General features: G+C 44.2%; 1 protein-coding gene and 1 pseudogene across 2 annotated transcripts; both read left to right on the top strand.

The window, feature by feature from the left end:
- The first annotated feature begins 7,807 nt into the window (after nt 1-7,807).
- Nucleotides 7,808-74,419, top strand: LOC309797925 (zinc finger protein 541-like; annotated as a pseudogene). Its single transcript has 8 exons — nt 7,808-8,260; nt 18,716-19,120; nt 23,010-23,253; nt 24,907-26,768; nt 28,517-28,575; nt 71,033-71,192; nt 71,350-71,517; nt 72,399-74,419. The product of its transcript is annotated as a zinc finger protein 541-like (transcript).
- An 11,816-nt stretch (nt 74,420-86,235) lies between these two features.
- Nucleotides 86,236-87,772, top strand: LOC309797926 (zinc finger protein 541-like; the record flags this gene model as incomplete). Its single annotated transcript, XM_082646299.1, has 2 exons — nt 86,236-86,566; nt 87,448-87,772. Coding segments are annotated over exons 1-2 (484 nt in total), but the record flags the coding sequence as incomplete, so codon positions are not given.
- Between the last annotated feature and the right edge of the window lie 27,228 nt (nt 87,773-115,000).

Raw genomic sequence — 115,000 nt, forward strand, 5'->3', positions numbered from 1 at the left:
TGAGGATTTGACTTCTGAGACAGGCAGGTTTTCCTGCAGCCACAGCAGTGATTCCCAAACCAGGATGCATGCTGGGACCACCTGGGGAAGCTTTCAAACCAAACAATGCCCTTGTCATGGGCTTGTCAATTCATTCACAATCTCCAGGCATGAGATGTGCATTTCCCATCACACCATTCCGTTTAGGGCTGGTTGTGTAAAATCTGGTCACTCCAAGGGGAGAAACCATTGGAAGATGCTGTTTGCCACCCCTAACAATTTTTTTTTTTTGCAATTATGTATGATCAACCTTAGGACAGCTCTAATTGTCACGTGGAATATTATTCATCTTAATATTATTAAGGTGAGATATTTGCACGATGATTGGGAAATCTGAACATGGATTAACATTAGATAAAAGTCACTGAATGAGGGGCTTCCCTGGTGGCGCAGTAGTTGAGAGTCCACCTGCCGATGCAGGGGACACGGGTTCGTGCCCCGGTCCGGGAAGATCCCACATGCCGCGGAGCAGCTGGGCCCGTGAGCCATGGCTGTTGAGCCTGCGCATCCGGAGCCTGTGCTCCGCAACGGGAGAGGCCACAACAGTGAGAGGCCCGCGTACCGAAAAAAAAATAAAAATAAAAAATCACTGAATGAATCTTAATGTTGTGTGGATTTCTCCTCTGGCCAAGCCTAACCCAGACCATATATGGAAGGGAATTCTGAGAAATGTGGTTCCAGCTTAGCTAAGTTGTCACAGTATGAAGTCCCTCAGGCCCAGAGGGACATTTTTGTAAATGCCCATCAGATTGTGTCTCTCTTCGCATATAGCTCTTCAGTGGATTCTGTTGATTTCACATGCTATCCAAACTCCTTTCTAGGGCCCACCAGGCTCTGGTTGGCCCTCAGCCACTTCTTTAACCACATCAGTATCCTCAACTTGCTTGCCATAGCCACACGGGTCCTCTTTGAGCTCCTCAGACCTCTACTTGGTATAATGACCTTTGTACTTGAAGTTCCCTTTGCCTGGAATTCTTGCTCCAGACCTCTGCTTGACAGCCTGATTCTTAACCTTCAGGTCTCCATTCAAATGCCACCTCCTCTGAAAAGTCTTCGTGGATCATGCGTCTAAGGCAGTTCTTTTCAAAATTCAAGGTACACATGAATCCCATGGGAATGTTGCTAAAATGCAACAATTCCTGCCTTAGGAGGTCTGGGATAGGGCCTGAGCTTCTGCATTTCTAACGAGCTGTTGATGCTGCTGGTCTGGGTACCGTGCTTTGAACAGCCAGGTTCTAAAGCACCCAGACCCTCTCTATCACACTGTCGTGTTCATTTCTTTCATAGCTCTCACCTCATTTTGGAGTTAACTTGTTATCTCTTTCCTTGTTTATTGCTTGTCTTCTGCACAAGAACATAAATTCCATGAGACCAGGGAGATTTTCTGATTGTTTACTGCGGTATTCTGGCACAGAGCAGGTGTTCAATATTTGTTAAATGTTTGACTGCAGGAGACTCAAAGATAAAAAGAGATGGTGTCCATCTAGAAGATACTGAAGGACAAATGCACTTATAAGATGATGGAGGTGTGGCAGAGTACAGCAAAGACTTGCCTAGTGTTATTTTTAATCATGGCCAATCCTAACCTTGATCATTGTTCTTTATTATTTTATGTGGCTCTTTTTACTTCTCCAACCTTATCTGACAACAATTGTGAAGCTGGAAAGGGTGTGTCTTAGTCCATTCAGGCTGCTATAGCAAATATACTACAAACTGGTGGCTTATAAACAATAAACATGTATTTCTCATAGTTCTAGAGGCTGGAAAGTCCAAGATCATGGTGCCGGCAGATTCAATGTCTGGTGATATTGCTTCCTCATGGACAGCTGGTTTTTTTTTTTTTTTTTTTTTTTTTTTTTTTTTTTTTTTTTGCTATAACATCACATGGCGGAAGGGGTGAGGGAGCTCTCTAGGGTCTCTTTTAAAACGGTACTAATCCCATTCATGAGGGCTCCACCCCCATGATCTAATCGCGTCCAAACATGGATGAGCCTAGAGATTATCATACTAAGTGAAGTAAGCCAGACAGAGAAAGACAAATATACGATACTGCTTATATGTGGAGTCAATAAAAAGATACAAATGAACTTACATACAAAACAGAAAGAGACCCAGAGACATAGAAAACAAACTTATGGTTACCAAAAGGGAAAGGAGAGGGATAAATCAGGAGTTTGGGATTAACATGTACACACTACTATATATAAAATAGATAATGAACAAGGACCTACTGTATAGCACAGGGAGCTATACTCAATATTTTGTAATAACCTACAAGGGAAAAGAATCTGAAGAAGAACATTTTATATATATATATATATATATATATATATATATATATATATATCTGAATCATTTTGTTGTACACCTGAAACTAACACAACATTGTAAATCAACTATACTTCAATAAAAAAAATTTAATAAAAAATAAATTAAAAGGGCACTAATCCCATTCATGAGGGCTCTACCCCCATGATCTAATCATATCTCAAAGGCCCACCTCCTAATACCATCACATTGGGAGTTAGGTTTCAGCATATGAATTTAGGGGGGGGACAAAAACATTAAGACCTAACAAGGTGGGACAATTTCTTGGGTCTTTGTCTATAATCTCCTTTGGTGCTTAGCTTACTGGAGATATAGTAGAGACTTAGGAAATACTTGGTTGAATCATTTATTCAGTAAAATGGCTGAATGTCAAACTTAAAAATAATTTAATAGCATGGCGGTTGTTGTTTACTGTCAAGGCAAGCACCACCCAATTCTCCTTTAGTGCAATATGGCTGGCAGCTCCCCTCCCCTGCTCCCATCTGTTCAATTCATGTGAATACCCAGATACTCCCATACACAAACCTGGGGGAGAGGAAAAAGCACAGGTCCAGGAGTCAAGATAGCTGCATCTGGCCCTGTTTCTGCCACTGACTTGCTGTGTAACTTTAGGCAAGTCCCTTGCCCTCTCTGGGCCTCAGTCTCCTGATCTGCGTATATTGAAAGGGTTGGACCAGATGACATCTCTGGTCCTTTCCAGTTCTACAACCTATTTCGCTTTCCTAAATTGAGGTGAGTTTTCTCTGGGGGTTTGGGGGGAATTCTGAGACTCCACCGGAGATAATGGGACATGTCTTCAGGGTGGGAGGCCCTGACCCAAGGAGCTGACCCCCCTCAGAGTCACACTGCCCCCACCCATGGGAACCAGCATTACCAGAAGAGTGCCCTGCCCTGTGGCCACCAAGTGGCACACTCACTAAGCACCAGAAGGAAGAAGGCTGCTCCAGGAGGCATCCAGGATTCAGGCACAAACACACCTCACTCCCCATCTCCTGTAGCAACTTCCACACAGCCATACTGGCCCGGCCTTCAAGGTGAGGCCTCAGTACCTTTGCTCCTGCCTTCTTCCCTGCCAGGACTGCCAGCCTCCCTCCTGGCTCTTTAACCATTCACATATGTTCAGCATATGTTAGGATTCAGTGAGGGCTTTCTTCCAAGTATTCCCATTTTCTCTTTGTGACCTCCAACACAGTGGGTCGCTGTCCTCAATCTGTGGGGCAGAAACTGAGGTTCGACTGAGGCCATATAGCTTGTGGGTTAGGCTGGGTTCAAATCCAGGTCTTTGGATCCTGACTCCTCCATTGATTCGATGAGTGTCTCTGTGCCTCAGTTTACTCATCTGGAAAACGGGGATAAGAATACTATCTGCCTCATAGGGTGCTTATAAGGATTCAAGTGAGTTAATATATGTAAAGGGCTTCAAACAGTGCCTGGCACATGGCAGAGATGCTGCTGCTTCTGATAAATATTTGATTCAGAGCTCATGCTCCTTCCACCATGGCGTGTGGTCTCTGGCAAGAGGTTAGCATCCCCAGCTTCTAAGCCTGAGCTCACGTCCTACCTCGAAACTCACCCATCAGAGCATCTCCCATGCACCAGGCCCTGCATTTGGTACCTTCACACACATGTTGCATGAATTCCTTTCATTGTAGAATTAAAATTGTAAAACATCATCTGCAGAAAATGTAATTTTATAATTTAAAATTTAATTTTAATTCACTGTTTACTTTTATTTACTACATTTTAATCAAAATTTAGTAAAAAAGGATAATCTAATCACTAACATTTAAGTTTAATGTGACTACCGAATTTTAGTTTAACTTTCATCAATAATTTAATTTTTTTTTTCTTTTTTGCCTGCGTTGAGTCTTCGTCGCTGCACGCGGACTTTTCTCTCGCTGTAGCGAGCGGGGCTGCTCTTGGTTGCGGCGCGCAGGCTTCTCATTGCGGTGGCTTCTCTTGTTGCAGAGCACAGTCTCTAGGTGCGTGGGCTTCAGTAGTTGTGGCACGTGGGCTCAGTAGTTGTGGCTCGCGGACTCTAGAGCGCAGGCTCAGTAGTTGTGGCACACGGGCTTAGTTGCTCCGTGGCATGTGGGATCCTCCCAGACCAGGGCTCAAACCCGTGTCCCCTGCATTGAATTTCAGTCTTTAAGATATCACTAGTTTTTCCACTAATGTCCTTTTTCTGTTCCAGAATCATCCAATCCAAGTTGGTTTTTTTGTTTGTTTTTATTACAAACCTTGCTGCTTATGACTATTCTTGTGCACATCTCCTAGTGCATATGAGCAAGTTTCTCTACTGTCAATCCCTGGATTGCTGGGGCATGGGACACATCACATCTTTTATTTTATTCAATATCTTCAATTTGTACTCCACTGTGATTGTACCAAGTTTACCCATGACCAGTACTGTGAGTTCCCCTTGCTCTGCGTGATAGAAAAAATGTACAAATTTGCCAAACTGGTGGGTGTGACCTAATATCTGTGGTTTTAATTTGCATTAAAATCTTGCTACAATTAGGCCCCTTTTCCTATGTTTCCTCTTGTAGGAAGTGCCTCTTCATATCTTTTATTTGTTCATTGGGCTGTCGCATTAACTTGTAGTCTTCTAAAATAATTTCTGAATGCTACTTTGTGTTAGGTGTTGCAAGGATCTTGTCTCTGTCCATAAAGTGATCAATGTTTGTCAAAGGACAGGAAAATGTCAGTGTCCTTCAGGAGCTTAAGTCCTGTTCTTTAAACTCTCATCTACCCATTGGCCAGGGTTCTCATTTCTTCCACCAAGAGATCACACTGCTGAAACTCAGTATTTTTTAGTGTTTGCTATATAAATGAAGAATCCCTCCTAAAACGAAGGCAGGTTTTTAATCCCTGTCTTTGCATAACCTACAAGGCCCTACATAATATGCCCCTAGTTTACGCTTTCCTTTACTCACATCGTTCTAACCACACTGGTCACTGCTGTTCAAATGGATCCCACCTCTTCCTGCCTCAGGGCCTTTGCACTTGCTCCTCCCCCAGATATTTTTATAGCTCCCTTCCTCATGGCTTTCCAGTCTCTGCTCAGTGTAACTTTGCCAGAGAGGCTTTTATTGACCTATATAAAATAGAATCCTCGGACAGTCTCTACCTTCTTTCCTTACATTTTCCAAAAAGGATAACCACATTGCATTCTAAATGTATTTGCCTGTCCCCCACTAAAGGTATGCTTGCTCTTCAGTACCAAAGCCATTAGCTGCATTGGGCTATGGAGCCTTTGAAATGTGGCTGGTCTGAACTGACATGTCCTGTAAATGTAAAATATACACCAGATTGTAAAGTCTCCCCCAAAGTAAATTATCTCATTAAAAATTTTTGTATTGATTACCTGTTGAAATAACATTTAGGGTTAAATTGTATTATTAAAGTTAATTTCACTTTTTTTTAACCTTTAAAAAATATGCCTACCAGGAAATGTAAAACTTTGTGACTGGCACTTGGGGCTTGTATTCTATTTCTACCAGACAGCGTTGCTCTAGAACATAAACCAGAGCAGGGATGTTTGACTCGTATACTGCGGTATTTCAGAACAAAACGGAAACTCCATAAACAATATTTGTTGAATGAAGGAATCCAAAAATGGAATGCCAGTCCTTTTCCTCTCCTCTCTGCTCTACCTACTCCAGGGATCAATTTTTTAAAACATCAAAACTTTATTGGGATAGAAGTTACATGAAAGTCACCCATTTGAAGTGTAAAATACAAGGATTTTTAGTAAAGTCACCACGTTGTGCGGCCATTGCTACAACCCACTTTCAGAATATTTCCATCACCCCAATCAGATCCCCTCGAGTTTGTTTACTAGTCGATACCCATTCCCGCCCCCAGGCAACCACAAATCTGCTGTCTCCATAGGTTTTCAGTGCGCAATTTCTAAGGAATGAATTCCCTTTCTAAGTCATTCCACGGTTCAGACTTCTTGGCCGATCAGCACGCCCCCAACTTCCACCCCGGGCCATTGCTCTTCCCGGTTTCCCTCTGTCCGGCGGCACAGCTCAGGACATAGCCGGACCCACAGGTGGTTCAGGGTTTGCTTAAAGAAAGGCGGAGCAGATCGCGTCCCGCTTTGTGCTTCTGCAGCCCCACATCTTCCCAACCCACTGCCAGGAAGGCCTCGGTGGCCCCTCGGGAGCACGGGGGACTGCCTCGCTCGGCCCCACGACAATGCGAGGGCGGCCCCTACTCTCAACACCCTCCTCTGCATCGCGGGAGGTTGCAGCTCAGAGCGGCCCGCGGGGAGCCGCAGCTCCCCATGCTGCGTCTCAAGGAACAATGGCCGGAGCTGCCCGGCTCTCGGCCTCGGTGTGTGGGTCGTGGGGGGCCGGCCCCGCCCCACGCAGCTCCTTTCCCGCTGCCCCTTCACACTCTCCCGCCTTCAACCGCCCTCCTTCCAAAATGGCGACCAACCGCCTCCTTTCCCGCCCGCCACTGGTCACCTGACCACGCCAAGACCCGCCCCCGCGGGGCCCCGCCCCTCGGCGCCGGCCTAATAGCCTCAGAGCATGCGCGGCCGGGCGGCACGCGCCGGAAGCTCGGGCGCTGCGAGGCGGCCAGCGGCCACGCACGCGCGCCTGCGCTGCGGGTGAGCGGGCAGCCCCAGGAGCGGGCCCGGCTGCGGCCGGCCGGCGGGCGGCGAAGGGGAGGCGGCGGCTGCCGGCAGGCCCGCAAGGCACGAGGCCCGGCGCGCGAGACCCCAGGGTCGGGTAAAACCCGGTTGCTGCTGCCCCTGCCCCCCTCCCCTTCCTCCCTACCCCGTCCTTTCCCGCCCCTTCCTCATTCTTCAACCCCTCCCCCCTTTTAAAATCGAATGCGTTTATATTTCTTCTTCAGGGGGGCCCAATCTCCCTTTCGAGGGGCGCAGCAGGCGCGGCGGGTGCCCCTCGCACCGCGTCACGCACCTTCTGCATCCCCGCAGCCCCTTCCCCCTTGGAGAAGACTCTCCTTAGAGGCCCGGGCCGACTTTTCTTTCCTATCCCGCCCCGCCCCCGAGGCCCCAACTGCCCCCTCACAGCTCCCCAGCTCGCGCCGCGGGCCCTACCCGACCTCCGCACTTTCTGCATGTCGGCCTTGCATTCGCCCTCTGCTTTCTAGGCCCCTGGTGCTAAAATCTCCTTTCCTTCTGAAGAGACCCCCTCGCTTTAGGGGACCCAGATTTGTTTCCTTGTAGGATCTTCCAGCAAAACCAAAGAGCCCTCCCAGACTCCTTGATTACGCCCCTCCCGCTCCTTTTAGGAGCTTCCTCTAGCAAAGAAATTATTTTTTCTTTCCCAGATTCCTCCTGCATTGAGGATCACTTTCCAGCAAAAATTCTTTCTTCCCACCAAGAGTCCCCCTGTTTGGAAGATGTTTCCACTGATAACCAACCAGCTCAGTCCTTCCATTTTCTCTCTCGTCTAATATTTATTTTTCCAACCGCCTTCCCCAACTCTCCATCGAAAACCCCTTTTCCTCACCAGTTCCACCCCTATTAGGCTTCTCCCAGCAAAGCTCTCCAGGTTCCTTCCCAAGGGAGGAAAAATACGGAAAGAAAGAAGATAAGTCCTCTAACAACAAAATCCCTTTTCCTACCTAGATCTCCCCAGTTCAGTATTGCTTTCTTCTTTCTTCCCCAAATTGCCAATCTCCCCCAGTTTTACACCTGTGCCCTTGCTTTGGCGACCCAAGTTCTGATTGCCCCTGCCTTTCCACCACCTGCTTTCAGGGCAAAAGAAGTTGGATGAGTGTCCCGAATTGATTATCCAGCATTCCAGGAGGAAATATCTAATGGTCTGTCACCTGAACCCCCTTCACTGTGCGACCTAAACTGGGCCCTCCTGTTCCCTCGAGGTTCTTTCATTCACTCGCACTTCTCCTGGTGAGTTTCCTCCCTTTGCATTTGTCTGAGGACATCCACTTTGTCAGATGGATTCCTTTCTTTCGCAGAAGGGTTTCTCATCAATGCAAGGGTCTCTGTACCAATGGTGAAACCATTAGAAGTTGCTGCTTTGGGAGGTCAGATGAGGGAAAGGGTTATTTCTCGTACATGTTGACTGCTCTGTAGGAATGCAGACATTTATTCGATTGGTGTATGTTTTATCATTTATTGCAAAGAAACCCTTTTTTTCCCTCTAGCTCAGCAACTTAGATACCTGCAGGGGATGGGCAGGTAAAGGCCCAGACTGGCAGACCTAAGATTGTGTTCCCCATCTAAGCGATGCCAGCCAGTGGAAATGGCCAAGTGGAAATGTCGGGGCAGTGTTGCCAGAACTTTTACTTTCTTTTTTTTTTTTTTCCAGAAGAAACCAGAACACTGTCTTTATGTGAAGCTTTTTGATCTTTAAATGTTGACAACCAATTTAATAAGTATTTAAAGACCTTTATTTAAATATTTAATATATTTATTAAAATTATTAAATTTTAAATTATTAAAGTATTTAAATATAAGTATTTAAAGACCTTATTAAAGACCACACCAAGGTGTGGGAGCTTGCAAAACACGTTACTGGCCACCAGTTTGGAATTTTGGTTTTAGGTTAGACACATATACACACCTATTTGGACCCATGCGGCCATGCTGGACTTTTTCTCTTCAGAGCAGCAGTTCTCAGACTTTTTTATCTTAGGACCCGTTTACACTTAAAAATTATTGAAGACCTCAGGGTATTTTTGTGCATGTGAACTGTATCTGCTGATATTTGCTGTATTAAAAGTTTAAACATAAATTTTTAAAAATTAATTCATTTAAAAATAGCAATAGTAAACCCATTATATATTAACATAATTGACATTTTAATTAAAAAACTATATTTCAGAAGATAAAAAATTTAGCAAGAATAGTGGCATCGTTTTGGGGGGTGCTGCGTTCGGTCTTTGTTGCTGTGCGCAGGCTTTTCTCTAGTTATGGTGAGCGGGGGCTGCTCTTCATTGCAGTGAACAGGCTTCTCATTGCAGTGGCTTCTCTTGTTGCAGAGCACGGGCTCTAGGCACATGGGCTTCAGTAGTTGTGGTTCACGGGTTTAGTTGCTCTGTGGCATGTGAGATCTTCCCGTACCAGGGCTCGAACCTGTGTCCCCTGCATTGTTAGGCGGATTCTTAACCACTGTGCCACCAGGGAAGTCCCGTTTTACATTTTTAGAGTGATCTGGAGTCTTATATCTGCTTCTGCATTCAGCCTTTTGAGATAAGTCCTGTAGCCCCTGGAAAGTTTCACTGAATGGGAAGGGCAGATAACATCTAAATATTGTTATGAAAATAATTTTGACCTCAGAGACTCCGTGAAAGACTTTCGAGGACCCCGGGGGTCCTCTCATTGTCCTCACTACGAAAATGTCTATTCTAGATTTTAACGATTGTCTGCATTTTCTGGTAGGAAGAGCTTGTGGAGTGAGAAACTTTGATGTCTCTCTTCCTCGTTTAGTTAATTCTATGTAAGAAGTCTCTCTGGCAAGTGCAATCATAGCCTTCTGATTCCTCTATGTCGTTCTGTTTTCCAGCATAAGCTTTATATCTGCTTTTTAAATGAGCGATCAGAGGAAATGAGTGAAACTTACGGTTAAAATTATATATTGGTTCCATGGCTAGAGGAGGAGTTTTCCTTGGTTGTTCAACTGAAGAATGTAAGTGCAGAGTATAGGGCAGGAATCCCAGCGTCAAGCGTGGAATCACAGCACAGTGAGTGGTTAAGGGTGAGGGCTTTGAAGTCAGACTTCCCAGGGTTGAATGCTAAGCTTGATTTGGGACAAGTTACTTGTGTGGACTTTATTCACCTCATCCATAAAATCGGGTCAATAATACAGTTTATGCCTCAAAGGGATGTTGTGGGAATTAAATGAAGTGATATATAAGTGATTGCAGTGATGCTTGAAACATGATAACGCTTTGGTAAATGTTTGCTGCTATTCTTAGTCTTATGATGGTGGTTATTATGGGGGCCAGGCTGGAAGGTAAGTGGGGACTGTGGGACCTGGAGGCCATTGCCCCATCCAGAGATGGCCGTTGTCCCTCACTCTATCCTATTATTACCTATCCGGGAATATCAAATCTAATCATTTTCAAGAGAAGCCAGAAAGCCATATCTCTAGGTGTAATCTCCCCATTAAAAAAAATGTTGGTGGCTGATCCAATTTTTATTTATTTTTTATTTTTGGGGTATTCAGGCAATCTGATCCAATTTTTTTTTCTTTTCTTTTTTTTTTGATCCAATTTTTTAAAACCCTGTGTAGGTTAAACAAAAGAAGCCTGTAGTTTACAACAATGTTTGGAGTGGGAAAATAAGGAAAGAATTGGTATCGGCGGGGTAAAAGCTGCAAGTCTCTCCTACCTCCCAGCTCCCAACAACCTGATGTTACTGAGACATGATCACTGTCTCCCTGGTAACACTGATGCACAGAGAGGAAGAGAAGGTGGCTCTTGGTGGGGAGGGGGAGGTGGCAAAGCTGACACACCAACAGGTTAGGGCTGCTCAAAGAGGAAGAGAGGTGGCCCAATGGAATCCTGTCACTCATAAGGAAAGGGATGCTGAGAGCCTTCTTTGATCAGAGTGCTGTGACCAGCAAGATGCTATAAGAAGTATAGACACATAAGGTAGAGTCAAAGTCATCCTAGAGCTTATAGTCCGTGGGAAAATAGAAGAACCTGAAAGATAATTAAAATTTGAAGCCATTCAGGATGAGTGTTACATGGATTTTCAGACAAGTGCTTATCAGAGTTCAGAGGAGGGGGAAATAATCTCAGACTTAGTTATGTTGGGAGTATTCTCTGCAGTAGAGGGGGCGTTTCGGTCTTATTTGGAAGCGTTTCATTTGGTAAAGCCGAGTGAAGAGAAGGTGGTCCAGGGCAACGGCACAAATGAGTGTCATAAATTCAGATGTCTCGAGGGGCTGGGCAGGGCATATAGATGAGCGGTATGGCCAGGTGTGAGAGGTTAGGGAGTGGTGAGGACTGTGGCAAACTGGAGAGTGCATGCTGTGTCTAAAGGCAGCTGTGGCTTCTCAGCTCCAGCCAGTTGTTGCTTTGTGGACTCAGTGTTGACAGAGCATCAGATATTTTTCCCCAGGTTTTTAAATAGAATTTGGATAACCTTATTTTCAATGCAGTGTCCCAGGTGGTAGCCACAAGCCATTTGTAGCTAACTTAATTAAAATTCAATAAAATAAAGAACTTAGTCAGTTCTTGTCAGTTGCACTAGCTGCATTTCTAGCTGCTCATTAACTGCACGTGCTGAGTGGCTGTCATTGGACAATGCAGATTTAGAACATTTCCAGCAGCTCAGAAAGTTCTTTTGGACAGTGATACTCTGTCCAAAGAAACTCTGACAGATTTTTCAACTTGGTAACAATTGAAAAATATTGAAATTTACTGCAGGCTGAGTAAAACATTTTTATAGAACAGGTAGATATTGAAATTGTTCTCTCCCTTCCCTCCAAACAAGGCCTCAGTAAATATTATTTACCTAATTGTGGATTTATGGCTGCGGTCTAGAATCTATGGTGGGTTACTTTCCCACGAGGTTGTAGCATTTCACAGGAGAATCTCTTTCTCCTCCTACCCCACCAGTCGTGGAATGATAGGCCTTTTTATTATTTTTATTTTTATTTATTTTATTTTATTATTTTGTAGTACGCAGGCCTCTCACCGCTGTGGCCTCTTCCGTTGCGGAGCACAGGCTCGGGACGCACAGGCCCAGCGGCCATGGCTCGTGTGCCCAGCCGCTCCGTGGCATGTGGGATCCTCCCGGACTGGGGCACGAACCCGTGTCCCCTGCCTCGGCAGGCAGACTGTCAACCACTGTGCCACCAGGGAAGCCCCGATAGGCCTTTTTCAAAAGAAAAAAAATATTTCTTTGGATCCTCAGTGTTGACTTAAACTGTTTTTTAAACAATTAAACAAGGCCTAAATGATGCTAAAATGAGGCACAAGTTCCTAAAGCTTACAGCTCTCATGCCACCATAAAGCCAGTCAATTTGCCAATCAAATAGAAACAAAGCAACCAAACTAATGTAACTCAAATTACAAACATTAATTTAATGAGAGGGCTGCTATTTTGCTGGAATTTAACGGCTTCCTTGAAACAAATACTTTGCAGACTGCCACACCGGGCCCTTTTGGGTTTAACAGGCCCTGTGGTATCTCAGATCTCCCATCCCTTTTTCAGTTTGAACTGCAGCAAAACCTCCACTTGTACCATGATGTCCACTGGCTTTAGTTGAGCCCAAAAGCATTATCATGAGCTCAGTCCACCTCTGTCCCCTTCTCATTAGCCTGCGGCAATTAAAGTAGTCCTAGTCAGCGTCAGTGGCATTAGTGCAATCATAAACAAAGCCCGGGCATTGAAACCAAATGGTCGTATTACTGGGTTACAAAGTGGTAATCCAGTAATCCAGATCTACAGATTTTCTTGTTTAGATTGTTCTCAAAACGAAAGCACAAAATTACAAAATTCTTGTAAAGAGTAGTTGGACGCTTGGGAATGTCTCCCGGGGACCAGAAACCCTGCCCTACAGGGAGTAGCGGGGAGCTCTGTGCATAGAAGGTGCTAAAACTTGTTGAATTGAATGTATCTGTTGACAGAACAAGAGCAAGTTCAGTACTGGTTGAGCGGGGGGGTGAGGGGGTGTTGTTTTACTATCTGGAAAAGGATGTAAATGTCAAAGCCCAGCCTTTGGACTTCTGGCGTGCCTGCCTGAGGTTGTAACCGGACCAGTTTGTTCTATGGACTGTAGGAGTATGTTGGAAGGAAGGCGATTTCGGCATTGGGGAAATCCCGAGACATAATCCTGTGTTCCACCCCGCCCCCACTGGCACCTTTTGTGTTTTCTAGTATAATTGGTGCAGTGCGGTCTACAGATTAATTTATAGGGAATCAGTATTGTGCAGCGGGTAAGAACACAAGCTCTAAAGTCAAGATACCTGGGTTTGGGCTTCCCTGGTGGCGCAGTGGTTGAGCGTCCGCCTGCCGATGCAGGGGACACGGGTTCGTGCCCCGGTCCGGGAAGATCCCACATGCCGTGGAGTGTCTGGGCCCGTGAGCCATGGCCGCTGAGCCTGTGCGTCCAGAGCCTGTGCTCCGCAACGGGAGAGGCCACAACAGTGAGAGGCCCGCGTACCGCAAAAAAAAATATACAAAAAAAAAAAATAATCTGGGTTTAAGATCTGGTTCAACTACCTGTTAGTTGTGTGGCTGTGGACAAATGATTTACCCTCTCAGAGTCCCTTTTCTTCTCTGCAAAGTGGGAGTAATGATAGAACCGACCTCGGGGTCGTTGCGAGGGGTGAGTGAATTAAGGCCCGAAGAGCACTTGGTGTGCTGCCTGACCAGGAGAAAACGCTTACAGCTTTACTTTAGAAGACGTTGCTTTATGTTCCTTTTAAGTAATGCTTTATGTTTTATATTATTTGCTTGTTTTTATAGTCGGGAGGTGAAGGAGATGGGCTCTTTTCCCCTTGGAGTGCTGGGAACACTTTAGAGCAGCACTGTAGAAGAAACTTTGGAATTGGCAGAGAAATTCACTTTGCCTTAAAATATAAACTTCTGTCATCCACATTCCCTTGTCTGCAATTTAGAATTCCCAGAAGCTCTGAAAATGCTGAGGTGGCTCAGACCTCTTTGTGGCCACACCTGAACTCACATATTGCTCGTTCCTGTCTTTATTTATTCTGTTTACTCTGAGCTGTCAGGGTTTCAATGCAGAAAGAATGACTTGGTCACCAGGTGCTGCCCTGGACCCACTGGCGGTTACTTACAGTGTGGCGTATGCATTGATTTACCTTTCTGAATCCCTCAGATTGTGAATTCTGAAACTCACTTGGGTCCCGGAGTTCTGGTACAGGATTTCAGACCTGCACTGAACTTTAATTTGAGCCCCCTCAGTAGGCTACTTAACACAGACACACAGGTGGACACATAATGTGACACTCAGACGTTACACTTGCAGCTAGTCTATTCCATTGCAACATGAAAGGTTTAAAAACAGTCGAAACCTATGGCCTAGGAAACTAGCCCAAACTCCAGTTATTCTAGGATCCACTCGATTTATCAGTGAGTCGTCAAGCGTTTATTAAATGTCTCGCTGTGGACAGAATTACGCGTGATAGCCCAGAATGGAAACAACCCGAATACTCATCAGCAGATGAATGGATGAAGAAAATGTGTTCTATCCACACAGTGGAATAGTGTTCATCCATAAAAGGGAATAAAGTGATGATATGTGCCCCAAGGGGGGGATCAAACTCGAAAATGCTATGCTTAGTGAAAGCAGCCGGACAGAAAAGGCTGCATATTGTTTGATGCCATTTATGTGAAATGGATGGCCCTCTCCATACTTTGCATATGTCATAACTTTTTGTTGAAAAACTGGACATTTTGAATATTATAATATGGTACCTCTGGGAATCAGATCTCCCCCGCACCTCCACCCCAGGCTTTGCTGTTGTCCAGTGTGGGTTCTAATTGTTTGTTCGTTTAGTGACTTCTCTAGGCTATTTTTAGAAAGACTGTATTTTTTGTCATGTGTGGTCAGTGAAGTCTCTCTTCTGAGATTTGACAGAGATTTCCTTAAGTGTCCAAAGAGACATTTGACAGAGATTTCCTTAAATATTCAAAGCAAAACAAACAAACCCCACATCAAACAACTCACAGTCTCTGCAGTTGACATCTGGGTGAGTGTTGGGACAGGCCTTCAACATTCAGCAGGCAGCTTACAGCTTACATCGGGTCTTCATTGCTGTGCGCAGGCTTTCTCTAGTTGCGGCGAGCGGGGGCTACTCTTCATTGCGGTGCACGGGCTTCTCATTGCGGTGGCTTCTCTTGTTGCGGAGTGTGGGCTCCAGGCATGCGGGCTTCAGTAGTTGTGGCACGTGGGCTCAGTAGTTGTGGCGCACGGGCTTAGTTGCTCCGTGACGTGTGAGATCTTCCCGGATCAGGGATCGAACCCGTGTCCCCTGCAGCGGCAGGCGGACTCCTAACCACTGCACCACCAGGGAAGTCCAATAGCTCTTTGTTTTTTATTACTGGATAATATCCCATTATATGATGTACCGCAGTTCGTTTATCCATTCTTCTGTTGAGAGACATCTTGGTTGCTTCCAGTTTTTGGCAGTTACGAATAAAGCTGCTATAAACATTTGTATGGACATAAGTTTTCAGCTTATTGGGGTGGATACCTAGAAGTGCGATGGCTGGATGGTATGGTAAGGCCCTGTTTATGTTTAGCTTTGTAAGAAACTGCCAGTGTGGAGCCCTTTCAGAGCCCTTGTTCCCCAAAGCATCTCACTCTCCAGCTTTTCTCCCTGGCTTTCAGTGCTGTCTGTTGTCGGCCTCAGTTAATATCCTTTGCCCCAGGCTGCAGTGACTGGTTGACTGCCTTGAATGTTTTTGACAAATGCCTTCCCCATGGCCACTCTCTGCTCTGAGCAAATTCTGAGTTAGACACAACTCAGAAGGCAACTCCCAAAGGCAACACCTTTTCATTAGACCTTCAGCAGCTATTTGACAGGTCAGGACAGACAGCCTCAGTTCTTTGAGAACAAGGTCCCGTCTGCTGCCTCCCACACCAGGAACCCACAAGAGAAGGGGGGTGCTGTCTTCAGAATCACTGCTGAGCTGGAGAGTGGGGAAGCGGGGGTGGTTCATTCACCTTTCTCTTGATAAGTGTTTGCTTGGTTGCTGTAAACCTTACTATTTTCCACAGTTCAGACAAGGTAGATTGTTTTCACTGTTTCTATGCTGGCATGGGTGGGAAGTTTTTCAATTAGTAATTCAAGCTTTTTACCCTTATAGGTCTTTTCAGATAGTCTGTTTCCTCGAGTCAGTTTTGGTAATTTCTATCTTTCTAGAAATCTGTCCGTTTTTCTCTGAGTTGCCTAATTTGTTGGCATGCAGTTGTTTATAGTATTCCTTTACAATCCTTTTAATTTTGTAAGATCATGAGTGATGTCCCTTCTTTAATTTCTGATTTTAATATTTTGACTCTTTTCTCTCTTTTTCTTTTTAGGATCAGTTCTACTAGTTTACATGTTACATAGTTTATTCCTTTTGTCTGGCGGTTACGGTTAGATTCTTTGAGTGTGAATACTTAAAGTATGAAGTTAATCTTCATCTTTCTTTTTGTTTTTACTAAATGATTCAAAACCTGTGGTAGTGTTTGAGCCAAAGTCTACAAGGTACAGTCTTATGCCTTGTCTGGAAAAGTCTGTGTAGACTCTTGAATACTGGTTTTCCTGTGCATTGAGTTCTGCGCTGACTCCTGCCTTTCCTCACTCTGCAGGTGGTGGTAGTCCTTGTCTTCTAGCCTCGTTTCTGTTGAGAAGTTGTAAAGGATCTGCCTGGTCTTCCTGGTAGTCTTTAGGGTTTTCTCTTGGTCTTTAGGGTTCTGCAGTTCTGCTTGTGTGTCGAGGAGTGAATTCATTTTTTTTTGTCCTGCTCTGGCCTTGCAGTGCTTGTTCATGATTAACCATATACCTTCAAGAATCATATCTTTAAGTCTGGAGCCCTGTGTTTCCGCAGTTCTGGAAATCCCTCCGCCATCCTGAGGTACCATGTCTTCTCCATCCTCTCCTCTTCCCTTTCAGGACCCCGTTTAGGCATATGTTGGGCTTTTGCATTTGCTTCTTCATTTGTATTTTCCATTTGTTTCTCTCTCTGCACTGAATTCTGGGGGAGAATTATCTTCAGATTGCTCTGCCCGTTCATTATTTGTCTCTTCAGCACTGTTTATCTGCTGTTTAACCCTCCCAGTGAGTTTTAAATTTAAAAGTCTTTCATTTCTAGAAGTTTCATTTGTTTCTTTTAAAAAAGTCTTTGCCCCTTGTGTCTTCTTCTTTTCTCTGCTAGGTTTTGTTGTCTCTCGTCCTGTTTTGAACTAGTTCTTGTGATGCTTTTCAAGGCTTGTGTGCGGTGTTTTTCTTTCATTTATTTAGTTTTCCTGTGGATGGCTTGGCTCTTCCAGGGTCCCAGGTCTCCCTTGCCTGTGAACTCAAGTCCCTGTTTCCTTTTCCATGTGTTTGTTACAACCTCAGGTCCCAGCCTCCAGGGTAGTGCCCTTTAAGAGAAATATAATATGAGCCATGTATATAATTTAAAATTTGCAAATAGCCACATTAAAAAATAAAGAGGTAGATGAAATTAATTTTAATAACATATTACGTTTAAGCCAGTAGATCCGAAATATTCTCATTTCAACATGTAATCAATATGAGAATGAATTATTTGGGGTACTAAGTCTTCCAAATCCAGTGTATTTGACACTCACAGCAGGTCTCAATTTGGGGCCACATTTCAAGTGTGTCATCACCACATGTGACTGGTGGCCACCATATTGGATGACAGTTCCAGGCCCTGTATTGGAGTCTGACTTTCCCCTTGGGCCAACTTGTGCTCGCACCTGTGGCTTTGAGTTTCCTCATTGTTGCTGGCACTTGGGGTCTTACCTGTCTCTTGAGCTTGACTCTGTATTAAAAATGGTCTTTTCTCATATCTCTATGTGTTTATAGTTGGAGAAAGAGGTCAGTTTAGTCCACCATGTTGCCAAAATCCTTTCATTTATTCCTTACAACAATCTTTTTTTTCTTCTTCTTCTTTTTTTTTTAATTTTTATAGGAGTATAGTTGATTTACAATGTTGTGTTAGTTTCAGATGTACAGCAAAGTGAATCAGTTATACATATACATATATCAACTCTTTTTTGAGATTCGTTTCCCATATAGGCCATTACAGAGTATTGAGTAGAGTTACCTGTACTATACAGTAGGTTCTTATTAGTTATCTGTTTTATATATAGTAGTGTGTATATCAATCCCAATCTCACAATTTATCCCTTCCCCCCACCATCCCCTGGTAAACATAAATTTGTTTTCTACATCCATGACTCTACTTCCGTTTTATAAATAAGTTCATTTGTATCCCCCTTTTTTTAGATTCCACATATAAGTGATATCATATGATATTTGTCTTTCTGTGTCTGACTTACTTCACTCAGTATGACAATCTCTAGGTCCATCCATGTTGCTGCAGATGGCATTAGTTTGTTCTCTTTTATTGCTGAGTAATATTGCATTGTATATATGTACCACATCTTCTTTATCCATTCGTCTGTTGATGGACATTTCGGTTGCTATTTCCTTACAACACTCTTATGATGGAGGTACTCTTACGCTCAGTTTACAGATGAGGAAACGAGGGCTCATGGACCTTAAGTGACTTGCCCAAGGTCATGTGGCTGTTAAGTGGCCTAGAACAAACCCCCATACAGGTCTGTTTGAATTCCAAGTCCACGCTCTATCCACCATGTGTGTTGCCATCTCATAATTGTGATTCCTCCTCGTTCATTCTCAGGAAATAAACACCACCAAGAGCTCTCTCCTCCCTGACTCCTTACACAGCCTTGCTTGTCTAGAGAGTAGCTGTTGGCTGAGACCTGGTAGTGGAGAGCCATGGACCAGTGCAGCCTGGGGGACAAGGGCACCCTTCCATCCGAGATGCACCTCCCTTCGTTTCCCGAGAGCCAGGCACTCAAATGCAGTGACACCCTCAACCGGGATCTGGGGCCTGGCTCACGAGACCTGCTGTACGACGGCCTGAGCCACTTGGACCTGGAGCCCAGCCTCCTGATGCCTGACGCGCCCAGCGAGATGCTGGAGGACAACTTGGATGCCCTGTCCGTGTATTCAGGGAAGGACAGTGACTCCATGAAGCCGCTGGTGGAGTATGCAGATCCGGAATCTCAGACTGCCTTACAATAATACCCACTCTGCTTTCCCCCCAGAGTGCCAGCGGTAAGAAGCAAAAGAAGAAATGAAAGTAAAAGTGCTTTGCAGGCTGGGAAGCACTGGACAGATGGTAGTGATTTTTACCACTACTGTTAGAATACCTTCCCACAGTCCATTGATGCAGTTCTAAGTCTTTCTCTTCCGCAGCGGAGGAGCAAAGGGAGAACTAGTGGAACAGTCAGAGACGTTGGTTACATCACCTTTTGGTTTACCTTTGTTTTTAACCCACTTCATGGGTTCTTGGGTAAGTTGCTTAGAGCTCCTTCGTATTTATAATCACACCACACGCATGGAAGGCCACATCCGGAACAGCCCTGCAGAACAAATGTCAATGTTAATTGGGATCAGCAGCTCAAGAACTGTCCTGCATACTCGCTAGAATGAAAGACTGCCGAGGCCCGCACTCCACACAATGTAGACAGGCCGTTAGCCTTGTCCCCGTGTTGGAACCATGGCTAAATGTGAAATCCTAGAAACCAAGGCCATCCTTGGTATTGCAGGTGCTGGGCCAGGCCTGGTTACAGTAATTAAGGTTCTCAACCTGAACCACAGAAATTACCTAAAAATGCTGCTAGGGTGAGTACGTGTGCGTTTTGCTGGGCAGAGAAACTGTGATATTTCACCAGATTTTCATATGGGTCTGTGCCCCCCAGTGAATGTTACAAAGCATTAATCTAGTTCAATTTTTCCTAATTTGTTTTAAACTTGAGGATTTTTTTTTTGGTTACCTTATTTAAAAAAATCCACTGAACGTTAAATTTTAACTCTTTACACTTTTCTAACTTAAATTCAGATTCATACAAATGGACATGCTTATATATTTTAATTAGAAAGTGATATATATTTGTATAGAAAAGTTAGAAAATAAAGAAAAGTAATAACAATTAAAATCCCCACCATGGCTCCCACACGTGGATTTTTAAAAAACGTAGGTGAGGCCACTAGGGTACACATGGTTTTGCAGAGATGTATTAAGTGTCTAATTCATTTGAAGTTTCTAAAACTTAGTGAGTCTGCTTTCTTATATGAAGGTAGACTATTCGGTTGTCATTGTAATGGTTATTCCATTGTATTGCCGGACCATATTCTTGCCTGATAGACTGTTAGAGTGGATCTGTGAATAACTTGTCCATTGACTTTTCTCTTGGATGAGTTCTTCGCACATATTCCTCCCTGTAGGCTTGCTGGTCGGAGAACACACACAGTTTTAGAGCTTGTGCACATGCTTTCTGGGAAGAGCAAGTGGCTTCCCGGGCCAGTGACTCAATGTGCCTGTTTTTCAGTGTCCCTGCCAATTTTTTGGAAACCACATTTTGTTCTCTAGTTTAACAGTTGCTTTAATAAGCATTTAATTAATTTATTTATTTTTAGAGAAAACCTTCTGTTTGTTTATTTAGGCTGCGTTGGGTCTTCGTTGCTGCACGCGGGCTTTCTCTATTTGTGGCGAGCGGGGGCTACTCTTCTTTGCGGTGTACGGGCTCTTCACCGCGGTGGCTTCTCGTTGCAGAGCACGGGCTCTAGGTGCACGGGCTTCAGTAATTGTGGCACGTGGGCTCAGTAGTTGTGGCTTGCGGGCTGTAGAGTGCAGGCTCAGTAGTTGTGGCGCACGGGCTTAGTTGCTCCGCAGCATGTGGGATCTTCCCAGACCAGGGCTCGAACCCGTGTCCCCTGCATTGGCAGGCGGATTCTTAACCACTGTGCCACCAGGGAGGTCCTAATGAGCATTTGATTTGATTTGATTTGATTTTTATTTATTTATTTTAAATACTCATCTTTTTAAAAAATAATACTTATTATTTATTTATTTGGTTGCACCAGGTGTTAGTTGTGGCAGGCGGGCTCCCTAGTTGTGGTATGCGAACTCTTAGTTGCCACATGCATATGGGATCTAGTTCCCTGGCCAGGGATCGAACCCGGACCCCCTGCATTGGGAGCGCGGAGTCTTATCCACTGTGCCACCAGGGAAGTCCTCTAATGAACATTTTAAAAGTAAGTTATCAAGGCAAGGACTTTCCTACATGGGAGTCCTATTTTCCCTCATTTAAACTGTTAGAATCATTCGACCACTCAACACAGCAGCTTTTCGTATGAAGAAGATGTAGACCAGACAGGTTAAGTGACAAATGGCCAGAGACAGAGTTGGGATGAGAGTCAAGGTTCCTTTCTGCTGTGTCTCTCAAGCTACATCTCAGCCACAGAGAATTAGCATTTGGGGTCCTTTAGTGCAGTATGCACGCCCTGACCTGTTGGATTCTTGGGTCCAGCCTCTGCTGCATCCTAGATGAAGGGCAGTTTTTAAACTTGCTATCACGTGAGGCAGTCTAATCCATCTTAAGGGGTAGAAAACTCTTCCATGATTCATCCATCCAACAGTTACTGTGTGCCTACGAGTACAGGAATGGGAATCCCAGGAGCTAGGAACACAGCAGCAAGCCTGCAGAGTTCTTAGGTCTTGTATCCACTGTCCTTACGTCTCTAGTGATTTAAAATCAGCTTCCCTATACTTTTTTTTACACATCTTTTTAATATAAATTTATTTATTTATTTTTGGCTGCATTGGGTCTTCGTTGCTGCATGTGGGCTTTCCCTAGTTGCAGCAAGCGGGGGCTACTTTTCGTTGCGGTTCACGGGCTTGTCATTGAGGTGTCTTCTCTTGTTGCGGAGCACGGACTCTGGGCGCGTGGGCTTCAGTAGTTGTGGCTCGTGGGCTCTAGAGCGCAGGCTCAGTAGTTGTGGCGCACGGGCTTTGCTGCTCCGCAGCATGTGGGATCTTCCTGGACCAGGGCCCGACCCCATGTCCCTTGCATTGGCAGGCGGATTCTTAATCACTGCGCCACCAGGGAAGTCCCTCTCTTTACCTTTTATTCATCAAATCTAGCTCTGCCCCTTGTAGCAAGACAGAAGCAGTGTGCTCCCTCCTCCACATCCTGGCCCTTCAGCTACTTGAAGACATCTCCCTCTCCCACATGGACATTCCCAGCCTCTTCACCTGTTCCTCTGATGAGGTGATTCGTGGAAATACCTTTTATCATTTACCCAAGAAGTACATAAACATGGAAAATTCAGATATACAGGAAAAGGAAAATTAAGTTGATCCATGATGCTACCAATGAATCCCATTCTGTTTGTTTGTATTCAAATTTATTTGTCCCTTCTAAAGACTAGATCATTCCGTTTTTCAGCAATCCTCTTGTTAGTGGCACAGCACTTAGTGGTACAGCATGAACATCCTTTCACGTCATCAGATATTTTCCTACAGTTGTATCTTAAATGCCTGAGCCATAGACCATTGAGACCAGAATACAGTCACCCACCTGCCCTCGTGTCAGTTATTAGGTGGTTTCTCACATTTCACCAGGAAAAACAATGCTGCAGTTAACTCGCTTGCAGTTCACTGCAAGATCTCCGTTAATTTGTACAGATCTGCCTTAATTTCCTTAATTAAAAACCCAGAGTGGAATTGGCTGGGAGAAAGGACTTAAACTTTTCTAAGATTTTGCATTGTGCATTTCTGGATTGCACTTGCAAGTGTGCTGTTGATGTTACTGTCATGAAGTCCTGCCTGTCCAGTCACTCTGTCCTGGAAGCACTCAGACTGTTGCTGTCCCCTCCCTTACGCCCCAAGTGTGGCTTGAAGCTTGGGTGCTGCCCTGGAGGAGTGGCCTGACCAGGGTCCCTTCTCCCCCTCACCTGGTGCTAAGCCTGGTCTTCTCTGCGAGTGAAGCTGCTGAAGTTGGGGTTCTTGGCCAACTCCCTGAGTTGGACTCGGCTGCTGAAGTTGGTGCGAGGGTGGTAGAGTGCTTCCGCCTGGGCTCCGATGTCCCCGGATGTCATAACCTGTGCTTTCTCCCTCTGTCTAGACCTGGGGCTAGGCGTGGCCAAGGTGCCCAAAGAGGCTAACGAAGGAGTCAGGGCCACGTCTGGGAGCACAAGGAAAGGAAAGCGGCAGCACAGGTCCCCTCAGAACCCACTCCTGGACTGCAGCCTCTGCGGGAAGGTGTTCAGCAGCGCCAGTCCTCTCAGCAAGCACTACCTGACCCACAGCCAGGAGAGGAGACACGTGTGCAAAATGTTCAGCAAGGCCTTTAAGCGTCAGGACCACCTGTATGTAGGAGTCTGGTCGGGACGTCTATTCAGGGGGTTGCTGGGGGCTGGGCGTGTTCCTGGTTCTTTTGCATCCCCTCCCATCCACCTGCACCGCCCCCCACCGTCAGGTGTCCCAGGTGTGTGCAACCTGTTCTCCTCCCACGGCCAGTGTTTGTGGGGGGCAGGGCCTACACTGCCCTGGACAGCCCGCCCTCCCCAGCCTCCAGATTCACTCCAGTGAGGAGAATGCTGCTGCGATTTGCAGACAGGACCCTTGTGCTTTAAAAACACACTCCAGAGGCTATTTTGTCATGGAGGGAGTTTGGCTAACTCTGTAGAGAACTTTTCAGAGTCCCTGGTAGGTGTCTGAGCAGAACAGATATGCACTCCATGAGGAATATATGTTGGGATAACACCAGGGCATAAGGGGTTCTGAGATGCCTGTTTCTAGAACATGGCAATGGAGTGTTCACTCTTTTTTTTCCCGTTTTTAATTCCCCCTTTTATTAACTCAGTTTTTGTTTAAACTTGACTTTACAAAGCAGGATCAGTGCAAGAGGAGCAGAATTCCATTTGTTCTTCATGTCTTAGAAATGATAAGCTTTTCTTGCTGCCGAGGGAGGAGAGACAGACTTTCAAACTGAGAGACTGGTACGTGGGAGAGGTCGATCCCTTGCATGTTTACAGCTCGCCCAGCCTTTACTGACGCTTCGATGGATCCCGCTTTCATTGTATCCTCTCCCCTCTCGCCATTAAGGATGGGAAATGATTTACTCCTGTCACAAGCTGGTAACAGGGCTAGAAAGTGGGTCTCCAGATGCCCTCTCTGCTGCTTCCTTCAGATGGAGGCCAAGGGTCCACATTTGGGAAAGGGTTTCATTATTTACTGGGTCCCATTGATTAGAACCATCCGGAGTAGGATTGTTGGGAACCCAGAGGGTGATTTACCCATTTGTTTATATTTATAATATATTAATGCAGATATAAGTATGATGTAAATATAATACATACTTGCATTCGTTTATGTTTGCAGAAATTATAGGCAAATTTGGCTTTTTCTTTTTCTTTTTTTTTTTTTTTGCTGTGGGGCTCCCAGGTCACTGTCTAGAGGACTCCTGTGGGAAGGCAAAGACTCTTTGTTCAAGGAAGGATCATCCCCAAGTTAGCATTTCCTCAAGTGCGTTCTCAGAACTCTGGTTCTCTGGTTCTCGGGGATGCTAAACGGGTCTATTTAAAAAAATGGTTTTGTGGGCAAATAAGTTTGAGAGACATGGAAAGTTCAACAGATCTCTCCTTATCTGCTCTGTGGCTTTTCAGTTTGCTCCTAGGAACCTCCAAGAAGTAAAGAGTGTTTTTCCCAAACTTATTTGCCAGCTGAGCCCAAGTCCTCAGGGAGCAACTCTGGAGACTGGTGTTCCTTAGGAACCCACTTTGGGGAACTCTGACTTGGCTCCCACTGATTTTTTTAATCTCAGATTAGGGGTTTGCTTAGGGGTGAGGGCAAGAGCTCCCCCTTCCAGACGGCTTTGGCCGTAGCAGGGGTCTTTCCTCATAGGGTCTGAGCACAGTTTCTGAGTTGCGATGCTACTGCCCCCTGGGGACACACCTGGGTTCCTGCAGTTAGTGACCCTCGCCAAGACACCCACTAACTTTCTCCTCATGTGATTCCAGGACTGGGCACACGCTCACTCACCAGAAGACCAAGCCCTTTGTGTGCATTGAGCAGGGCTGCAGCAAGAGCTACTGCGACTACCGCTCCCTGCACTGGCACTACGAGGTCCAGCACGGCCTGTGCATCCTCAAGGAGCCCCCCCCCCGGAGGAGGAGACCTGCGGGAACTCACCCCATACGCACGAGGTGGCAAGCCAGCCCGCACCCGCGAGCCTGTGGTCCCTGGTGCCCCCGGAAACCCCATTCCCCAGCTCCCTCTTGCCCAACCGAGACCTCCTGTCCTGTATCATGAGCAGCATCGTCTGCCAGAAGATCCCTTCTCCCGGGCCAGCCCCGGGAGGGCCTTCAGACAGCGGCGAAGGGAGGAACACGGCCTGTTCCTCCCTGCCCTCGTCAGGGTCCTCCTTCTGGGGCCCAGCCAGCACCCCGGCGGCCCCAGGAGCCCTGGGCACTGAGGTTCCCTAGGAGCCCCGTCCCCCACGGAAGGAGCCGGGCACGGACGTGTTCACAGCCATCCACTCGTGGGCAGCGGAGAACAGTGGCCCAACCCAGCTGAGCCGGAGCTGCCCCTGCTCCAGCCCCCATCATCCCTGGAGAGCTGGCCCGAGGGCGCTCCCCTGCCCGCCTGCCTGCCTCTGTTCCATAGCCAGACTGTCCCCGCCAGTTCCCAGCCATCAAGCCACAGTTTCCAGTGGCTCTGAAACCTGTCGGGCTGCCCTAAGAGCAAAGGAAACAGTATGTTTGTCGTCCACAAGCCCTCGGCAGTGTCGTCCCGGGAGGGCTCCGAGCCTGGCCCCGGGCTCAGCAGCGACTCCCCTGCGGGGGAGCCCTCACCCAGCCGGGGCACCTGTCTGGAGGCCATGCCGCCCTTCCCTCTCACGCTCCTGAAGGCACCAGGGGAGGCCGCCCTTCCCTCTCACGCTCCTGAAGGCACCAGGGGAGGCCTGGGCTTCCAAGAGGCGCAAGTTCGACTGCGACTCCTCGCGGCAGAACCCTGGTGAGCCTGTCCCCCAGGGCAGCCCAAAGTCCAGCGGCCTCCCGTCCGATGCCACTCCGCTCTTCCGGCAGCTGTTCCTGAGGTCTCAGGAGTCTCTGGTGAGCCACGAGCAGATGCAGGTGTTCCAGATGATCACCAAATCCCAGCGGATCTCCTCCCACACCCAGGTGCCGCCGCCTCCTCCCAGCTTCCCACACCCGACGGCAAGCAAATTGCCCTGAAGTCACTGCAGGGGCCGTGGCCACATTAGCCCCCGCCTATGGCGCCCACTGTTGACTTTCTCCATGCTGGCCCCGTGAACCCTGAGCCAGAGGGATCCCTAACCCGCAGTAGAAAATCCAAACCTGCTTTCCCCACAGAAGCCTCCCCCAGCAGCGTGAGCCAGGACACAAAGGGAAGACCAAAAGTGGCTGCTGCTCCACCTGCCCTCACAGTGTCGTCCCTGGACCCTCCTGGGAAGCCAGACATCTCTCTGGCCAAGCAGTTGAGATCCTCGAAAGGGACCTTGGGCCCGTGGGACATCTTCTCCCCCGGGGCCCTGCGTCAGACCCAGTTAGGAGGAGAGGAGCCATCCAGAGCCCACCTCGCAGGGAAGCAGGCCCAGGCTGAGAATTGCATGGCTTCCAGGGCCACAAAAGGTGAAGAGGGCCCGGCCTGCTCCAAGGGCCGAGGATACAGGCTCATCTCTGGCAACTCCAGGGCCCAGCACTTTTCAGGCTTCCGGAAGGAGAAGGTGAAAATGGATATGTGCTGTGCGGCTTCTCCAAGCCAGGTAGCCATGGCCTCATTCTCATCGTCGGCCGGGCCTCCAGCGGATCCTCCCTGGGACTCCAAGTCCAAGCTGACGATATTCAACAGGATCCAGGTACCAGGGCCCTCTCACGGGAGCTGACCATGCGGGAGGCAGAGTCTCGTCCTTACCTGTGTCCGTGTTTCTGACTTGTCCAGGCACTGTATTTAACCTCAGCAAATCCTCAGATGCAGTTTGTTTACAGAGGGGGGAATGAAGGTCCAGAGAAGTGATGGTTCCTCCCATCACCCTCCACCCTGCAACACACACACACAAAACAGAACAGGGCTTTAGAGTTGTCAGAGACACTTTGCATCATGTTTCTTCACTAACCTTTTTCTATTTGCTTTCTTTCTGCCTTTCGCTTCCTTTTGGATTTGCCTCCTTCACTTCTTCAGAGAATGTAAAGGCAGAGCTCCTTTGCCCTTGATATTTGTACGTGAAATGCTGTGTCTATTCTGGTTGTGAATCACAGGTCCATAAGTCCGACTTGGCCCTTGCTGCAGGCCTGGCGCCGGTCCGCCCTTGTGGAGCAGCTTGGGTCCTCCCACATCGTGCCCATGAGGTCCTGGTCGCAGAGAGCTCGGCCACGTCTCTTCGTGATGTTCCGAGGTCCAGCATCCTTCCTGTCGCACCACAGCTACCTCCTCCTCTTTTTTTTTTCACAGCTTTAATATTCACGTGCCATCTAATTCGCCATCTTGAAGTGCACCATCCAGTTTGTTTACGAGGTTGTGCACCCATTGCCACTCTTTGCCAAAACACTTTCATCACCGCAGAAAGAAACCCGACACCCTTGGTTGTCACCCACAATCTCTCCATCCCTCCCAGCCCCTGGTAACCATGCATCTACCTTCTGTCTCCATGGATTTGCCTATTCTGGACACTTCATGTGATTGGAATCATAATGCTGCGTGGCCTTTTGTGTCTTTTGCTTCTTTCACTTCACATGATGTTCTCAGAGTTCCTCTGTGCTGTAGCATGGGTCAGAACTTCAGTCCTTTTTATCGCTGGTAAGTTGTTCATTGTATGGATACACCGTATTTTATTTATCCATTCATCAGCTGATAGATATGTGGGTTGTTTTCACTTCTTGGCCATTGTGATAACGCTGCTATGAACATTTGTGTACAGATTATTGTTTACACATATGTTTTCATTTCTCTTTGGAAATACCTAGGAGCGGAATTGCTGGGCTCTAGGGTAATTCTATTGGAGGAAGTGCCAGACTTTTCCAAAAAGCTGTGCTGTTTTATATCCCTACCCAGAGTGTATGAGGCCTGCAGTTTCTCTGCATCCTCACCAACACTTGTTATTGTCCAGTTGGTTCTTTTGATTACAGCCACCTTAGTGGGTGGGAAATGATAATCTTATTATGGTTTAATTTGCATTTCCCCGATGGCAAATAATCCTGAGCATCTTTTAATGTGTTTATTGGCCATTTGTATATCCTCTTTGGATAAGTGTCTCTTCAGAGTCTTTGCCCATTTTTAAATTGGGTTGTGATTTTATTTTTGAGCTGTGAGAGTTCATTATGTATCACAGATACAGAAATATACAGTCCCTTATCAGATACATGATTTGCAACTTCTTTCTCTTATTCTGTTCTTTCACTTCTTGATGATGTCCTTTGAAGCACAGAAGTTGTAAGTTTTGATGAACTCCAATACGTTTGTCTTTTGTTTGGTTTTGGAGTCATCCGAGAAACCACTGCTTACTCCAGGGTCACCAAGAATTATACCTGTGTTTTCTTCCAAGTCTTATAGTTTTCACTCTTGCATCTCATTTCTTTTATGTTGGCTCAGATGTATTTTCGTCTTCAGGGCGGAAATATCTACCGGCTCCCGCACCGGATGAAGGAGGAGAACGTGGAGGGTGGCTGGTAAGTTCCGAAGCCCCTCGGGAATCCTCTGGTGGCTTTGTTGTGCTAGCCCTGGGTGAGCGAGCTCTGGATGCTTCACTGCTGAAGGGGCGAGCACCAGGTCACAGAGAATCGGGGGCATCATCTCCATTTCTTTAGGGTTCGTCCAAATCTGTCAGAGGATCAGTGTTTGGGGACAGAGTCCCATTCTCCCTTTCTTCCCCACAGTAACCAGCACAATGGTGGTCCCACAGACTGGGCAGAGCCAAGGAGCACTTACGTCTGCAAGAATTGCAGCCAGATGTTATATACAGAGAGAGGGCTGAGCAGCCACATGTGTTTTCACAGCGACCAGTGGCCGTCACCTCGAGGGAAGCAGGAGCCGCAGGTGAAGGGGCTCGAAGCTGCCATTCATCTCAGGATGGAGCCGTCCTCCTGCGGGGAGCCTGGCTGGGGGCCGGGAGTCAGGGCTGTGCTGCTCTGGAGAGGCCCCTTTCTCCCTACGTACTGTGTCTCTTAAAGGGCTGGCTCTTCTCTGTGTGTAGGTGTGTGGCATGGAGTTTTGCAAGCCACGAAGACAGGTGCTGAGGCCGGAGGGGGACAGGCAGAGTTCCCCGAGAGCCAGGAAGTCCTTGGACAACATGACCGCCGCCCCTTTGGTGGTCCCTGTGTCGGTGCCTGTGGCTCCAGCGAACCATCCCCCGGGGAGCAAGGTGGGTGCACTTCCTTCCAGCTGCTTTCCAGCTGCCAGTGGGAGCTGTGAGAAAAGCCCCCAAATCCTGACTCCATAAGAGCTTGATTTGCGTGTTCATTCATCCATTCAACCTCCAGTGAACTTCTTTTGTGCCTGGCCCTGTGCTGGGCAGGGCTGGGGACACTGCAGCGACCACAACAGGCCTGCCCCCGTCTCCTGGGGCTCCCAGCCCAGCGGGGTAGATAGACCCATCCCCGGACACTGACGACCCAGAACGGGCCGGGCTGGGAGAGGGAGCTGTAGGAGCCCCGAGGGCACCAGAGACCCTGCCTGAGGAAGGGGGTGTTGCAGCTGAGAGCTGGAGGGTGAGGAGGGGTAAGATGGGCAGAGAGGAGGGGAGATTGCGTGGAGGTAAGAGCGAGTGTAGCAAGCTCAAGCCGTCGTCTCTTCAGCCTGTGCTGGAAGACCCCACCTGGAGAAGTCCATGCTGGACTCGGGTACGGGGTGCATGGAGCCCACTGTTTGTCTCCCAGGAGCTGCTGTCATTTTGAGGGCAACAGGTTTTCCTTTTGTCATGCTGTTGCATCCGTCTGGCCCCCACACTTTAAGTGCCAGTCACTTTAACAACGGACATGAGTTTCCAAAATGGTCTGAGTGAGGGCCTCTCCTTGCGGGGTGTGGGTGCCTGAGAAGGCCCCAGCCTCAAACATCGCCCGGCTTAGGGTCTGGAGTCTGGCTCAGGCGTGGTGGCCCTGCCCGGCTTCCTGTGCTGAGGACTCTTTGCACGGCCATGCTGGGTGTGCGTCTGGCTGGTCAGTACCCTTTCCCACTCTCAGGCCATCTTGAGGACTGAGCTGTGGGGCCGGTGGCCTCAGGTGACCCCTGTGGTTCTGAAGTCTCTTCTTCTCCAGGGACAGGAGAAGGACGGGGAAGAGAGAGACAGGAGAGCAGCCAACACAGGAAGCGGAAGAAGCTCCCACGGCCCAAGGCACTGCTCATCCCTCCTCCGCCCTCCATGTCTGGGGAGCTGGGCCCGGGAGGATGCCGCCAGAGCTGCCTGTGCTCGCCCGTGTTCCTGGTGGACCGTCTCCTGAAGGGAGTGTCCCAGTGCCCTGCCTACACGCCGCCCCCGATGCTCAGCCCCATCCGGGAGGGCTCTGGGCTGTATTTCAACACTCTGTGTTCCACATCTGCCCGGGCCCGTCCCGACAGGCTCATCAGCGCCATGCTTGGTGAGTGAGCTTGATCACCCCATGATAGGCCTGTGGGGGGCCAGACCCCCGCCCCCTGTAGAATTCGGTCCAGCCATTCCCTCTGGCCTACGCTTGGGTCTGGTCTGGGTGTCCTGTTGCTGTTCAGAACTATCCCAGGACCATCTGGGACCAGCAGCCTTCTAGGTGCTTATAATTTTGTAGCCAGAAAGAAAATAGACGCAATTTAGCCTAACCACCATTCTGCCTGCCCTTTCGAGTAATTGTTTAAACAGCTTTATTGAGGTATAATTCACATGCCATATGAATCACCCATTTAAAGTGTACAGTGATTTTTTAGTGTATTCTTAGGATTGTACACCCATCCCACAATCTAGTTCTAGAGCATTTTCATCACCCCAGAAGATTATATCCACGAGCGGTGACACACAGGCCCTGTAGCCCCCAGCTCCTCTGCCCTGGGCAACCACCAGTCTACCAACCTACTTTTTCTATGGGTTTCCCTATTCTGGACATTTCATATACTTGGGATCATACAATATGTGCCATTCTGTGTCTAGTTTGTTCACTTAGAATAATGTTGTCAAGGTTCATCCATGTTGTACCATGCATCAGTGCTTCATTTCTTTTTATGGATGAATGATATTCCATTCTCTGGAGAGACAACATTTTATTTATCCATTCATCAGTTGAGGGGCATTTGGGTTGTTTTCGTCCTTTGGCTATTGCAAATAGTGCTGTTAAGAACATTTATGTATAAGTTGTTTTTGGACATAAGTCCTCATTTCTCTTGGGTATACAGCTCAGAGTGGAATTGCTGGGTCAAAGGGTAACTATGTCTAACCGTTTAAGGAACTGCCGGACTGTTTTCCAAAATGGCCGGGTCATTTTAAATTTCCACCAGCATTGTATGAAAGTTCCAGTTTCTCCACATCCTTGCTAAACACTTCTTATCTGTCTTTTTCATTATAACCATCCTAGTGGGTGTAAAGTGGTAGCTCGTTGTGGGGTGTTTGTTTATTTGTTTGTTTGTTTGTTTTGCGGTACGTGGGCCTCTCAGTGTTTGTGGCCTCGCCCGTTGTGGAGCACAGGCTCCGGATGCGCAGGCTCAGCGACCATGGCTCTCGGGCCCAGCCGCACCGCAGCAAGCGGGATCCTCCCGGACCGGGGCACGAACCTGCGTCCCCTGCATCGGCAGGCGGACTCTCAACCACTGCGCCACCAGGGAAGCCCCCTCATTGTGGTTTTGATTTACATTTCCCTGATGGCTAACGATGTTGAGCATCTTTCCATGTGCTTATTATCCATTTGTATATCTTCTCGGGAGAAATGTCTGCTCAGATCCTTTGCCCATTTTTTAAATTGAATTCTTATCTTTTTATCATTGAGTTGTCTCAGTTCCTTATATAGTCTGGATGCAAGCCCCTTATCAGATATATGATTTGCAAATTCTCTCCAATTTTGTGGGTTGTCCTTTCATTTTATTTATGATATGGTTTGCAGTACACAAGTTTTTAATTTTGATGAAGTCCAACTTATTCTTAGGCCTGCGATCAATCTTTAGTGAACTTTTATATACTGTATGAGGTAGGAGTCCAAATTTATTCTTTTGCATGTATGTATCAGTTCTTCCAGCACTTGAAAATACTGTTCTTTTCTCATTGAATAGTCTTGGTACTTTGTTTTGTTTTGTTTTCTTTTGCGGTACACGGGCCTCTCACTGTTGTGGCACTCCCGTTGCGGGGCACAGGCTCCGGACGCGCAGGCTCAGTGGCCACGGCTCACGGACCCAGCTGCTCCGCGGCACGTGGGATCTTCCCAGACCGGGGCACAAACCCATGTCCCCTGCATCGCCAGGCAGACTCTCAACCACTGCGCCACCAGGGAAGCCCTGTCTTGGTACCTTTGTGGAAAATCAGTTGACCATAAATGATTTGAGATTTTTCTTCTTTTTTAATACAGGCATTTTACAGCTATAGATTTCCTTCTGAACATTGCTTTAGCTACATTTTGTAAGTTTTAGTATGTTGTGTTTTTATATTCATTCAGCTAAAGTATTTTCTAATTTATCATTCCACTTCTTGTTTAACACACTGACTATTAAAGAGTGTGTTGCTTAATTTTCACATATTTGTGAATTTTCCAAATTGCTGCCTTTTATTGATTTGTAATCTAATTCTCTTGTGGTCAGAGAACATACTTTGTTTCTTTTTCAATTGAATTTATTTAATTTTTTTTTATTTGTTTGGCTGTGCTGTGTGGTTTGCAGGATCTTAGTTCCCCCACCAGGGATCGAACCCATGCCCCCTGCAGCGGAAGCGTGGAGTCCTAATGACTGGACCGCCAGGGAATTCCCTTAAATTTATTTTAAAATTTAAAATTTATTGAGGCATGTTATATGGGCTAGAATCCGGTCTGTCTTGAAGAATGTTCCCTGTGAATTTGAGAAGAATGTATTCTACTGATGTTTGGTGGAATGCTGTATTTTGTCTGTTTTGTCTAGTTAGTTTCAATTTCCTTGTTGATCTTCTGCCTAGCTGCCCTATCCACTGTTGAAAGTATTGAAATCTCCAACTATTATTTTGTAATGGTTTATTTCATCCTTCAGTTCTGTCGTTTGTTGCTTGGTGTATTTTTGGGTTCTGTTTTTAGGTGTGTATATGTTTGTAATTGTCACATCTTCCTCACGGCTTGACCTTTTACCATTATGATGTGATTGTGACTTCATTTGTCATTACTACAATAATTTTATCATTATCTCTGGTAATATTTTTTTGTTTTAAAGTCTAATGTGCCTGACATCAGTATAGTCATTCCATTCTCTTTTTTGGTTGTTGTTTTCTTGGTATATATTTTTCTCTTCTTTTACTTTCAGCCTATTTGTGTCTTTGAAAATAAAGCATGTTACCTCTAGACACCATTAGTTGGATCATGTGTTTTTTTATCGAGTCTTAGAAACTCTGCCTTTTGGCTTGGTTTGTTTAATCCATTCTTGTTTACTGTTATATTGATATGGTTGCATTTACATCTGCCATTTTGCTTTCTATTTTCTATATGTTACATGTCTTTTTCTCCCTCTGTTCCTCCTTTCCTGCTTTCTTTTGTATTGTGTAACATTTTAATTCTGTTAATTTTTCACTTTTTCTTAGTCATTTCTTAGTGGTTGCTCTAGGACTTAAAATATATGTCTTATCAGAATCTGTTAGGATGTGTAATAACTCACTAACAATGAAATATAGAAACACTGCTCCTATCTAGCTCTCTTCCTTCTAACTCTTTTGCTATTATATGTGAGAGACCCAGTAATACCTTACTGGTCATGTTTCTTGCTTTATATACTTTTATTTCGTGTAAAAACACTGAGAGAATAAAGGAAAACAAGCATGATTTATAGAGGTTGTTATATTAACCTTCTTATTGACCATTTCTGATCTCTTCATTTATTCTTGTGGATTTGAGTTACTGTCTGAGGTGATATTCCTTTACTCCAATGCAGCTGTGCTCCTTGTGCAGTTACTGTCACATATATTATATTTCTATATGTTAGAGGCCCACAATACATATTGTTTTATGCAGTTATTTTTTAAGGCACTTAAGAAAAGAAAAGAAATATGTAATCATACTGATTTTTATAGTTACCCATATTTACTAGCGCTTCGCTTTTTTTTTTTTTTTTTTTGGTTTGGATTCAAGTTACCATCTGATGTCATTTGCTTTCAATCTGAAGGACTTTCTTTACTATTTATTTTTATTAGGCATGTATAATTCACATACCATACAATTCATCCCTTTAAAGTATAGAATTCAATGGTTTTTAGTATATTCACAGAGCTGTGCAACCATCACTACCATCAGTTTTCAGAAATTTTCATCATCCCCAAAAGAAGCCCTGTACTTATTAGCAGTCCCTCCTTTCCATCCTCCCCATCCCCAGCCATGGGTAACGACTAATCTACTTTGTCTCTATCGATGTGGCTATCCTGCATATTTCATATGAGTGGAATCATACAGTATGTGGTCCTTTATGAATGCCTTCTTTTAGTTAGCATGATGTTTTTACGTTTCATCCACGTTGCACTATGTATCAGTACTTTGTTCCATTTTGCGGGCTGAATAATATTTCACCTTTAATATTTCTTGTAAGAGAGGTCTGCCAGCAACAGGTATTCTCAGTTTTTATTTATCTGGGAATGTCTTTATTTTACCTTCATTTTTGCAAGATAATTTGCTGAATATAAGATACTTGGTTGACACTCTTTTACTTTCAGTAATTTGAATATATTATGCCATTGCCTTGTAACCTACATCGTTTCTGTTAAGAAGTTAGCTGTTAATTTTACTGTAGTGCCCTTGTATGTAACAAATTGTTTTTCCCTTTTTGCTTTCAAGATCTTATCTTTATTTTTGCTTTCCAGATTTTGCCTATATTGTGTCTGGATGTAGATCTCTTTGTGTTCATCTTTCTTGGAGTTTATAGAGTTTGCTGGATATACATATTGTTTTTCATCAACTTTGGGAAATTTTCAGCCATTAATACTTTAAATATTCTGTCCCTTTCTCCCCTCTTTCTGGTACTCCCACTACATATATATTGTTGCATGTAATGACATCTCACATTTCTCTGAGGCTCTCTTCACTTTCCTACATTGTTTTTCTCTCTGTTCTTCAGATTTCATAGTCTCCATTGTTCTATCTTCAGGTTTGCTGATCGTTTCTTCTGCCAGCTCAGATGTACTGTTGAGCCTTATTTTGGTTATTGTACTTTTTAAACCCCTGAATTATTTCCATTTAGTTCTTCTTTTTTTTTCTTTTTTGACTACATCACACAGCATGCAGGATCTTAGTTCCTCGACTAGGGATCAAACCCATGCCCCCTGCAGTGGAGGCGTGGAGTCTTAACCACTGGACCCCCAGGCAAGTCCACATTTGTTTCTTTTTAAAAAAATAATTTCCATCTCTTGATGGCATTTTCTCTTTGATGAGAAATTTTTATTTTATCTTACTTTAATTCTTTAAGCATGGGAGCCAGGGGAAGAAGAAGCCCCCATCTCCTTGGCTGCACCTACCTGGGTAGAGCTTCCATTACAAAGAGCTGGGGGCTAGGTGGGTAAGGGAGTGGGCCATGGCTCCAGTGCCACAGACTCTCACTGTTCTTCCCAAGATTTAGTGGATTTTCTTGAATGAGTATTTCTTAAAATGCTGTATGCCTTTAGGACAACTTGCAGAGACTTTGGCTTACTGTTCTTTTATTTTTTTTTAATGATTTTTATCAGTAAATGTGTTGTTTTGCCGAGTTCCTTACTCTACTTTTTCAGAAGTCTTATCCCCCTTCCATGCAATCTCTTTTTTATGCAGATATTTTAACAGCTTTATTGAGATATAACTAGCATACAAGAAACTGCACATCTATAAAGTATAGTATTTTTTTTCTTTATAACAGATTTAATCAGCTATACATATACATATGTTCCCATATCCCCTCCCTTTTGCGTCTCCCTCCCACCCTCCCTATCCCACCCCTCCAGGCGGTCACAAAGCACCGAGCTGATCTCCCTGTGCTATGCGGCTGCTTCCCACTAGCTATCTACCTTACGTTTGGTAGTGTATATATGTCCATGCCGCTCTTTCACTTTGTCACAGCTTACCCTTCCCCCTCCCCATATCCTCAAGTCCATTCTCTGGTAGGTCTGTGTCTTTATTCCTGTCTTACCCCTATGTTCTTCATGACATTTTTTTTTCTTAAACTCCATATATATGTGTCAGCATACAGTATTTCTCTTTCTCTTTCTGACTTACTTCACTCTGTATGACAGACTCTAGGTCCATCCACCTCATTACAAATAGCTCAATTTCATTTCTTTTTATGGCTGAGTAATATTCCATTGTATATATGTGCCACATCTTCTTTACCCATTCATCCGATGATGGACACTTAGGTTGTTTCCATCTCCGGGCTATTGTAAATAGGGCTGCTATGAACATTTTGGTACCTGTCTCTTTTTGAATTATGGTTTTCTCAGGGTATATGCCCAGTAGTGGGATTGCTGGGTCGTATGGTAGTTCTATTTGTAGTTTTTTAAGGAACCTCCATACCGTTCTCCATAGTGGCTGTACCAATTCACATTCCCACCAGCAGTGCAAGAGTGTTCCCTTTTTTCCACACCCTCTCCAACATTTATTGTTTCTAGATGTTTTGATGATGGCCATTCTGACTGGTGTGAGATGATATCTCATTGTAGTTTTGATTTGCATTTCTCTAATGAGTAGAGATGTTGAGCATCCTTTCATGTGTTTGTTGGCAGTCTGTATATCTTCTGTGGAGAAATGTCTATTTAGGTCTTCTGCCCATTTTTGGATTGGGTTGTTTGTTTTTTTGTTATTGAGCTGCATGAGCTGCTTATAAATTGTGGAGATTAATCCTTTGTCAGTTGCTTCATTTGCAAATATTTTCTCCCATTCTGAGGGTTGTCTGTTGGTCTTGTTTATGGTTTCCTTTGCTGTGCCAAAGCTTTGAAGTGTCATTAGGTCCCATGTGTTTATTTTTGTCTTTATTTCCATTTCTCTAGGAGGTGGGTCAAAAAGGATCTTGCTGTGATTTATGTCATAGAGTGTTCTGCCTATGTTTTCCTCTAAGAGTTTGATAGTGTCTGGCCTTACATTTAGGTCTTTAATCCATTTTGAGCTTATTTTTGTGTATGGTGTTAGGGAGTGATCTAATCTCATACTTTTACATGTCCCTGTCCAGTTTTCCCAGCACCACTTATTGAAGAGACTGTCCTTTCTCCACTGTACATTCCTGGCTCCTTTATCAAAGATAAGGTGACCATATGTCCGTGGGTTTATCTCTGGGCTTTCTATCCTGTTCCATTGATCTATCCTTCTGTTTTTGTGCCAGTACCATACTGTCTTGATTACTGTAGCTTTGTAGTATAGTCTGAAGTCAGGGAGCCTGAGTCCTCCAGCTCCATTTTTCGTTCTCAAGATTGCTTTGGCTATTCGGGGTCTTTTGTGTTTCCATACAAATTGTGAAATTTTTTGTTCTAGTTCTGTGAAAAATGCCAGTGGTAGTTTGATAGGGATTGCATTGAATCTGTAGATTGCTTTGGGTAGTAGAGTCATTTTCACAATGTCGATTCTTCCAATCCAAGAACATGGTACATCTCTCCATCTATTTGTATCATCTTTAATTTCTTTCATCAGTGTCTTATAATTTTCTGCATACAGGTCTTTTGTCTCCTTAGGTAGGTTTATTCCTAGATATTTTATTCTTTTTGTTGCGATGGTAAATGGGAGTGTTTCCTTGATTTCACTTTCAGATTTTTCATCATTAGTATATAGGAATGCCAGAGATTTCTGTGCATTAATTTTGTATCCTGCAACTTTACCAACTTCATTGATGAGCTCTAGTAGTTTTCTGGTAGCATCTTTAGGATTCTCTATGTATAGTATCATGTCATCTGCAAACAGTGACAGCTTTACTTCTTCTTTTCCGATTTGGATTCCTTTTATTTCCTTTTCTTCTCTGATTGCTGTGGCTAAACCTTCCAAAACTATGTTGACTAAGAGTGGTGAGAGTGGGCAAGCTTGTCTTGTTCCTGATCTTAGTGGAAATGGTTTCAGTTTTTCACCATTGAGGACGATGCTGGCTGTGGGTTTGTCATATATGGCCTTTATTATGTTGAGGAAAGTTCCCTCTATGCCTACTTTCTGCAGGGTTTTTATCCTAAATGGGTGTTGAATTTTGTCGAAAGCTTTCTCTGCACCTATTGAGATGATCGTATGGTTTTTCTCCTTCAATTTGTTAATATGGTGTATCACGTTGATTGATTTGCGTATATTGAAGAATCCTTGCATTCCTGGAATAAACCCCACTTGATCATGGTGTATGATCCTTTTAATGTGCTGTTGGATTCTGTTTGCTAGTATTTTGTTGAGGATTTTTGCATCTATGTTCATCAGTGATATTGGCCTGTAGTTTTCTTTCTTTGTGACATCCTTGTCTGGTTTTGGTATCAAGGTGATGGTGGCCTCGTAGAATGAGTTTGGGAGTGTTCCTCCCTCTGCTCTATTTTGGAAGAGTTTGAGAAGGATAGGTGTTAGCTCTTCTCTAAATGCTTGATAGAATTCGCCTGTGAAGCCATCTGGTCCTGGGCTTTTTTGTTTGTTGGAAGATTTTTTATCACAGTTTCAATTTCAGTGCTTGTGATTGGTCTGTTCATATTTTCTATTTCTTCCTGATTCAGTCTTGGCAGGTTGTGCATTTCTAAGAGTTTGTCCATTTCTTCCAGGTTGTCCATTTTATTGGCATAGAGTTGCTTATAGTCATCTCTCATGATCTTTTTTGTATTTCTGCAGTGTCAGTTGTTACTTCTCCTTTTTCATTTCTAATTCTATTGATTTGAGTCTTCTCCCTTTTTTTCTTGATGAGTCTGGCTAATGGTTTATCAATTTTGTTTACCTTCTCAAAGAACCAGCTTTTAGTTTTATTGATCTTTGCTATCGTTTCCTTCATTTCTTTTTCAGTTATTTCTGATCTGATTTCTATGATTTCTCTCCTTCTGCTAACTTTGGGATGTTTTTGTTCTTCTTTCTCTAATTGCTTTAGGTGCAAGGTTAGGTTGTTTATTCGAGATGTTTCCTGTTTCTTAAGGTGGGATTGTATTGCTATAAACTTCCCTCTTAGAACTGCTTTTGCTGCATCCCATAGGTTTTGGGTCGTCGTGTCTCCATTGTCATTTGTTTCTAGGTATTTTTAAATTTCCTCTTTGATTTCTTCAGTGATCACTTCGTTATTAAGTAGTGTATTGTTTAGCCTCCATGTGTTTGTATTTTTTACAGCTCTTTTCCTGTGATTGACATCTAGTCTCATAGCATTGTGGTCGGAAAAGATACTTGATACAATTTCAATTTTCTTAAATGTACCAAGGCTTGATTTGTGACCCAAGATATGATCTATCCTGGAGAATGTTCCATGAGCACTTGAGGAAAATGTGTATTCTGTTGTTTTTGGATGGAATGTGCTATAAATATCAATTAAGTCCATCTTGTTTAATGTATCATTTAAAGCTTGTGTTTCCTTATTTATTTTCATTTTGGATGATCTGTCCATTGGTGAAAGTGGGGTGTTAAAGTCCCCTACTATGAGTGTGTTACTGTCGATGTCTCCTTTTATGGCTGTTAGTATTTGCCTTATGTATTGAGGTGCTCCTATGTTGGGTGCATAAATATTTACAATTGTTATATCTTCTTCTTGGATCGATCCCTTGATCATTATGTAGTGTCCTTCTTTGTCTCTTGTAGTAGTCTTTATTTTAAAGTCTATTTTGTCTGATATGAGACTTGCTACTCCAGCTTTCCTTTGGTTTCCATTTGCATGGAATATCTTTTTCCATCCCCTTACTTTCAGTCTGTATGTGTCTCTAGGTCTGAAGTGGGTCTCTTGTAGACAGCATATATATGGGTCTTGTTTTTGTATCCATTCAGCCAATCTGTGTCTTTTGGTGGGAGCATTTAGTCCATTTACATTTAAGGTAATTATCGATATGTATGTTCCTATTCCCATTTTCTTAATTGTTTTGGGTTCGTTATTGTAGGTCTTTTCCTTCTGTTGTGTTTCTTGCCTAGAGAAGTTCCTTTAGCATTTGTTGTAAAGCTGGTTTGGTGGTGCTGAACTCTCTCAGCTTTTGCTTGTCTGTAACCGTTTTAATTTCTCCATCCAATCTGAATGAGATCCTTGCTGGGTAGGGTAATCTTGGTTGCAGGTTTTTCTCCTTCATCACTTTAATTATGTCCTGCCACTCCCTTCTGGCTTGTAGAGTTTCTGCTGAGAGATCAGCTGTTATCCTGATGGGGATTCCCTTGTGTGTTATTTGTTGTTTTTGCCTTGCTGCTTTTCATATGATTTCTTTGTGTTTAATTTTTGACAGTTTGATTAATATGTGTCTTGGCGTATTTCTCCTTGGATTTATTCTGTATGGGACTCTCTGTGCCTCCTGGACTTGATTAACTATTTCCTTTCCCGTATTAGGGAAGTTTTCAACTAGAATCTCTTCAAATATTTTCTCAGTCCCTTTCTTTTTCTCTTCTTCTTCTGGAACCCCTATAATTCGAATGTTGGTGCGTTTAATGTTGTCCCAGAGGTCTCTGAGACTGTCCTCTGTTCTTTTCATTCTTTTTTCTGTATTTTGCTCTGCAGCAGTTATTTCCACTATTTTATCTTCCACCTCACTTATCCGTTCTTCTGCCTCAGTTATTCTGCTATTGATCCCATCTAGAGTATTTTTCATTTCACTTATTGTGTTTTTAATCGATGCTTGATTCATCTTTAGTTCTTCTAGGTCCTTGTTAACTGTTTCTTGCATTTTGTCTATTCTATTTCCAAGATTTTGGATCTTGGAAATAGAATCTTGGATCATCTTTACCATCATTATTGTGAATTCTTTTTCAGGTAGACTGCCTATTACCTCTTCATTTGTTAGGTCTGGTGGGTTTTTATGTTGCTCCTTCTCCTGCTGTGTGTTTTTCTGTCTTCTCATTTTGCTTATGTTACTGTGTTTGGGGTCTCCTTTTTGCAGGCTGCAGGTTCGTAGTTCCCGTTGTTTTTGGTGTCTGTCCCCAGTGGCTAAGGTTGGTTTAGTGGGTTGTGTAGGCTTCCTGGTGGAGGGGACTAGTGCCTGTGTTCTGGTGGATGAGGCTGGATCTTGTCTTTCTGGTGGGCAGGTCCAGGTCTGGTGGTGTGTTTTGGGGTGTCTGCGGACTTTTTATGATTTTAGGCCACCTCTCTGCTAATGGGTGGCATTGTGTTCCTGTCTTGCTAGTTGTCTGGCATAGGGTGTCCAGCACTGTAGCTTGCTGGTCATTGAGTGAAGCTGGGTGCTGGTGTTGAGATGGAGAGAGATCTCTGGAAGATTTTCGCCGTTTGATATTATGTGGAGCTGGGAGGTCTCTTGTGGACCAGTGTCCTGAAGTTGGCTCTCCCACCTCAGAGGCACAGCACTGACTCCTGGCTCCTCAATCTGGGATGATTTGTTGTCTATTCATGTATTCCACAGATGCAGGGTACATCAAGTTGATTGTGGAGCTTTAATCCGCTGCTTCTGAGGCTGCTGGGAGAGGTTTCCCTTTCTCTTCTTTGTTCTCACAGCTCCTGGGTCTCAGCTTTGGATTTGGCCCCGCCTCTGCGTGTAGGTCGCCGGAGGGCGTCTGTTCTTCGCTCAGACAGGACAGGGTTAAAGGAGCAGCCTCTTCGGGGACTGTGGCTCACTCAGGCCGGGCGGCAGGGAGGGGCACGGAGTGCGGGGCGAGCCTGCAGCGGCAGAGGCCGGCGTGACGTTGCACCAGCCCGAGGCGCGCCGTGCGTTCTCCCAGGGAAGCCGCCCCTGGATCCCGGGACCCCGGTAGTGGCGGGCTGCACAGGCTCCCGGCAGGGCGGTGTGGACAGTGACCTGCGCTCGTACACAGGCCTCTTGGCGGCGGCAGCAGCGGCCCCAGCGTCCCACGCCCGTCACTGGGCTCCGCGCTTTCAGCCGTCTGTGGAGCTCCTTTAAGCAGCGCTCTTAATCCCCTCTCCTCGCGCACCAGGAACCAAGAGGGAAGAAAAAGTCTCTTGCCTCTTCGGCAGCTCCAGAGTTTTCCCGGACTCCCTCTCGGCTAGCTGTGGCACATTAGCCCCGTTCAGGCTGAGTTCTCGCCGCCAGCCCCAGTCCTCTCCCTGCGCTCTGCCCGAAGCCCGAGCCTCAGCTTCCAGCGCCGCCCGCCCCAGCGGGCGAGCAGACAAGCCTCTCGGGCTGGAGAGTGCCGCTCGGCACCGATCCTCTGTGCGGGAATCTCTCCGCTTTGCCCTACCCAGGTATGTGGGGAGTTTCTTGCCTTTTGGGAGGTCTGGGATCTTCTGCCAGCGTTCAGTAGGTGTTCTGTAGGAGGTGTTCCACGTGTAGCTGTATTTCTGGTGTATCCGTCAGAAGTTGTAAGTTTTGATGAAGTCCAACATGTCTGTCTTTTGTTTGGTTTTGGAGTCATCCAAGAAACCACTGCTTACTCCCGGGTCACCAAGAATTATACCTGTGTTTTCTTCCAAGTCTTATAGTTTTCACTCTTGCATCTCATTTCTGATATGTTGGCTCAGATGTATTTTCGTCTTCAGGGTGGAAATATCTACCGGGTCCCCCACCCGATGAAGGAGGAGAACATGGCGTGTGGCTGGTAAGTTCCGAAGCCCCTCGGGAATCCTCTGGTGGCTTTGATGTGCTGGGCCTGGGTGAGCGAGCTCTGGATGCTTCACTCCTGAAGGGGTGAGCACCAGGCCACGGGGAATCGGGGGCATCATCTCCATTTCTTTAGGGTTCGTCCAAAGCTGTCAGAGGATCAGTGTTTGGGGACAGAGTCCCATTCTCCCTTTCTTCCCCACAGTAACCAGCACAATGGTGGTCCCACAGACTGGGCAGAGCCAAGGAGCACTTACGTCTGCAAGAATTGCAGCCAGATGTTATATACAGAGAGAGGGCTGAGCAGCCACATGTGTTTTCACAGCGACCAGTGGCCGTCACCTCGAGGGAAGCAGGAGCCGCAGGTGAAGGGGCTCGAAGCTGCCATTCATCTCAGGATGGAGCCGTCCTCCTGCGGGGAGCCTGGCTGGGGGCCGGGAGTCAGGGCTGTGCTGCTCTGGAGAGGCCCCTTTCTCCCTACGTACTGTGTCTCTTAAAGGGCTGGCTCTTCTCTGTGTGTAGGTGTGTGGCATGGAGTTTTGCAAGCCACGAAGACAGGTGCTGAGGCCGGAGGGGGACAGGCAGAGTTCCCCGAGAGCCAGGAAGTCCTTGGACAACATGACCGCCGCCCCTTTGGTGGTCCCTGTGTCGGTGCCTGTGGCTCCAGCGAACCATCCCCCGGGGAGCAAGGTGGGTGCACTTCCTTCCAGCTGCTTTCCAGCTGCCAGTGGGAGCTGTGAGAAAAGCCCCCAAATCCTGACTCCATAAGAGCTTGATTTGCGTGTTCATTCATCCATTCAACCTCCAGTGAACTTCTTTTGTGCCTGGCCCTGTGCTGGGCAGGGCTGGGGACACTGCAGCGACCACAACAGGCCTGCCCCCGTCTCCTGGGGCTCCCAGCCCAGCGGGGTAGATAGACCCATCCCCGGACACTGACGACCCAGAACGGGCCGGGCTGGGAGAGGGAGCTGTAGGAGCCCCGAGGGCACCAGAGACCCTGCCTGAGGAAGGGGGTGTTGCAGCTGAGAGCTGGAGGGTGAGGAGGGGTAAGATGGGCAGAGAGGAGGGGAGATTGCGTGGAGGTAAGAGCGAGTGTAGCAAGCTCAAGCCGTCGTCTCTTCAGCCTGTGCTGGAAGACCCCACCTGGAGAAGTCCATGCTGGACTCGGGTACGGGGTGCATGGAGCCCACTGTTTGTCTCCCAGGAGCTGCTGTCATTTTGAGGGCAACAGGTTTTCCTTTTGTCATGCTGTTGCATCCGTCTGGCCCCCACACTTTAAGTGCCAGTCACTTTAACAACGGACATGAGTTTCCAAAATGGTCTGAGTGAGGGCCTCTCCTTGCGGGGTGTGGGTGCCTGAGAAGGCCCCAGCCTCAAACATCGCCCGGCTTAGGGTCTGGAGTCTGGCTCAGGCGTGGTGGCCCTGCCCGGCTTCCTGTGCTGAGGACTCTTTGCACGGCCATGCTGGGTGTGCGTCTGGCTGGTCAGTACCCTTTCCCACTCTCAGGCCATCTTGAGGACTGAGCTGTGGGGCCGGTGGCCTCAGGTGACCCCTATGGTTCTGAAGTCTCTTCTTCTCCAGGGACAGGAGAAGGACGGGGAAGAGAGAGACAGGAGAGCAGCCAACACAGGAAGCGGAAGAAGCTCCCACGGCCCAAGGCACTGCTCATCCCTCCTCCGCCCTCCATGTCTGGGGAGCTGGGCCCGGGAGGATGCCGCCAGAGCTGCCTGTGCTCGCCCGTGTTCCTGGTGGACCGTCTCCTGAAGGGAGTGTCCCAGTGCCCTGCCTACACGCCGCCCCCGATGCTCAGCCCCATCCGGGAGGGCTCTGGGCTGTATTTCAACACTCTGTGTTCCACATCTGCCCGGGCCCGTCCCGACAGGCTCATCAGCGCCATGCTTGGTGAGTGAGCTTGATCACCCCATGATAGGCCTGTGGGGGGCCAGACCCCCGCCCCCTGTAGAATTCGGTCCAGCCATTCCCTCTGGCCTACGCTTGGGTCTGGTCTGGGTGTCCTGTTGCTGTTCAGAACTATCCCAGGACCATCTGGGACCAGCAGCCTTCTAGGTGCTTATAATTTTGTAGCCAGAAAGAAAATAGACGCAATTTAGCCTAACCACCATTCTGCCTGCCCTTTCGAGTAATTGTTTAAACAGCTTTATTGAGGTATAATTCACATGCCATATGAATCACCCATTTAAAGTGTACAGTGATTTTTTAGTGTATTCTTAGGATTGTACACCCATCCCACAATCTAGTTCTAGAGCATTTTCATCACCCCAGAAGATTATATCCACGAGCGGTGACACACAGGCCCTGTAGCCCCCAGCTCCTCTGCCCTGGGCAACCACCAGTCTACCAACCTACTTTTTCTATGGGTCTCCCTATTCTGGACATTTCATATACTTGGGATCATACAATATGTGCCATTCTGTGTCTAGTTTGTTCACTTAGAATAATGTTGTCAAGGTTCATCCATGTTGTACCATGCATCAGTGCTTCATTTCTTTTTATGGATGAATGATATTCCATTCTCTGGAGAGACAACATTTTATTTATCCATTCATCAGTTGAGGGGCATTTGGGTTGTTTTCGTCCTTTGGCTATTGCAAATAGTGCTGTTAAGAACATTTATGTATAAGTTGTTTTTGGACATAAGTCCTCATTTCTCTTGGGTATACAGCTCAGAGTGGAATTGCTGGGTCAAAGGGTAACTATGTCTAACCGTTTAAGGAACTGCCGGACTGTTTTCCAAAATGGCCGGGTCATTTTAAATTTCCACCAGCATTGTATGAAAGTTCCAGTTTCTCCACATCCTTGCTAAACACTTCTTATCTGTCTTTTTCATTATAACCATCCTAGTGGGTGTAAAGTGGTAGCTCGTTGTGGGGTGTTTGTTTATTTGTTTGTTTGTTTGTTTTGCGGTACGTGGGCCTCTCAGTGTTTGTGGCCTCGCCCGTTGTGGAGCACAGGCTCCGGATGCGCAGGCTCAGCGACCATGGCTCTCGGGCCCAGCCGCACCGCAGCAAGCGGGATCCTCCCGGACCGGGGCACGAACCTGCGTCCCCTGCATCGGCAGGCGGACTCTCAACCACTGCGCCACCAGGGAAGCCCCCTCATTGTGGTTTTGATTTACATTTCCCTGATGGCTAACGATGTTGAGCATCTTTCCATGTGCTTATTATCCATTTGTATATCTTCTCGGGAGAAATGTCTGCTCAGATCCTTTGCCCATTTTTTAAATTGAATTCTTATCTTTTTATCATTGAGTTGTCTCAGTTCCTTATATAGTCTGGATGCAAGCCCCTTATCAGATATATGATTTGCAAATTCTCTCCAATTTTGTGGGTTGTCCTTTCATTTTATTTATGATATGGTTTGCAGTACACAAGTTTTTAATTTTGATGAAGTCCAACTTATTCTTAGGCCTGCGATCAATCTTTAGTGAACTTTTATATACTGTATGAGGTAGGAGTCCAAATTTATTCTTTTGCATGTATGTATCAGTTCTTCCAGCACTTGAAAATACTGTTCTTTTCTCATTGAATAGTCTTGGTACTTTGTTTTGTTTTGTTTTCTTTTGCGGTACACGGGCCTCTCACTGTTGTGGCACTCCCGTTGCGGGGCACAGGCTCCGGACGCGCAGGCTCAGTGGCCACGGCTCACGGACCCAGCTGCTCCGCGGCACGTGGGATCTTCCCAGACCGGGGCACAAACCCATGTCCCCTGCATCGCCAGGCAGACTCTCAACCACTGCGCCACCAGGGAAGCCCTGTCTTGGTACCTTTGTGGAAAATCAGTTGACCATAAATGATTTGAGATTTTTCTTCTTTTTTAATACAGGCATTTTACAGCTATAGATTTCCTTCTGAACATTGCTTTAGCTACATTTTGTAAGTTTTAGTATGTTGTGTTTTTATATTCATTCAGCTAAAGTATTTTCTAATTTATCATTCCACTTCTTGTTTAACACACTGACTATTAAAGAGTGTGTTGCTTAATTTTCACATATTTGTGAATTTTCCAAATTGCTGCCTTTTATTGATTTGTAATCTAATTCTCTTGTGGTCAGAGAACATACTTTGTTTCTTTTTCAATTGAATTTATTTAATTTTTTTTTATTTGTTTGGCTGTGCTGTGTGGTTTGCAGGATCTTAGTTCCCCCACCAGGGATCGAACCCATGCCCCCTGCAGCGGAAGCGTGGAGTCCTAATGACTGGACCGCCAGGGAATTCCCTTAAATTTATTTTAAAATTTAAAATTTATTGAGGCATGTTATATGGGCTAGAATCCGGTCTGTCTTGAAGAATGTTCCATGTGAATTTGAGAAGAATGTATTCTACTGATGTTTGGTGGAATGCTGTATTTTGTCTGTTTTGTCTAGTTAGTTTCAATTTCCTTGTTGATCTTCTGCCTAGCTGCCCTATCCACTGTTGAAAGTATTGAAATCTCCAACTATTATTTTGTAATGGTTTATTTCATCCTTCAGTTCTGTCGTTTGTTGCTTGGTGTATTTTGGGGTTCTGTTTTTAGGTGTGTATATGTTTGTAATTGTCACATCTTCCTCACGGCTTGACCTTTTACCATTATGATGTGATTGTGACTTCATTTGTCATTACTACAATAATTTTATCATTATCTCTGGTAATATTTTTTTGTTTTAAAGTCTAATGTGCCTGACATCAGTATAGTCATTCCATTCTCTTTTTTGGTTGTTGTTTTCTTGGTATATATTTTTCTCTTCTTTTACTTTCAGCCTATTTGTGTCTTTGAAAATAAAGCATGTTACCTCTAGACACCATTAGTTGGATCATGTGTTTTTTTATCGAGTCTTAGAAACTCTGCCTTTTGGCTTGGTTTGTTTAATCCATTCTTGTTTACTGTTATATTGATATGGTTGCATTTACATCTGCCATTTTGCTTTCTATTTTCTATATGTTACATGTCTTTTTCTCCCTCTGTTCCTCCTTTCCTGCTTTCTTTTGTATTGTGTAACATTTTAATTCTGTTAATTTTTCACTTTTTCTTAGTCATTTCTTAGTGGTTGCTCTAGGACTTAAAATATATGTCTTATCAGAATCTGTTAGGATGTGTAATAACTCACTAACAATGAAATATAGAAACACTGCTCCTATCTAGCTCTCTTCCTTCTAACTCTTTTGCTATTATATGTGAGAGACCCAGTAATACCTTACTGGTCATGTTTCTTGCTTTATATACTTTTATTTCGTGTAAAAACACTGAGAGAATAAAGGAAAACAAGCGTGATTTATAGAGGTTGTTATATTAACCTTCTTATTGACCATTTCTGATCTCTTCATTTATTCTTGTGGATTTGAGTTACTGTCTGAGGTGATATTCCTTTACTCCAATGCAGCTGTGCTCCTTGTGCAGTTACTGTCACATATATTATATTTCTATATGTTAGAGGCCCACAATACATATTGTTTTATGCAGTTATTTTTTAAGGCACTTAAGAAAAGAAAAGAAATATGTAATCATACTGATTTTTATAGTTACCCATATTTACTAGCGCTTCGCTTTTTTTTTTTTTTTTTTTGGTTTGGATTCAAGTTACCATCTGATGTCATTTGCTTTCAATCTGAAGGACTTTCTTTACTATTTATTTTTATTAGGCATGTATAATTCACATACCATACAATTCATCCCTTTAAAGTATAGAATTCAATGGTTTTTAGTATATTCACAGAGCTGTGCAACCATCACTACCATCAGTTTTCAGAAATTTTCATCATCCCCAAAAGAAGCCCTGTACTTATTAGCAGTCCCTCCTTTCCATCCTCCCCATCCCCAGCCATGGGTAACGACTAATCTACTTTGTCTCTATCGATGTGGCTATCCTGCATATTTCATATGAGTGGAATCATACAGTATGTGGTCCTTTATGAATGCCTTCTTTTAGTTAGCATGATGTTTTTACGTTTCATCCACGTTGCACTATGTATCAGTACTTTGTTCCATTTTGCGGGCTGAATAATATTTCACCTTTAATATTTCTTGTAAGAGAGGTCTGCCAGCAACAGGTATTCTCAGTTTTTATTTATCTGGGAATGTCTTTATTTTACCTTCATTTTTGCAAGATAATTTGCTGAATATAAGATACTTGGTTGACACTCTTTTACTTTCAGTAATTTGAATATATTATGCCATTGCCTTGTAACCTACATCGTTTCTGTTAAGAAGTTAGCTGTTAATTTTACTGTAGTGCCCTTGTATGTAACAAATTGTTTTTCCCTTTTTGCTTTCAAGATCTTATCTTTATTTTTGCTTTCCAGATTTTGCCTATGTTGTGTCTGGATGTAGATCTCTTTGTGTTCATCTTTCTTGGAGTTTATAGAGTTTGCTGGATATACATATTGTTTTTCATCAACTTTGGGAAATTTTCAGCCATTAATACTTTAAATATTCTGTCCCTTTCTCCCCTCTTTCTGGTACTCCCACTACATATATATTGTTGCATGTAATGACATCTCACATTTCTCTGAGGCTCTCTTCACTTTCCTACATTGTTTTTCTCTCTGTTCTTCAGATTTCATAGTCTCCATTGTTCTATCTTCAGGTTTGCTGATCGTTTCTTCTGCCAGCTCAGATGTACTGTTGAGCCTTATTTTGGTTATTGTACTTTTTAAACCCCTGAATTATTTCCATTTGGTTCTTCTTTTTTTTTCTTTTTTGACTACATCACACAGCATGCAGGATCTTAGTTCCTCGACTAGGGATCAAACCCATGCCCCCTGCAGTGGAGGCGTGGAGTCTTAACCACTGGACCCCCAGGCAAGTCCACATTTGTTTCTTTTTAAAAAAATAATTTCCATCTCTTGATGGCATTTTCTCTTTGATGAGAAATTTTTATTTTATCTTACTTTAATTCTTTAAGCATGGGAGCCAGGGGAAGAAGAAGCCCCCATCTCCTTGGCTGCACCTACCTGGGTAGAGCTTCCATTACAAAGAGCTGGGGGCTAGGTGGGTAAGGGAGTGGGCCATGGCTCCAGTGCCACAGACTCTCACTGTTCTTCCCAAGATTTAGTGGATTTTCTTGAATGAGTATTTCTTAAAATGCTGTATGCCTTTAGGACAACTTGCAGAGACTTTGGCTTACTGTTCTTTTATTTTTTTTTAATGATTTTTATCAGTAAATGTGTTGTTTTGCCGAGTTCCTTACTCTACTTTTTCAGAAGTCTTATCCCCCTTCCATGCAATCTCTTTTTTATGCAGATATTTTAACAGCTTTATTGAGATATAACTAGCATACAAGAAACTGCACATCTATAAAGTATAGTATTTTTTTTCTTTATAACAGATTTAATCAGCTATACATATACATATGTTCCCATATCCCCTCCCTTTTGCGTCTCCCTCCCACCCTCCCTATCCCACCCCTCCAGGCGGTCACAAAGCACCGAGCTGATCTCCCTGTGCTATGCGGCTGCTTCCCACTAGCTATCTACCTTACGTTTGGTAGTGTATATATGTCCATGCCGCTCTTTCACTTTGTCACAGCTTACCCTTCCCCCTCCCCATATCCTCAAGTCCATTCTCTGGTAGGTCTGTGTCTTTATTCCTGTCTTACCCCTATGTTCTTCATGACATTTTTTTTTCTTAAACTCCATATATATGTGTCAGCATACAGTATTTCTCTTTCTCTTTCTGACTTACTTCACTCTGTATGACAGACTCTAGGTCCATCCACCTCATTACAAATAGCTCAATTTCATTTCTTTTTATGGCTGAGTAATATTCCATTGTATATATGTGCCACATCTTCTTTACCCATTCATCCGATGATGGACACTTAGGTTGTTTCCATCTCCGGGCTATTGTAAATAGGGCTGCTATGAACATTTTGGTACCTGTCTCTTTTTGAATTATGGTTTTCTCAGGGTATATGCCCAGTAGTGGGATTGCTGGGTCGTATGGTAGTTCTATTTGTAGTTTTTTAAGGAACCTCCATACCGTTCTCCATAGTGGCTGTACCAATTCACATTCCCACCAGCAGTGCAAGAGTGTTCCCTTTTTTCCACACCCTCTCCAGCATTTATTGTTTCTAGATGTTTTGATGATGGCCATTCTGACTGGTGTGAGATGATATCTCATTGTAGTTTTGATTTGCATTTCTCTAATGAGTAAAGATGTTGAGCATCCTTTCATGTGTTTGTTGGCAGTCTGTATATCTTCTGTGGAGAAATGTCTATTTAGGTCTTCTGCCCATTTTTGGATTGGGTTGTTTGTTTTTTTGTTATTGAGCTGCATGAGCTGCTTATAAATTGTGGAGATTAATCCTTTGTCAGTTGCTTCATTTGCAAATATTTTCTCCCATTCTGAGGGTTGTCTGTTGGTCTTGTTTATGGTTTCCTTTGCTGTGCCAAAGCTTTGAAGTGTCATTAGGTCCCATGTGTTTATTTTTGTCTTTATTTCCATTTCTCTAGGAGGTGGGTCAAAAAGGATCTTGCTGTGATTTATGTCATAGAGTGTTCTGCCTATGTTTTCCTCTAAGAGTTTGATAGTGTCTGGCCTTACATTTAGGTCTTTAATCCATTTTGAGCTTATTTTTGTGTATGGTGTTAGGGAGTGATCTAATCTCATACTTTTACATGTCCCTGTCCAGTTTTCCCAGCACCACTTATTGAAGAGACTGTCCTTTCTCCACTGTACATTCCTGGCTCCTTTATCAAAGATAAGGTGACCATATGTCCGTGGGTTTATCTCTGGGCTTTCTATCCTGTTCCATTGATCTATCCTTCTGTTTTTGTGCCAGTACCATACTGTCTTGATTACTGTAGCTTTGTAGTATAGTCTGAAGTCAGGGAGCCTGAGTCCTCCAGCTCCATTTTTCGTTCTCAAGATTGCTTTGGCTATTCGGGGTCTTTTGTGTTTCCATACAAATTGTGAAATTTTTTGTTCTAGTTCTGTGAAAAATGCCAGTGGTAGTTTGATAGGGATTGCATTGAATCTGTAGATTGCTTTGGGTAGTAGAGTCATTTTCACAATGTCGATTCTTCCAATCCAAGAACATGGTACATCTCTCCATCTATTTGTATCATCTTTAATTTCTTTCATCAGTGTCTTATAATTTTCTGCATACAGGTCTTTTGTCTCCTTAGGTAGGTTTATTCCTAGATATTTTATTCTTTTTGTTGCGATGGTAAATGGGAGTGTTTCCTTGATTTCACTTTCAGATTTTTCATCATTAGTATATAGGAATGCCAGAGATTTCTGTGCATTAATTTTGTATCCTGCAACTTTACCAACTTCATTGATGAGCTCTAGTAGTTTTCTGGTAGCATCTTTAGGATTCTCTATGTATAGTATCATGTCATCTGCAAACAGTGACAGCTTTACTTCTTCTTTTCCGATTTGGATTCCTTTTATTTCCTTTTCTTCTCTGATTGCTGTGGCTAAACCTTCCAAAACTATGTTGACTAAGAGTGGTGAGAGTGGGCAAGCTTGTCTTGTTCCTGATCTTAGTGGAAATGGTTTCAGTTTTTCACCATTGAGGACGATGCTGGCTGTGGGTTTGTCATATATGGCCTTTATTATGTTGAGGAAAGTTCCCTCTATGCCTACTTTCTGCAGGGTTTTTATCCTAAATGGGTGTTGAATTTTGTCGAAAGCTTTCTCTGCACCTATTGAGATGATCGTATGGTTTTTCTCCTTCAATTTGTTAATATGGTGTATCACGTTGATTGATTTGCGTATATTGAAGAATCCTTGCATTCCTGGAATAAACCCCACTTGATCATGGTGTATGATCCTTTTAATGTGCTGTTGGATTCTGTTTGCTAGTATTTTGTTGAGGATTTTTGCATCTATGTTCATCAGTGATATTGGCCTGTAGTTTTCTTTCTTTGTGACATCCTTGTCTGGTTTTGGTATCAAGGTGATGGTGGCCTCGTAGAATGAGTTTGGGAGTGTTCCTCCCTCTGCTCTATTTTGGAAGAGTTTGAGAAGGATAGGTGTTAGCTCTTCTCTAAATGCTTGATAGAATTCGCCTGTGAAGCCATCTGGTCCTGGGCTTTTTTGTTTGTTGGAAGATTTTTTATCACAGTTTCAATTTCAGTGCTTGTGATTGGTCTGTTCATATTTTCTATTTCTTCCTGATTCAGTCTTGGCAGGTTGTGCATTTCTAAGAGTTTGTCCATTTCTTCCAGGTTGTCCATTTTATTGGCATAGAGTTGCTTATAGTCATCTCTCATGATCTTTTTTGTATTTCTGCAGTGTCAGTTGTTACTTCTCCTTTTTCATTTCTAATTCTATTGATTTGAGTCTTCTCCCTTTTTTTCTTGATGAGTCTGGCTAATGGTTTATCAATTTTGTTTACCTTCTCAAAGAACCAGCTTTTAGTTTTATTGATCTTTGCTATCGTTTCCTTCATTTCTTTTTCAGTTATTTCTGATCTGATTTCTATGATTTCTCTCCTTCTGCTAACTTTGGGATGTTTTTGTTCTTCTTTCTCTAATTGCTTTAGGTGCAAGGTTAGGTTGTTTATTCGAGATGTTTCCTGTTTCTTAAGGTGGGATTGTATTGCTATAAACTTCCCTCTTAGAACTGCTTTTGCTGCATCCCATAGGTTTTGGGTCGTCGTGTCTCCATTGTCATTTGTTTCTAGGTATTTTTAAATTTCCTCTTTGATTTCTTCAGTGATCACTTCGTTATTAAGTAGTGTATTGTTTAGCCTCCATGTGTTTGTATTTTTTACAGCTCTTTTCCTGTGATTGACATCTAGTCTCATAGCATTGTGGTCGGAAAAGATACTTGATACAATTTCAATTTTCTTAAATGTACCAAGGCTTGATTTGTGACCCAAGATATGATCTATCCTGGAGAATGTTCCATGAGCACTTGAGGAAAATGTGTATTCTGTTGTTTTTGGATGGAATGTGCTATAAATATCAATTAAGTCCATCTTGTTTAATGTATCATTTAAAGCTTGTGTTTCCTTATTTATTTTCATTTTGGATGATCTGTCCATTGGTGAAAGTGGGGTGTTAAAGTCCCCTACTATGAGTGTGTTACTGTCGATGTCTCCTTTTATGGCTGTTAGTATTTGCCTTATGTATTGAGGTGCTCCTATGTTGGGTGCATAAATATTTACAATTGTTATATCTTCTTCTTGGATCGATCCCTTGATCATTATGTAGTGTCCTTCTTTGTCTCTTGTAGTAGTCTTTATTTTAAAGTCTATTTTGTCTGATATGAGACTTGCTACTCCAGCTTTCCTTTGGTTTCCATTTGCATGGAATATCTTTTTCCATCCCCTTACTTTCAGTCTGTATGTGTCTCTAGGTCTGAAGTGGGTCTCTTGTAGACAGCATATATATGGGTCTTGTTTTTGTATCCATTCAGCCAATCTGTGTCTTTTGGTGGGAGCATTTAGTCCATTTACATTTAAGGTAATTATCGATATGTATGTTCCTATTCCCATTTTCTTAATTGTTTTGGGTTCGTTATTGTAGGTCTTTTCCTTCTGTTGTGTTTCTTGCCTAGAGAAGTTCCTTTAGCATTTGTTGTAAAGCTGGTTTGGTGGTGCTGAACTCTCTCAGCTTTTGCTTGTCTGTAACCGTTTTAATTTCTCCATCCAATCTGAATGAGATCCTTGCTGGGTAGGGTAATCTTGGTTGCAGGTTTTTCTCCTTCATCACTTTAATTATGTCCTGCCACTCCCTTCTGGCTTGTAGAGTTTCTGCTGAGAGATCAGCTGTTATCCTGATGGGGATTCCCTTGTGTGTTATTTGTTGTTTTTGCCTTGCTGCTTTTCATATGATTTCTTTGTGTTTAATTTTTGACAGTTTGATTAATATGTGTCTTGGCGTATTTCTCCTTGGATTTATTCTGTATGGGACTCTGTGCCTCCTGGACTTGATTAACTATTTCCTTTCCCGTATTAGGGAAGTTTTCAACTAGAATCTCTTCAAATATTTTCTCAGTCCCTTTCTTTTTCTCTTCTTCTTCTGGAACCCCTATAATTCGAATGTTGGTGCGTTTAATGTTGTCCCAGAGGTCTCTGAGACTGTCCTCTGTTCTTTTCATTCTTTTTTCTGTATTTTGCTCTGCAGCAGTTATTTCCACTATTTTATCTTCCACCTCACTTATCCGTTCTTCTGCCTCAGTTATTCTGCTATTGATCCCATCTAGAGTATTTTTCATTTCACTTATTGTGTTTTTAATCGATGCTTGATTCATCTTTAGTTCTTCTAGGTCCTTGTTAACTGTTTCTTGCATTTTGTCTATTCTATTTCCAAGATTTTGGATCTTGGAAATAGAATCTTGGATCATCTTTACCATCATTATTGTGAATTCTTTTTCAGGTAGACTGCCTATTACCTCTTCATTTGTTAGGTCTGGTGGGTTTTTATGTTGCTCCTTCTCCTGCTGTGTGTTTTTCTGTCTTCTCATTTTGCTTATGTTACTGTGTTTGGGGTCTCCTTTTTGCAGGCTGCAGGTTCGTAGTTCCCGTTGTTTTTGGTGTCTGTCCCCAGTGGCTAAGGTTGGTTTAGTGGGTTGTGTAGGCTTCCTGGTGGAGGGGACTAGTGCCTGTGTTCTGGTGGATGAGGCTGGATCTTGTCTTTCTGGTGGGCAGGTCCAGGTCTGGTGGTGTGTTTTGGGGTGTCTGCGGACTTTTTATGATTTTAGGCCACCTCTCTGCTAATGGGTGGCATTGTGTTCCTGTCTTGCTAGTTGTCTGGCATAGGGTGTCCAGCACTGTAGCTTGCTGGTCATTGAGTGAAGCTGGGTGCTGGTGTTGAGATGGAGAGAGATCTCTGGAAGATTTTCGCCGTTTGATATTATGTGGAGCTGGGAGGTCTCTTGTGGACCAGTGTCCTGAAGTTGGCTCTCCCACCTCAGAGGCACAGCACTGACTCCTGGCTCCTCAATCTGGGATGATTTGTTGTCTATTCATGTATTCCACAGATGCAGGGTACATCAAGTTGATTGTGGAGCTTTAATCCGCTGCTTCTGAGGCTGCTGGGAGAGGTTTCCCTTTCTCTTCTTTGTTCTCACAGCTCCTGGGTCTCAGCTTTGGATTTGGCCCCGCCTCTGCGTGTAGGTCGCCGGAGGGCGTCTGTTCTTCGCTCAGACAGGACAGGGTTAAAGGAGCAGCCTCTTCGGGGACTGTGGCTCACTCAGGCCGGGCGGCAGGGAGGGGCACGGAGTGCGGGGCGAGCCTGCAGCGGCAGAGGCCGGCGTGACGTTGCACCAGCCCGAGGCGCGCCGTGCGTTCTCCCAGGGAAGCCGCCCCTGGATCCCGGGACCCCGGTAGTGGCGGGCTGCACAGGCTCCCGGCAGGGCGGTGTGGACAGTGACCTGCGCTCGTACACAGGCCTCTTGGCGGCGGCAGCAGCGGCCCCAGCGTCCCACGCCCGTCACTGGGCTCCGCGCTTTCAGCCGTCTGTGGAGCTCCTTTAAGCAGCGCTCTTAATCCCCTCTCCTCGCGCACCAGGAAACCAAGAGGGAAGAAAAAGTCTCTTGCCTCTTCGGCAGCTCCAGAGTTTTCCCGGACTCCCTCTCGGCTAGCTGTGGCACATTAGCCCCGTTCAGGCTGAGTTCTCGCCGCCAGCCCCAGTCCTCTCCCTGCGCTCTGCCCGAAGCCCGAGCCTCAGCTTCCAGCGCCGCCCGCCCCAGCGGGCGAGCAGACAAGCCTCTCGGGCTGGAGAGTGCCGCTCGGCACCGATCCTCTGTGCGGGAATCTCTCCGCTTTGCCCTACCCAGGTATGTGGGGAGTTTCTTGCCTTTTGGGAGGTCTGGGATCTTCTGCCAGCGTTCAGTAGGTGTTCTGTAGGAGGTGTTCCACGTGTAGCTGTATTTCTGGTGTATCCGTCAGAAGTTGTAAGTTTTGATGAAGTCCAACATGTCTGTCTTTTGTTTGGTTTTGGAGTCATCCAAGAAACCACTGCTTACTCCCGGGTCACCAAGAATTATACCTGTGTTTTCTTCCAAGTCTTATAGTTTTCACTCTTGCATCTCATTTCTGATATGTTGGCTCAGATGTATTTTCGTCTTCAGGGTGGAAATATCTACCGGGTCCCCCACCCGATGAAGGAGGAGAACATGGCGTGTGGCTGGTAAGTTCCGAAGCCCCTCGGGAATCCTCTGGTGGCTTTGATGTGCTGGCCCTGGGTGAGCGAGCTCTGGATGCTTCACTCCTGAAGGGGTGAGCACCAGGCCACGGGGAATCGGGGGCATCATCTCCATTTCTTTAGGGTTCGTCCAAAGCTGTCAGAGGATCAGTGTTTGGGGACAGAGTCCCATTCTCCCTTTCTTCCCCACAGTAACCAGCACAATGGTGGTCCCACAGACTGGGCAGAGCCAAGGAGCACTTACGTCTGCAAGAATTGCAGCCAGATGTTATATACAGAGAGAGGGCTGAGCAGCCACATGTGTTTTCACAGCGACCAGTGGCCGTCACCTCGAGGGAAGCAGGAGCCGCAGGTGAAGGGGCTCGAAGCTGCCATTCATCTCAGGATGGAGCCGTCCTCCTGCGGGGAGCCTGGCTGGGGGCCGGGAGTCAGGGCTGTGCTGCTCTGGAGAGGCCCCTTTCTCCCTACGTACTGTGTCTCTTAAAGGGCTGGCTCTTCTCTGTGTGTAGGTGTGTGGCATGGAGTTTTGCAAGCCACGAAGACAGGTGCTGAGGCCGGAGGGGGACAGGCAGAGTTCCCCGAGAGCCAGGAAGTCCTTGGACAACATGACCGCCGCCCCTTTGGTGGTCCCTGTGTCGGTGCCTGTGGCTCCAGCGAACCATCCCCCGGGGAGCAAGGTGGGTGCACTTCCTTCCAGCTGCTTTCCAGCTGCCAGTGGGAGCTGTGAGAAAAGCCCCCAAATCCTGACTCCATAAGAGCTTGATTTGCGTGTTCATTCATCCATTCAACCTCCAGTGAACTTCTTTTGTGCCTGGCCCTGTGCTGGGCAGGGCTGGGGACACTGCAGCGACCACAACAGGCCTGCCCCCGTCTCCTGGGGCTCCCAGCCCAGCGGGGTAGATAGACCCATCCCCGGACACTGACGACCCAGAACGGGCCGGGCTGGGAGAGGGAGCTGTAGGAGCCCCGAGGGCACCAGAGACCCTGCCTGAGGAAGGGGGTGTTGCAGCTGAGAGCTGGAGGGTGAGGAGGGGTAAGATGGGCAGAGAGGAGGGGAGATTGCGTGGAGGTAAGAGCGAGTGTAGCAAGCTCAAGCCGTCGTCTCTTCAGCCTGTGCTGGAAGACCCCACCTGGAGAAGTCCATGCTGGACTCGGGTACGGGGTGCATGGAGCCCACTGTTTGTCTCCCAGGAGCTGCTGTCATTTTGAGGGCAACAGGTTTTCCTTTTGTCATGCTGTTGCATCCGTCTGGCCCCCACACTTTAAGTGCCAGTCACTTTAACAACGGACATGAGTTTCCAAAATGGTCTGAGTGAGGGCCTCTCCTTGCGGGGTGTGGGTGCCTGAGAAGGCCCCAGCCTCAAACATCGCCCGGCTTAGGGTCTGGAGTCTGGCTCAGGCGTGGTGGCCCTGCCCGGCTTCCTGTGCTGAGGACTCTTTGCACGGCCATGCTGGGTGTGCGTCTGGCTGGTCAGTACCCTTTCCCACTCTCAGGCCATCTTGAGGACTGAGCTGTGGGGCCGGTGGCCTCAGGTGACCCCTGTGGTTCTGAAGTCTCTTCTTCTCCAGGGACAGGAGAAGGACGGGGAAGAGAGAGACAGGAGAGCAGCCAACACAGGAAGCGGAAGAAGCTCCCACGGCCCAAGGCACTGCTCATCCCTCCTCCGCCCTCCATGTCTGGGGAGCTGGGCCCGGGAGGATGCCGCCAGAGCTGCCTGTGCTCGCCCGTGTTCCTGGTGGACCGTCTCCTGAAGGGAGTGTCCCAGTGCCCTGCCTACACGCCGCCCCCGATGCTCAGCCCCATCCGGGAGGGCTCTGGGCTGTATTTCAACACTCTGTGTTCCACATCTGCCCGGGCCCGTCCCGACAGGCTCATCAGCGCCATGCTTGGTGAGTGAGCTTGATCACCCCATGATAGGCCTGTGGGGGGCCAGACCCCCGCCCCCTGTAGAATTCGGTCCAGCCATTCCCTCTGGCCTACGCTTGGGTCTGGTCTGGGTGTCCTGTTGCTGTTCAGAACTATCCCAGGACCATCTGGGACCAGCAGCCTTCTAGGTGCTTATAATTTTGTAGCCAGAAAGAAAATAGACGCAATTTAGCCTAACCACCATTCTGCCTGCCCTTTCGAGTAATTGTTTAAACAGCTTTATTGAGGTATAATTCACATGCCATATGAATCACCCATTTAAAGTGTACAGTGATTTTTTAGTGTATTCTTAGGATTGTACACCCATCCCACAATCTAGTTCTAGAGCATTTTCATCACCCCAGAAGATTATATCCACGAGCGGTGACACACAGGCCCTGTAGCCCCCAGCTCCTCTGCCCTGGGCAACCACCAGTCTACCAACCTACTTTTTCTATGGGTCTCCCTATTCTGGACATTTCATATACTTGGGATCATACAATATGTGCCATTCTGTGTCTAGTTTGTTCACTTAGAATAATGTTGTCAAGGTTCATCCATGTTGTACCATGCATCAGTGCTTCATTTCTTTTTATGGATGAATGATATTCCATTCTCTGGAGAGACAACATTTTATTTATCCATTCATCAGTTGAGGGGCATTTGGGTTGTTTTCGTCCTTTGGCTATTGCAAATAGTGCTGTTAAGAACATTTATGTATAAGTTGTTTTTGGACATAAGTCCTCATTTCTCTTGGGTATACAGCTCAGAGTGGAATTGCTGGGTCAAAGGGTAACTATGTCTAACCGTTTAAGGAACTGCCGGACTGTTTTCCAAAATGGCCGGGTCATTTTAAATTTCCACCAGCATTGTATGAAAGTTCCAGTTTCTCCACATCCTTGCTAAACACTTCTTATCTGTCTTTTTCATTATAACCATCCTAGTGGGTGTAAAGTGGTAGCTCGTTGTGGGGTGTTTGTTTATTTGTTTGTTTGTTTGTTTTGCGGTACGTGGGCCTCTCAGTGTTTGTGGCCTCGCCCGTTGTGGAGCACAGGCTCCGGATGCGCAGGCTCAGCGACCATGGCTCTCGGGCCCAGCCGCACCGCAGCAAGCGGGATCCTCCCGGACCGGGGCACGAACCTGCGTCCCCTGCATCGGCAGGCGGACTCTCAACCACTGCGCCACCAGGGAAGCCCCCTCATTGTGGTTTTGATTTACATTTCCCTGATGGCTAACGATGTTGAGCATCTTTCCATGTGCTTATTATCCATTTGTATATCTTCTCGGGAGAAATGTCTGCTCAGATCCTTTGCCCATTTTTTAAATTGAATTCTTATCTTTTTATCATTGAGTTGTCTCAGTTCCTTATATAGTCTGGATGCAAGCCCCTTATCAGATATATGATTTGCAAATTCTCTCCAATTTTGTGGGTTGTCCTTTCATTTTATTTATGATATGGTTTGCAGTACACAAGTTTTTAATTTTGATGAAGTCCAACTTATTCTTAGGCCTGCGATCAATCTTTAGTGAACTTTTATATACTGTATGAGGTAGGAGTCCAAATTTATTCTTTTGCATGTATGTATCAGTTCTTCCAGCACTTGAAAATACTGTTCTTTTCTCATTGAATAGTCTTGGTACTTTGTTTTGTTTTGTTTTCTTTTGCGGTACACGGGCCTCTCACTGTTGTGGCACTCCCGTTGCGGGGCACAGGCTCCGGACGCGCAGGCTCAGTGGCCACGGCTCACGGACCCAGCTGCTCCGCGGCACGTGGGATCTTCCCAGACCGGGGCACAAACCCATGTCCCCTGCATCGCCAGGCAGACTCTCAACCACTGCGCCACCAGGGAAGCCCTGTCTTGGTACCTTTGTGGAAAATCAGTTGACCATAAATGATTTGAGATTTTTCTTCTTTTTTAATACAGGCATTTTACAGCTATAGATTTCCTTCTGAACATTGCTTTAGCTACATTTTGTAAGTTTTAGTATGTTGTGTTTTTATATTCATTCAGCTAAAGTATTTTCTAATTTATCATTCCACTTCTTGTTTAACACACTGACTATTAAAGAGTGTGTTGCTTAATTTTCACATATTTGTGAATTTTCCAAATTGCTGCCTTTTATTGATTTGTAATCTAATTCTCTTGTGGTCAGAGAACATACTTTGTTTCTTTTTCAATTGAATTTATTTAATTTTTTTTTATTTGTTTGGCTGTGCTGTGTGGTTTGCAGGATCTTAGTTCCCCCACCAGGGATCGAACCCATGCCCCCTGCAGCGGAAGCGTGGAGTCCTAATGACTGGACCGCCAGGGAATTCCCTTAAATTTATTTTAAAATTTAAAATTTATTGAGGCATGTTATATGGGCTAGAATCTGGTCTGTCTTGAAGAATGTTCCCTGTGAATTTGAGAAGAATGTATTCTACTGATGTTTGGTGGAATGCTGTATTTTGTCTGTTTTGTCTAGTTAGTTTCAATTTCCTTGTTGATCTTCTGCCTAGCTGCCCTATCCACTGTTGAAAGTATTGAAATCTCCAACTATTATTTTGTAATGGTTTATTTCATCCTTCAGTTCTGTCGTTTGTTGCTTGGTGTATTTTGGGGTTCTGTTTTTAGGTGTGTATATGTTTGTAATTGTCACATCTTCCTCACGGCTTGACCTTTTACCATTATGATGTGATTGTGACTTCATTTGTCATTACTACAATAATTTTATCATTATCTCTGGTAATATTTTTTTGTTTTAAAGTCTAATGTGCCTGACATCAGTATAGTCATTCCATTCTCTTTTTTGGTTGTTGTTTTCTTGGTATATATTTTTCTCTTCTTTTACTTTCAGCCTATTTGTGTCTTTGAAAATAAAGCATGTTACCTCTAGACACCATTAGTTGGATCATGTGTTTTTTTATCCAGTCTTAGAAACTCTGCCTTTTGGCTTGGTTTGTTTAATCCATTCTTGTTTACTGTTATATTGATATGGTTGCATTTACATCTGCCATTTTGCTTTCTATTTTCTATATGTTACATGTCTTTTTCTCCCTCTGTTCCTCCTTTCCTGCTTTCTTTTGTATTGTGTAACATTTTAATTCTGTTAATTTTTCACTTTTTCTTAGTCATTTCTTAGTGGTTGCTCTAGGACTTAAAATATATGTCTTATCAGAATCTGTTAGGATGTGTAATAACTCACTAACAATGAAATATAGAAACACTGCTCCTATCTAGCTCTCTTCCTTCTAACTCTTTTGCTATTATATGTGAGAGACCCAGTAATACCTTACTGGTCATGTTTCTTGCTTTATATACTTTTATTTCGTGTAAAAACACTGAGAGAATAAAGGAAAACAAGCATGATTTATAGAGGTTGTTATATTAACCTTCTTATTGACCATTTCTGATCTCTTCATTTATTCTTGTGGATTTGAGTTACTGTCTGAGGTGATATTCCTTTACTCCAATGCAGCTGTGCTCCTTGTGCAGTTACTGTCACATATATTATATTTCTATATGTTAGAGGCCCACAATACATATTGTTTTATGCAGTTATTTTTTAAGGCACTTAAGAAAAGAAAAGAAATATGTAATCATACTGATTTTTATAGTTACCCATATTTACTAGCGCTTCGCTTTTTTTTTTTTTTTTTTTGGTTTGGATTCAAGTTACCATCTGATGTCATTTGCTTTCAATCTGAAGGACTTTCTTTACTATTTATTTTTATTAGGCATGTATAATTCACATACCATACAATTCATCCCTTTAAAGTATAGAATTCAATGGTTTTTAGTATATTCACAGAGCTGTGCAACCATCACTACCATCAGTTTTCAGAAATTTTCATCATCCCCAAAAGAAGCCCTGTACTTATTAGCAGTCCCTCCTTTCCATCCTCCCCATCCCCAGCCATGGGTAACGACTAATCTACTTTGTCTCTATCGATGTGGCTATCCTGCATATTTCATATGAGTGGAATCATACAGTATGTGGTCCTTTATGAATGCCTTCTTTTAGTTAGCATGATGTTTTTACGTTTCATCCACGTTGCACTATGTATCAGTACTTTGTTCCATTTTGCGGGCTGAATAATATTTCACCTTTAATATTTCTTGTAAGAGAGGTCTGCCAGCAACAGGTATTCTCAGTTTTTATTTATCTGGGAATGTCTTTATTTTACCTTCATTTTTGCAAGATAATTTGCTGAATATAAGATACTTGGTTGACACTCTTTTACTTTCAGTAATTTGAATATATTATGCCATTGCCTTGTAACCTACATCGTTTCTGTTAAGAAGTTAGCTGTTAATTTTACTGTAGTGCCCTTGTATGTAACAAATTGTTTTTCCCTTTTTGCTTTCAAGATCTTATCTTTATTTTTGCTTTCCAGATTTTGCCTATGTTATGTCTGGATGTAGATCTCTTTGTGTTCATCTTTCTTGGAGTTTATAGAGTTTGCTGGATATACATATTGTTTTTCATCAACTTTGGGAAATTTTCAGCCATTAATACTTTAAATATTCTGTCCCTTTCTCCCCTCTTTCTGGTACTCCCACTACATATATATTGTTGCATGTAATGACATCTCACATTTCTCTGAGGCTCTCTTCACTTTCCTACATTGTTTTTCTCTCTGTTCTTCAGATTTCATAGTCTCCATTGTTCTATCTTCAGGTTTGCTGATCGTTTCTTCTGCCAGCTCAGATGTACTGTTGAGCCTTATTTTGGTTATTGTACTTTTTAAACCCCTGAATTATTTCCATTTGGTTCTTCTTTTTTTTTCTTTTTTGACTACATCACACAGCATGCAGGATCTTAGTTCCTCGACTAGGGATCAAACCCATGCCCCCTGCAGTGGAGGCGTGGAGTCTTAACCACTGGACCCCCAGGGAAGTCCACATTTGTTTCTTTTTAAAAAAATAATTTCCATCTCTTGATGGCATTTTCTCTTTGATGAGAAATTTTTATTTTATCTTACTTTAATTCTTTAAGCATGGGAGCCAGGGGAAGAAGAAGCCCCCATCTCCTTGGCTGCACCTACCTGGGTAGAGCTTCCATTACAAAGAGCTGGGGGCTAGGTGGGTAAGGGAGTGGGCCATGGCTCCAGTGCCACAGACTCTCACTGTTCTTCCCAAGATTTAGTGGATTTTCTTGAATGAGTATTTCTTAAAATGCTGTATGCCTTTAGGACAACTTGCAGAGACTTTGGCTTACTGTCCTTTTTTTTTTTTTTAATGATTTTTATCAGTAAATGTGTTGTTTTGCCGAGTTCCTTACTCTACTTTTTCAGAAGTCTTATCCCCCTTCCATGCAATCTCTTTTTTATGCAGATATTTTAACAGCTTTATTGAGATATAACTAGCATACAAGAAACTGCACATCTATAAAGTATAGTATTTTTTTTCTTTATAACAGATTTAATCAGCTATACATATACATATGTTCCCATATCCCCTCCCTTTTGCGTCTCCCTCCCACCCTCCCTATCCCACCCCTCCAGGCGGTCACAAAGCACCGAGCTGATCTCCCTGTGCTATGCGGCTGCTTCCCACTAGCTACCTACCTTACGTTTGGTAGTGTATATATGTCCATGCCGCTCTTTCACTTTGTCACAGCTTACCCTTCCTCCTCCCCATATCCTCAAGTCCATTCTCTGGTAGGTCTGTGTCTTTATTCCTGTCTTACCCCTATGTTCTTCATGACATTTTTTTTCTTAAATTCCATATATATGTGTCAGCATACAGTATTTGTCTTTCTCTTTCTGACTTACTTCACTCTGTATGACAGACTCTAGGTCTATCCACCTCATTACAAATAGCTCAATTTCATTTCTTTTTATGGCTGAGTAATATTCCATTGTATATATGTGCCACATCTTCTTTATCCATTCATCCGATGATGGACACTTAGGTTGTTTCCATCTCCGGGCTATTGTAAATAGGGCTGCTATGAACATTTTGGTACATGTCTCTTTTTGAATTATGGTTTTCTCAGGGTATATGCCCAGTAGTGGGATTGCTGGGTCATATGGTAGTTCTATTTGTAGTTTTTTAAGGAACCTCCATACCGTTCTCCATAGTGGCTGTACCAATTCACATTCCCACCAGCAGTGCAAGAGTGTTCCCTTTTTTCCACACCCTCTCCAGCATTTATTGTTTCTAGATGTTTTGATGATGGCCATTCTGACTGGTGTGAGATGATATCTCATTGTAGTTTTGATTTGCATTTCTCTAATGAGTAAAGATGTTGAGCATCCTTTCATGTGTTTGTTGGCAGTCTGTATATCTTCTGTGGAGAAATGTCTGTTTAGGTCTTCTGCCCATATTTGGATTGGGTTGTTTGTTTTTTTGTTATTGAGCTGCATGAGCTGCTTATAAATTGTGGAGATTAATCCTTTGTCAGTTGCTTCATTTGCAAATATTTTCTCCCATTCTGAGGGTTGTCTGTTGGTCTTGTTTATGGTTTCCTTTGCTGTGCCAAAGCTTTGAAGTGTCATTAGGTCCCATGTGTTTATTTTTGTCTTTATTTCCATTTCTCTAGGAGGTGGGTCAAAAAGGATCTTGCTGTGATTTATGTCATAGAGTGTTCTGCCTATGTTTTCCTCTAAGAGTTTGATAGTGTCTGGCCTTACATTTAGGTCTTTAATCCATTCTGAGCTTATTTTTGTGTATGGTGTTAGGGAGTGATCTAATCTCATACTTTTACATGTCCCTGTCCAGTTTTCCCAGCACCACTTATTGAAGAGACTGTCCTTTCTCCACTGTACATTCCTGGCTCCTTTATCAAAGATAAGGTGACCATATGTCCGTGGGTTTATCTCTGGGCTTTCTATCCTGTTCCATTGATCTATCCTTCTGTTTTTGTGCCAGTACCATACTGTCTTGATTACTGTAGCTTTGTAGTATAGTCTGAAGTCAGGGAGCCTGAGTCCTCCAGCTCCATTTTTCGTTCTCAAGATTGCTTTGGCTATTCGGGGTCTTTTGTGTTTCCATACAAATTGTGAAATTTTTTGTTCTAGTTCTGTGAAAAATGCCAGTGGTAGTTTGATAGGGATTGCATTGAATCTGTAGATTGCTTTGGGTAGTAGAGTCATTTTCACAATGTCGATTCTTCCAATCCAAGAACATGGTACATCTCTCCATCTATTTGTATCATCTTTAATTTCTTTCATCAGTGTCTTATAATTTTCTGCATACAGGTCTTTTGTCTCCTTAGGTAGGTTTATTCCTAGATATTTTATTCTTTTTGTTGCGATGGTAAATGGGAGTGTTTCCTTGATTTCACTTTCAGATTTTTCATCATTAGTATATAGGAATGCCAGAGATTTCTGTGCATTAATTTTGTATCCTGCAACTTTACCAACTTCATTGATGAGCTCTAGTAGTTTTCTGGTAGCATCTTTAGGATTCTCTATGTATAGTATCATGTCATCTGCAAACAGTGACAGCTTTACTTCTTCTTTTCCGATTTGGATTCCTTTTATTTCCTTTTCTTCTCTGATTGCTGTGGCTAAACCTTCCAAAACTATGTTGACTAAGAGTGGTGAGAGTGGGCAACCTTGTCTTGTTCCTGATCTTAGTGGAAATGGTTTCAGTTTTTCACCATTGAGGACGATGCTGGCTGTGGGTTTGTCATATATGGCCTTTATTATGTTGAGGAAAGTTCCCTCTATGCCTACTTTCTGCAGGGTTTTTATCCTAAATGGATGTTGAATTTTGTCGAAAGCTTTCTCTGCACCTATTGAGATGATCGTATGGTTTTTCTCCTTCAATTTGTTAATATGGTGTATCACGTTGATTGATTTGCGTATATTGAAGAATCCTTGCATTCCTGGAATAAACCCCACTTGATCATGGTGTATGATCCTTTTAATGTGCTGTTGGATTCTGTTTGCTAGTATTTTGTTGAGGATTTTTGCATCTATGTTCATCAGTGATATTGGCCTGTAGTTTTCTTTCTTTGTGACATCCTTGTCTGGTTTTGGTATCAAGGTGATGGTGGCCTCGTAGAATGAGTTTGGGAGTGTTCCTCCCTCTGCTCTATTTTGGAAGAGTTTGAGAAGGATAGGTGTTAGCTCTTCTCTAAATGCTTGATAGAATTCGCCTGTGAAGCCATCTGGTCCTGGGCTTTTTTGTTTGTTGGAAGATTTTTTATCACAGTTTCAATTTCAGTGCTTGTGATTGGTCTGTTCATATTTTCTATTTCTTCCTGATTCAGTCTTGGCAGGTTGTGCATTTCTAAGAGTTTGTCCATTTCTTCCAGGTTGTCCATTTTATTGGCATAGAGTTGCTTATAGTCATCTCTCATGATCTTTTTTGTATTTCTGCAGTGTCAGTTGTTACTTCTCCTTTTTCATTTCTAATTCTATTGATTTGAGTCTTCTCCCTTTTTTTCTTGATGAGTCTGGCTAATGGTTTATCAATTTTGTTTACCTTCTCAAAGAACCAGCTTTTAGTTTTATTGATCTTTGCTATCGTTTCCTTCATTTCTTTTTCAGTTATTTCTGATCTGATTTCTATGATTTCTCTCCTTCTGCTAACTTTGGGATGTTTTTGTTCTTCTTTCTCTAATTGCTTTAGGTGCAAGGTTAGGTTGTTTATTCGAGATGTTTCCTGTTTCTTAAGGTGGGATTGTATTGCTATAAACTTCCCTCTTAGAACTGCTTTTGCTGCATCCCATAGGTTTTGGGTCGTCGTGTCTCCATTGTCATTTGTTTCTAGGTATTTTTAAATTTCCTCTTTGATTTCTTCAGTGATCACTTCGTTATTAAGTAGTGTATTGTTTAGCCTCCATGTGTTTGTATTTTTTACAGCTCTTTTCCTGTGATTGACATCTAGTCTCATAGCATTGTGGTCGGAAAAGATACTTGATACAATTTCAATTTTCTTAAATGTACCAAGGCTTGATTTGTGACCCAAGATATGATCTATCCTGGAGAATGTTCCATGAGCACTTGAGGAAAATGTGTATTCTGTTGTTTTTGGATGGAATGTGCTATAAATATCAATTAAGTCCATCTTGTTTAATGTATCATTTAAAGCTTGTGTTTCCTTATTTATTTTCATTTTGGATGATCTGTCCATTGGTGAAAGTGGGGTGTTAAAGTCCCCTACTATGAGTGTGTTACTGTCGATGTCTCCTTTTATGGCTGTTAGTATTTGCCTTATGTATTGAGGTGCTCCTATGTTGGGTGCATAAATATTTACAATTGTTATATCTTCTTCTTGGATCGATCCCTTGATCATTATGTAGTGTCCTTCTTTGTCTCTTGTAGTAGTCTTTATTTTAAAGTCTATTTTGTCTGATATGAGACTTGCTACTCTAGCTTTCCTTTGGTTTCCATTTGCATGGAATATCTTTTTCCATCCCCTTACTTTCAGTCTGTATGTGTCTCTAGGTCTGAAGTGGGTCTCTTGTAGACAGCATATATATGGGTCTTGTTTTTGTATCCATTCAGCCAATCTGTGTCTTTTGGTGGGAGCATTTAGTCCATTTACATTTAAGGTAATTATCGATATGTATGTTCCTATTCCCATTTTCTTAATTGTTTTGGGTTCGTTATTGTAGGTCTTTTCCTTCTGTTGTGTTTCTTGCCTAGAGAAGTTCCTTTAGCATTTGTTGTAAAGCTGGTTTGGTGGTGCTGAACTCTCTCAGCTTTTGCTTGTCTGTAACCGTTTTAATTTCTCCATCCAATCTGAATGAGATCCTTGCTGGGTAGGGTAATCTTGGTTGCAGGTTTTTCTCCTTCATCACTTTAATTATGTCCTGCCACTCCCTTCTGGCTTGTAGAGTTTCTGCTGAGAGATCAGCTGTTATCTTGATGGGGATTCCCTTGTGTGTTATTTGTTGTTTTTGCCTTGCTGCTTTTCATATGATTTCTTTGTGTTTAATTTTTGACAGTTTGATTAATATGTGTCTTGGCGTATTTCTCCTTGGATTTATTCTGTATGGGACTCTCTGTGCCTCCTGGACTTGATTAACTATTTCCTTTCCCGTATTAGGGAAGTTTTCAACTAGAATCTCTTCAAATATTTTCTCAGTCCCTTTCTTTTTCTCTTCTTCTTCTGGAACCCCTATAATTCGAATGTTGGTGCGTTTAATGTTGTCCCAGAGGTCTCTGAGACTGTCCTCTGTTCTTTTCATTCTTTTTTCTTTATTTTGCTCTGCAGCAGTTATTTCCACTATTTTATCTTCCACCTCACTTATCCGTTCTTCTGCCTCAGTTATTCTGCTATTGATCCCATCTAGAGTATTTTTCATTTCACTTATTGTGTTTTTAATCGATGCTTGATTCATCTTTAGTTCTTCTAGGTCCTTGTTAACTGTTTCTTGCATTTTGTCTATTCTATTTCCAAGATTTTGGATCTTGGAAATAGAATCTTGGATCATCTTTACCATCATTATTGTGAATTCTTTTTCAGGTAGACTGCCTATTACCTCTTCATTTGTTAGGTCTGGTGGGTTTTTATGTTGCTCCTTCTCCTGCTGTGTGTTTTTCTGTCTTCTCATTTTGCTTATGTTACTGTGTTTGGGGTCTCCTTTTTGCAGGCTGCAGGTTCGTAGTTCCCGTTGTTTTTGGTGTCTGTCCCCAGTGGCTAAGGTTGGTTTAGTGGGTTGTGTAGGCTTCCTGGTGGAGGGGACTAGTGCCTGTGTTCTGGTGGATGAGGCTGGATCTTGTCTTTCTGGTGGGCAGGTCCAGGTCTGGTGGTGTGTTTTGGGGTGTCTGTGGACGTTTTATGATTTTAGGCCACCTCTCTGCTAATGGGTGGCATTGTGTTCCTGTGTTGCTAGTTGTTTGGCATAGGGTGTCCAGCACTGTAGCTTGCTGGTCGTTGAGTGAAGCTGGGTGCTGGTGTTGAGATGGAGAGAGACCTCTGGAAGATTTTCGCCGTTTGATATTATGTGGAGCTGGGAGGTCTCTTGTGGACCAGTGTCCTGAAGTTGGCTCTCCCACCTCAGAGGCACAGCAGTGACTCCTGGCTCCTCAATCTGGGATGATTTGTTGTCTATTCATGTATTCCACAGATGCAGGGTACATCAAGTTGATTGTGGAGCTTTAATCTGCTGCTTCTGAGGCTGCTGGGAGAGGTTTCCCTTTCTCTTCTTTGTTCTCACAGCTCCTGGGTCTCAGCTTTGGATTTGGCCCCGCCTCTGCGTGTAGGTCGCCGGAGGGCGTCTGTTCTTCGCTCAGACAGGACAGGGTTAAAGGAGCAGCCTCTTCGGGGACTGTGGCTCACTCAGGCCGGGCGGGAGGGAGGGGCACGGAGTGCGGGGCGAGCCTGCAGCGGCAGAGGCCCGCGTGACGTTGCACCAGCCCGAGGCGCGCCGTGCGTTCTCCCAGGGAAGCCGCCCCTGGATCCCGGGACCCCGGTAGTGGCGGGCTGCACAGGCTCCCGGCAGGGCGGTGTGGACAGTGACCTGCGCTCGCACACAGGCCTCTTGGCGGCGGCAGCAGCGGCCCCAGCGTCCCACGCCCGTCACTGGGCTCCGCGCTTTCAGCCGTCTGTGGAGCTCCTTTAAGCAGCGCTCTTAATCCCCTCTCCTCGCGCACCAGGAAACCAAGAGGGAAGAAAAAGTCTCTTGCCTCTTCGGCAGCTCCAGAGTTTTCCCGGACTCCCTCTCGGCTAGCTGTGGCACATTAGCCCCCTTCAGGCTGAGTTCTCGCCGCCAGCCCCAGTCCTCTCCCTGCGCTCTGCCCGAAGCCCGAGCCTCAGCTTCCAGCGCCGCCCGCCCCAGCGGGCGAGCAGACAAGCCTCTCGGGCTGGTGAGTGCCGCTCGGCACCGATCCTCTGTGCGGGAATCTCTCCGCTTTGCCCTACCCAGGTATGTGGGGAGTTTCTTGCCTTTTGGGAGGTCTGGGATCTTCTGCCAGCGTTCAGTAGGTGTTCTGTAGGAGGTGTTCCACGTGTAGCTGTATTTCTGGTGTATCCGTCAGAAGTTGTAAGTTTTGATGAAGTCCAACATGTCTGTCTTTTGTTTGGTTTTGGAGTCATCCAAGAAACCACTGCTTACTCCCGGGTCACCAAGAATTATACCTGTGTTTTCTTCCAAGTCTTATAGTTTTCACTCTTGCATCTCATTTCTGATATGTTGGCTCAGATTTTCGTCTTCAGGGTGGAAATATCTACCGGGTCCCCCACCCGATGAAGGAGGAGAACATGGCGTGTGGCTGGTAAGTTCCGAAGCCCCTCGGGAATCCTCTGGTGGCTTTGATGTGCTGGGCCTGGGTGAGCGAGCTCTGGATGCTTCACTCCTGAAGGGGTGAGCACCAGGCCACGGGGAATCGGGGGCATCATCCCCATTTCTTTAGGGTTCGTCCAAAGCTGTCAGAGGATCAGTGTTTGGGGACAGAGTCCCATTCTCCCTTTCTTCCCCACAGTAACCAGCACAATGGTGGTCCCACAGACTGGGCAGAGCCAAGGAGCACTTACGTCTGCAAGAATTGCAGCCAGATGTTTTATACAGAGAGAGGGCTGAGCAGCCACATGTGTTTTCACAGCGACCAGTGGCCGTCACCTCGAGGGAAGCAGGAGCCGCAGGTGAAGGGGCTCGAAGCTGCCATTCATCTCAGGATGGAGCCGTCCTCCTGCGGGGAGCCTGGCTGGGGGCCGGGAGTCAGGGCTGTGCTGCTCTGGAGAGGCCCCTTTCTCCCTACGTACTGTGTCTCTTAAAGGGCTGGCTCTTCTCTGTGTGTAGGTGTGTGGCATGGAGTTTTGCAAGCCACGAAGACAGGTGCTGAGGCCGGAGGGGGACAGGCAGAGTTCCCCGAGAGCCAGGAAGTCCTTGGACAACATGACCACCGCCCCTTTGGTGGTCCCTGTGTCGGTGCCTGTGGCTCCAGCGAACCATCCCCCGGGGAGCAAGGTGGGTGCACTTCCTTCCAGCTGCTTTCCAGCTGCCAGTGGGAGCTGTGAGAAAAGCCCCCAAATCCTGACTCCATAAGAGCTTGATTTGCGTGTTCATTCATCCATTCAACCTCCAGTGAACTTCTTTTGTGTCTGGGCAGGGCTGGGGACACTGCAGCGACCACAACAGGCCTGCCCCCGTCTCCTGGGGCTCCCAGCCCAGCGGAGTAGATAGACCCATCCCCGGACACTGACGACCCAGAACGGGCTGGGCTGGGAGAGGGAGCTGTAGGAGCCCCGAGGGCACCAGAGACCCTGCCTGAGGAAGGGGGTGTTGCAGCTGAGAGCTGGAGGATGAGGAGGGGTAAGATGGGCAGAGAGGAGGGGAGATTGCGTGGAGGTAAGAGCGAGTGTAGCAAGGTCAAGCCGTCGTCTCTTCAGCCTGTGCTGGAAGACCCCACCTGGAGACGTTCATGCTGGACTCGGGTACGGGGTGCATGGAGCCCACTGTTTGTCTCCCAGGAGCTGCTGTCATTTTGAGGGCAACAGGTTTTCCTTTTGTCATGCTGTTGCATCCGTCTGGCCCCCACACTTTAAGTGCCAGTCACTTTAACAACGGACATGAGTTTCCAAAATGGTCTGAGTGAGGGCCTCTCCTTGCGGGGTGTGGGTGCCTGAGAAGGCCCCAGCCTCAAACATCGCCCGGCTTAGGGTCTGGAGTCTGGCTCAGGCGTGGTGGCCCTGCCCGGCTTCCTGTGCTGAGGACTCTTTGCACGGCCATGCTGGGTGTGCGTCTGGCTGGTCAGTACCCTTTCCCACTCTCAGGCCATCTTGAGGACTGAGCTGTGGGGCCGGTGGCCTCAGGTGACCCCTATGGTTCTGAAGTCTCTTCTTCTCCAGGGACAGGAGAAGGACGGGGAAGAGAGAGACAGCAAGGAGAGCAGCCAACACAGGAAGCGGAAGAAGCTCCCACGGCCCAAGGCACTGCTCATCCCTCCTCCGCCCTCCATGTCTGGGGAGCCGGGCCCGGGAGGATGCCGCCAGAGCTGCCTGTGCTCGCCCGTGTTCCTGGTGGACCGTCTCCTGAAGGGACTGTCCCAGTGCCCTGCCTACACGCCGCCCCCGATGCTCAGCCCCATCCGGGAGGGCTCTGGGCTGTATTTCAACACTCTGTGTTCCACATCTGCCCGGGCCCGTCCCGACAGGCTCATCAGCGCCATGCTTGGTGAGTGAGCTTGATCACCCCATGATAGGCCTGTGGGGGGCCAGACCCCCGCCCCCTGTAGAATTCGGTCCAGCCATTCCCTCTGGCCTACGCTTGGGTCTGGTCTGGGTGTCCTGTTGCTGTTCAGAACTATCCCAGGACCATCTGGGACCAGCAGCCTTCTAGGTGCTTATAACTTTGTAGCCAGAAAGAAAATAGACGCAATTTAGCCTAACCACCCTTCTGCCTGCCCTTTCGAGTAATTGTTTAAACAGCTTTATTGAGGTATAATTCACATGCCATATGAATCACCCATTTAAAGTGTACAGTGATTTTTTAGTGTATTCTTAGGATTGTACACCCATCCCACAATCTAGTTCTAGAGCATTTTCATCACCCCAGAAGATTATATCCACGAGCGGTGACACACAGGCCCTGTAGCCCCCAGCTCCTCTGCCCTGGGCAACCACCAGTCTACCAACCTACTTTTTCTATGGGTCTCCCTATTCTGGACATTTCATATACTTGGGATCATACAATATGTGCCATTCTGTGTCTAGTTTGTTCACTTAGAATAATGTTGTCAAGGTTCATCCATGTTGTACCATGCATCAGTGCTTCATTTCTTTTTATGGATGAATGATATTCCATTCTCTGGAGAGACAACATTTTATTTATCCATTCATCAGTTGAGGGGCATTTGGGTTGTTTTCGTCCTTTGGCTATTGCAAATAGTGCTGTTAAGAACATTTATGTATAAGTTGTTTTTGGACATAAGTCCTCATTTCTCTTGGGTATACAGCTCAGAGTGGAATTGCTGGGTCAAAGGGTAACTATGTCTAACCGTTTAAGGAACTGCCGGACTGTTTTCCAAAATGGCTGGGTCATTTTAAATTTCCACCAGCATTGTATGAAAGTTCCAGTTTCTCCACATCCTTGCTAAACACTTCTTATCTGTCTTTTTCATTATAACCATCCTAGTGGGTGTAAAGTGGTAGCTCGTTGTGGGGTGTTTGTTTATTTGTTTGTTTGTTTGTTTTGCGGTACGTGGGCCTCTCAGTGTTTGTGGCCTCGCCCGTTGTGGAGCACAGGCTCCGGATGCGCAGGCTCAGCGACCATGGCTCTCGGGCCCAGCCGCACCGCAGCAAGCGGGATCCTCCCGGACCGGGGCACGAACCTGCGTCCCCTGCATCGGCAGGCGGACTCTCAACCACTGCGCCACCAGGGAAGCCCCCTCATTGTGGTTTTGATTTACATTTCCCTGATGGCTAACGATGTTGAGCATCTTTCCATGTGCTTATTATCCATTTGTATATCTTCTCGGGAGAAATGTCTGCTCAGATCCTTTGCCCATTTTTTAAATTGAATTCTTATCTTTTTATCATTGAGTTGTCTCAGTTCCTTATATAGTCTGGATGCAAGCCCCTTATCAGATATATGATTTGCAAATTCTCTCCAATTTTGTGGGTTGTCCTTTCATTTTATTTATGATATGGTTTGCAGTACACAAGTTTTTAATTTTGATGAAGTCCAACTTATTCTTAGGCCTGCGATCAATCTTTAGTGAACTTTTATATACTGTATGAGGTAGGAGTCCAAATTTATTCTTTTGCATGTATGTATCAGTTCTTCCAGCACTTGAAAATACTGTTCTTTTCTCATTGAATAGTCTTGGTACTTTGTTTTGTTTTGTTTTCTTTTGCGGTACACGGGCCTCTCACTGTTGTGGCACTCCCGTTGCGGGGCACAGGCTCCGGACGCGCAGGCTCAGTGGCCACGGCTCACGGACCCAGCTGCTCCGCGGCACGTGGGATCTTCCCAGACCGGGGCACAAACCCATGTCCCCTGCATCGCCAGGCAGACTCTCAACCACTGCGCCACCAGGGAAGCCCTGTCTTGGTACCTTTGTGGAAAATCAGTTGACCATAAATGATTTGAGATTTTTCTTCTTTTTTAATACAGGCATTTTACAGCTATAGATTTCCTTCTGAACATTGCTTTAGCTACATTTTGTAAGTTTTAGTATGTTGTGTTTTTATATTCATTCAGCTAAAGTATTTTCTAATTTATCATTCCACTTCTTGTTTAACACACTGACTATTAAAGAGTGTGTTGCTTAATTTTCACATATTTGTGAATTTTCCAAATTGCTGCCTTTTATTGATTTGTAATCTAATTCTCTTGTGGTCAGAGAACATACTTTGTTTCTTTTTCAATTGAATTTATTTAATTTTTTTTTATTTGTTTGGCTGTGCTGTGTGGTTTGCAGGATCTTAGTTCCCCCACCAGGGATCGAACCCATGCCCCCTGCAGCGGAAGCGTGGAGTCCTAATGACTGGACCGCCAGGGAATTCCCTTAAATTTATTTTAAAATTTAAAATTTATTGAGGCATGTTATATGGGCTAGAATCCGGTCTGTCTTGAAGAATGTTCCATGTGAATTTGAGAAGAATGTATTCTACTGATGTTTGGTGGAATGCTGTATTTTGTCTGTTTTGTCTAGTTAGTTTCAATTTCCTTGTTGATCTTCTGCCTAGCTGCCCTATCCACTGTTGAAAGTATTGAAATCTCCAACTATTATTTTGTAATGGTTTATTTCATCCTTCAGTTCTGTCGTTTGTTGCTTGGTGTATTTTTGGGTTCTGTTTTTAGGTGTGTATATGTTTGTAATTGTCACATCTTCCTCACGGCTTGACCTTTTACCATTATGATGTGATTGTGACTTCATTTGTCATTACTACAATAATTTTATCATTATCTCTGGTAATATTTTTTTGTTTTAAAGTCTAATGTGCCTGACATCAGTATAGTCATTCCATTCTCTTTTTTGGTTGTTGTTTTCTTGGTATATATTTTTCTCTTCTTTTACTTTCAGCCTATTTGTGTCTTTGAAAATAAAGCATGTTACCTCTAGACACCATTAGTTGGATCATGTGTTTTTTTATCCAGTCTTAGAAACTCTGCCTTTTGGCTTGGTTTGTTTAATCCATTCTTGTTTACTGTTATATTGATATGGTTGCATTTACATCTGCCATTTTGCTTTCTATTTTCTATATGTTACATGTCTTTTTCTCCCTCTGTTCCTCCTTTCCTGCTTTCTTTTGTATTGTGTAACATTTTAATTCTGTTAATTTTTCACTTTTTCTTAGTCATTTCTTAGTGGTTGCTCTAGGACTTAAAATATATGTCTTATCAGAATCTGTTAGGATGTGTAATAACTCACTAACAATGAAATATAGAAACACTGCTCCTATCTAGCTCTCTTCCTTCTAACTCTTTTGCTATTATATGTGAGAGACCCAGTAATACCTTACTGGTCATGTTTCTTGCTTTATATACTTTTATTTCGTGTAAAAACACTGAGAGAATAAAGGAAAACAAGCATGATTTATAGAGGTTGTTATATTAACCTTCTTATTGACCATTTCTGATCTCTTCATTTATTCTTGTGGATTTGAGTTACTGTCTGAGGTGATATTCCTTTACTCCAATGCAGCTGTGCTCCTTGTGCAGTTACTGTCACATATATTATATTTCTTTATGTTAGAGGCCCACAATACATATTGTTTTATGCAGTTATTTTTTAAGGCACTTAAGAAAAGAAAAGAAATATGTAATCATACTGATTTTTATAGTTACCCATATTTACTAGCGCTTCGCTTTTTTTTTTTTTTTTTGGTTTGGATTCAAGTTACCATCTGATGTCATTTGCTTTCAATCTGAAGGACTTTCTTTACTATTTATTTTTATTAGGCATGTATAATTCACATACCATACAATTCATCCCTTTAAAGTATAGAATTCAATGGTTTTTAGTATATTCACAGAGCTGTGCAACCATCACTACCATCAGCTTTCAGAAATTTTCATCATCCCCAAAGGAAGCCCTGTACTTATTAGCAGTCCCTCCTTTCCATCCTCCCCATCCCCAGCCATGGGTAACGACTAATCTACTTTGTCTCTATCGATGTGGCTATCCTGCATATTTCATATGAGTGGAATCATACAGTATGTGGTCCTTTATGAATGCCTTCTTTTAGTTAGCATGATGTTTTTACGTTTCATCCACGTTGCACTATGTATCAGTACTTTGTTCCATTTTGCGGGCTGAATAATATTTCACCTTTAATATTTCTTGTAAGAGAGGTCTGCCAGCAACAGGTATTCTCAGTTTTTATTTATCTGGGAATGTCTTTATTTTACCTTCATTTTTGCAAGATAATTTGCTGAATATAAGATACTTGGTTGACACTCTTTTACTTTCAGTAATTTGAATATATTATGCCATTGCCTTGTAACCTACATCGTTTCTGTTAAGAAGTTAGCTGTTAATTTTACTGTAGTGCCCTTGTATGTAACAAATTGTTTTTCCCTTTTTGCTTTCAAGATCTTATCTTTATTTTTGCTTTCCAGATTTTGCCTATGTTGTGTCTGGATGTAGATCTCTTTGTGTTAATCTTTCTTGGAGTTTATAGAGTTTGCTGGATATACATATTGTTTTTCATCAACTTTGGGAAATTTTCAGCCATTAATACTTTAAATATTCTGTCCCTTTCTCCCCTCTTTCTGGTACTCCCACTACATATATATTGTTGCATTTAATGACATCTCACATTTGTCTGAGGCTCTCTTCACTTTCCTACATTGTTTTTCTCTCTGTTCTTCAGATTTCATAGTCTCCATTGTTCTATCTTCAGGTTTGCTGATCGTTTCTTCTGCCAGCTCAGATGTACTGTTGAGCCTTATTTTGGTTATTGTACTTTTTTAACCCCTGAATTATTTCCATTTGGTTCTTCTTTTTTTTTCTTTTTTGACTACATCACACAGCATGCAGGATCTTAGTTCCTCGACTAGGGATCAAACCCATGCCCCCTGCAGTGGAGGCGCGGAGTCTTAACCACTGGACCCCCAGGGAAGTCCACATTTGTTTCTTTTTAAAAAAATAATTTCCATCTCTTGATGGCATTTTCTCTTTGATGAGAAATTTTTATTTTATCTTACTTTAATTCTTTAAGCATGGGAGCCAGGGGAAGAAGAAGCCCCCATCTCCTTGGCTGCACCTACCTGGGTAGAGCTTCCGTTACAAAGAGCTGGGGGATAGGTGGGTCAGGGAGTGGGCCATGGCTCCAGTGCCACAGACTCTCACTGTTCTTCCCAAGATTTAGTGGATTTTCTTGAATGAGTATTTCTTAAAATGCTGTATGCCTTTAGGACAACTTGCAGAGACTTTGGCTTACTGTTCTTTTTTTTTTTTTAATGATTTTTATCAGTAAATGTGTTGTTTTGCCGAGTTCCTTACTGTACTTTTTCAGAAGTCTTATCCCCCTTCCATGCAATCTCTTTTTTATGCAGATATTTTAACAGCTTTATTGAGATATAGCTAGCATACAAGAAACTGCACATCTATAAAGTATAGTATTTTTTTTCTTTATAACAAATTTAATCAGCTATACATATACATATGTTCCCATATCCCCTCCCTTTTGCGTCTCCCTCCCACCCTCCCTATCCCACCCCTCCAGGCGGTCACAAAGCACCGAGCTGATCTCCCTGTGCTATGCGGCTGCTTCCCACTAGCTATCTACCTTACGTTTGGTAGTGTATATATGTCCATGCCGCTCTTTCACTTTGTCACAGCTTACCCTTCCCCCTCCCCATATCCTCAAGTCCATTCTCTGGTAGGTCTGTGTCTTTATTCCTGTCTTACCCCTATGTTCTTCATGACATTTTTTTTTCTTAAACTCCATATATATGTGTCAGCATACAGTATTTCTCTTTCTCTTTCTGACTTACTTCACTCTGTATGACAGACTCTAGGTCCATCCACCTCATTACAAATAGCTCAATTTCATTTCTTTTTATGGCTGAGTAATATTCCATTGTATATATGTGCCACATCTTCTTTACCCATTCATCCGATGATGGACACTTAGGTTGTTTCCATCTCTGGGCTATTGTAAATAGGGCTGCTATGAACATTTTGGTACATGTCTCTTTTTGAATTATGGTTTTCTCAGGGTATATGCCCAGTAGTGGGATTGCTGGGTCGTATGGTAGTTCTATTTGTAGTTTTTTAAGGAACCTCCATACCGTTCTCCATAGTGGCTGTACCAATTCACATTCCCACCAGCAGTGCAAGAGTGTTCCCTTTTTTCCACACCCTCTCCAGCATTTATTGTTTCTAGATGTTTTGATGATGGCCATTCTGACTGGTGTGAGATGATATCTCATTGTAGTTTTGATTTGCATTTCTCTAATGAGTAAAGATGTTGAGCATCCTTTCATGTGTTTGTTGGCAGTCTGTATATCTTCTGTGGAGAAATGTCTGTTTAGGTCTTCTGCCCATTTTTGTTTTTTTTTTTTTTTTTTTTTTTTTTTCTTAAATTTATTTTATTTTTTTGCTTTATAACAAATTTAATCAGTTATACATATACATATGTTTCCATATCCCCTCCCTTTTGCGTCTCCCTCCCACCCTCCCTATCCCACCCCTCCAGGCGGTCACAAAGTACCGAGCTGATCTCCCTGTGCTATGCGGCTGCTTCCCACTAGCTATCTACCTCACGTTTGGTAGTGTATATATGTCCATGCCGCTCTTTCACTTTGTCACAGCTTACCCTTCCCCCTCCCCATATCCTCAAGTCCATTCTCTAGTAGGTCTGTGTCTTTATTCCTGTCTTACCCCTATGTTCTTCATGACATTTTTTTTTCTTAAATTCCATATATATGTGTTAGCATACAGTATTTGTCTTTCTCTTTCTGACTTACTTCACTCTGTATGACAGACTCTAGGTCTATCCACCTCATTACAAATAGCTCAATTTCATTTCTTTTTATGGCTGAGTAATATTCCATTGTATATATGTGCCACATCTTCTTTATCCATTCATCCGATGATGGACACTTAGGTTGTTTCCATCTCCGGGCTATTGTAAATAGGGCTGCTATGAACATTTTGGTACATGTCTCTTTTTGAATTATGGTTTTCTCAGGGTATATGCCCAGTAGTGGGATTGCTGGGTCATATGGTAGTTCTATTTGTAGTTTTTTAAGGAACCTCCATACCGTTCTCCATAGTGGCTGTACCAATTCACATTCCCACCAGCAGTGCAAGAGTGTTCCCTTTTTTCCACACCCTCTCCAGCATTTATTGTTTCTAGATGTTTTGATGATGGCCATTCTGACTGGTGTGAGATGATATCTCATTGTAGTTTTGATTTGCATTTCTCTAATGAGTAAAGATGTTGAGCATCCTTTCATGTGTTTGTTGGCAGTCTGTATATCTTCTGTGGAGAAATGTCTGTTTAGGTCTTCTGCCCATATTTGGATTGGGTTGTTTGTTTTTTTGTTATTGAGCTGCATGAGCTGCTTATAAATTGTGGAGATTAATCCTTTGTCAGTTGCTTCATTTGCAAATATTTTCTCCCATTCTGAGGGTTGTCTGTTGGTCTTGTTTATGGTTTCCTTTGCTGTGCCAAAGCTTTGAAGTGTCATTAGGTCCCATGTGTTTATTTTTGTCTTTATTTCCATTTCTCTAGGAGGTGGGTCAAAAAGGATCTTGCTGTGATTTATGTCATAGAGTGTTCTGCCTATGTTTTCCTCTAAGAGTTTGATAGTGTCTGGCCTTACATTTAGGTCTTTAATCCATTCTGAGCTTATTTTTGTGTATGGTGTTAGGGAGTGATCTAATCTCATACTTTTACATGTCCCTGTCCAGTTTTCCCAGCACCACTTATTGAAGAGACTGTCCTTTCTCCACTGTACATTCCTGGCTCCTTTATCAAAGATAAGGTGACCATATGTCCGTGGGTTTATCTCTGGGCTTTCTATCCTGTTCCATTGATCTATCCTTCTGTTTTTGTGCCAGTACCATACTGTCTTGATTACTGTAGCTTTGTAGTATAGTCTGAAGTCAGGGAGCCTGAGTCCTCCAGCTCCATTTTTCGTTCTCAAGATTGCTTTGGCTATTCGGGGTCTTTTGTGTTTCCATACAAATTGTGAAATTTTTTGTTCTAGTTCTGTGAAAAATGCCAGTGGTAGTTTGATAGGGATTGCATTGAATCTGTAGATTGCTTTGGGTAGTAGAGTCATTTTCACAATGTCGATTCTTCCAATCCAAGAACATGGTACATCTCTCCATCTATTTGTATCATCTTTAATTTCTTTCATCAGTGTCTTATAATTTTCTGCATACAGGTCTTTTGTCTCCTTAGGTAGGTTTATTCCTAGATATTTTATTCTTTTTGTTGCGATGGTAAATGGGAGTGTTTCCTTGATTTCACTTTCAGATTTTTCATCATTAGTATATAGGAATGCCAGAGATTTCTGTGCATTAATTTTGTATCCTGCAACTTTACCAACTTCATTGATGAGCTCTAGTAGTTTTCTGGTAGCATCTTTAGGATTCTCTATGTATAGTATCATGTCATCTGCAAACAGTGACAGCTTTACTTCTTCTTTTCCGATTTGGATTCCTTTTATTTCCTTTTCTTCTCTGATTGCTGTGGCTAAACCTTCCAAAACTATGTTGACTAAGAGTGGTGAGAGTGGGCAAGCTTGTCTTGTTCCTGATCTTAGTGGAAATGGTTTCAGTTTTTCACCATTGAGGACGATGCTGGCTGTGGGTTTGTCATATATGGCCTTTATTATGTTGAGGAAAGTTCCCTCTATGCCTACTTTCTGCAGGGTTTTTATCCTAAATGGGTGTTGAATTTTGTCGAAAGCTTTCTCTGCACCTATTGAGATGATCGTATGGTTTTTCTCCTTCAATTTGTTAATATGGTGTATCACGTTGATTGATTTGCGTATATTGAAGAATCCTTGCATTCCTGGAATAAACCCCACTTGATCATGGTGTATGATCCTTTTAATGTGCTGTTGGATTCTGTTTGCTAGTATTTTGTTGAGGATTTTTGCATCTATGTTCATCAGTGATATTGGCCTGTAGTTTTCTTTCTTTGTGACATCCTTGTCTGGTTTTGGTATCAAGGTGATGGTGGCCTCATAGAATGAGTTTGGGAGTGTTCCTCCCTCTGCTCTATTTTGGAAGAGTTTGAGAAGGATAGGTGTTAGCTCTTCTCTAAATGCTTGATAGAATTCGCCTGTGAAGCCATCTGGTCCTGGGCTTTTTTGTTTGTTGGAAGATTTTTTATCACAGTTTCAATTTCAGTGCTTGTGATTGGTCTGTTCATATTTTCTATTTCTTCCTGATTCAGTCTTGGCAGGTTGTGCATTTCTAAGAGTTTGTCCATTTCTTCCAGGTTGTCCATTTTATTGGCATAGAGTTGCTTATAGTCATCTCTCATGATCTTTTGTATTTCTGCAGTGTCAGTTGTTACTTCTCCTTTTTCATTTCTAATTCTATTGATTTGAGTCTTCTCCCTTTTTTTCTTGATGAGTCTGGCTAATGGTTTATCAATTTTGTTTACCTTCTCAAAGAACCAGCTTTTAGTTTTATTGATCTTTGCTATCGTTTCCTTCATTTCTTTTTCAGTTATTTCTGATCTGATTTCTATGATTTCTCTCCTTCTGCTAACTTTGGGATGTTTTTGTTCTTCTTTCTCTAATTGCTTTAGGTGCAAGGTTAGGTTGTTTATTCGAGATGTTTCCTGTTTCTTAAGGTGGGATTGTATTGCTATAAACTTCCCTCTTAGAACTGCTTTTGCTGCATCCCATAGGTTTTGGGTCGTCGTGTCTCCATTGTCATTTGTTTCTAGGTATTTTTAAATTTCCTCTTTGATTTCTTCAGTGATCACTTCGTTATTAAGTAGTGTATTGTTTAGCCTCCATGTGTTTGTATTTTTTACAGCTCTTTTCCTGTGATTGACATCTAGTCTCATAGCATTGTGGTCGGAAAAGATACTTGATACAATTTCAATTTTCTTAAATGTACCAAGGCTTGATTTGTGACCCAAGATATGATCTATCCTGGAGAATGTTCCATGAGCACTTGAGGAAAATGTGTATTCTGTTGGTTTTGGATGGAATGTGCTATAAATATCAATTAAGTCCATCTTGTTTAATGTATCATTTAAAGCTTGTGTTTCCTTATTTATTTTCATTTTGGATGATCTGTCCATTGGTGAAAGTGGGATGTTAAAGTCCCCTACTATGAGTGTGTTACTGTCGATGTCTCCTTTTATGGCTGTTAGTATTTGCCTTATGTATTGAGGTGCTCCTATGTTGGGTGCATAAATATTTACAATTGTTATATCTTCTTCTTGGATCGATCCCTTGATCATTATGTAGTGTCCTTCTTTGTCTCTTGTAGTAGTCTTTATTTTAAAGTCTATTTTGTCTGATATGAGACTTGCTACTCCAGCTTTCCTTTGGTTTCCATTTGCATGGAATATCTTTTTCCATCCCCTTACTTTCAGTCTGTATGTGTCTCTAGGTCTGAAGTGGGTCTCTTGTAGACAGCATATATATGGGTCTTGTTTTTGTATCCATTCAGCCAATCTGTGTCTTTTGGTGGGAGCATTTAGTCCATTTACATTTAAGGTAATTATCGATATGTATGTTCCTATTCCCATTTTCTTAATTGTTTTGGGTTCGTTATTGTAGGTCTTTTCCTTCTGTTGTGTTTCTTGCCTAGAGAAGTTCCTTTAGCATTTGTTGTAAAGCTGGTTTGGTGGTGCTGAACTCTCTCAGCTTTTGCTTGTCTGTAACCGTTTTAATTTCTCCATCCAATCTGAATGAGATCCTTGCTGGGTAGGGTAATCTTGGTTGCAGGTTTTTCTCCTTCATCACTTTAATTATGTCCTGCCACTCCCTTCTGGCTTGTAGAGTTTCTGCTGAGAGATCAGCTGTTATCCTGATGGGGATTCCCTTGTGTGTTATTTGTTGTTTTTGCCTTGCTGCTTTTCATATGATTTCTTTGTGTTTAATTTTTGACAGTTTGATTAATATGTGTCTTGGCGTATTTCTCCTTGGATTTATTCTGTATGGGACTCTCTGTGCCTCCTGGACTTGATTAACTATTTCCTTTCCCATATTAGGGAAGTTTTCAACTAGAATCTCTTCAAATATTTTCTCAGTCCCTTTCTTTTTCTCTTCTTCTTCTGGAACCCCTATAATTCGAATGTTGGTGCGTTTAATGTTGTCCCAGAGGTCTCTGAGACTGTCCTCTGTTCTTTTCATTCTTTTTTCTTTATTTTGCTCTGCAGCAGTTATTTCCACTATTTTATCTTCCACCTCACTTATCCGTTCTTCTGCCTCAGTTATTCTGCTATTGATCCCATCTAGAGTATTTTTCATTTCACTTATTGTGTTTTTAATCGATGCTTGATTCATCTTTAGTTCTTCTAGGTCCTTGTTAACTGTTTCTTGCATTTTGTCTATTCTATTTCCAAGATTTTGGATCTTGGAAATAGAATCTTGGATCATCTTTACCATCATTATTGTGAATTCTTTTTCAGGTAGACTGCCTATTACCTCTTCATTTGTTAGGTCTGGTGGGTTTTTATGTTGCTCCTTCTCCTGCTGTGTGTTTTTCTGTCTTCTCATTTTGCTTATGTTACTGTGTTTGGGGTCTCCTTTTTGCAGGCTGCAGGTTCGTAGTTCCCGTTGTTTTTGGTGTCTGTCCCCAGTGGCTAAGGTTGGTTTAGTGGGTTGTGTAGGCTTCCTGGTGGAGGGGACTAGTGCCTGTGTTCTGGTGGATGAGGCTGGATCTTGTCTTTCTGGTGGGCAGGTCCAGGTCTGGTGGTGTGTTTTGGGGTGTCTGTGGACGTTTTATGATTTTAGGCCACCTCTCTGCTAATGGGTGGCATTGTGTTCCTGTGTTGCTAGTTGTTTGGCATAGGGTGTCCAGCACTGTAGCTTGCTGGTCGTTGAGTGAAGCTGGGTGCTGGTGTTGAGATGGAGAGAGACCTCTGGAAGATTTTCGCCGTTTGATATTATGTGGAGCTGGGAGGTCTCTTGTGGACCAGTGTCCTGAAGTTGGCTCTCCCACCTCAGAGGCACAGCAGTGACTCCTGGCTCCTCAATCTGGGATGATTTGTTGTCTATTCATGTATTCCACAGATGCAGGGTACATCAAGTTGATTGTGGAGCTTTAATCTGCTGCTTCTGAGGCTGCTGGGAGAGGTTTCCCTTTCTCTTCTTTGTTCTCACAGCTCCTGGGTCTCAGCTTTGGATTTGGCCCCGCCTCTGCGTGTAGGTCACCGGAGGGCGTCTGTTCTTCGCTCAGACAGGACAGGGTTAAAGGAGCAGCCTCTTCGGGGACTGTGGCTCACTCAGGCCGGGCGGGAGGGAAGGGCACGGAGTGCGGGGCGAGCCTGCAGCGGCAGAGGCCCGCGTGACGTTGCACCAGCCCGAGGCGCGCCGTGCGTTCTCCCAGGGAAGCCGCCCCTGGATCCCGGGACCCCGGTAGTGGCGGGCTGCACAGGCTCCCGGCAGGGCGGTGTGGACAGTGACCTGCGCTCGCACACAGGCCTCTTGGCGGCGGCAGCAGCGGCCCCAGCGTCCCACGCCCGTCACTGGGCTCCGCGCTTTCAGCCGTCTGTGGAGCTCCTTTAAGCAGCGCTCTTAATCCCCTCTCCTCGCGCACCAGGAAACCAAGAGGGAAGAAAAAGTCTCTTGCCTCTTCGGCAGCTCCAGGGTTTTCCCGGACTCCCTCTCGGCTAGCTGTGGCACATTAGCCCCCTTCAGGCTGAGTTCTCGCCGCCAGCCCCAGTCCTCTCCCTGCGCTCTGCCCGAAGCCCGAGCCTCAGCTTCCAGCGCCGCCCGCCCCAGCGGGCGAGCAGACAAGCCTCTCGGGCTGGTGAGTGCCGCTCGGCACCGATCCTCTGTGCGGGAATCTCTCCGCTTTGCCCTACCCAGGTATGTGGGGAGTTTCTTGCCTTTTGGGAGGTCTGGGATCTTCTGCCAGCGTTCAGTAGGTGTTCTGTAGGAGTTGTTCCACGTGTAGCTGTATTTCTGGTGTATCCGTCAGAAGTTGTAAGTTTTGATGAAGTCCAACATGTCTGTCTTTTGTTTGGTTTTGGAGTCATCCAAGAAACCACTGCTTACTCCCGGGTCACCAAGAATTATACCTGTGTTTTCTTCCAAGTCTTATAGTTTTCACTCTTGCATCTCATTTCTGATATGTTGGCTCAGATGTATTTTCGTCTTCAGGGTGGAAATATCTACCGGGTCCCCCACCCGATGAAGGAGGAGAACATGGCGTGTGGCTGGTAAGTTCCGAAGCCCCTCGGGAATCCTCTGGTGGCTTTGATGTGCTGGGCCTGGGTGAGCGAGCTCTGGATGCTTCACTCCTGAAGGGGTGAGCACCAGGCCACGGGGAATCGGGGGCATCATCCCCATTTCTTTAGGGTTCGTCCAAAGCTGTCAGAGGATCAGTGTTTGGGGACAGAGTCCCATTCTCCCTTTCTTCCCCACAGTAACCAGCACAATGGTGGTCCCACAGACTGGGCAGAGCCAAGGAGCACTTACGTCTGCAAGAATTGCAGCCAGATGTTATATACAGAGAGAGGGCTGAGCAGCCACATGTGTTTTCACAGCGACCAGTGGCCGTCACCTCGAGGGAAGCAGGAGCCGCAGGTGAAGGGGCTCGAAGCTGCCATTCATCTCAGGATGGAGCCGTCCTCCTGCGGGGAGCCTGGCTGGGGGCCGGGAGTCAGGGCTGTGCTGCTCTGGAGAGGCCCCTTTCTCCCTACGTACTGTGTCTCTTAAAGGGCTGGCTCTTCTCTGTGTGTAGGTGTGTGGCATGGAGTTTTGCAAGCCACGAAGACAGGTGCTGAGGCCGGAGGGGGACAGGCAGAGTTCCCCGAGAGCCAGGAAGTCCTTGGACAACATGACCACCGCCCCTTTGGTGGTCCCTGTGTCGGTGCCTGTGGCTCCAGCGAACCATCCCCCGGGGAGCAAGGTGGGTGCACTTCCTTCCAGCTGCTTTCCAGCTGCCAGTGGGAGCTGTGAGAAAAGCCCCCAAATCCTGACTCCATAAGAGCTTGATTTGCGTGTTCATTCATCCATTCAACCTCCAGTGAACTTCTTTTGTGTCTGGGCAGGGCTGGGGACACTGCAGCGACCACAACAGGCCTGCCCCCGTCTCCTGGGGCTCCCAGCCCAGCGGAGTAGATAGACCCATCCCCGGACACTGACGACCGAGAACGGGCTGGGCTGGGAGAGGGAGCTGTAGGAGCCCCGAGGGCACCAGAGACCCTGCCTGAGGAAGGGGGTGTTGCAGCTGAGAGCTGCAGGATGAGGAGGGGTAAGATGGGCAGAGAGGACGGGAGATTGCGTGGAGGTAAGAGCGAGTGTAGCAAGGTCAAGCCGTCGTCTCTTCAGCCTGTGCTGGAAGACCCCACCTGGAGACGTTCATGCTGGACTCGGGTACGGGGTGCATGGAGCCCACTGTTTGTCTCCCAGGAGCTGCTGTCATTTTGAGGGCAACAGGTTTTCCTTTTGTCATGCTGTTGCATCCGTCTGGCCCCCACTCTTTAAGTGCCAGTCACTTTAACAACGGACATGAGTTTCCAAAATGGTCTGAGTGAGGGCCTCTCCTTGGGGGGTGTGGGTGCCTGAGAAGGCCCCAGCCTCAAACATCGCCCGGCTTAGGGTCTGGAGTCTGGCTCAGGCGTGGTGGCCCTGCCCGGCTTCCTGTGCTGAGGACTCTTTGCACGGCCATGCTGGGTGTGCGTCTGGCTGGTCAGTACCCTTTCCCAGTCTCAGGCCATCTTGAGGACTGAGCTGTGGGGCCGGTGGCCTCAGGTGACCCCTATGGTTCTGAAGTCTCTTCTTCTCCAGGGACAGGAGAAGGACGGGGAAGAGAGAGACAGCAAGGAGAGCAGCCAACACAGGAAGCGGAAGAAGCTCCCACGGCCCAAGGCACTGCTCATCCCTCCTCCGCCCTCCATGTCTGGGGAGCCGGGCCCGGGAGGATGCCGCCAGAGCTGCCTGTGCTCGCCCGTGTTCCTGGTGGACCGTCTCCTGAAGGGACTGTCCCAGTGCCCTGCCTACACGCCGCCCCCGATGCTCAGCCCCATCCAGGAGGGCTCTGGGCTGTATTTCAACACTCTGTGTTCCACATCTGCCCGGGCCCGTCCCGACAGGCTCATCAGCGCCATGCTTGGTGAGTGAGCTTGATCACCCCATGATAGGCCTGTGGGGGGCCAGACCCCCGCCCCTGTAGAATTCGGTCCAGCCATTCCCTCTGGCCTACGCTTGGGTCTGGTCTGGGGGTCCTGTTGCTGTTCAGAACTATCCCAGGACCATCTGGGACCAGCAGCCTTCTAGGTGCTTATAACTTTGTAGCCAGAAAGAAAATAGACGCAATTTAGCCTAACCACCATTCTGCCTGCCCTTTCGAGTAATTGTTTAAACAGCTTTATTGAGGTATAATTCACGTGCCATATGAATCACCCATTTAAAGTGTACAGTGATTTTTTAGTGTATTCTTAGGATTGTACACCCATCCCACAATCTAATTCTAGAGCATTTTCATCACCCCAGAAGATTATATCCACGAGCGGTGACACACAGGCCCTGTAGCCCCCAGCTCCTCTGCCCTGGGCAACCACCAGTCTACCAACCTACTTTTTTTATGGGTCTCCCTATTCTGGACATTTCATATACTTGGGATCATACAATATGTGCCATTCTGTGTCTAGTTTGTTCACTTAGAATAATGTTGTCAAGGTTCATCCATGTTGTACTATGCATCAGTGCTTCATTTCTTTTTATGGGTGAATGATATTCCATTCTCTGGAGAGACAACATTTTATTTATCCATTCATCAGTTGAGGGGCATTTGGGTTGTTTTCGTCCTTTGGCTATTGCAAATAGTGCTGTTAAGAACATTTATGTATAAGTTGTTTTTGGACATAAGTCCTCATTTCTCTTGGGTATACAGCTCAGAGTGGAATTGCTGGGTCAAAGGGTAACTATGTCTAACCGTTTAAGGAACTGCCGGACTGTTTTCCAAAATGGCCGGGTCATTTTAAATTTCCACCAGCATTGTATGAAAGTTCCAGTTTCTCCACATCCTTGCTAAACACTTCTTATCTGTCTTTTTCATTATAACCATCCTAGTGGGTGTAAAGTGGTAGCTCGTTGTGGGGTGTTTGTTTATTTGTTTGTTTGTTTGTTTTGCGGTACGTGGGCCTCTCAGTGTTTGTGGCCTCGCCCGTTGTGGAGCACAGGCTCCGGATGCGCAGGCTCAGCGACCATGGCTCTCGGGCCCAGCCGCACCGCAGCAAGCGGGATCCTCCCGGACCGGGGCACGAACCTGCGTCCCCTGCATCGGCAGGCGGACTCTCAACCACTGCGCCACCAGGGAAGCCCCCTCATTGTGGTTTTGATTTACATTTCCCTGATGACTAACGATGTTGAGCATCTTTCCACGTGCTTATTATCCATTTGTATATCTTCTCGGGAGAAATGTCTGTTCAGATCCTTTGCCCATTTTTTAAATTGAATTCTTATCTTTTTATCATTGAGTTGTCTCAGTTCCTTATATAGTCTGGATGCAAGCCCCTTATCAGATATATGATTTGCAAATTCTCTCCAATTTTGTGGGTTGTCCTTTCATTTTATTTATGATATGGTTTGCGGTACACAAGTTTTTAATTTTGATGAAGTCCAACTTATTCTTAGGCCTGCGATCAATCTTTAGTTAACTTTTATATACTGTATGAGGTAGGAGTCCAAATTTATTCTTTTGCATGTATGTATCAGTTCTTCCAGCACTTGAAAATACCGTTCTTTTCTCATTGAATAGTCTTGGTACTTTGTTTTGTTTTGTTTTCTTTTGCGGTACACGGGCCTCTCACTGTTGTGGCCTCTCCCTTTGTGGGGCACAGGCTCCGGACGCGCAGGCTCAGTGGCCATGGCTCACGGACCCAGCTGCTCCGCGGCACGTGGGATCTTCCCAGACCGGGGCACAAACCCATGTCCCCTGCATCGCCAGGCAGACTCTCAACCACTGCGCCACCAGGGAAGCCCTGCCTTGGTACCTTTGTGGAAAATCAGTTGACCATAAATGATTTGAGATTTTTCTTCTTTTTTAATACAGGCATTTTACAGCTATAGATTTCCTTCTGAACATTGCTTTAGCTACATTTTGTAAGTTTTAGTATGTTGTGTTTTTATATTCATTCAGCTAAAGTGTTTTCTAATTTATCATTCCACTTCTTGTTTAATACACTGAGTATTAAAGAGTGTGTTGCTTAATTTTCACATATTTGTGAATTTTCCAAATTGCTGCCTTTTATTGATTTGTAATCTAATTCTCTTGTGGTCAGAGAACATACTTTGTTTCTTTTTCAATTTAATTTATTAAATTTTTTTTAATTTGTTTGGCTGTGCTGTGTGGTTTGCAGGATCTTAGTTGCCCCACCAGGGATCGAACCCATGCCCCCTGCAGCGGAAGCGTGGAGTCCTAATGACTGGACCGCCAGGGAATTCCCTTAAATTTATTTTAAAATTTAAAACTTATTGAGGCATGTTATATGGGCTAGAATCCGGTCTGTCTTGAAGAATGTTCCATGTGAATTTGAGAAGAATGTATTCTACTGATGTTTGGTGGAATGCTGTATTTTGTCTGTTTTGTCTAGTTAGTTTCAATTTCCTTGTTGATCTTCTGCCTAGCTGCCCTATCCACTGTTGAAAGTATTGAAATCTCCAACTATTATTTTGTAATGGTTTATTTCATCCTTCAGTTCTGTCGTTTGTTGCTTGGTGTATTTTGGGGTTCTGTTTTTAGGTGTGTATATGTTTGTAATTGTCACATCTTCCTCACGGCTTGACCTTTTACCATTATGATGTGATTGTGACTTCATTTGTCATTACTACAATAATTTTATCATTATCTCTGGTAATATTTTTTTGTTTTAAAGTCTAATGTGCCTGACATCAGTATAGTCATTCCATTCTCTTTTTTGGTTGTTGTTTTCTTGGTATATATTTTTCTCTTCTTTTACTTTCAGCCTATTTGTGTCTTTGAAAATAAAGCATGTTACCTCTAGACACCATTAGTTGGATCATGTGTTTTTTTATCGAGTCTTAGAAACTCTGCCTTTTGGCTTGGTTTGTTTAATCCATTCTTGTTTACTGTTATATTGATATGGTTGCATTTACATCTGCCATTTTGCTTTCTATTTTCTATATGTTACATGTCTTTTTCTCCCTCTGTTCCTCCTTTCCTGCTTTCTTTTGTATTGTGTAACATTTTAATTCTGTTAATTTTTCACTTTTTCTTAGTCATTTCTTAGTGGTTGCTCTAGGACTTAAAATATATGTCTTATCAGAATCTGTTAGGATGTGTAATAACTCACTAACAATGAAATATAGAAACACTGCTCCTATCTAGCTCTCTTCCTTCTAACTCTTTTGCTATTATATGTGAGAGACCCAGTAATACCTTACTGGTCATGTTTCTTGCTTTATATACTTTTATTTCGTGTAAAAACACTGAGAGAATAAAGGAAAACAAGCATGATTTATAGAGGTTGTTATATCAACCTTCTTATTGACCATTTCTGATCTCTTCATTTATTCTTGTGGATTTGAGTTACTGTCTGAGGTGATATTCCTTTACTCCAATGCAGCTGTGCTCCTTGTGCAGTTACTGTCACATATATTATATTTCTATATGTTAGAGGCCCACAATACATATTGTTTTATGCAGTTATTTTTTAAGGCACTTAAGAAAAGAAAAGAAATATGTAATCATACTGATTTTTATAGTTACCCATATTTACTAGCGCTTCGCTTTTTTTTTTTTTTTTTTGGTTTGGATTCAAGTTACCATCTGATGTCATTTGCTTTCAATCTGAAGGACTTTCTTTACTATTTATTTTTATTAGGCATGTATAATTCACATACCATACAATTCATCCCTTTAAAGTATAGAATTCAATGGTTTTTAGTATATTCACAGAGCTGTGCAACCATCACTACCATCAGCTTTCAGAAATTTTCATCATCCCCAAAGGAAGCCCTGTACTTATTAGCAGTCCCTCCTTTCCATCCTCCCCATCCCCAGCCATGGGTAACGACTAATCTACTTTGTCTCTATCGATGTGGCTATCCTGCATATTTCATATGAGTGGAATCATACAGTATGTGGTCCTTTATGAATGCCTTCTTTTAGTTAGCATGATGTTTTTACGTTTCATCCACGTTGCACTATGTATCAGTACTTTGTTCCATTTTGCGGGCTGAATAATATTTCACCTTTAATATTTCTTGTAAGAGAGGTCTGCCAGCAACAGGTATTCTCAGTTTTTATTTATCTGGGAATGTCTTTATTTTACCTTCATTTTTGCAAGATAATTTGCTGAATATAAGATACTTGGTTGACACTCTTTTACTTTCAGTAATTTGAATATATTATGCCATTGCCTTGTAACCTACATCATTTCTGTTAAGAAGTTAGCTGTTAATTTTACTGTAGTGCCCTTGTATGTAACAAATTGTTTTTCCCTTTTTGCTTTCAAGATCTTATCTTTATTTTTGCTTTCCAGATTTTGCCTATGTTGTGTCTGGATGTAGATCTCTTTGTGTTCATCTTTCTTGGAGTTTATAGAGTTTGCTGGATATACATATTGTTTTTCATCAACTTTGGGAAATTTTCAGCCATTAATACTTTAAATATTCTGTCCCTTTCTCCCCTCTTTCTGGTACTCCCACTACATATATATTGTTGCATTTAATGACATCTCACATTTGTCTGAGGCTCTCTTCACTTTCCTACATTGTTTTTCTCTCTGTTCTTCAGATTTCATAGTCTCCATTGTTCTATCTTCAGGTTTGCTGATCGTTTCTTCTGCCAGCTCAGATGTACTGTTGAGCCTTATTTTGGTTATTGTACTTTTTTAACCCCTGAATTATTTCCATTTGGTTCTTCTTTTTTTTTCTTTTTTGACTACATCACACAGCATGCAGGATCTTAGTTCCTCGACTAGGGATCAAACCCATGCCCCCTGCAGTGGAGGCGCGGAGTCTTAACCACTGGACCCCCAGGGAAGTCCACATTTGTTTCTTTTTAAAAAAATAATTTCCATCTCTTGATGGCATTTTCTCTTTGATGAGAAATTTTTATTTTATCTTACTTTAATTCTTTAAGCATGGGAGCCAGGGGAAGAAGAAGCCCCCATCTCCTTGGCTGCACCTACCTGGGTAGAGCTTCCGTTACAAAGAGCTGGGGGATAGGTGGGTCAGGGAGTGGGCCATGGCTCCAGTGCCACAGACTCTCACTGTTCTTCCCAAGATTTAGTGGATTTTCTTGAATGAGTATTTCTTAAAATGCTGTATGCCTTTAGGACAACTTGCAGAGACTTTGGCTTACTGTTCTTTTTTTTTTTTAATGATTTTTATCAGTAAATGTGTTGTTTTGCCGAGTTCCTTACTGTACTTTTTCAGAAGTCTTATCCCCCTTCCATGCAATCTCTTTTTTATGCAGATATTTTAACAGCTTTATTGAGATATAGCTAGCATACAAGAAACTGCACATCTATAAAGTATAGTATTTTTTTTCTTTATAACAAATTTAATCAGCTATACATATACATATGTTCCCATATCCCCTCCCTTTTGCGTCTCCCTCCCACCCTCCCTATCCCACCCCTCCAGGCGGTCACAAAGCACCGAGCTGATCTCCCTGTGCTATGCGGCTGCTTCCCACTAGCTATCTACCTTACGTTTGGTAGTGTATATATGTCCATGCCGCTCTTTCACTTTGTCACAGCTTACCCTTCCCCCTCCCCATATCCTCAAGTCCATTCTCTGGTAGGTCTGTGTCTTTATTCCTGTCTTACCCCTATGTTCTTCATGACATTTTTTTTTCTTAAACTCCATATATATGTGTCAGCATACAGTATTTCTCTTTCTCTTTCTGACTTACTTCACTCTGTATGACAGACTCTAGGTCCATCCACCTCATTACAAATAGCTCAATTTCATTTCTTTTTATGGCTGAGTAATATTCCATTGTATATATGTGCCACATCTTCTTTACCCATTCATCCGATGATGGACACTTAGGTTGTTTCCATCTCCGGGCTATTGTAAATAGGGCTGCTATGAACATTTTGGTACCTGTCTCTTTTTGAATTATGGTTTTCTCAGGGTATATGCCCAGTAGTGGGATTGCTGGGTCGTATGGTAGTTCTATTTGTAGTTTTTTAAGGAACCTCCATACCGTTCTCCATAGTGGCTGTACCAATTCACATTCCCACCAGCAGTGCAAGAGTGTTCCCTTTTTTCCACACCCTCTCCAGCATTTATTGTTTCTAGATGTTTTGATGATGGCCATTCTGACTGGTGTGAGATGATATCTCATTGTAGTTTTGATTTGCATTTCTCTAATGAGTAAAGATGTTGAGCATCCTTTCATGTGTTTGTTGGCAGTCTGTATATCTTCTGTGGAGAAATGTCTATTTAGGTCTTCTGCCCATTTTTGGATTGGGTTGTTTGTTTTTTTGTTATTGAGCTGCATGAGCTGCTTATAAATTGTGGAGATTAATCCTTTGTCAGTTGCTTCATTTGCAAATATTTTCTCCCATTCTGAGGGTTGTCTGTTGGTCTTGTTTATGGTTTCCTTTGCTGTGCCAAAGCTTTGAAGTGTCATTAGGTCCCATGTGTTTATTTTTGTCTTTATTTCCATTTCTCTAGGAGGTGGGTCAAAAAGGATCTTGCTGTGATTTATGTCATAGAGTGTTCTGCCTATGTTTTCCTCTAAGAGTTTGATAGTGTCTGGCCTTACATTTAGGTCTTTAATCCATTTTGAGCTTATTTTTGTGTATGGTGTTAGGGAGTGATCTAATCTCATACTTTTACATGTCCCTGTCCAGTTTTCCCAGCACCACTTATTGAAGAGACTGTCCTTTCTCCACTGTACATTCCTGGCTCCTTTATCAAAGATAAGGTGACCATATGTCCGTGGGTTTATCTCTGGGCTTTCTATCCTGTCCCATTGATCTATCCTTCTGTTTTTGTGCCAGTACCATACTGTCTTGATTACTGTAGCTTTGTAGTATAGTCTGAAGTCAGGGAGCCTGAGTCCTCCAGCTCCATTTTTCGTTCTCAAGATTGCTTTGGCTATTCGGGGTCTTTTGTGTTTCCATACAAATTGTGAAATTTTTTGTTCTAGTTCTGTGAAAAATGCCAGTGGTAGTTTGATAGGGATTGCATTGAATCTGTAGATTGCTTTGGGTAGTAGAGTCGTTTTCACAATGTCGATTCTTCCAATCCAAGAACATGGTACATCTCTCCATCTATTTGTATCATCTTTAATTTCTTTCATCAGTGTCTTATAATTTTCTGCATACAGGTCTTTTGTCTCCTTAGGTAGGTTTATTCCTAGATATTTTATTCTTTTTGTTGCGATGGTAAATGGGAGTGTTTCCTTGATTTCACTTTCAGATTTTTCATCATTAGTATATAGGAATGCCAGAGATTTCTGTGCATTAATTTTGTATCCTGCAACTTTACCAACTTCATTGATGAGCTCTAGTAGTTTTCTGGTAGCATCTTTAGGATTCTCTATGTATAGTATCATGTCATCTGCAAACAGTGACAGCTTTACTTCTTCTTTTCTGATTTGGATTCCTTTTATTTCCTTTTCTTCTCTGATTGCTGTGGCTAAACCTTCCAAAACTATGTTGACTGAGCGTGGGCAAGCTTGTCTTGTTCCTGATCTTAGTGGAAATGGTTTCAGTTTTTCACCATTGAGGACGATGCTGGCTGTGGGTTTGTCATATATGGCCTTTATTATGTTGAGGAAAGTTCCCTCTATGCCTACTTTCTGCAGGGTTTTTATCCTAAATGGGTGTTGAATTTTGTCGAAAGCTTTCTCTGCACCTATTGAGATGATCGTATGGTTTTTCTCCTTCAATTTGTTAATATGGTGTATCACGTTGATTGATTTGCGTATATTGAAGAATCCTTGCATTCCTGGAATAAACCCCACTTGATCATGGTGTATGATCCTTTTAATGTGCTGTTGGATTCTGTTTGCTAGTATTTTGTTGAGGATTTTTGCATCTATGTTCATCAGTGATATTGGCCTGTAGTTTTCTTTCTTTGTGACATCCTTGTCTGGTTTTGGTATCAAGGTGACGGTGGCCTCGTAGAATGAGTTTGGGAGTGTTCCTCCCTCTGCTCTATTTTGGAAGAGTTTGAGAAGGATAGGTGTTAGCTCTTCTCTAAATGCTTGATAGAATTCGCCTGTGAAGCCATCTGGTCCTGGGCTTTTGTTTGTTGGAAGATTTTTTATCACAGTTTCAATTTCAGTGCTTGTGATTGGTCTGTTCATATTTTCTATTTCTTCCTGATTCAGCCTTGGCAGGTTGTGCATTTCTAAGAGTTTGTCCATTTCTTCCAGGTTTTCCATTTTATTGGCATAGAGTTGCTTATAGTCATCTCTCATGATCTTTTGTATTTCTGCAGTGTCAGCTGTTACTTCTCCTTTTTCATTTCTAATTCTATTGATTTGAGTCTTCTCCCTTTTTTTCTTGATGAGTCTGGCTAATGGTTTATCAATTTGGTTTACCTTCTCAAAGAACCAGCTTTTAGTTTTATTGATCTTTGCTATCGTTTCCTTCATTTCTTTTTCATTTATTTCTGATCTGATTTTTATGATTTCTTTCCTTCTGCTAACTTTGGGATGTTTTTGTTCTTCTTTCTCTAATTGCGTTAGGTGCAAGGTTAGGTTGTTTATTCGAGATGTTTCCTGTTTCTTAAGGTGGGATTGTATTGCTATAAACTTCCCTCTTAGAACTGCTTTTGCTGCATCCCATAGGTTTTGGGTCGTCGTGTCTCCATTGTCATTTGTTTCTAGGTATTTTTTAATTTCCTCTTTGATTTCTTCAGTGATCACTTCGTTATTAAGTAGTGTATTGTTTAGCCTCCATGTGTTTGTATTTTTTACAGCTCTTTTCCTGTGATTGACATCTAGTCTCATAGCATTGTGGTCAGAAAAGATACTTGATACAATTTCAATTTTCTTAAATTTACCAAGGCTTGATTTGTGACCCAAGATATGATCTATCCTGGAGAATGTTCCATGAGCACTTGAGAAAAATGTGTATTCTGTTGTTTTTGGATGGAATGTCCTATAAATATCAATTAAGTCCATCTTGTTTAATGTATCATTTAAAGCTTGTGTTTCCTTATTTATTTTCATTTTGGATGATCTGTCCATTGGTGAAAGTGGGGTGTTAAAGTCCCCTACTATGAGTGTGTTACTGTCGATGTCTCCTTTTATGGCTGTTAGTATTTGCCTTATGTATTGAGGTGCTCCTATGTTGGGTGCATAAATATTTACAATTGTTATATCTTCTTCTTGGATCGATCCCTTGATCATTATGTAGTGTCCTTCTTTGTCTCTTGTAGTAGTCTTTATTTTAAAGTCTATTTTGTCTGATACGAGAATTGCTACTCCAGCTTTCTTTTGGTTTCCATTTGCATGGAATATCTTTTTCCATCCCCTTACTTTCAGTCTGTATGTGTCTCTAGGTCTGAAGTGGGTCTCTTGTAGGCAGCATATATATGGGTCTTGTTTTTGTATCCATTCAGCCAATCTGTGTCTTTTGGTGGGAGCATTTAGTCCATTTACATTTAAGGTAATTATCGATATGTATGTTCCTATTCCCATTTTCTTAATTGTTTTGGGTTCGTTATTGTAGGTCTTTTCCTTCTGTTGTGTTTCTTGCCTAGAGAAGTTCCTTTAGCATTTGTTGTAAAGCTGGTTTGGTGGTGCTGAACTCTCTCAGCTTTTGCTTGTCTGTAAACGTTTTAATTTCTCCATCCAATCTGAATGAGATCCTTGCTGGGTAGGGTAATCTTGGTTGCAGGTTTTTCTCCTTCATCACTTTAATTATGTCCTGCCACTCCGTTCTGGCTTGTAGAGTTTCTGCTGAGAGATCAGCTGTTATCCTGATGGGAATTCCCTTGTGTGTTATTTGTTGTTTTTGCCTTGCTGCTTTTCATATGATTTCTTTGTGTTTAATTTTTGACAGTTTGATTAATATGTGTCTTGGCGTATTTCTCCTTGGATTTATTCTGTATGGGACTCTCTGTGCCTCCTGGACTTGATTAACTATTTCCTTTCCCATATTAGGGAAGTTTTCAACTAGAATCTCTTCAAATATTTTCTCAGTCCCTTTCTTTTTCTCTTCTTCTTCTGGAACCCCTATAATTCGAATGTTGGTGCGTTTAATGTTGTCCCAGAGGTCTCTGAGACTGTCCTCTGTTCTTTTCATTCTTTTTTCTTTATTTTGCTCTGCAGCAGTTATTTCCACTATTTTATCTTCCACCTCACTTATCCGTTCTTCTGCCTCAGTTATTCTGCTATTGATCCCATCTAGAGTATTTTTCATTTCACTTATTGTGTTTTTAATCGATGCTTGATTCATCTTTAGTTCTTCTAGGTCCTTGTTAACTGTTTCTTGCATTTTGTCTATTCTATTTCCAAGATTTTGGATCTTGGAAATAGAATCTTGGATCATCTTTACCATCATTATTGTGAATTCTTTTTCAGGTAGACTGCCTATTACCTCTTCATTTGTTAGGTCTGGTGGGTTTTTATCTTGCTCCTTCTCCTGCTGTGTGTTTTTCTGTCTTCTCATTTTGCTTATGTTACCGTGTTTGGGGTCTCCTTTTTGCAAGCTGCAGGTTCGTAGTTCCCGTTGTTTTTGGTGTCTGTCCCCAGTGGCTAAGGTTGGTTTAGTGGGTTGTGTAGGCTTCCTGGTGGAGGGGACTAGTGCCTGTGTTCTGGTGGATGAGGCTGGATCTTGTCTTTCTGGTGGGCAGGTCCAGGTCTGGTGGTGTGTTTTGGGGTGTCTGCGGACTTTTTATGATTTTAGGCCACCTCTCTGCTAATGGGTGGCATTGTGTTCCTGTCTTGCTAGTTGTTTGGCATAGGGTGTCCAGCACTGTAGCTTGCTGGTCGTTGAGTGAAGCTGGGTGCTGGTGTTGAGATGGAGAGAGATCTCTGGAAGATTTTCGCCATTTGATATTATGTGGAGCTGGGAGGTCTCTTGTGGACCAGTGTCCTGAAGTTGGCTCTCCCACCTCAGAGGCACAGCAGTGACTCCTGGCTCCTCAATCTGGGATGATTTGTTGTCTATTCATGTATTCCACAGATGCAGGGTACATCAAGTTGATTGTGGAGCTTTAATCTGCTGCTTCTGAGGCTGCTGGGAGAGGTTTCCCTTTCTCTTCTTTGTTCTCACAGCTCCTGGGTCTCAGCTTTGGATTTGGCCCCGCCTCTGCGTGTAGGTCACCGGAGGGCGTCTGTTCTTCGCTCAGACAGGACAGGGTTAAAGGAGCAGCCTCTTCGGGAACTCTGGCTCACTCAGGCCGGGCGGGAGGGAGGGGCACGGAGTGCGGGGCGAGCCTGCAGCGGCAGAGGCCCGCGTGACGTTGCACCAGCCCGAGGCGCGCCGTGCGTTCTCCCAGGGAAGCCGCCCCTGGATCCCGGGACCCCGGTAGTGGCGGGCTGCACAGGCTCCCGGAAGGGCGGTGTGGACAGTGACCTGCGCTCGCACACAGGCCTCTTGGCGGCGGCAGCAGCGGCCCCAGCGTCCCACGCCCGTCACTGGGCTCCGCGCTTTCAGCCGTCTGTGGAGCTCTTTTAAGCAGCGCTCTTAATCCCCTCTCCTCGCGCACCAGGAAACCAAGAGGGAAGAAAAAGTCTCTTGCCTCTTCGGCAGCTCCAGAGTTTTCCCGGACTCCCTCTCGGCTAGCTGTGGCACATTAGCCCCCTTCAGGCTGAGTTCTCGCCGCCAGCCCCAGTCCTCTCCCTGCGCTCTGCCCGAAGCCCGAGCCTCAGCTTCCAGTGCCGCCCGCCCCAGCGGGCGAGCAGACAAGCCTCTCGGGCTGGTGAGTGCCGCTCGGCACCGATCCTCTGTGCGGGAATCTCTCCGCTTTGCCCTACCCAGGTATGTGGGGAGTTTCTTGCCTTTTGGGAGGTCTGGGATCTTCTGCCAGCGTTCAGTAGGTGTTCTGTAGGAGTTGTTCCACGTGTAGCTGTATTTCTGGTGTATCCGTCAGAAGTTGTAAGTTTTGATGAAGTCCAACACGTCTGTCTTTTGTTTGGTTTTGGAGTCATCCAAGAAACCACTGCTTACTCCCGGGTCACCAAGAATTATACCTGTGTTTTCTTCCAAGTCTTATAGTTTTCACTCTTGCATCTCATTTCTGATATGTTGGCTCAGATGTATTTTCGTCTTCAGGGTGGAAATATCTACCGGGTCCCCCACCCGATGAAGGAGGAGAACATGGCGTGTGGCTGGTAAGTTCCGAAGCCCCTCGGGAATCCTCTGGTGGCTTTGATGTGCTGGGCCTGGGTGAGCGAGCTCTGGATGCTTCACTCCTGAAGGGGTGAGCACCAGGCCACGGGGAATCGGGGGCATCATCTCCATTTCTTTAGGGTTCGTCCAAAGCTGTCAGAGGATCAGTGTTTGGGGACAGAGTCCCATTCTCCCTTTCTTCTCCACAGTAACCAGCACAATGGTGGTCCCACAGACTGGGCAGAGCCAAGGAGCACTTACGTCTGCAAGAATTGCAGCCAGATGTTTTATACAGAGAGAGGGCTGAGCAGCCACATGTGTTTTCACAGCGACCAGTGGCCGTCACCTCGAGGGAAGCAGGAGCCGCAGGTGAAGGGGCTCGAAGCTGCCATTCATCTCAGGATGGAGCCGTCCTCCTGCGGGGAGCCTGGCTGGGGGCCGGGAGTCAGGGCTGTGCTGCTCTGGAGAGGCCCCTTTCTCCCTACGTACTGTGTCTCTTAAAGGGCTGGCTCTTCTCTGTGTGTAGGTGTGTGGCATGGAGTTTTGCAAGCCACGAAGACAGGTGCTGAGGCCGGAGGGGGACAGGCAGAGTTCCCCGAGAGCCAGGAAGTCCTTGGACAACATGACCGCCGCCCCTTTGGTGGTCCCTGTGTCGGTGCCTGTGGCTCCAGCGAACCATCCCCCGGGGAGCAAGGTGGGTGCACTTCCTTCCAGCTGCTTTCCAGCTGCCAGTGGGAGCTGTGAGAAAAGCCCCCAAATCCTGACTCCATAAGAGCTTGATTTGCGTGTTCATTCATCCATTCAACCTCCAGTGAACTTCTTTTGTGCCTGGCCCTGTGCTGGGCAGGGCTGGGGACACTGCAGCGACCACAACAGGCCTGCCCCCGTCTCCTGGGGCTCCCAGCCCAGCGGGGTAGATAGACCCATCCCCGGACACTGACGACCCAGAACGGGCCGGGCTGGGAGAGGGAGCTGTAGGAGCCCCGAGGGCACCAGAGACCCTGCCTGAGGAAGGGGGTGTTGCAGCTGAGAGCTGGAGGGTGAGGAGGGGTAAGATGGGCAGAGAGGAGGGGAGATTGCGTGGAGGTAAGAGCGAGTGTAGCAAGCTCAAGCCGTCGTCTCTTCAGCCTGTGCTGGAAGACCCCACCTGGAGAAGTCCATGCTGGACTCGGGTACGGGGTGCATGGAGCCCACTGTTTGTCTCCCAGGAGCTGCTGTCATTTTGAGGGCAACAGGTTTTCCTTTTGTCATGCTGTTGCATCCGTCTGGCCCCCACACTTTAAGTGCCAGTCACTTTAACAACGGACATGAGTTTCCAAAATGGTCTGAGTGAGGGCCTCTCCTTGCGGGGTGTGGGTGCCTGAGAAGGCCCCAGCCTCAAACATCGCCCGGCTTAGGGTCTGGAGTCTGGCTCAGGCGTGGTGGCCCTGCCCGGCTTCCTGTGCTGAGGACTCTTTGCACGGCCATGCTGGGTGTGCGTCTGGCTGGTCAGTACCCTTTCCCACTCTCAGGCCATCTTGAGGACTGAGCTGTGGGGCCGGTGGCCTCAGGTGACCCCTGTGGTTCTGAAGTCTCTTCTTCTCCAGGGACAGGAGAAGGACGGGGAAGAGAGAGACAGGAGAGCAGCCAACACAGGAAGCGGAAGAAGCTCCCACGGCCCAAGGCACTGCTCATCCCTCCTCCGCCCTCCATGTCTGGGGAGCTGGGCCCGGGAGGATGCCGCCAGAGCTGCCTGTGCTCGCCCGTGTTCCTGGTGGACCGTCTCCTGAAGGGAGTGTCCCAGTGCCCTGCCTACACGCCGCCCCCGATGCTCAGCCCCATCCGGGAGGGCTCTGGGCTGTATTTCAACACTCTGTGTTCCACATCTGCCCGGGCCCGTCCCGACAGGCTCATCAGCGCCATGCTTGGTGAGTGAGCTTGATCACCCCATGATAGGCCTGTGGGGGGCCAGACCCCCGCCCCCTGTAGAATTCGGTCCAGCCATTCCCTCTGGCCTACGCTTGGGTCTGGTCTGGGTGTCCTGTTGCTGTTCAGAACTATCCCAGGACCATCTGGGACCAGCAGCCTTCTAGGTGCTTATAATTTTGTAGCCAGAAAGAAAATAGACGCAATTTAGCCTAACCACCATTCTGCCTGCCCTTTCGAGTAATTGTTTAAACAGCTTTATTGAGGTATAATTCACATGCCATATGAATCACCCATTTAAAGTGTACAGTGATTTTTTAGTGTATTCTTAGGATTGTACACCCATCCCACAATCTAGTTCTAGAGCATTTTCATCACCCCAGAAGATTATATCCACGAGCGGTGACACACAGGCCCTGTAGCCCCCAGCTCCTCTGCCCTGGGCAACCACCAGTCTACCAACCTACTTTTTCTATGGGTCTCCCTATTCTGGACATTTCATATACTTGGGATCATACAATATGTGCCATTCTGTGTCTAGTTTGTTCACTTAGAATAATGTTGTCAAGGTTCATCCATGTTGTACCATGCATCAGTGCTTCATTTCTTTTTATGGATGAATGATATTCCATTCTCTGGAGAGACAACATTTTATTTATCCATTCATCAGTTGAGGGGCATTTGGGTTGTTTTCGTCCTTTGGCTATTGCAAATAGTGCTGTTAAGAACATTTATGTATAAGTTGTTTTTGGACATAAGTCCTCATTTCTCTTGGGTATACAGCTCAGAGTGGAATTGCTGGGTCAAAGGGTAACTATGTCTAACCGTTTAAGGAACTGCCGGACTGTTTTCCAAAATGGCTGGGTCATTTTAAATTTCCACCAGCATTGTATGAAAGTTCCAGTTTCTCCACATCCTTGCTAAACACTTCTTATCTGTCTTTTTCATTATAACCATCCTAGTGGGTGTAAAGTGGTAGCTCGTTGTGGGGTGTTTGTTTATTTGTTTGTTTGTTTGTTTTGCGGTACGTGGGCCTCTCAGTGTTTGTGGCCTCGCCCGTTGTGGAGCACAGGCTCCGGATGCGCAGGCTCAGCGACCATGGCTCTCGGGCCCAGCCGCACCGCAGCAAGCGGGATCCTCCCGGACCGGGGCACGAACCTGCGTCCCCTGCATCGGCAGGCGGACTCTCAACCACTGCGCCACCAGGGAAGCCCCCTCATTGTGGTTTTGATTTACATTTCCCTGATGGCTAACGATGTTGAGCATCTTTCCATGTGCTTATTATCCATTTGTATATCTTCTCGGGAGAAATGTCTGCTCAGATCCTTTGCCCATTTTTTAAATTGAATTCTTTTTATCATTGAGTTGTCTCAGTTCCTTATATAGTCTGGATGCAAGCCCCTTATCAGATATATGATTTGCAAATTCTCTCCAATTTTGTGGGTTGTCCTTTCATTTTATTTATGATATGGTTTGCAGTACACAAGTTTTTAATTTTGATGAAGTCCAACTTATTCTTAGGCCTGCGATCAATCTTTAGTGAACTTTTATATACTGTATGAGGTAGGAGTCCAAATTTATTCTTTTGCATGTATGTATCAGTTCTTCCAGCACTTGAAAATACTGTTCTTTTCTCATTGAATAGTCTTGGTACTTTGTTTTGTTTTGTTTTCTTTTGCGGTACACGGGCCTCTCACTGTTGTGGCCTCTCCCGTTGCGGGGCACAGGCTCCGGACGCGCAGGCTCAGTGGCCATGGCTCACGGACCCAGCTGCTCCGCGGCACGTGGGATCTTCCCAGACCGGGGCACAAACCCATGTCCCCTGCATCGCCAGGCAGACTCTCAACCACTGCGCCACCAGGGAAGCCCTGTCTTGGTACCTTTGTGGAAAATCAGTTGACCATAAATGATTTGAGATTTTTCTTCTTTTTTAATACAGGCATTTTACAGCTATAGATTTCCTTCTGAACATTGCTTTAGCTACATTTTGTAAGTTTTAGTATGTTGTGTTTTTATATTCATTCAGCTAAAGTATTTTCTAATTTATCATTCCACTTCTTGTTTAACACACTGACTATTAAAGAGTGTGTTGCTTAATTTTCACATATTTGTGAATTTTCCAAATTGCTGCCTTTTATTGATTTGTAATCTAATTCTCTTGTGGTCAGAGAACATACTTTGTTTCTTTTTCAATTGAATTTATTTAATTTTTTTTTATTTGTTTGGCTGTGCTGTGTGGTTTGCAGGATCTTAGTTCCCCCACCAGGGATCGAACCCATGCCCCCTGCAGCGGAAGCGTGGAGTCCTAATGACTGGACCGCCAGGGAATTCCCTTAAATTTATTTTAAAATTTAAAATTTATTGAGGCATGTTATATGGGCTAGAATCCGGTCTGTCTTGAAGAATGTTCCATGTGAATTTGAGAAGAATGTATTCTACTGATGTTTGGTGGAATGCTGTATTTTGTCTGTTTTGTCTAGTTAGTTTCAATTTCCTTGTTGATCTTCTGCCTAGCTGCCCTATCCACTGTTGAAAGTATTGAAATCTCCAACTATTATTTTGTAATGGTTTATTTCATCCTTCAGTTCTGTCGTTTGTTGCTTGGTGTATTTTTGGGTTCTGTTTTTAGGTGTGTATATGTTTGTAATTGTCACATCTTCCTCACGGCTTGACCTTTTACCATTATGATGTGATTGTGACTTCATTTGTCATTACTACAATAATTTTATCATTATCTCTGGTAATATTTTTTTGTTTTAAAGTCTAATGTGCCTGACATCAGTATAGTCATTCCATTCTCTTTTTTGGTTGTTGTTTTCTTGGTATATATTTTTCTCTTCTTTTACTTTCAGCCTATTTGTGTCTTTGAAAATAAAGCATGTTACCTCTAGACACCATTAGTTGGATCATGTGTTTTTTTATCGAGTCTTAGAAACTCTGCCTTTTGGCTTGGTTTGTTTAATCCATTCTTGTTTACTGTTATATTGATATGGTTGCATTTACATCTGCCATTTTGCTTTCTATTTTCTATATGTTACATGTCTTTTTCTCCCTCTGTTCCTCCTTTCCTGCTTTCTTTTGTATTGTGTAACATTTTAATTCTGTTAATTTTTCACTTTTTCTTAGTCATTTCTTAGTGGTTGCTCTAGGACTTAAAATATATGTCTTATCAGAATCTGTTAGGATGTGTAATAACTCACTAACAATGAAATATAGAAACACTGCTCCTATCTAGCTCTCTTCCTTCTAACTCTTTTGCTATTATATGTGAGAGACCCAGTAATACCTTACTGGTCATGTTTCTTGCTTTATATACTTTTATTTCGTGTAAAAACACTGAGAGAATAAAGGAAAACAAGCATGATTTATAGAGGTTGTTATATTAACCTTCTTATTGACCATTTCTGATCTCTTCATTTATTCTTGTGGATTTGAGTTACTGTCTGAGGTGATATTCCTTTACTCCAATGCAGCTGTGCTCCTTGTGCAGTTACTGTCACATATATTATATTTCTATATGTTAGAGGCCCACAATACATATTGTTTTATGCAGTTATTTTTTAAGGCACTTAAGAAAAGAAAAGAAATATGTAATCATACTGATTTTTATAGTTACCCATATTTACTAGCGCTTCGCTTTTTTTTTTTTTTTTTGGTTTGGATTCAAGTTACCATCTGATGTCATTTGCTTTCAATCTGAAGGACTTTCTTTACTATTTATTTTTATTAGGCATGTATAATTCACATACCATACAATTCATCCCTTTAAAGTATAGAATTCAATGGTTTTTAGTATATTCACAGAGCTGTGCAACCATCACTACCATCAGCTTTCAGAAATTTTCATCATCCCCAAAGGAAGCCCTGTACTTATTAGCAGTCCCTCCTTTCCATCCTCCCCATCCCCAGCCATGGGTAACGACTAATCTACTTTGTCTCTATCGATGTGGCTATCCTGCATATTTCATATGAGTGGAATCATACAGTATGTGGTCCTTTATGAATGCCTTCTTTTAGTTAGCATGATGTTTTTACGTTTCATCCACGTTGCACTATGTATCAGTACTTTGTTCCATTTTGCGGGCTGAATAATATTTCACCTTTAATATTTCTTGTAAGAGAGGTCTGCCAGCAACAGGTATTCTCAGTTTTTATTTATCTGGGAATGTCTTTATTTTACCTTCATTTTTGCAAGATAATTTGCTGAATATAAGATACTTGGTTGACACTCTTTTACTTTCAGTAATTTGAATATATTATGCCATTGCCTTGTAACCTACATCGTTTCTGTTAAGAAGTTAGCTGTTAATTTTACTGTAGTGCCCTTGTATGTAACAAATTGTTTTTCCCTTTTTGCTTTCAAGATCTTATCTTTATTTTTGCTTTCCAGATTTTGCCTATGTTATGTCTGGATGTAGATCTCTTTGTGTTCATCTTTCTTGGAGTTTATAGAGTTTGCTGGATATACATATTGTTTTTCATCAACTTTGGGAAATTTTCAGCCATTAATACTTTAAATATTCTGTCCCTTTCTCCCCTCTTTCTGGTACTCCCACTACATATATATTGTTGCATGTAATGACATCTCACATTTCTCTGAGGCTCTCTTCACTTTCCTACATTGTTTTTCTCTCTGTTCTTCAGATTTCATAGTCTCCATTGTTCTATCTTCAGGTTTGCTGATCGTTTCTTCTGCCAGCTCAGATGTACTGTTGAGCCTTATTTTGGTTATTGTACTTTTTTAACCCCTGAATTATTTCCATTTGGTTCTTCTTTTTTTTTCTTTTTTGACTACATCACACAGCATGCAGGATCTTAGTTCCTCGACTAGGGATCAAACCCATGCCCCCTGCAGTGGAGGCGCGGAGTCTTAACCACTGGACCCCCAGGGAAGTCCACATTTGTTTCTTTTTAAAAAAATAATTTCCATCTCTTGATGGCATTTTCTCTTTGATGAGAAATTTTTATTTTATCTTACTTTAATTCTTTAAGCATGGGAGCCAGGGGAAGAAGAAGCCCCCATCTCCTTGGCTGCACCTACCTGGGTAGAGCTTCCGTTACAAAGAGCTGGGGGATAGGTGGGTCAGGGAGTGGGCCATGGCTCCAGTGCCACAGACTCTCACTGTTCTTCCCAAGATTTAGTGGATTTTCTTGAATGAGTATTTCTTAAAATGCTGTATGCCTTTAGGACAACTTGCAGAGACTTTGGCTTACTGTTCTTTTTTTTTTTTTTAATGATTTTTATCAGTAAATGTGTTGTTTTGCCGAGTTCCTTACTGTACTTTTTCAGAAGTCTTATCCCCCTTCCATGCAATCTCTTTTTTATGCAGATATTTTAACAGCTTTATTAAGATATAGCTAGCATACAAGAAACTGCACATCTATAAAGTATAGTATTTTTTTTCTTTATAACAAATTTAATCAGCTATACATATACATATGTTCCCATATCCCCTCCCTTTTGCGTCTCCCTCCCACCCTCCCTATCCCACCCCTCCAGGCGGTCACAAAGCACCGAGCTGATCTCCCTGTGCTATGCGGCTGCTTCCCACTAGCTATCTACCTTACGTTTGGTAGTGTATATATGTCCATGCCGCTCTTTCACTTTGTCACAGCTTACCCTTCCCCCTCCCCATATCCTCAAGTCCATTCTCTGGTAGGTCTGTGTCTTTATTCCTGTCTTACCCCTATGTTCTTCATGACATTTTTTTTTCTTAAACTCCATATATATGTGTCAGCATACAGTATTTCTCTTTCTCTTTCTGACTTACTTCACTCTGTATGACAGACTCTAGGTCCATCCACCTCATTACAAATAGCTCAATTTCATTTCTTTTTATGGCTGAGTAATATTCCATTGTATATATGTGCCACATCTTCTTTACCCATTCATCCGATGATGGACACTTAGGTTGTTTCCATCTCCGGGCTATTGTAAATAGGGCTGCTATGAACATTTTGGTACATGTCTCTTTTTGAATTATGGTTTTCTCAGGGTATATGCCCAGTAGTGGGATTGCTGGGTCGTATGGTAGTTCTATTTGTAGTTTTTTAAGGAACCTCCATACCGTTCTCCATAGTGGCTGTACCAATTCACATTCCCACCAGCAGTGCAAGAGTGTTCCCTTTTTTCCACACCCTCTCCAGCATTTATTGTTTCTAGATGTTTTGATGATGGCCATTCTGACTGGTGTGAGATGATATCTCATTGTAGTTTTGATTTGCATTTCTCTAATGAGTAAAGATGTTGAGCATCCTTTCATGTGTTTGTTGGCAGTCTGTATATCTTCTGTGGAGAAATGTCTATTTAGGTCTTCTGCCCATTTTTGGATTGGGTTGTTTGTTTTTTTGTTATTGAGCTGCATGAGCTGCTTATAAATTGTGGAGATTAATCCTTTGTCAGTTGCTTCATTTGCAAATATTTTCTCCCATTCTGAGGGTTGTCTGTTGGTCTTGTTTATGGTTTCCTTTGCTGTGCCAAAGCTTTGAAGTTTCATTAGGTCCCATGTGTTTATTTTTGTCTTTATTTCCATTTCTCTAGGAGGTGGGTCAAAAAGGATCTTGCTGTGATTTATGTCATAGAGTGTTCTGCCTATGTTTTCCTCTAAGAGTTTGATAGTGTCTGGCCTTACATTTAGGTCTTTAATCCATTTTGAGCTTATTTTTGTGTATGGTGTTAGGGAGTGATCTAATCTCATACTTTTACATGTCCCTGTCCAGTTTTCCCAGCACCACTTATTGAAGAGACTGTCCTTTCTCCACTGTACATTCCTGGCTCCTTTATCAAAGATAAGGTGACCATATGTCCGTGGGTTTATCTCTGGGCTTTCTATCCTGTCCCATTGATCTATCCTTCTGTTTTTGTGCCAGTACCATACTGTCTTGATTACTGTAGCTTTGTAGTATAGTCTGAAGTCAGGGAGCCTGAGTCCTCCAGCTCCATTTTTCGTTCTCAAGATTGCTTTGGCTATTCGGGGTCTTTTGTGTTTCCATACAAATTGTGAAATTTTTTGTTCTAGTTCTGTGAAAAATGCCAGTGGTAGTTTGATAGGGATTGCATTGAATCTGTAGATTGCTTTGGGTAGTAGAGTCGTTTTCACAATGTCGATTCTTCCAATCCAAGAACATGGTACATCTCTCCATCTATTTGTATCATCTTTAATTTCTTTCATCAGTGTCTTATAATTTTCTGCATACAGGTCTTTTGTCTCCTTAGGTAGGTTTATTCCTAGATATTTTATTCTTTTTGTTGCGATGGTAAATGGGAGTGTTTCCTTGATTTCACTTTCAGATTTTTCATCATTAGTATATAGGAATGCCAGAGATTTCTGTGCATTAATTTTGTATCCTGCAACTTTACCAACTTCATTGATGAGCTCTAGTAGTTTTCTGGTAGCATCTTTAGGATTCTCTATGTATAGTATCATGTCATCTGCAAACAGTGACAGCTTTACTTCTTCTTTTCCGATTTGGATTCCTTTTATTTCCTTTTCTTCTCTGATTGCTGTGGCTAAACCTTCCAAAACTATGTTGACTAAGAGTGGTGAGAGTGGGCAAGCTTGTCTTGTTCCTGATCTTAGTGGAAATGGTTTCAGTTTTTCACCATTGAGGACGATGCTGGCTGTGGGTTTGTCATATATGGCCTTTATTATGTTGAGGAAAGTTCCCTCTATGCCTACTTTCTGCAGGGTTTTTATCCTAAATGGGTGTTGAATTTTGTCGAAAGCTTTCTCTGCACCTATTGAGATGATCGTATGGTTTTTCTCCTTCAATTTGTTAATATGGTGTATCACGTTGATTGATTTGCGTATATTGAAGAATCCTTGCATTCCTGGAATAAACCCCACTTGATCATGGTGTATGATCCTTTTAATGTGCTGTTGGATTCTGTTTGCTAGTATTTTGTTGAGGATTTTTGCATCTATGTTCATCAGTGATATTGGCCTGTAGTTTTCTTTCTTTGTGACATCCTTGTCTGGTTTTGGTATCAAGGTGACGGTGGCCTCGTAGAATGAGTTTGGGAGTGTTCCTCCCTCTGCTCTATTTTGGAAGAGTTTGAGAAGGATAGGTGTTAGCTCTTCTCTAAATGCTTGATAGAATTCGCCTGTGAAGCCATCTGGTCCTGGGCTTTTGTTTGTTGGAAGATTTTTTATCACAGTTTCAATTTCAGTGCTTGTGATTGGTCTGTTCATATTTTCTATTTCTTCCTGATTCAGCCTTGGCAGGTTGTGCATTTCTAAGAGTTTGTCCATTTCTTCCAGGTTGTCCATTTTATTGGCATAGAGTTGCTTATAGTCATCTCTCATGATCTTTTGTATTTCTGCAGTGTCAGCTGTTACTTCTCCTTTTTCATTTCTAATTCTATTGATTTGAGTCTTCTCCCTTTTTTTCTTGATGAGTCTGGCTAATGGTTTATCAATTTGGTTTACCTTCTCAAAGAACCAGCTTTTAGTTTTATTGATCTTTGCTATCGTTTCCTTCATTTCTTTTTCATTTATTTCTGATCTGATTTTTATGATTTCTTTCCTTCTGCTAACTTTGGGATGTTTTTGTTCTTCTTTCTCTAATTGCGTTAGGTGCAAGGTTAGGTTGTTTATTCGAGATGTTTCCTGTTTCTTAAGGTGGGATTGTATTGCTATAAACTTCCCTCTTAGAACTGCTTTTGCTGCATCCCATAGGTTTTGGGTCGTCGTGTCTCCATTGTCATTTGTTTCTAGGTATTTTTTAATTTCCTCTTTGATTTCTTCAGTGATCACTTCGTTATTAAGTAGTGTATTGTTTAGCCTCCATGTGTTTGTATTTTTTACAGCTCTTTTCCTGTGATTGACATCTAGTCTCATAGCATTGTGGTCGGAAAAGATACTTGATACAATTTCAATTTTCTTAAATTTACCAAGGCTTGATTTGTGACCCAAGATATGATCTATCCTGGAGAATGTTCCATGAGCACTTGAGAAAAATGTGTATTCTGTTGTTTTTGGATGGAATGTCCTATAAATATCAATTAAGTCCATCTTGTTTAATGTATCATTTAAAGCTTGTGTTTCCTTATTTATTTTCATTTTGGATGATCTGTCCATTGGTGAAAGTGGGGTGTTAAAGTCCCCTACTATGAGTGTGTTACTGTCGATGTCTCCTTTTATGGCTGTTAGTATTTGCCTTATGTATTGAGGTGCTCCTATGTTGGGTGCATAAATATTTACAATTGTTATATCTTCTTCTTGGATCGATCCCTTGATCATTATGTAGTGTCCTTCTTTGTCTCTTGTAGTAGTCTTTATTTTAAAGTCTATTTTGTCTGATACGAGAATTGCTACTCCAGCTTTCTTTTGGTTTCCATTTGCATGGAATATCTTTTTCCATCCCCTTACTTTCAGTCTGTATGTGTCTCTAGGTCTGAAGTGGGTCTCTTGTAGGCAGCATATATATGGGTCTTGTTTTTGTATCCATTCAGCCAATCTGTGTCTTTTGGTGGGAGCATTTAGTCCATTTACATTTAAGGTAATTATCGATATGTATGTTCCTATTCCCATTTTCTTAATTGTTTTGGGTTCGTTATTGTAGGTCTTTTCCTTCTGTTGTGTTTCTTGCCTAGAGAAGTTCCTTTAGCATTTGTTGTAAAGCTGGTTTGGTGGTGCTGAACTCTCTCAGCTTTTGCTTGTCTGTAAACGTTTTAATTTCTCCATCCAATCTGAATGAGATCCTTGCTGGGTAGGGTAATCTTGGTTGCAGGTTTTTCTCCTTCATCACTTTAATTATGTCCTGCCACTCCGTTCTGGCTTGTAGAGTTTCTGCTGAGAGATCAGCTGTTATCCTGATGGGAATTCCCTTGTGTGTTATTTGTTGTTTTTGCCTTGCTGCTTTTCATATGATTTCTTTGTGTTTAATTTTTGACAGTTTGATTAATATGTGTCTTGGCGTATTTCTCCTTGGATTTATTCTGTATGGGACTCTCTGTGCCTCCTGGACTTGATTAACTATTTCCTTTCCCATATTAGGGAAGTTTTCAACTAGAATCTCTTCAAATATTTTCTCAGTCCCTTTCTTTTTCTCTTCTTCTTCTGGAACCCCTATAATTCGAATGTTGGTGCGTTTAATGTTGTCCCAGAGGTCTCTGAGACTGTCCTCTGTTCTTTTCATTCTTTTTTCTTTATTTTGCTCTGCAGCAGTTATTTCCACTATTTTATCTTCCACCTCACTTATCCGTTCTTCTGCCTCAGTTATTCTGCTATTGATCCCATCTAGAGTATTTTTCATTTCACTTATTGTGTTTTTAATCGATGCTTGATTCATCTTTAGTTCTTCTAGGTCCTTGTTAACTGTTTCTTGCATTTTGTCTATTCTATTTCCAAGATTTTGGATCTTGGAAATAGAATCTTGGATCATCTTTACCATCATTATTGTGAATTCTTTTTCAGGTAGACTGCCTATTACCTCTTCATTTGTTAGGTCTGGTGGGTTTTTATCTTGCTCCTTCTCCTGCTGTGTGTTTTTCTGTCTTCTCATTTTGCTTATGTTACCGTGTTTGGGGTCTCCTTTTTGCAAGCTGCAGGTTCGTAGTTCCCGTTGTTTTTGGTGTCTGTCCCCAGTGGCTAAGGTTGGTTTAGTGGGTTGTGTAGGCTTCCTGGTGGAGGGGACTAGTGCCTGTGTTCTGGTGGATGAGGCTGGATCTTGTCTTTCTGGTGGGCAGGTCCAGGTCTGGTGGTGTGTTTTGGGGTGTCTGCGGACTTTTTATGATTTTAGGCCACCTCTCTGCTAATGGGTGGCATTGTGTTCCTGTCTTGCTAGTTGTTTGGCATAGGGTGTCCAGCACTGTAGCTTGCTGGTCGTTGAGTGAAGCTGGGTGCTGGTGTTGAGATGGAGAGAGATCTCTGGAAGATTTTCGCCGTTTGATATTATGTGGAGCTGGGAGGTCTCTTGTGGACCAGTGTCCTGAAGTTGGCTCTCCCACCTCAGAGGCACAGCAGTGACTCCTGGCTCCTCAATCTGGGATGATTTGTTGTCTATTCATGTATTCCACAGATGCAGGGTACATCAAGTTGATTGTGGAGCTTTAATCTGCTGCTTCTGAGGCTGCTGGGAGAGGTTTCCCTTTCTCTTCTTTGTTCTCACAGCTCCTGGGTCTCAGCTTTGGATTTGGCCCCGCCTCTGCGTGTAGGTCACCGGAGGGCGTCTGTTCTTCGCTCAGACAGGACAGGGTTAAAGGAGCAGCCTCTTCGGGAACTCTGGCTCACTCAGGCCGGGCGGGAGGGAGGGGCACGGAGTGCGGGGCGAGCCTGCAGCGGCAGAGGCCCGCGTGACGTTGCACCAGCCCGAGGCGCGCCGTGCGTTCTCCCAGGGAAGCCGCCCCTGGATCCCGGGACCCCGGTAGTGGCGGGCTGCACAGGCTCCCGGAAGGGCGGTGTGGACAGTGACCTGCGCTCGCACACAGGCCTCTTGGCGGCGGCAGCAGCGGCCCCAGCGTCCCACGCCCGTCACTGGGCTCCGCGCTTTCAGCCGTCTGTGGAGCTCTTTTAAGCAGCGCTCTTAATCCCCTCTCCTCGCGCACCAGGAAACCAAGAGGGAAGAAAAAGTCTCTTGCCTCTTCGGCAGCTCCAGAGTTTTCCCGGACTCCCTCTCGGCTAGCTGTGGCACATTAGCCCCCTTCAGGCTGAGTTCTCGCCGCCAGCCCCAGTCCTCTCCCTGCGCTCTGCCCGAAGCCCGAGCCTCAGCTTCCAGTGCCGCCCGCCCCAGCGGGCGAGCAGACAAGCCTCTCGGGCTGGTGAGTGCCGCTCGGCACCGATCCTCTGTGCGGGAATCTCTCCGCTTTGCCCTACCCAGGTATGTGGGGAGTTTCTTGCCTTTTGGGAGGTCTGGGATCTTCTGCCAGCGTTCAGTAGGTGTTCTGTAGGAGTTGTTCCACGTGTAGCTGTATTTCTGGTGTATCCGTCAGAAGTTGTAAGTTTTGATGAAGTCCAACACGTCTGTCTTTTGTTTGGTTTTGGAGTCATCCAAGAAACCACTGCTTACTCCCGGGTCACCAAGAATTATACCTGTGTTTTCTTCCAAGTCTTATAGTTTTCACTCTTGCATCTCATTTCTGATATGTTGGCTCAGATGTATTTTCGTCTTCAGGGTGGAAATATCTACCGGGTCCCCCACCCGATGAAGGAGGAGAACATGGCGTGTGGCTGGTAAGTTCCGAAGCCCCTCGGGAATCCTCTGGTGGCTTTGATGTGCTGGGCCTGGGTGAGCGAGCTCTGGATGCTTCACTCCTGAAGGGGTGAGCACCAGGCCACGGGGAATCGGGGGCATCATCTCCATTTCTTTAGGGTTCGTCCAAAGCTGTCAGAGGATCAGTGTTTGGGGACAGAGTCCCATTCTCCCTTTCTTCTCCACAGTAACCAGCACAATGGTGGTCCCACAGACTGGGCAGAGCCAAGGAGCACTTACGTCTGCAAGAATTGCAGCCAGATGTTTTATACAGAGAGAGGGCTGAGCAGCCACATGTGTTTTCACAGCGACCAGTGGCCGTCACCTCGAGGGAAGCAGGAGCCGCAGGTGAAGGGGCTCGAAGCTGCCATTCATCTCAGGATGGAGCCGTCCTCCTGCGGGGAGCCTGGCTGGGGGCCGGGAGTCAGGGCTGTGCTGCTCTGGAGAGGCCCCTTTCTCCCTACGTACTGTGTCTCTTAAAGGGCTGGCTCTTCTCTGTGTGTAGGTGTGTGGCATGGAGTTTTGCAAGCCACGAAGACAGGTGCTGAGGCCGGAGGGGGACAGGCAGAGTTCCCCGAGAGCCAGGAAGTCCTTGGACAACATGACCGCCGCCCCTTTGGTGGTCCCTGTGTCGGTGCCTGTGGCTCCAGCGAACCATCCCCCGGGGAGCAAGGTGGGTGCACTTCCTTCCAGCTGCTTTCCAGCTGCCAGTGGGAGCTGTGAGAAAAGCCCCCAAATCCTGACTCCATAAGAGCTTGATTTGCGTGTTCATTCATCCATTCAACCTCCAGTGAACTTCTTTTGTGCCTGGCCCTGTGCTGGGCAGGGCTGGGGACACTGCAGCGACCACAACAGGCCTGCCTCCGTCTCCTGGGGCTCCCAGCCCAGCGGGGTAGATAGACCCATCCCCGGACACTGACGACCCAGAACGGGCCGGGCTGGGAGAGGGAGCTGTAGGAGCCCCGAGG

Source organism: Mesoplodon mirus, assembly GCF_964341445.2.
Source record: "Mesoplodon mirus genome assembly, contig: HAP1_SCAFFOLD_1239, whole genome shotgun sequence".
Lineage (NCBI taxonomy): Eukaryota > Metazoa > Chordata > Mammalia > Artiodactyla > Ziphiidae > Mesoplodon > Mesoplodon mirus.